Source organism: Neoarius graeffei, chromosome 12 (assembly GCF_027579695.1).
Source record: "Neoarius graeffei isolate fNeoGra1 chromosome 12, fNeoGra1.pri, whole genome shotgun sequence".
NCBI lineage: Eukaryota > Metazoa > Chordata > Actinopteri > Siluriformes > Ariidae > Neoarius > Neoarius graeffei.
In genome coordinates this window covers 77,102,553-77,246,731 of record NC_083580.1, presented here as the reverse complement: position 1 = coordinate 77,246,731, position 144,179 = coordinate 77,102,553, and the positions used below count along the sequence as shown (strand labels likewise).

Sequence of the window (144,179 nt, the reverse complement as noted above, 5' to 3'; positions counted from 1 at the left end):
ATTCTGTAATCTAATTAATCTATCATGGATTGAAGAAAGGTTTGTGTGGGTTTGTGTGCTAGTACAGTATATCACTCAGTGTGTGTGTGTGTGTGTGTGTGTGTGTGTGTGTGTGTGTTTTAAATGTAAGGTTTTTATGACCTGTGGCAAACTGTATGAACAGTCACAAGAATGTATTTATGTATTTGTTTGTTTGTTTGTTTGTTTGTTTGTTTGTTTGTTTGTTTGTTTGTTTGTTTGTTAATAACAGTTGCAAATCTGTGCTACAATAAAAGGAAAAAATGAAAAGCCTAAGCACAAATGGAGCAAACTGTTTAGTCACGTTTGTTACTGTCTCATTTCCTTACAAAATTTTTCATCTCATTATCTGTAGCCGCTTTATCCTGTTCTACAGGGTCGCAGGCAAGCTGGAGCCTATCCCAGCTGACTACGGGCGAAAGGCGGGGTACACCCTGGACAAGTCGCCAGGTCATCACAGGGCTGACACATAGACACAGACAACCATTCACACTCACATTCACACCTACGCTCAATTTAGAGTCACCAGTTAACCTAACCTGCATGTCTTTGGACTGTGGGGGAAACCGGAGCACCCGGAGGAAACCCACGCGGACACGGGGAGAACATGCAAACTCCACACAGAAAGGCCCTCGCCGGCCACGAACCCAGACCTTCTTGCTGTGAGGTGACAGCGCTAACCACTACACCACCGTGCCACCCTACAAAATTTTTGCATTCTGTAATTTTTTTTTGCCCTATAAGGAGAAAAAATTAATTGGCTTTGACGTATTTAAATGGAAAGGCTGATATGATTTAAGATGTCAAGTTGTAAAATTAATTAATTTTTTGTGCGTCACTCAGTCCCGTGTGTGTGTGTGTGTGTGTGTGTGTAAGATGTGAGGGTTTTTATGGTCTGTGGTCGACTGAATAAACAGTAGGTTTTTTTTTTTCTTTTGAAACAATGAAAAGTTGCTATTCTGTGTTAAAACAGAAAGAAAGAAAGAAAGAAAGAAAGAAAGAAAGAAAGAAAGAAAGAAAGAAAGAAAGAAATGGAGTAAAGTGTTGCGCCTGTACACAAGTTTAGGAGAAAATATTATACTGATTTTATCTGACTTAACTGGCAAGGGTGAAATGATTTAATCCTCCAAGATGTAAAATTCATTTATTTTTTGTCACTCAGTCCAGTGTGTGTGTGTGTGTGTGTGTGTGTGTGTGTGTGTGTACTTGTAATTGCTACACATTGAGGAATGGAACACATTTTTTACCAACAGAGTGAGGACGTTTTGGAAAAGTGAGGACATTTTGGCTGGTCCTCAGTTCTTCAAAGGGCTGTTTGAGGGTTATGACTTAGTTTTAAGGTTCAGGTTAGAATGAGATTGAGGTTAGGGTTAGGGTTAGATATTCAGTTGTGATGGTTAAAGTGCATATCACGGGTAAATTCAGGAGCAAGATCAATGTAATTCTCCTATTTTATATTAAACTTTGGTCAAATACCTGTCACATTTTGCATTTTGTGCAATTTTTTTACCTTGCGCAATACCAGAAAAATTCAGTTGAAATCAAGCCATTTGAGGCGAATTGGTCCACCTCTGAAAAAAACTCGGCATTTAGATTTCCCGGCAAACACTGATTTTCGTGACGTCGCGTGCGGGACGCCTCCTTCTGAATCCTACATCAGCACTGGTTTGTTTATGAGAAAACGACCTGGTGGTTTTCTGCAAATTTCTTCAACGTTATCGCGTAATTATTAAAATGGTTAACAGATGTATCGTAGGAGGGTGTAGCAACACCAATCTTGATGGGATTAGTACTCATCGTTTTCCAAAAGACCGGACAATGAGAGAGAAATGGGAGCGCTTGGTCTACACAGGCTGTGCACTGAAACCGTGCAAAGCTCGCGCAGCCTGCTGGCGCTTCCGCAGGTGACGTCACGAATCTGGCTCCAGACTCGCTTGGGATTTTTCCAGACGCGTTTTGTTTTGTTTTTTTCTCTGCTGTAGACAGATGGCCTTGTGCAAAATTACCCTTCTGGATGAGTGTGTAAAGGGACATACTTTCATATAGAAAAAAAACCTCGAATTTGGTCTAGGATATGCACTTTAAGGTTAGACTTAGACTTAGACCACCTTTATTGTCATTCAGTATGCGACACGTGTACACCAAATGAAATTTCGTTGCAATTTGGCTCAGCACAGAAATAAATATGAAGTGTATTAAATTAAATTATGCAGCAGCAGAAATATTATAAAGTGCAATAGTATAAAGTGACCTGTGGAATTTGGAATGTTCAAGTTATAAATAGAAGTTTGGGTTTGGAATTCAGCAGTCTGGTGACCTGGGGGGGGGGGAAGCTGTTACAGAACCTGGTGGTCCTGCACCGAATGCTGTGGAACCTCTTTCCAGAGGTCAGAGGGGAGAACAGTCTATAGTGAGGGTGTGACGGGGTCACTGATGATGTTTCTGGCTCGAGACATGCAACGCCTTGGTGCAATGTCCTGAATGGAGGGGGTAGGGAATGCATTGTGTCAATGGGTCCCCACAAAGATAGAAGTGTGTGTGTGTGTGTGTGTGTGTGTGTGTGTGTGTGTGTGTGTGTGTGTGTGTGTGTGTGTGTGAGGTTTTTATGGCAGATTTAATGAACAGTTTTGGGTTGGTTTTTTTTTTGGAACAATGAAAAGTTGCTAATCTATGCTAAATATAAAGAAAGAATGGAAGAAAGCCCAAGAACAAAACAGAGGCCTGTATACGAGTTTAGCCTCTCTACAATGTCTTTAAGAAATCTGATTCATGTAGAATTGAATTCCGCTGACAGGGAATGTTGTTTTAAATTAAGGTTTCGTGTTGACTCATTTGAAAGAAAACACAGACAGAGCAGTGGGTTAGTGATTACTGAAATTCCTAACTATGGGGGAGAAGCGCTTCAGAACTTTGGAGAAGAAGGTGGTGTTAATGGCAGGGGGTTTCCAAAGCTCAACAAATGTGAAGTTACTTGCACACGACAGTTTATCTCAACTACAACACCCCTACAACTCCACTACTCCCCCAAGCAAATAAAAATACCCGGACCAAACACAAATGAACAGAATAAACAACTTGGTCTTCTTTTGTTTTCCTTAGATCAAATTTTGGAGATTAGACATTTGGTGGAGATAAGCCGCCCACTGAGGGCTCTACTGAAGTGTACTGAAGTGTAAACGCTAAGTTCAGCAGCGCTATAGATACTAAATGCTAATTTAGCAACCTTGGCTTAACGTTAATGAGCCATTCTAAACATCAGTTCGTCCTTTCATTTCTGTACAATGTAAAAAAGTATATAAAACAATGTTCTGGAGAGCAATTTTGTCATTTGGATGAAAAATAAGACTGGAAGTCACTGATTATGCGCCATTATACTGTAAGCTAACTGGATACCATAAAGCGATCCATATTTCTAGTTTAAAACGTGAAAATGATAACCAATTTCTACCTCTAAATTAAACAATAATGAACTAAAATGTCTAAAAAACACTTTATATGCGGTTTTTATTTCTATTATTAGTTTCATTCTGATTTCTTTGCGCTTTTTTGCTGTTTTTTCCCCCCGGCAGAATGATTCACAAAATGGCGGCTCCTCCAAGACGACTTATTCATTTCGCTTGTTTTGATGTTATACACTAAAAAAAAGTGCAAATATTTACAGTCAATATGTTTAAGCAAATATCTTTTTTTTCCTTTATTTCAACAATCTTAACATTTTTATAATGCTCTTCTTGGTATTATTGTTTCTTCTGAAAGAATCGTGATGATTCTTTCTGACACAACAATTCTCAGGTCCAACAAAATGGCGGCCGGAAGACGATTTTTCAGTTGTTTTAAATGTTATAAAGCCAGAGAAAGAAAGAAAGAAAGAAAGAAAGAAAGAAAGAAAGAAAGAAAGAAAGAAAGAAAGAAAGAACTAAATATATTTATTTACAGTCGTACATAAGCGAGTTTTCTTTTCTTATTTTAACCATGTTAATGTTTAAAAATGTTTTTATTAAAGTATAAATCCCGTTATTCTATGACACAATCATAAACAAACCAGTCACAGAGACACTGAAGGTCACGTGATTATTAAAACCATTTTAATCCACTATCTGTTTAAAAAATGCTGAAACTGAACCATTTTTAAAGTGCATTGTTGCTGAACATCACTTCAGGACTGAACGTGGAAGGAGTATAAGTGCTAACCACTTACACCACCATGTCCTTTTTGGGCGGCATGGTGGTGTAGTGGTTAGCATGGTTGCCTCACAGCAAGAAGGTTCTGGGTTCGAGCCCAGTGGCCAGCGGGGGCCTTTCTGTGTGGCGTTTGCATGCTCTCCCCGTGTCTGTGTGGGTTTCCTCCGGGTGCTCCGGTTTCCCCCACAGTCCAAAGACATGCGGTTAGGTTAATATGGGACGGCCTTGGGCTGAGGTGGCCTTGAGCGAGGCACCTAACTCCCAACTGCTCCCCGGGCGCTGTTAGCATGCCTGCCCACTGCTCTGGGTATGTACATGTGTGTGCTCATTGCTCATGTGTGTGTTCACTGCTTCAGATGGGTTAAATGCAAAGAGGAATTTCACAAGCGTGTGATGAATAAAGTTGTGCTTCTTCTTCTATGCACCCTATCTCATGCTTATTATAGCATTTAAAATATATTCATCCGCATGGTGCCTGTGTGCAATAACAGCATAAACAGTGTGTTGTTGCATTACCTGCTTTTGTCCATTTGCGCCTTTTGCCTCCTTCTGTCAGTTTGCTGGCCCTGTAGGAGGCCAACGCACTGCCGCCCTGCAAATTTGCTTTTCCCAAATGGAGCCAAAAAGTCTATCAAGACCCCATTAGGGGCTCATTATGTTGGTGTAGTGAGATATTTTGCACCCAGTTTAACAGGCAGGAGTGTGAGCGCGTGCTCGATGGAGGAAAAAACACACAAAACAAATCCATCAGAGTGCTGCTCAGAAAACTGACCTGAGGTCAGTGATAACCACATACTTTCCACTGTGCAAGTGAGTGAGGAGCTGATCTCAGATCAGTGATGGACAGGAGTGATGTACAGGTGACTTTAATCGTCCACAAATCGAGAAATAAGCCTGGTACAGTATTAATTAATGCACATAGCCTATGTGAATATTTTTCAATGAGTGTAAATGATAAAAACAGAAAGCATAGGTGTGGATATATTGATTTATGTCGCAATTGCTAACAGATGAACATGAACATTTGCACACAAATGCATAATGCCACTTTGCGCCTGTCTTTGTCTTGTTGTTTATTGTGTTTAGATAGTGAAATGATTACTTAGATAGCTAAACATAGTTATGTATCTAATTTGTTTTGTAATCTATTTCTTTATAAATGCACCATGAGGGAAACAGTATTTCAATGCACTGTATACTCGGATAGTACAGTGGTGCTTGAAAGTTTGTGAGCCCTTTAGAATTTTCTATATTTCTGCATAAATATGACCTAAAACATCATCAGATTTTCACACAAGTCCTAAAAGTAGATAAAGAGAACCCAGTTAAACACATGAGACAAAAATATTATACTTGGTCATTTATTTATCGAGGAAAATGATCCAATATTACATTTCTGTGAGTGGAAAAAGTATGTGAACCTTTGCTTTCAGTATCTGGTGTGACCCCCTTTGTGCAGCAATAACTGCAACTAAATGTTTGCTGTAACTGTTGATCAGTCCTGCACACCGGCTTGGAGGAATTTTAGCCCGTTCCTCCGTACAGAACAGCTTCAACTCTGGGATGTTGGTGGGTTTCCTCACATGAACTGCTCGCTTCAGGTCCTTCCACAACATTTCCATTGGATTAAGGTCAGGACTTTGACTTGGCCATTCCAAAACATTAACTTTATTCTTCTTTAACCATTCTTTGATAGAACGACTTGTGTGCTTAGGGTCGTTGTCTTGCTGCATGACCCACCTTCTCTTGAGATTCAGTTCATGGACAGATGTCCTGACATTTTCCTTTAGAATTCGCTGGTATAATTCAGAATTCATTGTTCCATCAATGATGGCAAGTCATCCTGGCCCAGATGCAGCAAAACAGGCCCAAACCATGATACAACCACCACCATGTTTCACAGATGGGATAAGGTTCTTATGCTGGAATGCAGTGTTTTCCTTTCTCCAAACATAACACTTCTCATTTAAACCAAAAAGTTCTATTTTGGTCTCATCCATCCACTAAACATTTTTCCAATAGCCTTCTGGCTTGTCCATGTGATCTTCAGCAAACTGCAGATGAGCAGCAATGTTCTTTTTGGAGAGCAGTGGCTTTCTCCTTGCAACCCTGCCATGCACGCCATTGTTGTTCAGTGTTCTCCTGATGGTGGACTCATGAACATTAACATTAGCCAATGTGAGAGAGGCCTTCAGTTGCTTAGAAGTTACCCTGGGGTCCTTTGTGACCTCGTTGACTATTACACGCCTTGCTCTTGGAATGATCTTTGTTGGTCGACCACTCCTGGGGAGGGCAACAATGGTCTTGAATTTCCTCCATTTGTACACAATCTGTCTGATTGTGGATTGGTGGAGTCCAAACTCTTTAGAGATGGTTTTGTAACCTTTTCCAGCCTGATGAGCATCAACAACGCTTTTTCTGAGGTCCTCAGAAATCTCCTTCGTTCGTGCCATGATACACTTCCACAAACAGCTTGTGGGTGGCACGGTGGTGTAGTGGTTTGCACGGTTGCCTCACAGCAAGAAGTTTCTGGGTTCGAACCCAGTGGCCGGCGAAGGCCTTTCTGTGTGGAGTTTGCATGTTCTCCCCGTGTCTGCGTGGGTTTCTTCCGGGTGCTCCGTTTTCCCCCACAATCCAAGGTACCCTTGAGGAAGGTACCTGACCCTGGGCGCTCTAGTGTGGCTGCTCACTGCTCTGAGTGTGTGTTCACTGCTTCAGATGGGTTAAATGCAGAGGATGAATTTCACTGTGCTTGAAGTGTGCATGTGATGAATAAAGGTTTTCAAACGCGTGTTATGAAGATCAGACTTTGATAGATCCCTGTTCTTTAAATAAAACAGGGTGCCCACTCCACTCACACCTGATCATCATCCCATTGATTAAAAACACCTGACTCTAATTTCACCTTCAAATGAACTGTTAATCCTAGAGGCTCACTTACTTTTGCCACTCATAGATATGTAACATTGGATCATTTTCCTGAATAAATAAGTGACCAAGTATAATATTTTCGTCTCATTTGTTTAACTGGGTTCTCTTTATCTACTTTAAGGACTTGTGTGAAAATCTGATGACGTTTTGTGCAGAAATGTAGAAAATTCTAAAGGGTTCACAAACTTTCAAGCACCACTGTATATGGACGTATTGACAGTAAAGCTCTTGAACCTTGAGCCTTACTAACATGTTATTACTAACATGTTAGTACTAGGGCGGCATGGTGGTGTAGTGGTTAGCACGGTCGCCTCACAGCAAGAAGGTTCTGGGTTCGAACGCAGCGGCCGGCGAGGGCCTTTCTGTGCGGAGTTTGCATGTTCTCCCCGTGTCTGCATGGGTTTCCTACGGGTGCTCCGGTTTCCCCCACAGTCCAAAGACATGCAGTTAGGTTGACATGGGGTGGCCTTGGGCTGAAGTGCCCTTGAGCAAGGTACCCGACCCCTGACTGCTCCCCGGGTGCTCTGGTGTGGCTGCCCACTGCTCTGAGTGTGTGTGTGTGTTCACTGCTTCAGATGGGTTAAATGCAGAGGATGAATTTCACTGTGCTTGAAGTGTGCATGTGATGAATAAAGATTTCTTCTTCTTATCTCATCTCATTATCTGTAGCCGCTTTATCCTTCTACAGGGTCGCAGGCAAGCTGGAGCCTATCCCAGCTGACTACGGGCGAAAGGCGGGGTACACCCTGGACAAGTCGCCAGGTCATCACAGGGCTGACACATAGACACAGACAACCATTCACACTCACATTCACACCTACGCTCAATTTAGAGTCACCAGTTAACCTAACCTGCATGTCTTTGGACTGTGGGGGAAACCGGAGCACCCGGAGGAAACCCACGCGGACACGGGGAGAACATGCAAACTCCACACAGAAAGGCCCTCGCCGGCCACGGGGCTCGAACCCGGACCTTCTTGCTGTGAGGCGACAGCGCTAACCACTACACCACCGTGCCGCCCTCTTCTTCTTATTATTATTATTATTATTATTACTGATTGGTGAGTTTCTGTGTGTTAGATGAGTAATTCTAAGCCCACTTGTGTGCTGCTTCATCTTTCTCTCATCCTAAGCTAAGTAATTGTTATATATGACCCCTCTTGCTCTTGTGCATTGCCCCCCCTCCCTGTGTGTGTCTTCTCACAGATGGTGTGTAAGTTTGCCCCTCTGTGTTTTTGTAATCACCTCTCGGTACCAGATTTCTCACCCTCACGCTGTGGTGAGCTGTTTACACAAATGGGAGAAGCATTCACAGCAAAATGCTCTCCAGCACCCTGATCGTTTTGGCAGATGGACTCTGTCGCTCATCACTTCAGCAACTTCTGTTGCTAAGACAACGCCCTGGTCCACGCCTCCAGCGCCGCCACGCCCCCAGCGCCGCCACGCCACGCCTCTCTCTGCGGCTTAGTGTTATATAAGCCCCGGATCTCTGACTTCATTCATTCTGTTTCCATTATTCCCTTTATTCCCTTGTTCTGGACTATCGATCTACAGTTCAGCAGAAGGATGAAATCTGCTTGTCTTGTCGCGACTCAGACGCCTTTCCCCATCAGCCCCGGGTTCAGGTCCATCCCCCCGACGCGCTCTGAGATGGAGCAGACACCCGTCAGCAGGTGAGCAGTGAAATGGCGCATAGGTGCCTCTCATTCCCTTGAGTGAGCAAAATGATATAAAATAACAGTTTTATTCTTGACTTTTGGATTATCAGTTATTAAAATGTCAAGTTAACCTCACACTGATCCTAAATGTGCTCCTTAAAAAGTTAAAAAAGTGACGTGATTCATATAACACCTTTGATGGTGATGTAATATATATATATATATATATATATATATATATATATATATATATATATATATATATATATATGTGTGTAATATAGGGGTGGCACGGTGGTGAAGTGGTTAGCGCTGTCGCCTCACAGCAAGAAGGTCCAGGTTCGAGCCCCGTGGCCGGCGAGGGCCTTTCTGTGCGGAGTTTGCATGTTCTCCCCGTGTCCGCATGGGTTTCCTCCGGGTGCTCTGGTTTCCCCCACAGTCCAAAGACATGCAGGTTAGGTTAACTGGTGACTCTAAATTGACCGTAGGTGTGAATGTGAGTGTGAATGGTTGTCTGTGTCTATGTGTCAGCCCTGTGATGACCTGGCGACTTGTCCAGGGTGTACCCCGCCTTTCGCCTGTAGTCAGCTGGGATAGGCTCCAGCTTGCCTGTGACCCTGTAGAACAGGATAAAGCGGCTACAGATAATGAGATGAGAATGAGATAATGTAATATATATATATATATATATATATATATATATATATATATATATATATATTAGGGTGGTCCCAAAAAAATTTTTTTAGGGTTTTGTTACGACCACCTTACCTTTTTTTTTTACATTGCCTAAAAGAAGTTATTGTGCGAAATTTGGTTAAGATTGAACAATGTTTAGAGGTGCCACAAAGCCATTAAAGTTTTCACTCAAGACACAATATAAAATAATGTGGCTTATTAACTGTTTCATATTAATACAAACAATACAGTAATATAACTTCCTGTGTTCAAAGTAACAATAGCTATTACTTGTCTGTGATTTTCTAAACCCTTCGGTATTCTGGTATCTTGTGGAGATAAAAGAACATGCTAAGGACTTCCCTAGCAGAAGGAAGCTTTCTCCCAGACAGTTCCTTGGAAGTGGGACCAATTAACCAAACATAATTGTCCTTTCTGGTTTTGTGCTTTGCACCACCGGTACTACTTGTATTACTGTTGCTAGCCATCTGAAAAACATAGAAAGAAAAACATTCACAACTTCATCAGCATATTACGATCAGTGCTCATTGTTTAAGAACCCCTTAGTGCATGAAAGTTAACCTTCTATCAGTCTATAAACTCTTCCTGCCTCTTCTTTTTCATAGAAGTGGCATATTTCCTCTAGAACTGTGACTTTTTGGGGGTTTGAGATCTTCTCTGCAACAGTCTACGCACCAACTAATGTTAATGGATTAACCCGATTTGCAACCTCGTGTGGCACCTCTAAATATTAACCAATTTTTCTGAAATTTTGCTTGTTGCCTTCTTTTAGCCTATGTAAAAAAATGGTAGGGTGGTCGGAATGTTTTGGTAAAAAAAAATTTTTCCCATACATTTCGGGACTACCCTAATATCAAATTTGTTGTTATGGTGATGGATCAAAGGTTAAGACACTGGATTGCTTATTGGACGGTTTTGGGTTTGAGCCAGAGCATTTTTTAACATAGTTACTGGGAGACCAAATGGTCTCCCAGTGGCCAGATTTGGTCTCCTAGTCAATGCCAAACCAGCTTCACTGGGAGACCAAATTTTAAACCAAGTTATGTCTTATCATTTGGTTCAATCAGTTGCAATTAATTAACCAAGTACCATGTAAGTATACATTTAACAAGGAAAACAAAGATCTATGTTATAAGATATACACACAAGATCATGTTGGTTAAGAAAAACAAAACTAAAATTTGGTTACTGAGATGGCTGATGTCAGAATCCGATGTCATTACTGTGTAACTTTGAGTGTCTTTGACATAACATTTGTGCTTGGTAATTGCTCTTGATAGCTGTGTAGTCACTGTAGTGTGTTTGTCTGTATGGTGATTGGTGAACCATTTTGCATCACAGAATATGCCGCAGCGGTGCAGCCGCATGGACTCTGGGGCCTGTGATTGTATTGCCCAGACCAGTTGGTCTCCTAGTGGAAAATCCTTAAAAAATGCTCTGGTTTGAGCCTTGGTGCTGCCACTTTTGGGCCCTTTGCCAAGGCCCTTATCCTTATTATTATTTATTATTATAACCTTTATTTAACCAGGTTTGTCCTATTGAGATCAAAGATCTCTTTTATAAGAGAGACCTGGCCAGCACAAAAAAAAAAAAAAAACAGTTTCGGCACGGTGGTGTAGTGGTTAGCGCTGTTGCCTCACAGCAAGAAGGTCCGGGTTCGAGCCCCGTGGCCGGCGAGGGCCTTTCTGTGTGGAGTTTGCATGTTCTCCCTGTGTCCGCGTGGGTTTCCTCCGGGTGCTCCGGTTTCCCCCACAGTCCAAAGACATGCAGGTTAGGTTAACTGGTGACTCTAAATTGAGCGTAGGTGTGAATGTGAGTGTGAATGGTTGTCTGTGTCTATGTGTCAGCCCTGTGATGACCTGGCGACTTGTCCAGGGTGTACCCCGCCTTTCGCCCGTAGTCAGCTGGGATAGGCTCCAGCTTGCCTGCGACCCTGTAGAACAGGATAAAGCAGCTAGAGATAATGAGATGAGATGAGAGGTCAAGATCAAATAAGACATTTGCACTCATGAAGCCTCGATACAATGGGATTTATCATGGACTTAAATACATTCAGAGATACCAGATTTTGGAGTTTGAGCTCTGACTGCAAATTATTCCATGTAGTTGGAGCAGAAAACCTAAAAGCTTTCTTCCCCATTTCTGTTCTAACCCTAGGAACAGTAAAATGTAAAAAGTCCAGAGAACGAAGACTGTAGGCTGTATTATTCAGGATTAAAAGAGATAATAAATAAGATGGAATCATCTCAAGGATAGCCTTGTAGATAAAGACATACCAATGGCCGTGCCGGCGCGCATATAAAGATGGCCAGTTTACTTTAGTGTATAAGATACAGTGATGAGTTAAAGCTCCACAGTTTATGATAAACCTCAGAGCGCCATGATACCCACTATCCAGCATGTGGACGCATTGAGGGCTGGCATTCATATATAACGCATCACCATAATCAATTATCAGAAAAAAGGTCAGCTCCACCAGTTTCCGTTTCACCCCAGAGGAAAAACAAGGCTTATTTCGAAAATAAAATCCAAGTAAAACCTTCAGCGTCTTAGCAGTATGCAGAATATGTGCCTTAAACGACAAATGGTCATCAATCAAGAACCCCAGATATTTTAAAGTAGATATAAGTTCAGTTTGTTGACCACTACTGGTGACGATGACAAACTGATTTGACCTTGCTGATTTTCTCATCTCATCTCATTATCTCTAGCCGCTTTATCCTTCTACAGGGTCGCAGGCAAGCTGGAGCCTATCCCAGCTGACTACGGGCGAAAGGCGGGGTACACCCTGGACAAGTCGCCAGGTCATCACAGGGCTGACACATAGACACAGACAACCATTCACACTCACATTCACACCTACGGTCACTTTAGAGTCACCAGTTAACCTAACCTGCATGTCTTTGGACTGTGGGGGAAACCGGAGCACCCGGAGGAAACCCACACGGACACGGGGAGAACATGCAAACTCCACACAGAAAGGCCCTCGCCGGCCCCGGGGCTCGAACCCAGGACCTTCTTGCTGTGAGGTGACAGCGCTAACCACTACACCACCGTGCCGCCCCTTGCTGATTTTGAATTAGTGAAAAACATAAGTTTTGTTTTATCAGCGTTTAGAACAAGTTGCAATTGGCAGAGTTGTTCTTGCACTCTATTAAACGCATTCTGCATATATTCAAACACTTCTGAGGCCGTGGGTGCAAAGCAATATATGAATTATCCTACACTTTATGTCTATATATTTCCCACATAGAGGTACAGTAGATCTTCAACCAAAGGGCAATGGAAACACAACGGATTAAGGTTTACTGATCAGAAGGTTGCGGATTCAACTACTGCCAAGCTGCCACCTTTGGGCCCTTAACCCTGTCAACCCTGTACGTGTTTTGTTTTGTTTTCATTGACCCTGACCAAGTGACCTGTGTCTTGTGTCTTGTCCACAGCAGGCCTGTCCTGTGGAGACCGTGGCTCATGACCCGTCAGGACTCGCATACCGCGAGCCAAAGAAGCAGGCTTATCTGCGTAAGGATTCTCTCTCTCTCTCTCTCTCTCTCTCTTTCTCTCAATTATACCAATTATTGGTTTGCTTGTGCATTTCGAGCAGTGATTTTTTTTTTGACAAGCGTTATGAGGTATGAATTAAGAATGCACAGTAATTAATTTAACTACAATGCTTTTAAGACGCAAAATGAGACCCCAGGGGTCTGCAGATAGGCATGTGGAGTGCATTAGGAGCAGTATGGTAGAGCAGAAGGTGTGACTGTCAAGCTGTTTTGCTGACACTGAGCCAACTCTGTGCAAAGGCAGAAGGACCAACTGGAGCGCTGAGACGCTCTGCCATATGGCACCACTGTCTGAGTCAGAGTGAGACGTCTGAATTGGCGCCCAGCATCGAGGTGTAGAGAGAATAAACTTCCAGCATGCTAGCACATGCTTGCCAAGACTAGTAGACACATCTGGGGAATGTTTGGGTTAGATTCCCACTCTTTTACCCTGACGCCTACCAAGTCACAGCTACTATATCCTATATAGCCCAGGGTGCTATACAGTTGCTTTGTAGCTGGTGCTGATATCACCCCATAAATACCAGACAGGAAGCTTGCGGTGGATGTTTTCATTTGTAAATGTATCCTTACACCTCTTTCTTCTCTCTTTACAGCCTTATTTCCGACAAACGGTGCCAAGCAACACCATGGCAGATGGCAAAACTCAGCCTTTCCAGCACCCTGTCAGGTCAGTGCTCTTGTTTTGATTGAGCAACACATTGTACGGGACATGTATTGGCCTGGAAACCTGATAAGCAGACAAATCAAAAGTGAGTGTCAATCCAAGAGAAGACTTCTAAATATTTATTCGATTTTGTTTTTCCATCAGACTGTTCTGGCCAAAATCCAAGTCCTACGATTACCTCTATAGCGATGGTGAAGCACTGCTGAGGAACTTCCCAGTCCAGGCAACCATCTGCTTCTATGATGAGTCTGACAGTGAGGAAGATGAGGAGGAACAGGATGACTGGGAAGATGAGGAAGATGACGACGACGATGACAAGAAAGAGTGCTTCAAATCTCAGGGACAGTTTTGCAATTATAACTGAATTGTGCCTGAACTTTAACAAGTACACCTAAGGAACATCAGACGTTCTGTCAGGACTGAGTATTCACTGAGAAAACATCCCGACCAACCACAGCCTTCATAGTTCTGAATATCATCATAAAACCCGTTTCGAAAAGAACATCTTCAGGACTGGATGGTTTTCCGCAATGTAATTTCTTCTGGGAAATGTATAACGGCATGAAAATGATCCCACATTGGGATGAATGTTTCCGAGATGACTCAGGGTCTCTACTTTTTTTTTTTTGTATGCAAAATTCCTCAACCTGTATTTTATTTTATTTTATTTACTTGTCCCTAATTTATGTTGTGTATAGATCTACATATATTTATATCCTATTTTTCTACGTTTGTGTAATTTACACAATAAACCTATATATAAAACAAGGCGTGTGTGTGTGTGTGTGGCGTTTATATTTCACTAAAGCACCTCTTCTAATCTTTGGTTCACAGTTCTTTCTTTGACGTTGGTGCATCTGCTTTGTGTCTGCCTGGTTTTTACGTGTCGTCGACAGTGTCAGAGGTTAAAGATTTCGTTTAATCTCGGTGTCACGGCTCATAAGATGCCCATGATGTTCTTGCAAGTGCATGCACGTGATGCACAACTGACTACAAAGGAGCAAAATGTTTAATGCAGTGCATGCAACAGCTTCAGTGTCATCCTTTTCAGGCCAAACTTTGGCACTATCTCAACAGACCTTCTTTTTATCTGTAGCAGGTTATTTTTGGTGTATAGCAGGATAAACTAGGACTCCAGCAACAAAATCTTTCCCACTACATCATATGACACACACAAATGTGTGTCATGGATAAGCTCCATCACTGACCTAATAAATCACACTGTGGCCATGCAGGGAAATGTAGTTTTTTAATATAAGGTGTGGCATAGGAAGAGACCCCCAAACATCTCTCATTCAATAAAATAAACTGAACGATTATTTTTTCATTTGCACCATCAATACTGATAAGAAATCCAACAAATGCTATAATAGAATTTAAGCACGCAGCCATTTTCCACAATATGTCAGACACAATATTTGCCTTTGCGTAGACTACAATACCCAGCTTCTTTATTTTATTTTCATTCCAGAGGCATGACATTGCGCGTCCGAAATAAAGAAGGGTTTCTATTGGTCGAGCCGAAGACGCGCTGGATTCTGATTGGTCCGCGCAGACGTCAGTCATCCGTCCTGTGTGACTCATGTGGCTGCTCCCTTGGAGGCAACAGGGATGGAAGGGCTCAGCAGTGGTAAAGGAGCAGAAGGTAGGGCTTTATTTCAATCATGTGTGCACTTTATGATACAATAAACACCTTATGATGCACATGGAGTATTTTCATAGCTCTGGGTTGATGTTTAGAGAGAAATCAAAGGATGAGAAACCCAGGTCTTTGTCTGAAACAGCTGTGTGAGGAGTTTGCAGCTGCTTCTTGAATTTAAAGAATGGGATGAATCTGAAGCTGGCTGCTTGGTTGTGCTTCGATTAATATTTGATTGGCTTTTCTTTAATGGCAGGAAGAATGTTTTTAGTCTGTCAGAGATGCCTGTGTCCATGCTGTATAATGACAGCCAGTGTTAACATTGTAAAGTGGTGAATAATAATAATAATAATAATAATAATAATAATAGCCTGTTATATTCTGGCCAGTCGGATCCTTCATTTTCTTATTTGACAGCTGTGTGGAGGAAAGAAAGTCTTGTTAAGTCTTTGTTAAACCTTTAAACCTTTAAACGTCCGCATTTATTCGCCTACAAAGTCTCATATGGAAGTAAACTAGCGGATTCGTGACAATAATAACAGCAGTGCTACAGTCAGAGAGCTTTACACCGGGGAGAAAGACATTTAAATGGCGGATGTTAAAGGCACGTCTACTCTGACCCGTTTCTATGGAAACCTCCATCCTTGCCCCGCCCCCTTGCTCGCCTATAAAAGGTGGACAGGTGCGTCCATAAATCAAAACTTCACTCAGGAGTGAGGGGTACGTGTAAGATTCGGTGCTAGATCAGAACCTGATCTTGATCCTGGACCTCCTGATATGGTTAAAAATCTTGGTGTTTTCATTGACAGCGAGCTAAACTTTGACAGTCACATGAAAGCAATCACTAAATCGGCATTTGATCACCTAAAAAACATTTCCAAACTAAGAGGACTTATGTCAAAAAATGATCTGGAAAAACTTATACAGGGCGGCACGGTGGTGTAGTGGTTAGCGCTGTCGCCTCACAGCAAGAAGGTCCGGGTTCGAGCCCCGTGGCCGGCGAGGGCCTTTCTGTGTGGAGTTTGCATGTTCTCCCCGTGTCCGCGTGGGTTTCCTCCGGGTGCTCCGGTTTCCCCCACAGTCCAAAGACATGCAGGTTAGGTTAACTGGTGACTCTAAATTGAGCGTAGGTGTGAATGTGAGTGTGAATGGTTGTCTGTGTCTATGTGTCAGCCCTGTGATGACCTGGCGACTTGTCCAGGGTGTACCCCGCCTTTCGCCCGTAGTCAGCTGGGATAGGCTCCAGCTTGCCTGCGACCCTGTAGAACAGGATAAAGCGGCTACAGATAATGAGATGAGATGAGATGAGATGCTCTGACCTGAGTTTCCCAAAAGCACCGCAGCACAAAGATCATCGTCAAGTGGTAGCGCGAGCAGCACAATGAATGCTCTCTCTCCAAGTTAAGATGCTCTTAGCGTTAAGAGCGTTAAGTGGTTAAGTGGTGCACGTTAAGTGGTGCGTGTACAAGAACAGAACCTGTTTCCTGTTGGTTGAAAAGGGGTACAAGACAAAATCCAGAACATAAACAGGACTTGCTACATTAGCAGGGTTTTTTTTTACACAATTTAATCACCAAGGCCATGTGACGTGACAGCAATTCACTCAGCTCCGTTATATTTCATTCCATCCATGTGTAGGAACCGTGCCTCACTGAAATGCAATCACTCTTCAGTCGCAGTGCTAACCCGTACTCCAGGGCGTGGTTGTGAAAAGGGCCGTATAAAGGTGTTCAAAGTGTTGGCGTCCAATAAAAAGGAAAGGACTGCAAATGAAAACTTTGTTAAGCGCTGGAAGACTTTCATTGAATGAAATGGAGATCATGTAGGAAAACGATATACTTTTGTGACACTTATTTGCAGTAAACAATGTAAAATAAATAAAAGCTTCTTTTTTTATTATTTGACTCCCCCACCCTTTATTTCTTATTGGTTGACTATTGGTCACTCGTACCTTCTGTACTGAATGTTGAACCTGCATTTTTAATAATTATTTCTGAAACATGATAAAAGTGTTCATATGACCAAAGATACTTTGATCAGAGTAGCACCTCGTAGATCTCATTATCTGTAGCCGCTTTATCCTGTTCTACAGGGTCGCAAGCAAGCTGGAGCCTATCCCAGCTGACTACGGGCGAAAGGCGGGGTACACCCTGGACAAGTCGCCAGGTCATCACAGGGCTGACACATAGACACAGACAACCATTCACACTCACATTCACACCTACGCTCAATTTAGAGTCACCAGTTAACCTAACCTGCATGTCTTTGGACTGTGGGGGAAACCGGAGCACCCGGAGGACACCCACGCGGACACGGGGAGAACATGCAAACTCCACACAGAAAGGCCCTCGCCGGCCACGGGGCTCGGACCCGGACCTTCTTGCTGTGAGGCGACAGCGCTAACCACTACACCACCATGCCGCCCCCTCGTAGATCTATTATCGAAATACTTTGACTTTGTTCATTCCGTGTTTCGGACGTCATCATGTCGGGATTGAGCGGTCATCCTGCAGGTCCCTGTTAATAAGTTTAGGCTGTCTGTATAAATCTTTTATTTTTCTGTTGTACGTGTCACAGATGCCTGTGTATATTTCCCCCTTGGTGTTTATCTGCAGTTGCTCATGTTGTACGCTCTCCGAAAACAAGCACGTGCATGCTTTATGCACCTGAAGGCTGTTTATTTGATTGGAGTGAAGGTTTTGCTTTTCAATGTAGACTGTTTTCTACACGTCGCTGTTCAAAAGCGATTCTGTTTCAGGGTTTTTCAGTCTGGAACAGAACTTTCCCTTTTTTTTTGGGGGGGGGAGGGGTTGTTTGGAAGACAGCACTATGATCTACTGTATCTATATATCCATTTCTTTACAAGAAGTAAATGTGAATATATGTGTATGGGTGTTAAAAAGGAATAAATGTGACACCGCCTCATGTATTTCTGTTAACGTATCTTTTTTTTTTTTTCTTTCAGCACAGAATACTCTGCATTAAGTTCGTTGGTGGTAGCATGGCAGCAGGTGAGCGATTAGCATCAGATTAGGTTAAAATTATCCAACACACACACAGTTGTATTTTAAACAGTTGTTAAAGTAATGAAACTCCAAACTAAAGGTAAGTTTACGGAATAATGGCGTTTGAGCGTGTTCACAACGCTGGCCGTCAAACCCCAAATACCATGTTTTAAAGCTAGACTGCCTTAAAGATTTTTCAATTGTAGGTCATAAAAAGAATTTTCCCGACACCCAATTATTTTTGTTTAGTGACCGAAAGCTACTGAATTCGAATCACAGACTTCCAATTTTATTAGTTTTTTTTTTAAATTAGGGGTGGGACTAGATTATTTTTTTCAATCTAATTAATTACAGGCTTTGTAATTAATTAATCTTAATTAATCTCAATTAATTGCACTACCGTATTTGCCCCAAAAGCAACATTTATTTTATGTAACTAAATAATATGTAAAGAGTTCAAATAATACACAAACATGATTTTTAGATTCAAGCTCATGATTTATAGATTCAAGGCTGTAAACAATAAATTGCATTTCATTTTGCAATAGTAAACATAGGTAAGGTCCCTGTCCAAAATTGAAGAGACTAAAGTTTCAGTGCCATTTTACTAACCATTTTAGTTGTTACTTTCTGGATCACACGCCGCAATCTGCAATACATCTCGTAGACCCTTGTTTTCTACCACCGATAGCGGTCTGCAGTCCAGGGCAATCCACTTGGCCAGCGTGTTCGTTAAATTTTCCGACGTTGCCCTGCTCATTTTCTTCTGGAATCCAGCCATTTCTTCGAGTTTGCACTGCTGACCAGAACTGCTACCTCGAACTGCAGCTGTTTCAGTAATCGCAGTGACATGCTTGGCATTTAGGCCCACTTTACACGGGGACGGTCTGAAACAAAAACGCAAAAGTCCGTTTTCGTTCTCACTTTTTTCCGCGTCTACACGACCGTTTTCAAGGAGGAAATCTGCGTCTATACGGTGACGCATAAATGTGTGGAATTCAATTGGATGTGCATGCCAGGCGGCTAGGTGGTGCTGTGAAAGACCTCCGCTATGTCTGCACGCATGCGCAACGTCTTCCGTCTTGTCTGATCTGCACATCTGCGCCGCGAAAACTTTGACTACTCTGGCTATGGTAAGTAAGAAAGTAAGTAAAAAAAGTAAGAGCATACTATACCCGCCTCTGTTCATTAACGGTATATGTGCAGATTCGGTATAGATGTTCGAAGGACTCCTGGATGTTTATTAAAGCTGCCAGAGCAGCTTGAAGGTCCGTTGGATCGATGTAATCAGACATGCTCTTACTTTTTTACTTACTTTCTTACTGTTAGTTTTTTTTTTTCCTTTTTTATCAGACATCTAATTTTTGGGTTTGTTTACCTGACATGTTTCGACGTACAACTTCCGTCTTCCTCAGAGTGTCACCGGATGTTAATTGGTGACGCATCTTTTATCAGCTGCTGTTTCTGAAGGCGTGGCCTTCCTGTCTGGATTGACAGGTCGGTCACGCCTTATACTGTCTGTTCGTCCCCTGCAAGATGTGACTCCAGGTATGGGAGAGCATGTATGCTCCCTCATCCCGGTTGATGGTCCTCGGGCTTCGCTTACGGATCTCTATGGCCTCCCTGATCCAGCGCTGATGTTTGTTATCTTCTGTGCGGATGACTCTGGCATTCCCCCAGTCCATAATGTGGTTTTCCCTTTTACAGTGATCTGTTATAGCTGACTTATAATTTTCCTGTTGTGCCTTTTCTTTTATTGTTCGGGTTTGTCTTGTAGCTGTCTCCTTTTCGCACTCTTTCTTATGTTCATGTTTTCTTGTGTTGAAACTCCTTCCTGTCTCCCCAATATAAGTTTTATTGCATAATTTACATGGAATCTCATATATGGTGTTGCATCTGTTGTCCGGATGTATTCTGTCTTTGGGATGCACCAGGATCTGACGGAGTGTTGTGTGTGGTTTGACCGGTGTGTTAACATTGTGTTTCCTCATTACTCTTTGAATGCGTTCAGTTATTCCCCTGATGTATGGTAATGTCACTACTCCCCTGTGTTCTTGTTTGTTAGTTTGTTTTTTCTCTTTCTTCTGTGTTTTGTTGTTCTTAACCTGTTCCGCCCCTTTGGATATTGCCCATTGTGGATATTGACATGCCTTCAGTGCGTGTTGTATATGTTGTTCCTCCTGTTCTTTGTCCTGTGGATCTGTAATTATTGCTGTGCGTTCATGTAATGTTCTAACTACGGATATTTTGTGCATTATGGGGTGTTCGGAAGTCCAGTTTAAATATTGGTCGGTATGTGTGGGTTTTCTGTGTACTTTTATTTTGATGTCCCCATCTTCTGTGTGTTGTATTTTTAAATCCAAAAATGCTATTGACTGCTCCGTTTCTTCTTCATGTGTGAATTTTATATTGCCGGTATTGTCTATGGTGTTGAGATGGTCGGTGAGCTGTTGAGTGTGTCCCCTCTTTACTTTTTCCAATATGTCGTCCACATACCGTTTCCAGAGTGTTGGCCTGTATTCTGCTGGTATTGTAGTGAGTGCTTTCTGCTCCAGATCCTCCATGAAAAAGCCGCACATGATGGCTGATAGTGGGTCTCCCATGGCAAAACCTTCCTTCTGTCTGTAGATTGTATTCCTGAACTGAAAGTATGTGGATGTGGCGATGAATTGAAGGAGCTGAGTGATGTCTTGTACGGTGAGGTTTGTGCGTTTCCTGAGCGTCCTGTCTGTTTTTAATTTGTCTTGTACTATCTGTATGGTGGCTTCCGTGGGTGTTCTGGTGAAAAGAGATATGACATCATGTGAAATAAAAACTTCATCTTGCTGCATTTTGATGTTTTTTAGTTCTTCTGCCAGATGTTTTGAGTTTTTGCAGTGTTGGTCTGTGAGTCCTAGTAATGGTTTAATTATTTCGGTGAGTGCTTTTGATAAGTTGTATGTGACTGAACCAATGCTATCTACTATGGGGCGTAATGGTGTTCCTGGTTTGTGTATTTTTGGTGTACCGTAAATCCTGGGGATGACATTGGCTGTGGGTACTAAATGATTGTAATCCTGCTTATCTATTTTATTTTCATCGAGTAGTGGTTTGAGTAGTGCTTTAAGTTTCTTTTTCTTGTCTTCTGTTGGGTCTTTTTTTAATATTTCAAATGCGTTGTCGCTGAGTAATTCATTCATTTTTCGTTCATATTCATCAGTGTCCATAATAACTACTGTTCTGCCTTTATCTGCTGGGAGGATTGTGATATCTTTATTTTTAGCTAATGTTCTCATGGCTTTGGCTTCCTGTTTGGTGATGTTACTGGGTGGTGGTTTGGCCGTTTTCAAAATACCAGCTATTGCGTTTCTTAGTGCTGCTTTTTGTCCCTGATCCTGTATTTTCTCACATGCTAATTCAGTTGCCAGAATGAATTCGTCGTGTGGTATATGGTTCGGTGTGACAGCGTAGTTGAGTCCTTTTGCTAGTATACTGCGTTCTGCTTGTGAGAGTTTGTACCTTGATATGTTATGAATCCATTTGTCGTTGATGTGTGCGTGCTCCGGTTCTGCCTTCTTTTTCTGTGCGATGAGTTTGTCCAGTTTTCGTATTTGTCGGGTTTTTGTCTCTGTGAATTCCTGTTCGTGTATGTCTGCCAAGTGTCCGTGTATTGCCATTTCCATTTCCTTGTTTCCTTGTATACAGACAGTATAAGGCGTGACCGACCTGTCAATCCAGACAGGAAGGCCACGCCTTCAGAAACAGCAGCTGATAAAAGATGCGTCACCAATTAACATCCGGTGACACTCTGAGGAAGACGGAAGTTGTACGTCGAAACATGTCAGGTAAACAAACCCAAAAATTAGATGTCTGATAAAAAAGGAAAAAAAAACTAACTATATTTAATATAAGACATAATGAACGTAATCGAAAGATTACTTTCTTACTTCCCGGGCTGGCATGTACAGTATATGACATATGTATGACGTAAACGCGTACCCGACGTGAGCGGATCCGAGCAGAGTTTCGCGTATTGGGTAGTTTAGACGGATATGCAACGGGGGCTGTTTTTAACTTATCCACTCTGGAAGGCGTTTTCAATTTTTTCCGTTTTTCAGCCTCGGAAACGCCGTCCCTGTGTAGACGAAAGGCACTTCCGATAAAATATTTAGTCGTTTTTACCCGACAGCGTCCTCGTGTAAACAGGCCCTTAAATGGTACCGTAAAGTTGACGAGCTTCTGTGATAAGCAAACTCCTTTCTGCACAGTTTGCAATAAACTGTGGTTTTATCAACAGTTCCATCGGGTCGTTTTTTGAATATAAATTTACCGTCCAGCAGACCCGGCGCGCTTTCAAGCTCCATTGCTGTAATTGGAACTGTGTGCGTCAGTATATTTGTCGCACCATAACACGGTGCACTAACAACGGTTCCGGGTTGTTTGGCATGCAAACTGCGATAAAATGCGTTAATATTTTTAACGAATTAATTTGTTTGAAATTAATTAATCTTAATTAACGCGTTAATGTCCCACTCCTATTTAAAATAGAACAATTAATGAATTTATTTCCACATGGCCCTAAATTCTCCTCTATTTTTTCCTGCTTCACCATGAACCAGTTCAAGTTACTACGTCATGCATCACATGGTGGGCTTTCCCTGTTCACGCAAGGCATTGTGGGATACAAATTTGAAACAGGAGAGAAAAATGGAGGATGTGAGTGTGCGAATGAAATGTGAAAGACCAACTACAGTAACAGAAAGAAAGCAAGAAGAAAAGACGTTATGTTATATACGAAGGAACGGAAACGCAGGAAATATCAAACTAATAAATATCGGCACTCAGCGAGCACCTCGGTGTGATCAGCTGTTCGTTTAGCGACAGAATGATGGAACTGTCAGTGCACGCTCAAAGGGAAACCTGTAGATGGCAGTAATGCAACACTGTGGATGCCAGCTGCCGTAAAACCCAAAAGAAGAAGAAGGTAAACCTGCGCATGTGCACACGGACTTCCTCTGTCTGCTTGACTGCGCAAAGCGAGCGATTTCATGCACATTATTTGCTTTAATCCCCTCAAATTAAATAACTTCCCAGCCACAGAATGGCCTGATATTTTGTGAGATATTACAGAAATAAACATACATCACAATGACCACATTTCAGACGGAACTAAATTTCACCGATTTTATGAAATCGAAAGGTCGTCTACTTTTAAGCTTCAAATAATAATTAAATATATATTTTTCTATTGGAGATGCATCTGATTGTTTGACACCAGCAGTTAGAGAAAACCAATCTAGGACTAGGTGATGTTGGAGCTACCAGTTGCAATTCTTCGTTGACATTAAAATGACTTTGTTTTAAGAAACCAAGGTAACATTTTTTTTTTTTTTTTTTGGGGGGGGGGATATATAGAGAATATTACACGATGGTGCAAAGATATGTTTTGGCCGGTGAGTGTATATGTTCAAAAAGAAATACAGCATTTGTATTAATATTGGACAGTTTATTTTTTTTAAACAATGGTGTTGCGCTGTTGATGCCTAGCATTGTGAACTCGCTCATTTCTCTTCTCTGCATCTGTAGTTTTATTGGCAATGATACAATATTTGGGGGGGGACACTTTGGAGATCTTCTTGTATTAATTTTGGAGTTCACACTTCTGGGAAATTGGTCAGAATGTTTAAATTATTCATATTTGTGCAGATCAGCTGATTTAAATGTCCTCGAGAAGCTTATTTTTGGGGAAGCCGTGGCCTAATGGTTAGAGAAACAGCTTTGGGACCAAAAGGTCGCTGGTCAGATTCCCTGAACCAGCAGGACTGGCTGAAGTGCCCTTGAGCAAGGCACCTAACCCCCAACTGCTCTGGCAAGTGTGGTGGTGTACCTTGTGTCTGATTAGCCAAAGGAAAACTGATGATGTGATTATCAGTTTGGGCAAGAACCCAGCCATAACTAACATTGCGGTTGGGTTGGGACCGGCACCTTTCTGGAGGTTTTGCCTTTTCATTGCGAGAACATGAGTAAATCTAATACACGTTATAATACATCGGTATTAGACAGAGGAGAGAGGAGCATGTATTAGATAGAGTGAATGAATTGAAAGGACACTGCTCCCTCCATAGTAGTAAGCAAAGATCTTCTAGTAAAATCTGTTCACTTGGCGGCCATCTTGGCAACGCTCCCGGATGGTTATTTTCAGTCATACAAGATCAGGCTGCTATCTACTTCAGTGGGGAAATGCACATGAACCACAAATTATGGGTTTTGAAAGTAAATAATGCTTTTGGCTCAAGTAACACACACACACACACAAATAAAAAAAACCCTTAAACATAGTTTTTTTTTTTTATTTCTCTAGCGACTATACACACGTTTCTTCATCACAAATGCAGCAGAGTACCCTGTATCTGTGCAAACATCAGTGTAAGAACCTGCGACATCTTTACTCCATACCGTCACACACACAACCAGAAATTCTTCGCTCTGAAAAAAAAAGAAAGTAGTCGCACCTTTGAAAGCCTGAATTATTAAAATGTAGAGTTTAGTTTAAAAATAATGTTGAAGAATTTGTAATGGTGTTCTGTGAAACTATGTGAACCACATACTTTTTTTGTTTTGTTTTACTGTTCCAGTAACTACGCAATAATAGAGAGTTATTAAGTAAATTTAGCTCTAGTAGAAAAATGAGTTGCAAAAACTCTGGCGTATTCCTTTTAGGTTTAATGTAGGCATGTAATGATGCGTCATGTAATCGTGATACAAATTTATGATGATTCCAATCGATGAAAAAATTGAATTGTGATTCTTATCAGGCTATGAAATCTTAGTTTTTCCTATCTGTAACTGCGTTGTTTAGACAGCAGGGGCCCCAATACACAGTATAAATACATTTAACAAGAAATCTGAGCTTTCTCTCTTTATACAGACTGCGGAAAAATAAAGAAAAGAGAAGCAAATGGAAGTAGTGCAAGTGTTTATAAAAGTTTATTCAGAAAAGGCCTATTTGTTATTAACTTTTTGCATTTTTAATAAAAGGAATATTTTAGTTAATACTAACCACTTATTAACTGAGCACGAGGTCTTTACGGGAAAATATTAGACCGAGGTCTTGACAGTATGGAAAAGACCAGCCGTACAGAAAGTCCTTGGTCGGATATTTTCCTGTAAAGACAGAGCATGCGAGGCTAAAGTAGAACTGAAGTCATTTTTAAACTTGCTTTATTTCTTAATTAACGTGTTATTCAATTACATTTTCGGTTTTAGTAACCTTATATCGTGACTTGTATTGGCAACTAATTGTAATTAAATATTATACTTATCGGCCTATTCGGTTTTTAGCCGTGTTGAATTTAGTTCGTTTGGTCCACGGCAGGCGTCGTTTATCCGCACGATCTTCACGAGACTTGTGCGAGACTTCGAAACGTGAAGTGTTAGCCAGGTATCAGTGCCGCCATTTTGAAAACTGTTTTCCAAACGAAATATTGGACAAAAACGAGTTTAAATGACGATTACTGCCTACTTTTTCAAACTTTCCTGATTGCTATCAAAACAAACAAAACTTCCGGCTTGATTACGTCAGCATTCGAAAGAGGGCGTGCACGTCTTTTGACAACGTTGGCAGATGTTGGTCACTTTGATTTCCGCTGTACGTTTTACTTCCGTCCTACGATGTCTCACACAGGTCTCAACGAATCTCGTTTACGGCCGTCGCTTTGACTACGTTCAGGCTGCACCCTGAAACGACCCATATCAGATTTTTTTTGCCCATATGCGACCTGTATCCGATTTGTTATTGACAATCTGAATGACACAGATCCGATTTTTTTCACATGCGACCCAGGTCGCTTGGATACGTGGTTCTAAATCTGATGCATATCCGATATTTTCACATGCGACTGCAGTCTGACCGGACAGGTCGCATTCATGCGACCTACACGTCATCAACAAGAGACAAACGTCACTATTCTGCGTTGGCTAATCCCGCCTCTTTGGTGGAAAACAACAACATTTGTACAGTTTTCAGAATTTAAATAGACTTTTATAGAATTGATCAAGCTAATGGTGGATTTGGTAGGGACCTGGATGTTGATCTGTTAGCCTGATTAAATAAAACAGTTTCTATAACTGATTTATAACTTAAACCATCCTGTATTACAAGATTGTTCTGAAAATTTCCAGTAATTTGACACCTTCGGTCTCTTTCGATTACGTTCATTATGTCTTATATTGAATATTGTTAGTTTTTTCTTTTTTTATCAGACATCTACAACCCTTCGGTCTCATTACTCTGCTGCCCACATTAATCAGATTATTGTGCGAGTTCCGCTGCCGCCACAAAAACCACATCGCCAGGTCTCGCCTCATCTCCATAGCAAACTGCACTGGTGTTTCTGCACCTTGAGCCAGCGCTGAGAGAAGCTGCAGAATTCAGCTGGCTATAAACAATCTAAATAAATATTTATAAAAATGTAGAAAAAGTTTATTAATATGACAAAATAAATATGTGCAAATTATTAAGCCTGAATTAAGAGTTTGGTAATACAGTGGCCGTATCCCAAACGACTGCCTACTGAAGCTCGAGTGCACTATATAGAGTTTAAAAATCCATTACTTCCTAGTAACATGTAGTGCACTTATATAGAAATTAGAGAGACATTTAGGAGTCAACCCTCGTTACCAGGCTACACGTTTTCATTTCAGTTCAGAAACAAAAACACACACGAGACCTCACACTTTAACCAGATAATTAAAAAAAAAAAAAAAGAAATCATTAAACATGAAGAGTGCGCTTTTTTTTTTTTTTGTTTACGTATTACGTAGATGTGCTTATTACGTGTCAATTTGCGCATACGGGACACTTTTGGGTCGTTTTCCGTTCATATTGGAGATCGCATACAAGTCTCATATAATTGGTAATGTGAACGGCCTAACAAAAAAAATCGGATTTCACAACAAATCGGATATGGGTCGTTTCAGGCTGCAGTCTGAACGTAGTGTTTGTCATTATGGATTGATATATTACAGAGCATATTTCAAACCCTCATAAAGGCCCGGTCCCACTGCACTTACGGATGCAAAGAGGATGTAAAACGTAAAAAAATCTTTGCCATCCGTTGGAAAACGCTATGCATCCGTTGTGTACTCATTGCATACGTGCTTCATACGCTCTATCCATCGAGCATCCGTCCACTGTGATTTCATCCGCGCAAAAAGTTTTGAGCTGCACAAAACTTTTAGAACGGATGAACTTTCCGCCGTGTACGATGTAAATCCGCGGCATATACGAGCAACAAACGTTCTATGTCCGTTATCATCCGTTAAACGTCTGCTGTATCCTCTCTGCATCCTCTGGGCATCCTCGCAACTCACATCCGCTGCAGCTGAAAACGGAAAGAGGGAGGAAAGATAAGGTACATGAAACGTCCATTCATCGTTAGTAGCACGGAAATAGAAAGGATGTAAGCGTATGCATCTCGTATATAAAGTATTCAAAACGGACAAAGCGTTTATATCTGGGATGTATCTCGTATATTTAGGATGTCTGGAGTATGTCTAGAGTATGTATAAGGACACCTAGCGGACAATCGGTCTGCATCCGATATACATCCGCGCAACATCCCCTTTGTTTCCGTTAGGCGTACGTGATGCATCCCCTTCATCTGCTATGCATCCGCTCTTTCTGCTATGCGTCTGCTTCTCAGTTATCACCGGTAACCCCTTCGGAGCTGTCATCCACTTCCATCTGCTTTCATCCGCTAGGCTTCCTATGAACATGCGTTTAACATCCCCGCTATATACTACCCACGTCCGTTCTTTTCCGTTCTGTTTTCGCAAATTTTCGCCAATTTTGTCCATTTCTGGAGCGGATGAAAACGGATAGAGCCACCCCCGAAATTTTGCTCGTCCGCTGTGTCCTTTTTGCATACGTTTTGTGTCCATCGGCCAGTGAGACCGGGCCTTAACTTGCTATAGCAGCAAAAAAATAGCGATCAAAAATGCATTCCGATATTTGATAAAATGAGAAATAGAATTTTGATGATAATTTGCCTTCAGTTCTCCTTTAATAAGGAGTTTATTCTATGGCTTTTTTTATTTCTAAGATTAAAATAGACGTCATTATAATGAGGCATGACGCTGCTTTCAGTCACGTCATATTTGTAATGTAGTTGAGTCACGGAGACAGAATAAATGGCTAGCGGCTTCAAAACTGAATTTCTGTTAGCGGTTCCTGAATGCTCTTCATTGCTCATTTCTTGAATAACTCATGACTCTTTTGTCTTTTGTGTTTCGTCCATTTTTGATTTTCAATTAATCTTTTTTTTTTTTTTGTCGTTTTGTTTTTTGCAACATTGAAAGCCGGCGCCTTGGAAGGAAAGTCCGTAATCGTCCACGAGCATTACGGGAAAATACTGCCTGCCCAGGAACCAATCAGAGCGCACGATTTTACCGGAAGTAGCTTGTGCCATATAATAAGCTTTTATTTTACTCCAGCCTTTACAAATGTGAGTAAATAATTTTGTTATTAAGAAAATAACATTTTTTCATTTAACTAAAGGAATGTTTAAATTGATAAAGAATAGTAAAATAAATGTCGCTTTTTTTGTAATAAAATTTTCTTCATTAAATTTTTTTTTTCTCAAAAATATCGTAGGAAGATCGAACCCAGTATCGCGAATCGAATCAAATTGTGAATTGGGTGAATCGTAATATGTCGAGTACATTAAGAATACATTTATAAAAGAGTCCCACAGATTTCCTCAGGGCCTGTTTAGTTTCACGTAGCAGTGAGCAGATGGATGGAGTGTCAGATGTCGGACCGTCGTCTTATCACTTACAGATTTATAATGGGATGGATATTAATTAGGAACGGCATGACCAATGATAAGAAATTGCTTATTTGTTGTGATTACCAAGAATGTGTCAGATCATTCAAAAAGGAAACATTTAGAAGTGTAGATCCACAGACTCCGTGACATCTCCAGAGGTCTGACTGGCGTCGTGCATTTCCATTGGCTTGTCATAGCATCAGACATCACATCAGACATCACACCTCTCAGCACACACCTCTTTTTTTCATCTTTCTATCCTTCACACTCACTCACTCACTCTTGCTCTCTCTTGTACAGAATTCCTAAATGGGAAGGATGCAAACTCTCTCCTTAAGCGTTTTCCACGGGCTAACGGGTTCCTGGAGGAGTTTCGGCAGGGGAACCTTGAGAGAGAGTGTGTGGAGGAGAGCTGCAGCTTCGAGGAGGCCAACGAGGTGTTTGAGAACAAGGAAAAAACAGTAAGTGCTTCTTAATATCAGAAGACGAGTTTCAGTTAAGAACGTCTCGAATAAGTTACTGTTTAATCTTGTGCAATTTTGTTTTTTAGGTTTCCTGCTTGCAATTCACTATTTAACAATTAATTATTCACCGAAGGTGACGTGAATATCAGTGAATAATAACCGAGACAAAGTCGAGGTTATTATTACCAGTTATTTCACGAAATCGAGTCGTACATGAGCTGATAGCCATGAGCATTTTTATTTTTTGCAAATTTGATAAATAAAAACTTTATCAAACTTTATTAAGAAAATCATTTCTACTAACAAACCGGCAAAATGACAGTAGCAATTTGTGAAAAACGCAATAATAATAATAATAATAATAATAATAATAATAATAATTCTTGAAAAATAAAAAAAAAAGATACTTTCCTACCAGCCCTGTGATGACCTGGCGACTTGTCCAGGGTGTACCCCGCCTTTCGCCCGTAGTCAGCTGGGATAGGCTCCAGCTTGCCTGCGACCCTGTAGAACAGGATAAAGCGGCTAGAGAGAATGAGATGAGACGAGACGTTTCTACAATCAAATACTTTTATTCCATATTTTGTTGCTTTTTTTTTTTTGTACTTTTTTGGGGTTTTGTTTTTGAGTAGAGTTTTTATTTCATTCAGCAACACGCTCCGCCATTTTCTTCTTTTTCTTATTTAGGGTTTTTTGGTGGTTGGCAAACCAACTTAAAGGGATAGTTTGGGATTTTTGACATGAATCTGTATGGCATCCCCATCAATAGTGTCGTGCAAACACACTGACTTACCCCTGACAGCATCCTGGGAGTCCAGTTCTTGTCCAGTTTTGGTCCAGACGAAAGTAGTCCGGCAAGTTTGTTGGGGTCACGAAAGTAAAACGTTTTTCGTCTCAAAACAGTATGTGTTCAAAAGAGTGATATATTTGCATCACAAAACCATTGTCAAATAAAAAGTCAGACCTCGAAATCGCTTGGCACTATTTTATCTCCCTTCTTATCACTGCGCGCTGCCGCCAGGTGACAGCCACGGCTGTTTCATTCATTGTTTACTAGTGATGGGAATTTCGGCTCTTTTTCGGGAGCCGGCTCTTTCGGCTCCCAAACGGCTCCTGAGATTTTATTTTTGATTTAAAGGAATACGCCACCCTCAGATGAAATTGAGTCAGTCTCTGCAGTCCCTAGAGTTGGATGAGTGAGCCAAAGCGTTTTGTAGCCGACCCAGCCATTGTCCTGATCTATAAACGCCCAGGTTAGCTTAGCTTAGCATAGTCGCTGTAATCTGGCGTGTCCAGCTAGCATTGTCGTTGCAAAAGTGAATTAAATAACTCAAGATTTTTTATAATTATTTCTCATGACCTGTACATTCACATCGAGTACACATATCAATGCAAATTAACACGAAGGGATTTACTAGACCAATTTATATCTGGAACCATTTTCAGCCACAGCACAGGCAAAGCACCGCTGCAGGCGCAAAGACACCGCGCAGCGCCTGAAAACGGGTGCGCAGCGCCTGAAAACCCATTTTCAGGCACTGCGCGGTGTCTTTGCACCTTCCTTTTCCTACCTATTCCTTTAATTGCTGCAATTAACTAGTTAATTCTGATTCTATTTCTCCTCTCAGTTATAATCTGTCCTGCTTTTGAAAAGATCCTCTCTGGGGGGACAGATGCTGCCACTATACACATCCTCCGTGCCATGACGTGTGTAAGCCGTGGATAGAGTGCAGCCTTGGTCTCCCACCAGCTTAGTGGGTCTGCGTTTCACTGTCACCTGCTGGCAGCGCACAGTGATAAGAAGGGAGATAAAATAGTGCCAAGCGATTTCGAGGTCTGACTTTTTATTTGGCAACGGTTTTTTGATGCAAATATATCACTCTTTTGAACACGTACTGTTTTGAGACGAAAAACGTTTTACTTTCGTGACCCCAACAAACTTGCCGGACTACTTTCGTCTGGACCAAAACTGGACAAGAACTGGACTCACAGGATGCTGTCAGGGGTAAGTCAGTGTGTTTGCACGACACTATTGATGGGGATGCCATACAGATTCATGTCAAAAATCCCGAACTATCCTTTTAAAGGTGCATTACCGCCACCGACTGGGCTGGAGTGTGGAGCACGAGATAGGGTTAGGGTTGGGGGGGGGGAAAACAACTATATTCTTTTAGCTATTTCTGTTTCTTTTAAACTTTTAAATACTTGATAAAGTGATATATCTGACTTGATGCACGCCGCCATTTTGTTTTTCTCTACTCACGGTATATGAGCTGATATCCTAGTAGTAGCCAATCAGAGCGCTTGGTTGCTCATATCCAATGAACGTGGATAGAATAATCACCGATATTCACTGAGCCTGAGGCGGATAATTGTTTTAGTATAAATACACAGGTGATTATTTTTAAAAATTGTACTTAAAAAAAAAATTATTTTGATCTTCAAAAGCAGCATGCAAATGTAATAATGGTGCAGTGCTGACTTGTCACTGATCTACGCCGAGTCACATAAAATACTTTGTTTTCAAATCAATAAAAAAAAATCAGAATTCCACCTTACCTTTAAATACTTTTAGATCAAACTTCGTAGCATCTTTAGTGCTTTTAGGAGCAGTATTTTTCTTTCACAATTTGTAATTCGTCCTCACTTACGGTGACGAAGCGATCGGCCGCCATTTTGCCGAGTCGCTCGAGGTGATTATCGAGAAATGGTCCGAATCTGTCGACCAATCAGTGTGAGCGATTTCCTCTAATCACTTGTGTCTTTAAACTATTATGGTTTAAAGAGATTAAAGGACTATATAATAAGTGCGCAATATTATTACCAGCTGTGTAGTCGGGAACTGCTTGCTGGCAGAGCCAGTTATGAAAACTCAGCTGGATTCTGTAGTCATAATTGTGCAGTCAAAAAAAAATAGCCATACATTTTCAAGATAACACTCTTATGCCCCTTTTCCACCAAATCAGTTCCAGGGCTGGTTCGGGGCCAGTGCTTAGTTTGGAACCGGGTTTTCTGTTTCCACTGACAAAGAACTGGCTCTGGGGCCAGAAAAACCGGTTCCAGGCTAGCACCAACTCTCTGCTGGGCCAGAGGAAAGAACCGCTTACGTCAGCGGGGGGGGCGGAGTTGTTAAGACCAACAACAATAGCAAGACCGCCAAAGCCGACATAACACCGGCTAACGTTAGCTCATACGGTAACAAAGGCTAACATAACCATCTCACATTCAGTGTAAGTAAGAGTCAAAACGTTATTAGGTTATTACCCGTCTCCTAGAACGTAATCGCCGTCCACTCAAAACCTGTCGATCAACACATACATATTGGATCTGCCGTTTTCTGATCCCAATGAAGCACCGTAAAGCGAGAAGCAGCAGCTGTACAAACGCGAAGTCATCCATTATTGTTGTTGTTGCTGCTTCTTCTTCTTCTTCTTCTCCGTGTTGTTGTTGCTTCGATGTTCACGCCAAGGTTTATGCAAACGCAGCGACGTAACTGACGTATACAGCAATGTAATGACGTGGCTTCCCTTAGCACCGCGAGCTATGGAAAAGCAAACTGGTTCTCAGCTGGCTCGCAAGTTGAACGAGTTGTGAACCAGCACCAGCACTGGCCCCGAACCAGCCCTGGAACTGATTTGGTGGAAAAGGGGTATTCGAGTCAGTTGTCTAGAAATCATGTCGACTGTTGATCTGCTGTTTGAATCAGTTCGTCCTGACCGGCACAGGAGCAGCAGTGTTTTTAATTTTGTGACTAATTCTAATATCGATATCCTGAAACACATTTTCAGTAACGTGTCAGTTTTTGTTCTAACGATGAGCGATCAAGCGATTGTATAAGACCTCTCGGTCAGAAATGAGTCAGTGTTGAGCTCACTGAACTGCTGTATGTAAAGATGTTTGGTGTTGCATAACTTGCCTCCCAACCCAGCATTGTTCTCGCTGCATAGAAATACCGCAGGGTGTCATTTTTCCTCTCTGACATGCTTTTTTTTTTTTGCTTTCTATGATGTAACATGATGAATTGGTGACTGCACTGTTCAAGAAAGCGCATATAGAGCAGTTAAGCAAATGTTTGATTAGTGCTGTGTGTAAATCCACATATATTTCTGTAGTATCTGATATATAGCCACACACACATACAACACACTTAACGCACCTCTTCCTAACCATAGATGGAGTTTTGGAAGACGCGTAGCTTGCACACCATGAACAACAACAACCCAGAAACACGTTCAGGGCGTGCCGACACCGTGTACATGGTGGTACCGCTGCTGGGTGTCGCCCTCCTCATCATCATTGCGCTCTTCCTCATCTGGCGCTGCCAGCTGCAGAAGGCCACGCGCCGGCGCCCGGCGTACACGCAGAACCGCTACCTGGCCAATCACAACACCCGCAGCCTTCCCAGAATCCTTGTGCACCGCGACACGCCTTCGCATTCGGACACCTCGCACTCCAACGAGAGGCCTAGCATGGTGCTCAGCGGAGGGGAAAGGGAAAGAGGCGGAGTAACCTCAGGGACCCTGGACTGCTCATTGCAGCCGCCGAATGGCCGCGGACTCTACGTGCAGGACTCGTCTATGTCCGTGGCGTCACGTCTGTCAGGAGCTACACCTCCTCCTTCTTACGAAGAAGTGACGGGCCACTTGGAGAGCAGCAGCGACGAGACCACCACCCCTTACAGCGACCCGCCACCCAAGTACGAAGAGATCGTTAAAGAAAAGTGAGGGCGTGTTCAAGGCATGTGCATAGGATAGGAAGGAGCTCGTCGTGACATCGGTCTCTACCAGACCGGAGTGTTTTGAATCCCAAATCGCCACCCAAAGTTCCTGAGGGTGTGTATGACGTGCCCTATCACGTGGTTGTCGTCCTCGTCGTTCTTGGAGATGAGTATTCTGAACTTGTTTTTGTAAATGGGACACCTGTGTTGATTTTTTTCGCACTCTTCCGGAACAACAACCAGCTGCTCACTGCTGCACGGCTACACCTCACACCATCGTCTGTGTCTTTCATTCATCATATTTAGTGCTTTTAATGAATCAAGCCTCCACTCTTGTGACATGAAGTGAAAAAAAGAGATGGTGGTTTTTGTTTTGTTTTGTTTTCCATCTTGTTTTCTCTGTACAAAATGAGGTGGAGCTGCGAAAAGCTAACCAGAGCGTTCGTACAAAGAGAGAACCTTGTGAAAGTTTTTTTTGTTGTTGTTGTTGACAAAATAGAGAATCTACTGTTGAATCAAACGTAATTCGATGTGTGTGTGTGTGTGTGTGTGTGTGTGTGTGTGTGCGCCGTACTCCACATATATCTTAGGCCATCCTTAAAAAAAAATCCGTTTCCTGTCCACCGGGTGAGCAAAAAAATTTTCAGTCGGGAGGGGGGGATTTTATATATATATATATATATATGGATGGATAAGAAATCGCAATGCTGTGTTTGCTTTTTCTTTCAGTACTTTTTTATTACAAAAGCAGACATATTTAATAAAATGACAGTTTAATCAACTGAAACTTGTACAAAAACTTTAAGTTAGCATTTTAAATGCTGACTGCAACATTTGCAAAACTTTTACAAAGGTACTTAAATAAAATGTCCGACACACGGACTTTTTGTAGTTCTAAATCGACCGTTAGGCCTAGTTCAGATGAAATTACACTATTAAAATGATCACTGAATGATTTGTTTTTCTGAATCTTTACTATTTTGTTGTTCGCTAGAATACCATTTTGCGATTTCACACTTAAGCAAATGTTTGAAAACTCCGGATCGCCTTCCTTCATGGTGGCTGCCATTTTTTTGTGCCGCGTGCACTCGGCGGAGGCAGTAGTGTGTCGGAGGGAACAGAAGCAGAGATGACGCTTATTTTGTCTCCGGTAAACCAGTCTTCTCTCGTTCAATTACGTGCTGGCATCAAAAGACACCATTGGTTGTAAATGAAACCAAACTGAGTGGTTGGAGTGTATTTTCATACACAAATGGAGAGATGTTCGCCGAGTTTTTAATTGTGTAGCCCCACTGCAGACCGTTAATTCATAGCATGCTCAGCTGCGTGAATGTGTCATGCACCGAAAATAAGAGATTTACAAGCCAGGAACGCCTCATGATGCAATACGCAAGAAAAGAAAGAAGATTTACTGCCATTTTACTTTGTATTTGAGTAAAGTGAATAAATAAATGGTCTGTGGAAAATACATATAATCCTGGGAACTGCGTGCACAGGAGTTTATTTTGTGTTTACTCCCCCACCCCCACCCCCCCCCACCCGGCTAGCTACTTATTTGGCTAGTATGAGCCTTAGTGGAAAGCCCTGGGAATGCGGAAATGTCAAGTTCGATTTTAGATTTACGAACCCGAAAAAAATGTCGAAAAACCGGCGTTAAAAGAAAAAATTTCAACCGCACAAACGGCACTCACCCGGCTGGTGGACCGGAAACAGAAAATTTTTTAATAATGGCCTTACTACTAGAGTGATTAACTAGGAAGTGTTGCCAATGCCAACATATATTAATATCCCTGCTCTACAGGTGTGTGTAAAATTACTACACTGTTACATCAGAAAGGGGAAAAAGAGCAGGTGAGTTTAAATAATATGCAAATAATAAGACACGAGCATTAGAAAGATTTACCACGGTTTGTAATTTGTTCTTGACCAGAAGTGCATACACATCCAAACTCGCCGAATCTGCGTACCAAAATTAACACGCGCCTTAAACACGTGGAATTAAAAGTCGATCACTTCGGCTGTTCTGTGGCTAACAAACTGCCGGTGATTTCACCAATATAGTGAGGGTGTACTCTCAATACTGTGCTCTCACACACACTCACACACACACAATCCCAAGACACTACTTGTCTGTGCTGAATATGTAGCAGCGGCTCGTCTATAAGGGCTGGTAGAGCGGCGCGACAGCGTAGACGTTCCGTTGATTTTGTTTTCCTTTTTAGATGCTCCATTAAAGTGATGCTGGTTCAGGAATCATTTAATCTACTCCCCTTTCTGAATTGTTTGAGCTGATACCCATCCCCATAGCTGGTATGCATCACCTTGTTTCAGTACGTTTTACTTCCTAATGCGGGGCGTCCTAACCACGTGTTGGTCTGTTTACAAACCGTTCGCTCAGCAGCCAGTTCGGAAAAGTCACGTGAGGTCATGCGTGGGTCAGAGGTCGCGACCGTGGAGCCACAGCAAACATAGCGGATCGCCCAGATCGAACGAAGATTCTTAAATCAAGACAAAAAACGACAGTTTTAAGGAAGTATCTTACATCATCGGAGGCTTCTGCATCATCACCTGTCACTATCAGACTGTGACCTGGTCACTGAAGCTTTACTTATTGTATCAACTTTTATACAGGTTAGAATTGAAATATTACAAATCTAAACACACCTGTGAGCTTGAAGGCTCTCGAGCGCTCGCTTCTGTGTCGGAAGCTGCCGGTTCTACTATCTTTGTTGCGACCTTGCGTGCAAACATTAGCGCGGTGTTTTTCCAGCTCGTTCTCTTTCACAAGCATGAGGCAGCGGGCAATACAGCGTGTGATTCAAGTATTCAAGTACCTCAGGGTTATTTTAGCTCCACAGGGTACTATTCATCTTTTTAATACATCGACCTTTGTCACTTTAAAGGAGAACTGAAGGCAAATTTTTTACAACCCCGATTCCAAAAAAGTTGGGACAAAGTACAAATTGTAAATAAAAACAGAATGCAACGATGTGGAAGTTTCAAAATTCTATATTTTATTCAGAATAGAACATAGATGACATATCAAATGTTTAAACTGAGAAAATATATCATTTAAAGAGAAAAATGAGGTGATTTTAAATTTCATGACAACAACACATCTCAAAAAAGTTGGGACAAGGCCATGTTTCCCACTGTGAGACATCCCCTTTTCTCTTTACAACAGTCTGTAAACGTCTGGGGACTGAGGAGACAAGTTGCTCAAGTTTAGGGATAGGAATGCTAACCCATTCTTGTCTAATGTAGGATTCTAGTTGCTCAACTGTCTTAGGTCTTTTTTGTCGTATCTTCCGTTTTATGATGCGCCAAATGTTTTCTATGGGTGAAAGATCTGGACTGCAGGCTGGCCAGTTCAGTACCCGGACCCTTCTTCTACGCAGCCATGATGCTGTAATTGATGCAGTATGTGGTTTGGCATTGTCATGTTGGAAAATGCAAGGTCTTCCCTGAAAGAGACGTCGTCTGGATGGGAGCATATGTTGCTCTAGAACCTGGATATACCTTTCAGCATTGATGGTGTCTTTCCAGATGTGTAAGCTGCCCATGCCACACGCACTAATGTAACCCCATACCATCAGAGATGCAGGCTTCTGAACTGAGCGCTGATAACAACTTGGGTCGTCCTTCTCCTCTTTAGTCCGAATGACACGGCGTCCCTGATTTCCATAAAGAACTTCAAATTTTGATTCGTCTGACCACAGAACAGTTTTCCACTTTGCCACAGTCCATTTTAAATGAGCCTTGGCCCAGAGAAGACATCTGTGCTTCCGGATCATGTTTAGATACGGCTTCTTCTTTGAACTATCGAGTTTTAGCTGGCAACGGCGGATGGCACGGTGAATTGTGTTCACAGATAATGTTCGCTGGAAATATTCCTGAGCCCATTTTGTGATTTCCAATACAGAAGCATGCCTGTATGTGATGCAGTGCCGTCTAAGGGCCCGAAGATCACGGGCACCCAGTATGGTTTTCCAGCCTTGACCCTTACGCACAGAGATTCTTCCAGATTCTCTGAATCTTTTGATGATATTATGCACTGTAGATGATGATATGTTCAAACTCTTTGCAATTTTACACTGTCGAACTCCTTTCTGATATTGCTCCACTATTTGTCGGCACAGAATTAGGGGGATTGGTGATCCTCTTCCCATCTTTACTTCTGAGAGCCGCTGCCACTCCAAGATGCTCTTTTTATACCCAGTCATGTTAATGACCTATTGCCAATTGACCTAATGAGTTGCAATTTGGTCCTCCAGCTGTTCCGTTTTTGTACCTTTAACTTTTCCAGCCTCTTATTGCCCCTGTCCCAACTTTTTGGAGATGTGTTGCTGTCATGAAATTTCAAATGAGCCAATATTTGGCATGAAATTTCAAAATGTCTCAATTTCGACATTTGATATGTTGTCTATGTTCTATTGTGAATACAATATCAGTTTTTGAGATTTGTAAATTATTGCATTCCGTTTTTATTTACAATTTGTACTTTGTCCCAACTTTTTTGGAATCGGGGTTGTATTATCAGAATTCTATTTCTCATTTTATTAAATATCGGAATGCATTTTTGATTGCTATTTTGTCGCTGCTATAGCAAGTTATGAGTGTTTGAAATATGCTCTGTAATATATCAGTCTATATGTCAAAGTGAGGGCCGTAAACGAGATTCGTTGAGACCTGTACGAGACATCGTAGGATGGAAGTAAAACGTACAGCGGAAATCAAAGTGACCGACATCTGCCAACGTTGTCAAAAGACGCGCACGCCTTCTTTCGAACGCTGATGTAATCAAGCCGGAAGTTTTGTTTGTTTTGATAGCAATCAGGAACGTTTGAAAAAAGTAGGTGTCATTTAAACTCGTTTTTGTGCAATATTTCGTTTGGAAAACAGTTTTCAAAATGGCGGCGCTGACACCTGGCTGACACTTCACGTTTCGAAATCTCGCACAAGTCTCGTGAAGATCGTGCGGATAAGCGACGCCTGCCATTTGTTTGGTCCACTACATTCAACATGGCTAAAAACCGAATAGGCCGATAAGTATAATATTTAATTGGAATTAGTTGCCAATATGAGTCACGATATAAGGTTACTAAAACCGAAAACGTAATTGAATAACACGTTTATTAAGAAATAAAGCAAGTTTAAAGATGACTTCAGTTCTCCTTTAAACTCCATAAAGTTATTGCCCCTAGTGGTCAAACATAGGAACTGCAACAATCATTAAAACTGCTTTTACATGGGCACTTGTGCCAGAACTAGTTGTTCCCGGAACAAGTTGCCGTAGCGCAACTTCTTGTGTAAACACGATTTGTTCCAAAACAGTTCAACACCACTGGGCGCAGCTTGCTTCACTTTACCAGGTGGTGCAATTTGTTCTGGCACATCTTGTTCCAGGCACAACTTGTTCCTGCTTACTGTCTAAACACAATCGGTGGCAAGTAAGAGGGCTTACGCGTGCGCGGAAGCGTTTATCATCTGGACAAGAGCGCTTCATGGCAAATTCAATGGTCAGTTCTTTTCAAGTGCTTTTCCTGGTCAAACTTCTCCACCTTTAAACGATGGAGTCAATCGATTCCCAAACCAATCACAGTGATAACTGGACTAAAGAAGAAGTTCTAACCTTCATCCAGTTGGGCTGAGATGCAGATCATTGTCTGCTTTTTCAATTTAAAATTCATCGAAAAGAGCCGACTCGGAGTCAATTCGACACGCCACTCGGAGCGAATCAGTTTTCCGGAAGGAAAACCAAGTTTCTGATCACTGATTTGTGCATGCGCACTTTTGCGTTTAGCTCACTAACCCCCGGTTTACCACCAATACAGAGTGAGCGTGTAAACACGAAGGAATGTGGGCGCACCTTGTTCCTGCTGCCTGTGTAAAAGCAGCTTAATAGAGCGATTCAGCTTTTTGTTTTTTGGAGGATGATTATTAGACAGCACCTTTAATAACAGGGTTGCCAGGGACACAGTTTTTACACCATATTGGACTCAAATATTCCACAGTCACCAGTATCCTGTTTTGCAGCACATAAGTGGGATTAAATCTAATATGTTTATACAGAAAAAGGCAACGTGTAAGTCCAGACTAGTGTGTGAGTCTATAATGTAGAGAACTATCTCTATTTAACAATTATTCCATGAAATCGAGTCATACATGAGCTGATAGCTGCTATAAGCCATGTACAGCGAGATTGAGTGGCATAACTCTTTTATTCTATCCACATTCACTGGATTTTGAGAAACGGCGCATTTTTAGTTTTATTTTTCGCAAATCCGATAAATTAAACTTTAAACGAAATGTCCGACAAAATCATTTCTGCTGAGAATGTAAACAAACCGGCGAAATGACAGGAGCAATTTGTGAAAAATGCAATAATAATAATAATAATAATAATAATAATAATAATAATAATTCTTGAAAAAAAAGATATATGTTCTTACCATGAAATACTTTTATTCCATATTTTGTTGCTTTTTTTTTTGTATTTATTGAGATTTTGTTTACGAGTAGAGTTTTTATTTCATCCTCGGTTGGTTCAGCAACACGCTCCGCCATTTTGTTTTTCTCTACTCACCGTATATGAGCTGATAGCCTAGTAGTAGAGTAGCCAATCAGAGCGCGCGATTGCTCATATCTAGTGAATGTGGATCGAAAAATGTAAGATGCATTGCAAAGATTGGGAGAGGAAACAAGCGATTATGGAGTGTATAGTATCTGTATATCAGAAATGCGTGTATGCCACTTCATGCAAAAACGGAAAATGCCACTCAAATTTTTTTTTTTGGCAAGTTTGAGTTGTTTTTGAGATTTATTTCGGCTGGAAATAGTGCTGAAACCCCAGTTAATGATCTTACTGTTCGTGTATGAGCCTTGGACACTACCAGTAAATAGCAAACACACCTGCTGAATCAAACAAACAAAAAAAAAGATTATGCTGTCGAGACTCTGCTGCCTATTAGGGAGCGCCGCGAAAAAAATCATTAGATAGAAGCCTATTGCATACTCGAAGGCTAGTGTAAGCCAAAATCCCCTCGTGTTGTTTGAGGCTGTCGTTATTAATGTCGTTCTGCTCCACCAAAATCTATGGTCACGAGCCGCTGCTGCGAAACTAAAAAAAGAATTAAAAAACCCCACAAACACACATTATACAGATAGCACAATTACTGGAGAAGCTAACATTCCAGATCCCTGAAGGTTCTTTCCCCCTTTTCCTCCCTCTGCTCTCTGACTGTTTACAGCTTTTGTTACTCTTTTTTATAACGGCATAAACAAACTGTGTGAAATTTGTACAAAAAAAAAAAGCATTACGTTGCTTTTGACTTCACCAAGTGCTATACTGTAGTATTTTGTACAACGCTGCTTGTCTTCATGTCGTTTCATTCCTCACTAAACTATTTACAGAACTCGGCTCGGAGTCTTATCGAGTCGCTTGACTGCCCGACTGAAATGATTTTTTTTTTTTTTTCAGCTCAGGTTTAAGCCAATCAACTGCCACCTTTGAAGATGAAATCCTTTTTCACTGCCAGGACCAAACCTAATGATTGTGCACAATGTGTTGTGTTCGGACATAAAGCGGAGTATTGTAAGAGTTGTAAGGGCAGTTTAGCACAGCTACTATCAGATGGAGTGTCTCATGTTGATCACTGCATATCCAGCTGAGTAGCTTGATGGCCAGCTGTTGTTTGTGCGCATTGCCAGGACTCCTGATCCAAAGGAAGTCTTTGGTGTTCACTCTGTATAGGAAGAAAACTGTGTTTGGTAGACGCTTTTATTTTATTTTATCCAAAGCAACTTGTTTTTTGAGTGTAGAGTTGATGTCAGTGTATGTTGCGTTCCATTGTTTCTCATTTTGAAAGCAAGGAATTTTTTTTTTTTCTTGGCATGCACTAAAATAGGAAATTAATTCAACTTTGACTGCATTTTCTCCCTAACATGGTGTCAATTTCCACCCACCAGCCAACCGCTACCACCTGGGGCGGGTGAAGGCGAACACGTACTTCCTCCAAGACAATCAGGTCTTTTCGAACTGCAGCTCAGGTCACTTCACAGGGCAGTGTGAGACACTTGAAAAGTGCTATCAACCCTCTTCTACATACGTTAGCGCATAGACACCTGGCTAGATGATTGGATTATGTCACTGTGATTGACAGGTGAGAGGAAGTATGTCCATCCCACCCAGAGAACATGGCCAGTTTTGCTCTCTTGGACTTCCGGGTGCGGATGGCTATGGCGTTGTCAGGATTCAAACCAAGGCGCTGTTCTGTTACACCAGTTGGAAGCCTGTAAAATTATTTTTAACAAAAAAATGTTGATTTCATTTGTAAAATGTTTCTATTAATATTTGTTCCACCACACAAAGTCCAAAAGTCAAATATTTAGCTCACGCGGTCTGGGCGTTATGCGGCATCCGTCGTCCATCCGTCCATAATTCACAGAAATCACATTTTAATTCTGATTGTTTTGTTTTGAAGATCAAATTGTTCTCATGAAGAACAACATGGCTAATTATAAATGAGTCTGATTTCTCGTGGTACGGCCGTGTGAGCTGCTGCGTCACTGAAGCTCTGGTCATGAATCCAAATATTTAAAGCTAGACAGCCTTTCAGATTTTTCAAGTGTAGGTCATAAAAAGAATTTCCCCCGACACCCAGTTATTTTTGTTTAGTGACCGAAAGCTACTGAATTCGAATCACAGACTTCCAATTTTATTAGTTTTTTTTTAATAGAACAATTAATGAATTTAGAGCTACATGGCCCTAAATTCTCCGCTATTTTTTCCTGCTTCACCATGACCCAATACATGCATCACGTGGTGGGCTTTCCCCGTTCACGCAAGGCATTGTGGGATACAAATTTGAAACAGGAGAGAAACATGGAGGACGTGAGTGTGCGAATGAAACATGAAAGACCGACTACAGTAACGGAAAGAAAGCGAGAAGAAAAGACGTTATGTTCTATACAAAGGAAAGGAAACGCAGGAAATATCAAACTAATAAATATGGGCGCTCAGTGAGCACCTCGGTGTGATCAGCTGTTCATTTAGTGACAGAATGATGGAACTGTCAGTGCACGCTCAAAGGGAAACCTGCGCATGCGCACACGGACTTCCTCTGTCTGCTTACAATTTTATGCACATTATTTGCTTTAAAGTGCTGATGACATGTTTTTGACATCTTTGGCGATATTTTATAACATAAAAAGTAATTCCCGATGATCCATATATTAATTCACGAAGGCGCCTATTTTACAAGTTATGATAAAAAACGCGCCTATCTGGGCAAATTTGACAGGGCTGCAGCACCCAGGAGACGAAAGAGGAGGAGGAGCTATATGACGTCAGCGAAAGAACCTTCCTCCTAACTTACCAGTTTGTTGTTGATGCGACAGGTGTTCAGTTTATCATTATTAGTATTTTTATTATACATTTTATATAGTTATTATGCCTTCGCGTTGTGTTGCCGGCTTTTGCTCCAAAACCCACAAGGATGGGGTAAGTTTATTCAAGTTTCCCAGAGATCCCGAGCTGCATGCGAAGTGGGTGAAGCAAGTCAGGCGCACTCGTGACAAGTGGGAGCCCTCACCAACATCCGTCCTGTGCTCTGAACACTTCGATTTGGATTGTTTTGACACCCTTCCCAGCTTAAAAGAATCTCTTGGGTGTTCAGTTCAGCACAAATGTGTATTACTACCATCAGCAGTGCCTACACAGTGTTGCCAGATTGGGAGGTTCCCCACCCAGTTAGGCGGTTTCAAGTGCATTTTGGTGGGTTTTGAACATATTTTGGGCTGGAAAACGTCAGCAGTATCTGTTGCCAGCCAAAATACGTTCAAAATATGTTCAAAATGCACTTGAAACCGCCCAACTGGGCGGGAAACCTCCCAATCTGGCAACACTGCCAGTATTCCGGAGGGGGTCTACTAGTAGCTATGCCGGATCCAAAGACAGTCCTCCTGTCAGAACATGCGTTGTGAAACGACATAAGATAAAGGTACGTAGAGCTATAGATTCTACATGATAATCATAAATGTAATCATAAAGTCGGCGTGATATCAGTCATGTATTTGCTTGCGAAAGCTTGCGGCTTTCATGTAACTGCCGCCTAGCAACGAGAGGCAAAGGGTAAAGAGGGTAGGCTATCATAGATTCTATTCGGAAGAGATCAACACAATTCTAGACTCCCAGAAGAGGAAGAGCTAGCACTAGAGTTCACCGGCGTTTTCATGCGCCATTTCCATTGAGTAGAACCAGAGTAGAACAGCCAGTGAACCGCAGCGTGTTCTTCCGCTGACGTCACAACATGGCCGCGAGCCACGGACCCAGTTTTCTTGCGCTGTGCAATTAAAAGTTGGATATTTGCATAACAACAGCTTCTTTTCACGTAATTATAACAGAAATCTAACATGTTTGCCATGTTGTATAGTTTATTTAAGAAATTGCATAGAGTCATGTTTGTGTCATCAGCACTTTAATCCCCTCAAATTAAATAACTTCCCAGCTGCAGAATGGCCTGATACTACAGAAATAAACATGTATCACAATGACCATGTTTCAGACGGAACTAAATTTCACCAATTTTTTGAAATCGAAAGGCCGTCTAGCTTTAAAAAAAAAAAAATGCCCAGAGCCATCGCTGAAGTACAAGTTAGATATTCTGATATTCTGTATTGTCTTTTCTTTGGTTATGATGTATACTATGTGTCCTAATTCTGTCTGCATCATTAAATTCCTTTTAATTAAAAAAGAAATCATGCTGCCAAGTTGTCATCTTTTGCTATCTTTAGCATGTAAAAATCATCTAGTGATCCATATGTAGTCCATCAGGCACTAAAGTCAGTCTTTAATCCCAACTTTGTGCTACTAGCTACGCAGTAATTGCTGCTACATATCTGGGTAATCATTCAAGATAATTATTTTTAGCATTAAAATAATGATTTATTGTTTCCAAGTCCAAGAACGTCTCATTCTGAACATTTTTTTTAATGAAAAATGCAACAGTGAATGCAACATACACTGATCAGTTGAGCTTTCTGTTTACGTTTTGTTTTGGATCCCGACGATGGCTTTCCTGGGATTTAAACTTGGAAGCAAATCTAGGCCCACAAATCCAGAATAGAAATGACAAATACTTATAGGAAAATGGCTGAAAATGAGTTCAGTGCATGGTTCTTATACTGTATGTGTAAAGAAATATAAAATACAGACTGTGAAGTTTGGGGCGGAGCTTAATGCCCTCTCCTTTCTTGTGATTTTATTATTATTATTCTTTTAAGCACAGTAGAGGTGGTGATCAGCTTTATAAAAGCCTTTCTGAATTTGATTAAGCCGCCAGTTGTTTCACACAAGCTGCTGAACTGACTGAAATTCTGGCTGAATGAAATTTTACTCCAAGGCCGAGTGACTGCATTGAGTGTAGTGATGGTTGGAACGTCTGATCTGAGATCAGATTGTGATTTAGCTGTTTAATATAGTTGATGAGTGAATGTGCAGAGATACAGAGCTTGGAAGCTGAAAATGGTCATTGAATTATGTACAATGACTAAATGTTTATGTTCTACTCAAATAGCTAGTTTTTTTTTTTTTTTTAATTTAGCGTAGCTGTTTAGGCTACGGTCATACTACAGATCGTGATGCTTTGCGATGAAAATGAGGCGTTTGGTCTGGCAATGCTTCCTCGAGCTTCAGGAAGTATCCCCAAACCCATCTGCAAGTATTCACTGCTTAGTTTGCCGACGAAAACATCGCCACCAAATTTCAGTGTACGCATTGAAATTTTTCGCGACGTTTTTGGCCACCCATGAGGCGGAGACACACCAAAAAACAACTCGCGAAGCTCAGAGAACATCCGTCATGTGAGAACATTCACAATTGCTACAAGGTGGTGTTTACATTAGACCGTATCCGTCTCGTTTTCGTCGCGGATGCACTGTCCGTTCACATTAAAACGCCGGGAAACGACTCCACAGGCGGAACAACTTGAATCCGCCAGGGCCCACGTATTCAATCCATTACGTATCTGATCCGGTGCTGTGTAAACATTGAGGAACGAGGATACGCTGTGCTGAGCTCTAGTTGACGTCGTCATTGGACAACGTCACTGTGACATCCACCTTCCTGATTCGCTGGCGTTGGTCATGCCACGTTGGTCATGTGACGCGACTGCTGAAAAACGGCGCGGACTTTCACTTCCTGCTATTTGTCCCGAATCGCTGCTCGTGCACTTCACTCGCGCGCTCTGTGAGCTGCGCAGGGCCGGAGTGCGCACCCTCCAGAGGGCACTCGCTGTTCAGGGCGGAGTGATTTGGAGCGCAGGATGCCTGCGGAGCTGAGCGTATCCGTGTATTGGCGTTGCTGTGTGCACGCGAATCGTGTATTGGCGTTGCTGTGTGCACGCGAATCGTTTTAAAAACGTTAATCTGATGATCCGCTGATACGGTCTAATGTAAACACCACCTAAGTATTTGCAAACCCATCACAAACTGTAGTGTGACCAGGGTGTAAAGGAACGTGATTGCCAGCTAGGCTATGCTAACATTCGCATGCTGGCAATTGTTAACAGCTAACAGCCAAGGTTAGGTGTTTAATCACAATTTGTTTGTCAGGAAATATAAAAACTTACCTCATCATGGTTTCCTTTGCTTCATGGACGCAAGTGTGACAGACCGCTGTGATTGGTTTAATGTTGAATCTGATCACTCAATGGGTCTAACTTTTGGTGGGAATCTCATACACATCACCTTCATCCTAATTTACGTAAAATCTATTAACATTTATTAAATATACCATGGAAAAGGCAAGAATTTCATTTAATGTGATGGGTACGTAATTCAAATACATGAACTTAATATTCAGATACATTTATCAGCTTCTAACCTCCGTATATGTGACATGTGGATAATTTAAAAGAAGCGTAAAGGCTACGGTGTTTTGTGACAGGTTGTGATGAAAATACCACACAGTGATATCAGCGTCCGATTAGACCACTTGTGTTTGTTAGAGAACGGAAGAAAGTGTGGGATTGAATGTTCTCGTGTGTGTGTGTGTGTGTGTGTGTCTTTATTCCCACTTACCTACCTATAACATGCCACCAGAGCCACGTGACTTGTTTACATGTGGCGTGCCATGTGTGGATTTGCAGTACGTGCACCTTCGTTCTTCTGCTCAACTGCATGATGCTTGTTTTATTTCATTAAAACTAATGTCTTATTTTGTAAGACTTAAAATTATGTCTCTTTTTTTTTTTTTTTTTTTTTTAACTAAGGCTCTAGATATATATTGTACACTTATGTGCTGGGTACATCTATTTAAACGTTGTTGTTGTGTCTTCCCCATCAACATGAGCGCCGTTGAAATTCTAAGAACTGTTTATGTATATGATCAAATTATACATCTGTGTATGTGTGAAAGTGTATGACATGTAAAACACATCTCCTGACATATTTTTACCTTCCCCGTTTTACACTAACATACTATTTTTTTTAACATGCAGTGGTGCTTGAAAGTTTGTGAACCCTTTTAGAATTTTCTTTATTTCTACATCTAAAACATCACCAGATTTTCACACAAGTCCTAAAAGTAGATAACGAGAAAGAAATGAGACAAAAATATTATACTCGGTCGTTTATTCCATCCATTATCCGTAACTGCTTATCCTGTGCAGGGTCGCAGGCAAGTTGGTGTCTATCCCAGCTAACTACGGGCGAAAGGCGGGGTACACCCTGGACAAGTCGCCAGGTCATCACAGGGCTGACACATAGACACAGACAACCATTCACATTCACACCTACGGTCAATTTAGAGTCACCAGTTAACCTAACCTGCATGTCTTTGGACTGTGGGGGAAACCGGAGCACCCGGAGGAAACCCACGCGGACACGGGGAGAACGTGCAAACTCCGCACAGAAAGGCCCTCGCCGGCCACGGGGCTCGAACCCGGACCTTCTTGCTGTAAGGCGACAGTGCTAATCACTACACCACTGCACCACCCACTTGGTCATTTATTTATTGCTGAAAATGATCCAGTAATACATATCTGTGAGTGGTAAAAGTATGTGAACCTGGACAAGTGCTCCAATCAAAGTGCAGCCGGCCATCTTGGTGCATTATTATGAAATACTTATTATTATTTTACAGAATGTTTGCTTATTCACAAACAGGCGACATGTACACATACAGGGCTTGGGATAACATTAGCTGCTCAAATAAGAAGAAGAAGAAGAAGAAAATGAAGATGATTCCCATTATATATAGTTTGTGTGTGTGGGGGGGGGGGGGGGGGGGGGGGTTTGTTGTTTTTTAATTGTTGTTGTCTTGAAAATCAGCAGAAATTTGTTGGTCTTCCCCTTGCCAAAAGTGTGTATATATACTGCTCAAGTTTACATCTTTATAGAGCTTCCAGTCACACTGGCTTCAAAACCGATAACACGTTACATTCATGTAATCCAAACTGTAAAAAAAAATATGCTCATATGTGTCCGTCTGGTCTCAAATGCTGTAAAGTTATCAAGCTTAAAAAACCAGAGCACTTGTTATGTACTGCGATTTGGATTTTTCCATTCGTTTCTTTTTTTCCCCTCCAAGTGCATCTGATGCAGTATATTGTGAACAGTTGAGTTGACTCTTATGTTTTGACAATTAAAGCTTCAAAATATTAGAAGTTTGCTTTGGTATTACAAAATGTACCTTGATGCCATGGTTTACATATTTCCAGAACAGTTCTAAAGACACGTTTTATTGAAGAATTACACAGAGTATTTCACTCGCCAGAAATGTAGTTGATCAACTGTGAATGTACTTTTTTTTTTTTTTTAATGTAGTTATTGAGGGAAGCTTTGAGGCTAATGTAGCTAACAAATAACAGAAGCTTACATCACGAAATTATCACCAAGCAAAACATTTCGGCAATCAACTTTGTATTTCACAAAAGTCTCGATTTGAAATGTAATGAGTATGGGTTAAAGATCGCTGCCACATGATTTCTGTCACGGGTTCTACTACATGTTGTGTTCTGCTATAATGTACTTTTTATCCGTTTTATAGCTAATGATAATTCGTTATCTATTGTAAAAACGTTTTAGATTTTTTTTTTTTGAGTTTGATGCTGATTGTTATACAAGCTTTTATTACTTGTATATCGACACAGAGTTGAGGTTTCTCAGTCATGTCTTGGCTGATCAACTTGATCAGTGAAAATGTATAAATTTTGATTTTTTTTTCTAAAAAAAATCCTGAATCATAATTAATTTTAAAGATAATCAGTGGACTCCGTGTGTGTAGATATTCGGGGTTAAAGTGCCATTCCACCATTGGATGTATTTTTTTGGCATAAAATACAATATATTTTATGACAACATGACTAGACAGAGAAATCTTTTAGCTTCAAAATGATATATCAAACATAATTTTTGACAACGACAAGTATATTAATTTTGCAACCAAAGTCACCTACCCTTTTAATTTCCGCGCGGTAATGAAACGTGATGTCATCGGCAGGTTCCCCTTCTTGTGTACCACGTCACGTGTGACGTGACACAGATTATCAGCAATGGCGGATAGAACGCGATTGTCAGCTTCGGAAAAGAAGCGAAGGAAAATAGCAAGTGATGCCCAAAGGAGACGGTCGATGGTGAATATCGGCACAGCAATCGACAAGTGGAAATCGCGTTCTATCCGCCATTGCTGATAACCTGTGCCACGTCACACGTGACGTGGTACACAAGAAGGGGAACCTGCCGATGACATCACGTTTCACTACCGCGCGGAAATTAAAAGGGTAGGTGACTTTGGTCGCAAAATTAATATACTTGTCGTTGTCAAAAAATTATGTTTGATATATCGTTTTGAAGCTAAAAGATTTCTCTGTCTAGTCATGTTGTCATAAAATATATTGTATTTTATGCCAAAGAATACATCCAATGGTGGATATGGCACTTTAATGCTGACATTTGCACCTTGGTTGGTGGTGTAAATACATCTGTATTATTATTATTATTATTATTATTATTGGAATTTTCCCCCATTGTATTGTACTCTGGCATCACAATGTGTTTCTAAGTGCCAAAATTTCATTTCTGTCAAAGCACTGACTATATCTTTTGTGAATTATTAAACAACTGAATTATAAATGTGCTAATTTATTGGTCCACTTACAGAAAAGTGTTCACTGGTTGTTATTTTTCCTCACAATTTATCATTTTTTGCTGTTTTTTTTTTGTGTGTGTAATTTAATCAAACAGCTGTTTACAAATATCTTCATTGTCGAATGATTCGTTCATTCTGTCTAAACGACTCTTCCAAGTGAATCGAATGAATCGATTCGCAAGCACTGATGAATCGAAAGTGTATTTTACAGACAGATGAGCAAACACAGTGCACAAAAGGTGAAACCGGTTTCCTTTGAGGCTATTTTTAATCCAAATTATAAACTCTGTTTGATTTTGTGTGTGTGTGTGTGTCTGAAACACCACCCTTAAACGAATCGAAACTCGCAGAGTCAATTCAAATGTGAGTCGTTTGCTTCTTGTTTATCATGTGAGGTCGTTTTTATCACCATCATCAGTCGCGGTGAAACCTGAGGTTTGTGGAAATAATTTGGAGGAAATTTGGTCGTGTTTATAGTCTAGTAAATCGTGTGTTTGGTGTCAGGGAGTGTGTTCTCTCAAGGGAAGCTAACACCATTAGCATTTTGAGTTCAGTCAGAGTTGTGAGTCACTCAGTCTGTCCTTCATAAGAACGCAGAAGGCTAGCTAGCAAGCTAACTTAGCCAAATAACTTATATATATATATATATATATATATATATATATATATATATATATATATATATAATGTTGTTTTAACCTTTAGTGGCTCACTAAGAGATTTTTCTTCATATAAAACCTGAGTTCTCACTTTGCTAATTCTCTCTCACTGGCTAACGTAATGCTTATGTTATTTGTTATTGAGTTTATGAATACATTATGAACTAGCTGTCATTACTCAGATTTAATAACATGTCATAGATGCACCACAGACACTTTATTTTATCTTTTCTCCAAACTGCTTAAACAATCCGTCTAAAACTTGCACTTGTTAGAATTTTAGGCTTATATACACTGAACAAAAATATAAACGCAGCACCTAAAGATTTTATTTATTTTGTACATCCGATACTGATTTTTTTTTCTGCCCACATCAGATGATAGTATAGCATACCAGTAAACATTTTTTGAAAAAAAAAAATGTCCCTCTACTCAAGTTCTGAGCAGTGCCCAGACTTGAGATGATCCATGATCCAGTCGGGTGTGACCATTGCAGACAAAAATTTCACTGAGTAATGCATGTCATGACCATCCTTTATGTGGGGCCAATAAAAGGCCACCCTAAAATGACAAAAATGTTCAAATGTCAAGATGCCACAGATGACCAGAATCAACCGGGAACGAGCCGTTGGCATGCTGCAGGCTGGAATGTCCATCAGAGCTGTAGGGCGTCAATTGGGGGTGCTATTCCACGATAGTCCGCCTCCGACGATGGTTTCAGCAGCATGGCACCACAGACAACATGCCACATGCACGCAGGCCACGTGTCACCACTCCAGCACAAGACCGGCATATCCGTCTGACCCACCTGCGTGATCGGTGCCGGACTGCAACACGGACCGCAGATGAGACCATGGGGAGACACAATCGCAGGGTCAGCAGTCAAACTGTGAGAAACCGACTCGGAGAAGCTGGCCTCCATGCACGTAGACCTCATCGAGGATTGGACCTGACTGCTGGGCGACGACGTTCTCGTCTGGACTGGGCTCGGGCACATAGAAAATGAAAATGAATTTCTATCTGAACATTTGTATTTCATAAAATATGGACCGCTGCGTTTATATTTTTGTTCAGTCTACATTCAAGTTAAGAGATGTAAATGTGCTGACAAACAAAGAGAGTGTATTAAGAAGGTGGAAAGAGGACTCTGAGGATTTATTAAATGAGGAGAATCCAAGAGAGAAAAGGTCAGATTCATTGGAGACAGTACATCAGGAAGCAGAGTTGGTTAGTAAGGACGAGGTGAGGGCAGCCATGAAAAGAATGAAGACTGGGAAAGCAGTTGGATCAGATGGCATCCCGATTGAGGCTTGGAGATGTTTGGGTGAGACGGCTGTGGAGTTCCTAACGAGAATGAGAAAATGCCAAGTGAATGTGTGCTAGTCCCAATATACAAGAATAAGGGAGATGTACAGAGCTGCAGTAATTACAGAGGAATAAAATCGATGAGCCGCACCATGAAGGGTATTGGAGGCGAGATTGAGAAGAAAGGTAGCAATCTGTGAACAGCAGTACGGGTTTATGCCAAGGAAGAGCACATCGGATGCAATTTTTGCTTTAAGAATGTTAATGGAGAAGGCCGGAGAAGCTACATTGTGTGTCTGTAGACCTGGAGATAGTTATGGTATTGTATGAGAAGTATATCAGAGAACAGTGAAACAGCAGTGAGGTGTGCAGTTGGAACGACTGAATGGTTCAAGGTGAAGGTGGGACTCCATCAAGGATCTGCTTTGAGCCCTTTTTTGTTTGCCATAGTGATGGATAGCTTGATGGACGAAGTGAGGCAAGAGTCACCATGGAACTAGCCTGGGCCCGCCCATCCTAAGCGTGACGCAACACGAGGGCCTGTTGCGAGCTTAGTCTGGCCAGGCAAGCTATCTACAGCTCTTCCAAGCTCCCGAAAAATCGGGAACCAATCAACTTTGAGCATCTCCAACGGCCCTGGGTAGAGGCGTGTTCAAGGCACTGACGTAGTAAAACTGCGACCGGAAGCCATAGATTGTTTACAGAATCTATGCCGGAAGCGCTTCATTCACGCTTCCGCATCTATTACGCATAGATGCTGTATTGAAAGCATTCAACGGGAAGTTCTCATTGAAAAGGGAGCAAAGAGCAGCCCTGGAGGTATTTATTGAAAGGAAGGACATTTTCGCCTTGCTCCCGACCGGCTTCGGTAAGAGTTTAATGTACCAGTTAGCCCCGTCGCGTCGCATATGTCAGAGGAAAGAGTGATGTGATTGGTTTAAGCTTCGTCACAGCCTTTTCTGGCTTCGACCAGTAGCAAACTGAGGCATTTCAGGGAGGCGGGTCAACCACGGGCTCTGGGAAACGGTTGGGCTTAATATCTTGGCCAGACCAATAGCTTGTAGAGCTTTGTCGCGTTAGCCAGACTACCATGGAACATGATGTTTGCAGATGATATTGTGATATGTGGTGAAAGTTGGGTTTGGAGAGATGGAGGGATGCATTGGAACGAAGAGAAATGAAGGTGAGAAGGAGCAAAACAGAATACATGTGCATCAATGAGAATGGGGATGAGAGTGGAGTGAAGATGCAAGGAGTAGATGTAAAGAAAGTTGATGAATTCAAGTACCTGGGGTCGACTGTGCAGGAAAATAGGGGCTGCGATAGTGAGGTGAGAAAGAGAGTGCAGGCAGGGTGGAGAAGGATTTCGGGAGTCATTTGTGATCGGAAAGTCCCAGCAAAAGTGAAAGGTAAGATGTATAAGACAGTAGTGAGACCAGCTGTGATGTACGGATTGGAGACCGTACCCTTAACGAAGAGACAGGAGGCAAAGTTGGAGGTGGCGGAGTTGAGGATGTTAAGGTTTGCGATGGGAGGTTGGACAGGATAAGGAACGAGCACATCAGAGGGACAGCACATGTGGAGAGCTTGGGAATTAAGCTAAGAGAGACGAGACTGAGATGGTACGGGCACATCCTGAGAAGAGATGCAGAGCATGTGGGAAGGAGAATGTTGAGGATGGAGCTGCCAGGCAAACGAAAACGAGGAAGGCTAAAGAGGAGATACGTGGATGTGGTGAGAGAGGACATGAAAGTGGCAGGTGTGGTAGAGAAGGATGCGGAGCAATGGCGACGAAAGATCCGCTGTGGCGACCCCTAATCGGGAGCAGCCAAAAGAAAACGAGGAAGAAGATGAAGAGTTTTATGTTTACAGAGAGCCATTTGCTTTCCTAAAGGTTCTCAAATTTAAAGTAGCTATCAAATTATTTCAATTTAGTCCTTAGCTGCATAATTGGCTTGTTCGTTAATCTTTTCATCATTCTATGCTGGGATCAGACGCCACGATATCCATAAATTCTCGTCGTGTCTTGGTCAGGAGACTGGCAACACTATAAGATTGGCCCTGACCAAACATCATTCATGTCCTTTGTGTGTTGTTGGGGAGGAAGGCCAAGAAATGATCAGTTACGGGCATCAAGGAAGACATCGTAGGAGTTGTTAAACTAGGCGAGAAAATACAAAAATTCTGACATGGTAGATTTTTCATCAGGATATCATTGGGTGTCCTGGACACTTCGTTGCTGTTCTTCGATTATGTCACAGTACAAGGCCTGTTCGTCGTTCCTGTTGCTCGTATTTGGGCTTGATGCTGGAAATTTGTCAGCCACAACAAAATCAGGCTGACTTAATGTAGTCTAATACCTGTATTAGGAATTCCTGAACTTTCCACTGACAGAGAACATTACACCGTTATTTATAGGTATAGTTTTATTTTTTTGTTATACTTTGGATTTAATCCATTCAATTCATATGCTTCATTAATGACTAATAAGTATTCAGTAATAACTAGACTGCATTTCCGCAGAGAAATTGCAAAGTGTGCTTGCTGAGCTGGAGCAAAACAGAAGGGAAAAAAACGAGTGCAGGTCAGACCCGATTGCATGAATGTGTTGGGGGAGTTGGCCTGAAGTATCACATGAAGTTTGGTGCGTCTCTGATGGAGCGTGTCTGAGTAGGACGACTCGATTCATAAGCCCGATTCATTCTCTGTGGGAAAGAACGACAGAACGGGTGCGCCGATCCAAAAGCTGTATACAAGCAGTGGATGTGTGGTGAAGTGTTACTGAGCAAAAGTCCGTTCATTTGAATGGGGCCAAAAATCAATGGAAGCCTGTGGAGGGAAAAAAGGATGCGTGAAAACAGGAAAAGATGAGTGTGGGTCTCAGATGAGGGGATGGATATGTGCGGGGACTTGCCCTGAGGCATCATGTGAAATTTCTTGAAGTTTGGTCACTCGGTTCAAAAATTTGATGGAGAGTGAAAGCTTTTTTCCTGAAACTCCATTCATTTTCAGTAGGGCCAAAAATGAATGGATGAAAACGTGGGGCAAGAAAAGAAAGGAAAAAACAAGTGTGGGTCAGAACCGACTGCATCTATGTGTCTGGGGAGTTGGCCTGAGGTACCACATGAGGTTTGGTGTGTCTGCGATGAAGCGTGTCCGAGCAGGATGATTCGATTCGTGAGCCCTATTCATTCTTTATGGGAAAAAAACCCGACAAGAACAAACGAACAGGTGCGTCGATCCACAAGTGCACTACACCGCTTCAGGACGGACGTTTCTGAGTTGGAACGGTGTTGGTATCTCAAAAGCTGTAGGAGGAGTAGCGGCTCCAAAAAGCGGGTGTACAGGAATAATAGACTAAACTTAAGAAGAACAATAGTGTGAAGCACTGCTTTGTGCAGCAAGCACACTAAATATAGATTTGGTAATGGAGAATTGTATTTTTCCACTGCTTTAACAAAACAAAAAACACCCAGAGAATCACACAGTTGTGATTTATTTACATTTAAATTTCCAGTAATTATAGTATACTTGGAAGTATAATTAGAGTTTGGCAAAATGACAAAAAAAACCCCTCACGATATTTCTAGACATTTCAATGATGCATGAAACACATCACGATATATAGATACCAATAGTGTTGCGTTTAGAAAATTAAAAAAAAAAAAACTTACAAATTGGTAATGCTTTTATTTATTGTGCACGAAAATAACACTGAAAGGGCAGGGGGCAGATTTAAGAATTTTTACAATGTTAAAGATTCAGACAGTAGAAAACTATCAAATCTGTTTGTAATTGGTATTTTTAAAAAAACTAGACAGGGACACTCTAACGAGTGCAAACCCCGGCTTTTCCCTATTAAAATACATTGGGCGAAAATTTCGAAGTTCTGCCATGACCTTGACCTTTGACCTTTGACCTCCAAAATTTAATGGTTTCCTTCCTGGGTGATTGGCAACACGTACAAAATTTGGTCCAAATCGATCCATTGGTTCTTGAGATATCTTGCAGACAGACAGACAGACAGATACACAGACTGACGCAGGTGAAAATAATAACCCCTCCGACTACTGTCGGCGGGGTTAATTACAAAAAGATATCACTATATCCATGATATTTCAGAAAAATGTATCGTGAAACAATGCATCATGATATCAATATTATATTGCGCATCACCCAGCCCTTAATAAAATTAAAAGTATCTTATTAAAATATCAATGATTATATAATATACCTATCCACACACACTAAATATCTTCTTTACACTTATATTACAATATATTTTACTCGATATTGTTCTTGAGCTCCGTTTATAGAGCCGTATCTTTCTCAGGAGCATACTTCAGGTCAATGACTCTGGTCATGTGACCAGTTACACATAAAACTGTTCATTGGACATCAGAACAACCTGCAGTTTAATTTACAGCTCGTCTTTCCTGGAAAAAATCCCACATGTTAAAAATATTGACTGCAAGTCATTAACAGTTGAGCTTAATTAAGGAATAAAACACGATGGGGCGTGCCGTTATGGGAAAATAATCAACAATCCAAATGTTGATGTGTTTTATTCTGCCACAACAATTATAATTACAAATGATCAGGGCTTTGAACCAGAATTTTTTTCCTATTGGTTCGTTCCGAACAGAAACAGAATTTTAACGTTTCCGGTTTTGGGTTCCACCATTAAATAGACGTTCCTGAACCGGTTAGAACAAAAAAATTTCGTTTCCGGAACGGTTAATTACGTTCCCTGTCAGCTGTTTAACAAATGGCTATAAAATTATGTCTCTGTCTCATCCAGCTTAAGCCAAATGTAGGCTAATTCTATTACAACCTTCATTAAATAAGACAAGAAATAATTCAAAACAATTATTATTTCAAATGTTGGCGATTTGGATTCTCAGTATGTCTTCCCATCTACACAAACAGAAAAAGTGCCAAAAATGAAAGATAATTCGTTTAGTGTGTTACCAAAGGCTAGTCAGGCCCTATGTATTGATAGGCTAACAGAGGTTAACGTCATTTAATGTTCACGAGCCTCTCATTAACGTGGACAAATATATTGATATCGTGTTTGAAATTGACGTTTTTGAATAACGATAGACTGCAATATTTACCTCTTATTTAAGATGTGGAGACGTGATAGTAGTCCACCCTCCCGCTCTCTCCATTCAGTCAGCGAACGTCACACAGGAAGTGAACCCCAGCGGGTCATAGAAACTTGCGCAGGAGAAGAATGACTTTTTTATTTGTAGGCTACGGAAACTTTGAGGAACGAAATAAAAACCGGTATTAACCAGTTACCATTATTTTTAATAAGCGTTTCTGTTCCGGAACATAAAAAATAATAAAGTTTCTGGTTTCGTTTCTGTTCCATGTGAAATAGAAAAAGTTCCCGGTTTTTGTTTTCGTTCCTTGAACCGGTTCAAAGCCCTGCAAATGATTACCTTTTTTTTTTAATAGACTGCATACTTTATGACTGCATACTTTATCTGTTTATAGTTATATTTGGTGGGGTTTTTTTTTTCAAGTTTAGCCATACAGATTTCTGTACAAGATGTTATTTTAGAAAGGTTAACGTATTAAAATGAAGGCTTTCACGTAAACCTTGGAGTTGGAGCTACTGCTAGAGTTTCTGTTGTAATTAATTAAATAAATTTATCATTTTTTGACCACTCAGAATTGAGAACTGAACAGCGCTGTGGTGCAAAGAGGTTGAAATTTCCCCTGTGTTTAAATTAATCAAAAGCTTCAATTTTGAATCTTGAAAACATTTGAGTTATTTCCAAGCATGCTTCAAATAAACTCTCACCGAGCTGCTGTGTGAACGATGCCAGTTCCTCAGGTTGTGGGCCCACGATGACGGCTCCGGTGTATCTCGTTGATGGTTCTCCGATTAGAGATCCGCTCTTCACAGCTGTGATCAGCGAACGGATGCGTGTTCCGGAGCGGCTCAGAGTCACTCCGGCAGCGGCGGAGGACCTGAAAGCCAGGGCTGAAGATCTGCCTCCTGCTTTCAGCATGCACGTCCCTGACAGACTGGCATTAACAGGTGAGCTGAGAGCTTATTACTCTTAAAAAGACTGGACGACTTATGTTTGTACTTGTGTCTGCCTGATAATGGATACCATCGGTAATTTTAGAGACGAGTAATCTTCATTAGCTCATCTGTTCATGAGGCCGTGAGCTGTTCCCATGGCGTCGCGTCCATCATCCACAATTCAGTTAAATCGTATCTCCTCCGTCAGTTCTCCACGGATTTCCGTTCCGATTGTTTTGTTTGAAAGAACTCATCACTGCACAAAACTTGGTCGTTGTTTTGTCAATTTTCTTGCTAACGAGTTACTAATTAGGCCAAATTAACAAATTTTCCAGGCCTCTCACTAGTATTTGTATCTCCTCTCTGATTTCTCATCCGATTCCATTTCTGATCGATGTTTTGGATCGATCTTCCTTCGAAGAACAAAACTCGGTTGTTTTGATTTTCCTGTTGTAAACTTTTTGTTTACAACTTTTGTTTGTTTTTCAGTTAAATCGTATCTCCTTCCTCAGTTCTCAATGGATTCCAGTTCTGATTGTTTCATTTGAAAGAACTAGTAGAACTTCTGCACAAAACTTGGTCATTGTATTGTCAATTTTTGCTAACGAGTTGCTAATTAGGTCATCTTAACGAGTTTTCGGACTTTTCACTAGAATTGTATCTCCTCAATCTTCTGATCGATGGTTTTGGGTAGATCTTCCTTCAGGAAACACACTGCAAAAACTGGAAACTGAATTTGAGGAGAAAATTCCTTAATACTAGTGAAATGATCTTGCTGCATGGACAGATGATTTTACTTGACGAGACATCTCGGAATGAGTTGGTTACAATCTAGAACTAGTTTTAATAATCTCAGAGTTGGTGTCTTGTATTCTTCTAATAGGAAATGTTTGGTTGTTTCAACTAGGGATGGCGAAAACTAAAAAAAAAAACCTTGACCGACCACCGAGCCTCATTAGCCGGTTAAAGTCGGTTAACCTATGAGTTTAAACAGGGATGCAAACGGCGCACCTTTTGGCGGATGCCGCCTTTTTCACGGCTGAATCGTGCAGATCCGATTTTTTTTGGGGGGGGGGGGCGTTGGAGTGTCTGAATAATTTCATCAGAGTAAATTCTGTATTAAAATTACTAAATAAGCAAATGCCGTTACAGTCCATGAAACATAGGAAGTATGAGAAGAAAACAGTAAATCAGAAAGCTGTGCACATTTGCGGCGCAGCTTCCGCGAAAACGTGCGCAGCTTTCTGATTTAAACTGTTTTCTTCTCATACTTATACTTCCTATGTTTCATGGACTGTAATGGCATTTGCTTATTTAGTAATTTTAATACAGAATTTACTTTGAAATTATAATCAGACACTCCAACGCCCCCCCCCCCCCCCCCCCCCCAAAAAAAAAAAAAAAATCGGATCTGCACGATTCAGCCGTGAAAAAGTCGGCATCTGCGCCTTTAGTTTGTGTGGAGAGATATGATCTGCAGTAACATGCATTGTTGGCTACAGACCGAAACATACCGTATTGGCTCGAATATAAGACGGTGTTTTTGTTGTAAAAAATAGCTCTTAAAAAGGGGGGTCGTCTTAAATTCGCGGACTAGACAAAATGCCGCCAAAAACGAAAGTGAAAGTGAGGACAGTGAGAGTGAGCAAAGTGAGGCTGTGGATCTCTGTGCTGAGTAGCTGTAATTTAGCAAACTACCCTTTCCATTGTTTCAGTTGTTTATTATTGTAAACCTTAATGTATTGTTTAATGCATTGTTTAAAACATTTGCACTGTTCTGCAAATTTATTCCATATACCCGTAGGCTATGGGAAGTTAATGCATTGACATTCTGAAGTTTATGAACTTTCAATCTAAACCTGACAAATTTGTTGAATTAATGCAATTTAAATGTTTTAATTTGGCTTGTCTAGTAGCCTGCAGTTTAGCCTCTTTTTTTACTTCTATGAAAAGTGTTCACGGAAATGAGACTGAAGTGACCTCTATTTAAACGTGAAAAACAAAAGCCTCTAATTTTAAACAGAATTTTGAAATAAATACGCTTTATATGAATGAACATTTGGCCTTCAAAAAACTTTTTCCCCAAAGATGAACTTGGAAAAGGGGGGGGTCGTCTTACATTCAGGGTCGTCTTATATTCGGGCCAATACGGTACTTTCAGAATGCACTGGCCAAGGCAGGACTAAACTCGATGTGCCTTCTAATAATAATTAAAAAAAAAACAGAATAGTAATTTGTAAGCTAAAAAGCCTGTGTCTACACTTTTCTTTTGCCAAGTGACAGCTGTTTTCAACTGGGGCGGGACATGACTGAATGGGTGTTTCTGATTTGTCAGCTGTCGTCCTTACACCGCATGGCATGCCCCAAGTGTTTACAACACAGAATTCCAGGTTCTCCGCTCCAAAATCGGCAGCTTCAAAACGATTGATTTTTTTTTTTTTTTAACCGACAACCAAAAAAAAATTAACCGGTTGACGTTGATTCGGTCATCGGCCAACATCCCTAGTTTCAACTATATTCAAGATATTTTAACTTAAGATATCATTTTTGCAGTGTAGAAGAAAACAAGACACCAACTCTGAGATTATTAAAACTAGTTCTAGATTGTAACCAACTTTATTCCGAGATGTCTTGTCAAGTACAATCATCTGTCCATGCAGCAAGATAGTTTCACTAGTATTAAGGAATTTTCTCCTCAAATTCTGTTTTTTGCAGTGCAAAACTTGGTCGTTTGTTTGTTGATTTTCTTCTTGTAAACAATTTGTTTACAACTTTGTTTATTTTCAGTTAAATCATATCTCTTCCCTCAGTTCTCAATGGATTTCAGTTCTGATTTAATTCATTTGAAAGAACTCGACCTTCTGCACAAAACTTGGTCAATGTATTGGGGGTTTTTTTTTTTGGATAACAAATTAGTCATTAGGTCGACTTGACACATTTTCTTCTGGCTAGAATTGTATCTCCTCTCTCATTTCTCATGCGAATTCAGTTCTGATCGATGTTTTGGGTCAATCTTCGTAAACAGTTTGTCGTGGAGGTTGGTCCTCTCTCACGTCGTCACATTTCAGTTTTGTTTGATGTTTTGGTCGTCATGGTTGTTTTGATGGCAGGCCAGATGAGCTCCTACGTCCTTGATGTTCTAGTTTAAATGAATTGTACCTGGTTGCACTTGAAACCTCTGGACACTGTGTTCTCGTGTTCTGCAGAATTGTACCATTGTGGATAGAAATCACTCATTAGTTTATCCATTAACCCTGACAAATCTGACAGATGCTCCTGACCTGAGTCCCCGGCCGCTCTTCTCCCAGCACAACGCTAGAGGTCACGCGTCTTCCATGTGGAACCTGCAGCACAGACCCTGGGATAGGGAAGCATACGCGCGAGAGCACGCTCAGGTAATCCGACTCGCTAAGTGTCACCTCAGCTTCCTTTGTGCACAGAAACGGTTCATTTGGTTGAAGATAGCAGTAAGGAATGTGTCGAGACAACAAGTAAGTGTTTCAGGACTGATAAGCCTTATGTGTATTCCTGACTGGATTTACTTGCTATCATTTGTTTGTTCTTTATTCACTGTATTCCAGCTCTTACCTTTTGTCTTCCTGTTTGTAATCAGCTGCTGTGGAGTGTAGGATACGCATTACAGCTGCTGTAAAAGAGGCTCTTGAGAGGCTTTAACAGTTTGTCATACGATCCACAGAGTCCACTACGGAGATCGTATAGCGACCAGACTTTTGGTAGGACCCCCTCTGGGATGCCAACACACTCCAAACACACTCCTTCAGTGTAAGTAAAAAGCACATTTGTGTCGTTCTGACAACAAATTAACTTGTTTGAAGCTTTTAATGCTTTGTGAGACAAGTGAGTTAGTGTTAGAATAGATTTACTGAAATACTGTAGTCATGAAAAACCAAACAACACCAGACCCTCTAAATTTATCATATAGCCAGTAAGTTCGTTTATTTATTTGTTTATTTATACTGGTGGTCTTTTCGGCTTATTTTTTACAGAAAGACCTGTTATAATAAAACAGATACAACATGACAAGTATAAAACGTCATTAAGAAATGAAATCTGGGAAGGTTTAAAGTTAAAAGATCAAATAAAACATGTTTAGATTAGATAAAACTTTATTGATCCCTTTGGGCGGGTTCCCTCAGGGAAATTAAGAACATAAACATCATTACTAAGATAAAAGTTAGACATGTTTGGATTTGACTATTCTATTATGGCAGGGGTTTTCAAAGTGTGGGAGAGTCAGCCCCCCTCAGAGAGCAAATAAACAACAGCGCCCCCCCTCACAATTTTTGTTGTTGCTATACTTAATGTTCCATTCGTATTTAAAAAAAAAATGGTTGTTGTGCACTTTTTTCTTTTACACATTTTAAACATCTGTGCTTTTTAAAACCTCTTTTTTTACACATTTTAAACATCTGTGCTTTTCTTTTTAAAACATCTTGTTTTACACATTTTAAACATCTCATAGCATCGTTAGCTAGCACCTCTTGGCAGACAACACACTGTGGCAGTGGAGCATCTTCAGATCCAGTCCATGAAAATCCAAACTTTAAATAATCGTGGTCGTACTTCCTTCTTTTTTCAGTCCCCCCAGGATTCCGCGGGCGTTTTTTGTGATTGTTGCGGGCTAAAATGTCTGATGTTGCGGGGGGTTTTCCAATAAATTGCGATGAAGGTTGCAGTGTTTTTTAGGTTTTTGTTGCGATTACATTGCGGGAGGAAGTGAAAGTTGTGAGAAATTGTTAAGATTTTCTCTTTTTGTGATTAAAATTGAGTGATATGTTAAATATTAAGTTATTAACGAAAAACTATTGATTAAAAAAAACAAAGACACTGAGAAATGGTCCTATAAACAACTTTACCAATATAAAAGATTACCAGGACTACAAAAATGCAGAAAAATAGGCTTTACTTATCCAAATGCACCTGTTGGTTCAAAAGTTAAAGTGCAGAGAACCTCACAGCACAACATGAAGTTACCTTAAAATATAATATAAATGCCTCAGCTTTCATGTAAGAAAAAAAAATTATTAATACTAGTACTGTGTGCAGGCAGTCTCTCCTGAAGACTAAATTAAACAATAATTATAAACTAATAAAATAAATGGCTCAGGCTTCATAGAAGAAAAAAAAAACAGTTTGAACAGAATCTCACAGTATGATGCTGAAGCTGCCTAAACAATGGAAAATAAAATACCATTTTGGCAAAAATGTTGGCATCCATTAATTTCTTGTATTAAGTAAAAAATAATGTAAAGTGCACACAGTCCTTCACTGTAAACATAACACACTTTCAGCAACAGAATTTAAGCCTATATAAACACTGTCTCGCACATGCAGTGTTGCCAGATACTGCTGACGTTTTCCAGTCCAAAATATGTTCAAAACCCGCCAAAATGCACTTAAAACCGCCCAATCTGGCAACACTACGCATGCTGCGGAAGGTAGTTTGACGACGCCAACGATGGTCAAATTTGCGGGAAAGTTGCGGTGATTGGATATAATTGCAACACCGCCCTGAATTCGCGGGGATTGGTTGAATTTGCGTTGAAGTTGCAGATCGCAACATCGTGAAATCCTGGAGGCTCTGTTTTTTTGCTTGGCCCAGACTCTGTCTCCTCACTCACTGTAGCTTTAGGTACTAAAAATCGATCCATTTTGTCTCTGGTAAAGGCTAGCTGAAGTTCGCTAAATGTCCGCAATAGTAACTTATTCTGGTTTATGTTTCCTCACGTTGCGCCCCCCCCTGAAGAACTCTGGTGCCCCCCAGGGGAGGCGCGCCCCACACTTTGAAAAGCCCTGTATTATGGTGTATTGGCGTCATTGAGTAATATTCTGAGGGGAAAAAAAAAAAGAACTCAGTGTTTCAGAGATTAAAGTTGCACGTTTACAAGAGAAAATTCGGACGTTCTCTGAGATTATAGTCAGAAATTTTGCCGAAAAGAACCTTAGAAATTCCAAGATTAAGAAGTTACAAGGGGGGGGGACTTCTCATACTTTCCAATAGAGGTCTGCGCGGGTCGGATTTTTCAGTCCCGCCCGCATTGTGCAGTCCCACTCCCGCCCGCAAAGAATTATGATTTTCAGTCCCGCTCCCGCCCGCGCCTGCCATATTTTGTCCCGCTCCCGCCCGCAAATCCCGCATGATGCAGACGTTCGCGTTATTTCTCAGGAAAGTTCTTGTCTTGACACAGCGTGATGGTGCCCCGCCCCCTACTTTGAGTGGATTTGAGCATAAATATCTACAGCTCACTTTTGTTATTGTTTACCTTGTTTCTGAATTCAGCATGTAGTATCTATAATAATAATAATAATAATAATAATAATAAGTGCTGTCAAACGATTAAAATATTTAATCATATTTCTATCACATGAGAAACCATTATAATTCTCTGATCAGCATAAAAAAGTGAATGGACTTGCTTTGTACCAATATGTTTTTTTTTTTTTTATTGCAAAGCAGAGCTAGTAAAAGAAGTGAATTGATTCACTTGTTGCGTTAGTCTACAACTTTAATCAGAGAGACATGTTACACAGTGACGGTAGGCTTGACTCAATGCTATCCCAGAAATCCTTCCTGTAATATGCAAATTTGGCCGCCTCTGATTGGACAGCCAAATTTGCAAATTACAAGAAGGATTTCTGGGATAGCATTGAGTCAAGCCTACCGTCACTGTGTAACCTGTCTCTCTGATTAAAGTTGTAGACTAACGCAACAAGTAAATCAATTCACTCATGGTTCTTTTGCTAGCTGGGTGTGAACTGCGAGTCATTATAGTGATCAAAGAATTTCCCGTTAGGGTGATCAATGGCAAGTTTAAAATGCCATTTCTCACTCAATCTGACTCTCTCTGCAAATTTAGGCATCTTAAAATGTTTTTATTAATGCCAAATAAAATATCCAGCACAAATTATATATGATAGACATAAATTAATAATTTATAAATTTTATTTCAAGCACGTTTTTAGTTAGCGGGACTGCAGCTTATCACCGCTCCCACCCGCGCTGCATATGTGCACTCCTGCTCCCGCCCGTGCGCGCATATGTGCACTTCCGGTCCCGCCCGCGCCCGCAGTGAGCTTTCAAAATTTGTCCCGCGCCGCACTGCTTTGCGGCGGGTCCCGCGGGACTCCCGCGGGAGTGCAGGGCTCTCCAACTTACTGGCTGCAGTGCATTCTGGGAAATGGAGTTGTTGAACTCTTAGCGCTTTATTTAAATAATATTGGCTGTTTTTTTTCCGTGGTATATCAGATATATCAGCTAGCATGGTATTAAACGAGTTGAAGATGAGTAGCTGAATGGAATATACACTTATGTGCAAAATAATAGCAGTGTTTTTAAAACAACTGAGAAAAAGCTCAATCCTCATAATAGCATTTATTTCCATATGGGTCTGTCTCAGAAACTGGGTACTGTGGGGGAACCCCACTAAATATACTCAGTCAGTAAACTATACGGTTTTGAATGGTGATGTTGGTTTTAATTTGAAATAAAATGATGAAAGAAATAATACAGATAAAACTAAATCTTTGATGTGAATACTCTTCAGAATTTGGCAAAAATTCTGCAAGTTTGTGGAAAAATGGCGGCTTGATCTGGGACATGATAAATGGTCGACTACATCGCGTTCCCTTAAAAAGGCTGTAGTCCACTGAAAAGTCTACAGTTATCACTAATCGTATTTTAAGTTGTAACTTTATACACCTAAGGATCGGTGCGCTCACAGAATAATCATAACCGTAATAAAACATCATGCAAAATATTTGATCGCCGTCGTAACTCCATTTTCCGCAAACGCAAAACCAATACGATCGTGTGTTTTGATTTAAACGGAAAGCCTCAGGGTCAAGGTCACGACCTCACCAAAAGTAGTAACTTAAAATCGCTACGCCGTATAAAAATTTAGTTATAAATCTGCGATTTTGTTTTTTAAAACAAAAGCTGAAAGTTAGGTATAGAATGTTTCTTACAGAATATGTTACGATGGTAGCTGGTCTTGTATGAATTTCTGAGCTATAAAATGAGTTGTGGTCTATTTTTTACCGTAGCGTGTTATTTGTGTGCGGGGAAGGACACACATTAACAATTTGCATGTGTAGAATGGAATTTTCCACTCCAACAGTTAGAAGTTGATCGCGCTTCCATTTGCGGTCTTTCTGTTACGCGGGTGATCTGTTCGGACGTTATCGCTGAAAAGGTGAGTTTTGGCAGTTTTATTTTGTTTTAGTCTTGCAGTATAAGGCAATAAAATGTTTCTTTTTTCATTTTACTTTCATATTTCGTAGTGTTTGCATATTTTTGGCCAATATTTTACAACCATGGTCAATTTAGATTGAACTTTTAATAGAATCTACAGCCAGTCATTTTGCCCCGCCCCCGGCTCGCGCTCCGTCCGGTGCGGTAGTAATGTCCCGTTGCTCGCATGCCGCAGCAGAGACCCACGCGACCTTCAGCCGGTACAGTCGCTGTTCTTTTACCACCGCCGTTATTCTCATCTTTCCGGTGTGTTCTTGATTTTTCCATTGTGTCCTGTTTCGCCAGATCAAATACCCAAACTGTATCATATTATTCATATTTAAATTAATAATCAATTCAGTCATCATAACTTGGCATTTTTAACCCAAACAATCAAAAAGAGGAAATTTATTCAATATTTTCACTCATCTGTGAAGGAGGGGCTTTAATTCTTCATGATGGAGTTATTTTATATGGAAATCAATTTTACAAAAGCATTTGAATTGTAATCAAAAAAATTTTCCACAGTGGAGGCCAGATAAAGCAAGATACTATCTTTATTCTTATTAAACATGACAAAAGAAACATTGAGCGTTAAAAAGTAAAATTAGAAAATTTATTTTTTGACCATAATGTCCCAAACGAGAGACCAGTTTCTGAGACGGACCCATATACACAAAGGCACTGGGCGCACTGCACATTCAATTCCAAATGAAAACATGAACAAAATATCAATTTTAAACTGAAAATGAAGAAAAAAAGAATAATGGGCTGTTCAAAAAAAAAAAATGAAGCAATGTCTGCATTTTCATTTACAAACTCGAGTATTTACAGTATAAACTGATTTGTTTACAGATTTAGCTTTTCTGTTAATCACTGAACTAATATTTAGTTGTATAACCTTTATTTCTGATAACTGCTTTACATCTGTGTGGCATGGAATCAGCTAACATCTGACACCTGCGAAGAGATATTCCAGCCCAAGCTGACTGGACTACATTCCACAGTTCTTCTGCAGTTTTGATGTCACTCCACAAATTCTCAGTCGGATTGAGGTCTGGAGATTGGGCTGGCCACTTCAGAACATCAATCTTGCTGGTCTGGAACCAGTGTTGCCAGATATTGCTGACGTTTTCCAGCCCAAAATATGTTCAAAACCTGCCAAAATGCACTTAAAACCACCCAATGTGGCAACACTGTCTGGAACCAGGATGTTGCCCGCTTGCTGGTGTGTTTGGGGTCGTTGTCCTGCTGAAACACCCATTTCAAGGGCATTTCTTCTTCAGCATAAGGCAACATGACCCCTTCCAGTATTCTGAGATCTTCAAACTGGTCCATGGTGCCTGGTATGCGATAAATGGGCCCGAGTCCAAAGTATGAGAAACATCCCCAAACCATTACGCTTGCATCTCCATGTTTTACAGTCTTCACAGTGTACTGTGGCTTGAATTCAGTGTTTATGGGTCGTCTCACAAACTGTCTGTGGCCTTTAGACCCAATAAGAACAATCTTGCTCTCATCTGTCCATAGAATGTTGCGCCACTTCTCTTTAGGCCAGTCAGGGTGTTCTTTGGCAAGCTGTAACCTTTTCAACACGTCTTTTTTTTCAGCAATGGTACTTCACGAGGGTTTCTTGCAAATAGTTTGGCTTCACATAGGCATCTTCTGATTGTTGCAGTACTCGCAGGTAACTGAAGATCTTCTTGGAGCTGATCATTGGATGCTTCTTTGCCATTCTTGTTATTCTATGATCTACGTGGATGGTAGGATTTCTTTTCCTACCACGTGTTTTGGGTTTTGTTTGCCATTTTAAAGCAATTGAGATTGTTTTAGCTGAGAAGCCAATTATTTTCTGCACTTCTTTATACAGTATGTTTTCCCCGCTCCAATCAACTTCTTGATCAAAGTTCTTTCTCCTTCCTTTAAATAAGGGCCATAATTGACACCTGTTTCTTCAGAGTGAATGACCTCACTAATTGAACTCCATGCTGCTATTAATTTGAACACGCCCCTTTCATTAAATGAGTCAGTTACACCCAATTAGCAGAGTGCATGTCATGACTGTTGATTGCCCATTACTCAATTACACCTATTTTTTTTCCATGTTGTATTATCTTTTCTGCCAAAATCAGTAATTAAACACATTAATGAAGTCAGACTGCTGTTATTTTGCACATAACTGTATCTGATATACCACGAAATAAGCCAGCCAATATTATTATTATAATACATACACATTCCTTTCGGGTGTTCAACGCGTCTTTCTCTTTCAAAATTCTCTCAAAATCTTCCGTGTTTTGTAGCGAAGCAAACCTGGTGGTCATGTTTATTACAAATTGTCCCAGTCACTCGCTAGCGTGGACGTTTTACATCTCCGATGTGTGACGTCATGTTGTCTTGACAACCATGCAATATCGTAAACCACAAACGCTCATTCTCCATTGGGTAGAGTGATGTAATACACGTAGGATAAGCGATATGCTAATAATATCGCATGCTGTCAAACCAAATGAATAAAACCCGCTAGAAGGGAATAGAACACGTGTTTTTATTCCATCAAAAAAGTGTCCTGTATGTATAATAATTCCTGATGTTTTACTCCGATGACATCACTCCCAGTGTTTTCCCGCTGACTGGACACGCATTGTCAAAATGGCAAACCGGTTCAAATTTAAAATTCTTTTGATTAACTTTTTTTTTTTTTTGTGGATGCGGCTATATAATATAAAGAACATTACATGGTGGCGCGAAGATATGAAGTTTATCTTCTTGTGTTGAAAAATATTTCACTCATTCGCTCACTTGTGAAAAAAAAAAAAATATATATATATATATATATATATATATATATATATATATATATATATATATATATATATATACATTCAGCACTCGAAGATAAACTTCATATCTTCATGCAACCGTGTAATATCTTCCATATATATACTGTAGGTGTATAGAGGCCCATTTCCAGCAACTCTCACTCCAGTGTTCTAATGGTACAATGTGTTTGCTCATTGCCTCAGAAGGCTAATGGATGATTAGAAAACCCTTGTACAATCATGTTAGCACAGCTGAAAACAGTTGAGCTCTTTAGAGAAGCTATAAAACTGACCTTCCTTTGAGCAGATTGAGTTTCTGGAGCATCACATTTGTGGGGTCGATTAAATGCTCAAAATGGCCAGAAAAATGTCTCGACTATATTTTCTATTCATTTTACAACTTATGGTGGTAAATAAAAGTGTGACTTTTCATGGAAGACACAAAATTGTCTGGGTGACCCCAAACTTTTGAACGGTAGTGTGTGTGTGTATATATGTGTATATATATACTGTATGTAGATATTGCACCAAAAACCAGACATTTGCAGCTAGAATAGTCATTTACCACATTAGCAATGTATAGAGTGGATTTCTGATTAGTTTAAAGTGATCTTCATTGAAAAGAACAGTGCTTTTCTTTCAAAAATAAGGACATTTCAAAGTGACCCCAAACTTTTGAATGGTAGTGTGTGTATGTAATATTTTTTTTTTATATATATATATATATATATATATATATATATATATATATATGAGAGAGAGAGAACACAATGTAGGTTTAAAGAAGTGAGTGATAAAGCATTTACAAACTAATAGAAAATATAAGTTTAAAGAAATAAGTGCATTAAGGATACACACTACATTTATAAACTTTTGGAGGAACGCCTAAAAACAAACAAACAAAAAAACCTGGGTACGAAAGAGATAAAAAAAAAATTTATCTTGATGTGTAGATAATGTTAATACACTATATTGCCAAAAGTATTCGCTCACCTGCCTTGACTCACATATGAGCTTAAGTGACATCCCATTCCTAATCTATAGGGTTCAATATGACGTCGGTCCACCCTTTGCAGCTAGAACAGCTTCAACTCTTCTGGGAAGGCTGTCCACAAGGTTTAGGAGTGTGTTTATGGGAATTTTTGACCATTCTTCCAGAAGCGCATTTGTGAGGTCGGACGAGAAGGCCTGGCTCTCAGTCTCTGCTCTAATTCATCCCAAAGGTGTCCTATCGGGTTGGGGTCAGGACTCTGTGCAGGCCAGTCAAGTTCATCCACACCAGACTCTGTCATCCATGTCTTTATGGACCTTGCTTTGTGCACTGGTGCACAGTCACAGGGGTGATAGCGTTCCGGCGCCGCGACGGATTTCCGGCGTACCGTGGCTGGGGAAAAAAAAAAAATCTAGTTCGCCCATTGTCCTGTGTCATTCTGAGATGCGCAGATAGACAGTAAAGGGAATTCCGAATTCCCTTTACTGTCTATCTGCGCATCTCAGAATGACACAGGACAATAGGCGAACTAGATTTTTTTTTTTTCCCCCCAGCCACGGTACGCCGGAAATCCGGCACGGCGCCGGAACACTATCACCCCTGCAGTCATGTTGGAAGAGGAAGGGGCCAGCTCCAAACTGTAAGAACAGTCTGCATGCCTAGGTGCTTGATTTTATACACCTGTGGCCATGGAAGTGATTGGAACACCTGATTCCGATAATTTGGATGGGTGAGCAAATACTTTTGGCACTATAGTGTATAAGGATGAATATGATGAGCTAAGCATTAACATATTTACAAAAGTATACTTTACTGAACTGAGGATTTGAAGTGAAGTGTTGATGAGATAATGTTGGATAAAGTTGAATTTGGTGGCAAATGCTCAAATCCAAGGCCACAGCAAACGTCTATATTTTGATAATTGGTTCCTTGATCAATCATTCAGCTCCGTTTCATTCCAATTTATTAACTTGTTGAGTTTCTCTGGAAGAAGTTCATTGCCTAAATTCATTGAGCTGCTCTGAACCATGAAAGATAAGGGTATGAGGTTTTATAATCCTGAAAGTAGAGGTTGCTGTAGCTCATGTACTGTGTTTCCTCCACTTCCTGTATCCCTGCATTCGTAGATGTCTTTAAGTAGCTAATGTAAGTAATATTGGTAACACTTTTGTGCGTCATGTCCCTGGCACCTCCCTGTTGGCTTGTCCTCAGCAGCCACAGTGCTGGAACGATGCCCGCTGTACCCACAGACTCACCCCTGCCTGTACTCCAGGGGCTCGGTGCTATTGCCCCCGTCCTCCTGACACCCCAGAGCGTTCTGCAGGCCGCCAGGAAGCTGGGCAAGCAGGCCTCACACAGAATCCTCCAGACTGTCGCTCAAAAATACTCCTCCAGGTGATCTGCCTCCACCTGCTGTCTCGCTTACTAACAGGTTCTGGTTTGTTCTGCTGCCTCGGATTTTTCAGCCTTGAGCTTCGTTAATGTCCTGAAAAATCGATTTGCCATTGTGAAGTCATGGCTTTCTACTAACAAGCACAACTTCTGACAGTTCCTCTGATTTTTGGATTCTTTGATAATCCTGTTTGCTTCCATCTTCACTATTTATCCCACTAACAAGTTGTCAAGCACCTGATTTATTTAGAGAGCTAACTCTCTATTTAACTGTCTTGCTTGCTGAAGCTCGTGACCTTTTTAAAAATAGTCTGAGTTGAATATCGGCCCATTCCTGTGGACCTCCGGGTCTTTTCCTTCTGTCTGAAGGTTTGGTTTCCCAGAAAACCCTCCACCTCAACCAGTTGAGGATCACGCTGATCAGGCCTTGAAAAGGTGACCGAGACTTTTTTGTTCTGTTTGCTGATTGGTTTTTTTTGTTTGTTTGTTTGTTTCTCATAAGACTGTAGTAGGCATGTAGTGAAGATTTGATTTGGCTGAAAGCTAAAATTTGCTGTTCTCTGCTCACATGCAGTAGCACCACACAGGAGTTCTGGCGCAGTCCTGAGGAGGAGAGCGGAACTGCAGTCGAATTAATAGTGCTTCGACGACAGGTTGGTTAAAAAAAAAATCCATATTGTGTGTAGGTTTTTTTTTTTTTTTAGATCTTAAGACAGTTTTAAAAGTTCAAATACAAATTCTGATAATACAAGTACAAAAATGGCCTCGTCCTTGTCCCAGGTCAGCTGTGCTGCACTGCTGCTGTCTGTTTTAGGAGCAGCACATGATAAATCCCTTCACATGACCTTAAATTGCGGTATTTTTCAGTTCGAAAACATTCATAATTTAAGAAAAAAATGAAAAAATCACAAGTTTGAATCTTGGCAAAGGCACAACCATCTGTTGGGAGATAAAGGAGCAGAACTGGCCGTTCTCTGTCAGTGCGTTTACATGCACATGGAGAAAATCGAATTTCTGCCGTAGCTCGACTGAAATCGAAGTTCTAAATGCCATGGAAACACCTTAGCTCGGCTGAAATCGAACCGAACTGGATTTCTCGTAATCGAGCTACGCGACCTAGATTATGTGATTGTAGCCGAGCTACTTAGTGCATGTAAACCCTATCGAGCTACATAGTCGAGCTACTTACTTCAGCGCTGCCCCTTCCGGAAGTGACGAGTGACGAGACCACAAGCGGGAAACACAACAGCCTCGGTCGGCATGACAACAGTAATAGTAGCGAGCAGCAGAAGAGGTCAGGAGGAACAACATCTCCTCTCGATGTTGCTGTCCTCGTCGTCGTTCTTCTTGTGAACACGGAACTGATAACTTTGTTTATACTCTTGAATAGCTCTTCTTCATGACGACAACCGGAAGTGTACCAACACGATGGGGCGTGTAGCACCACCTGTGGCTCGGGTGCACAATGTACAGTGGTGCTTGAAAGTTTGTGAACCCTTTAGAATTTTCTGTATTTCTGCATAAATATGACCTAAAACATCATCAGATTTTCACACAAGTCCTAAAAGTAGATAAAGAGAACCCAGTTAAACAAATGAGACAAAAATATTATACTTGGTCATTTATTTATTCAGGAAAATGATCCAATATTACATATCTGTGAGTGGCAAAAGTATGTGAACCTTTGCTTTCAGTATCTGGTGTGACCCCCTTGTGCAGCAATAACTGCAACTAAACGTTTGCGGTAACTGTTGATCAGTCCTGCACACCGGCTTGGAGGAATTTTAGCCCATTCTTCCGTACAGAACAGCTTCAACTCTGGGATGTTGGTGGGTTTCCTCACATGAACTGCTCGCTTCAGGTCCTTCCACAACATTTCCATTGGATTAAGGTCAGGACTTTGACTTGGCCATTCCAAAACATTAACTTTATTCTTCTTTAACCATTCTTTGGTAGAGCGACTTGTGTGCTTAGGGTCGTTGTCTTGCTGCATGACCCACCTTCTCTTGAGATTCAGTTCATGGACAGATGTCCTGACATTTTCCTTTAGAATTCGCTGGTATAATTCAGAATTCATTGTTCCATCAATGATGGCAAGTCGTCCTGGCCCAGATGCAGCAAAACAGGCCCAAACCATGATACTACCACCACCATGTTTCACAGATGGGATAAGGTTCTTATGCTGGAATGCAGTGTTTTCATTTCTCCAAACATAACGCTTTTCAGGTGTAGTGGTTAGCGCTGTCGCCTCACAGCAAGAAGGTCCGGGTTCGAGCCCCGTGGCCGGCGAGGGCCTTTCTGTGCGGAGTTTGCATGTTCTCCCCGTGTCCGCGTGGGTTTCCTCCGGGTGCTCCGGTTTCCCCCACAGTCCAAAGACATGCAGGTTAGGTTAACTGGTGACTCTAAATTGAGCGTAGGTGTGAATGTGAGTGTGAATGGTTGTCTGTGTCTATGTGTCAGCCCTGTGATGACCTGGCGACTTGTCCAGGGTGTACCCCGCCTTTCGCCCGTAGTCAGCTGGGATAGGCTCCAGCTTGCCTGCGACCCTGTAGAAGGATAAAGCGGCTAGAGATAATGAGATGAGATGAGAACGCTTCTCATTTAAACCAAAAATTTCTATTTTGGTCTCATCCATCCACAAAAAATTTTTCCAATAGCCTTCTGGCTTGTCCACATGATCTTTAGCAAAGTGCAGGTGAGCAGCAATGTTCTTTTTGGAGAGCAGTGGCTTTCTCCTTGCAACCCTGCCATGCACACCATTGTTGTTCAGTGTTCTCCTGATGGTGGACTCATGAACATTAGCCAATGTGAGAGAGGCCTTCAGTTGCTTAGAAGTTACCCTGGGGTCCTTTGTGACCTCGCCGACTATTACACGCCTTGCTCTTGGAGTGATCTTTGTTGGTTGACCACTCCTGGGGAGGGTAACAATGGTCTTGAATTTCCTCCATTTGTACACAATCTGTCTGACTGTGGATTGGTGGAGTCCAAACTCTTTAGAGATGGTTTTGTAACCTTTTCCAGCCTGATGAGCATCAACAATGCTTTTTCTGAGCTCCTCAGAAATCTCCTTCGTTCGTGCCATGATACACTTCCACAAACATGTGTTGTGAAGATCAGACTTTGATAGATCCCTGTTCTTTAAATAAAACAAGGTGCCCACTCACACCTGATTGTCATCCCATTGATTGAAAACACCTGACTCTAATTTCACCTTCAAATTAACTGCTAATCCTAGAGGTTCACATACTTTTGCCACTCACAGATATGTAATATTGGATCATTTTTCCTCAACAAATAAATGACCAAGTATAATATTTTTGTCTCATTTGTTTAACTGGGTTCTCTTTATCTACTTTTAGGACTTGTGTGAAAATCTGATGATGTTTTAGGTCATATTTATGCAGAAATATAGAAAATTCTAAAGGGTTCACAAACTTTCAAGCACCACTGTACCTCACACAATAGCTCGATTTCCTTGTGTGCATGTAGGATTGGATTTCGCTGTGACCCTTAGCTCGATTACCGACAGTAGCTCGATTTGGATGTGCATGTAAACGCACTGTGTGACTAGTAGGGGCATCCTGTCTCTTCTGTCAATTACGCTAGCCAATCGTACGCATTTGTGAGCTCACGTATGCGGAACAGGGCGGATAGCGCTTTGCTCGGAGTGTGTTACGCCTCCCTGTGACGCAGCATGAGCAGTAAGTTTGAAAAGATGCAGTTGGTTGAGTTCTTGTGTCTCATAAAAAGCACAGGTTAGCCTTCACCATCCCAGGTGAGCAAACTGGAAAGGGGAAAAAAATCCAAAAGTTTATCTGCAAGTTAAACAAAGATGCCTGTTATTATTATTTTAACTTGACAAATGCTTGGCTGTCTACTGTTAAAATGATTACTCCAGTTTTATTTGAAGTGACTTGTGTCCATTCTCAAATCTCCTCATGTGCGTAGTCAGAAGATGGTCATGTGATTTGCAAAATAACTGCAAGAGGGCGCCAGATTCCACCCGAGTCCTAAAAGCTGCTACAGCAGGGATTAGATCCGTCTCCAAACATCTGCAAGTCTTTTCCTTCACTTTGTTTTTGCAGATGATGAAGATGAACAGACGGATAGCGAGTCTGGAGAAACAGAACGCTGAACACAGGCAGAGCGAACTGCTGCTCTTCTCCCTGCTCCTTTCTGCCGGTCTGATCAACGGCTGGCTCTGGATGCGCAGATAAACCTGCAAAGCCCTCTGGGAGATCAGGTCCTCTCCAGCAGCACTAACACCTGCTGTTTAAACTGTGCACTTACATACAGCACTCAGCGTAGGAGCTCACTGTGAGACCGGAGGTAGGTTCGAATCAGGAGTGTTGCGTAAGAGCGAGGTCAGGAATTTGAGGAAGGTCACAAGAATTCCCAGAACTCCACAGCACTGTGCTGAGAGTGAGGGGAAAGAAGTTTTCTCTTGTATCCAGTGAGCTCTGAAGCAGTGTCTCCTGTTCTAATGCTGTCTCAGGGAGTGAATTTAGGTTTAGTTTTATTTAGTTCATAGTTTACTGACTGGGAATATAAAGCACATTACATGTTCTGTTTGGCAATTATTCCACGATTGAGTGAGTGGAATAATTGTTTTATTCTATCCACATTCACTAGATTTTGAAAAATGGAGCATTTTTTATTTTTGTGCAAATTCGATAAATAACTTTATCCAAAATGTCTGACAAAATCATTTCCGCTTAGACAGACTTCTTTAAAAAAATAAAAAACTATCGATGGCGGCACGAATTGACTTTAGTGGGTTTTTTTGTTTGTTTTTGTAGAAAGTGCCGTTTTGCCGAGGTATAGAACAGCTTTAGGCATTTATTTAATTCTTCCTCGGACATTTCCGTTCTGTAATTTTCAATCTTTTGAACCAGTCTAAAAAAATTCAACAAGTTTTAATGCTTAAAAGATGAAAAATGTGATCATTCTTGGGGGAAAAAATGCTCTTACCATCAAATACTTTTGCTTTTTTGTTTTCTAGTAGAGTTTTTATTTCATCTTCGGTTGGTTCAGCAACACGCACCGCCATTTTGTTTTTCTCTAGTCACGAGCTGATATCCTAGTAGTAGAGTAGCCAATCAGAGTATCCGATTGCTCATATCTAGTGAATGTGGACAGAATAATATAATATAATTTAGATGTTTTAATCATTAAGGGCATCGCGGTGTCAGAGTGAAATTTTGGACTTTTAGCTCATCGCTAACATTCAAAATTAAAACCGTTCCTTCCATTTTTTTTTTCCCTTAACCCAGTGGTTGCTTCTCATCTTTTTGTGCCTGGCTATGATGCCCAAAAAAACATCGTAACCCCTTTCCTCTATCTGGGCTACAGCAACACCGGTTCTCAGACCAGGTGATGCTGTGATGTATAATTTTTTTCCCACCTTTCCTTCCCCCCGTTTCAGCATAACAACGTGATAAATGCTGACTGTATATATTAAAAAAAAAAAAAAATTAAATACACGCACCACCCCCTCTTTCGAATACAGAACAATTTAATCAGCTTTTATCTTTATATAGAAGTGTGTCCAAAGAGACTGTTTTATAATAAATCATTGTTTTAAATTTTCACCACCAGTTTGCACTGTTTTTAAACAGATGATTAACCGTAATCTCATCTACAAAATCTCACTGCATGATGATTTCAAACCATAACACTCCAAACTAACCAAGGTATGCTCTGGGGTTTGATGCTGAATTATTATTTTTTTTTATTGTTGTAAAAATGTAAAAACTTTGCAAACCAAAACAAGACAATTTTCACTTTCTTTGAAGATGCGCTTTATTTCTATAATGTATGAATTTTAACGTTTTAATTAACTGACCCTGTGTATGTTATTTAAATGAAGTAAACACGATACGATAGTGTACCGGCTGTTTCACTGATGTTCCAGACAAACACAAGGAAACACAACTGATTGCTCAGTATAGTTATTTATTGAAAAAATTAAATTAAATTTCATTAAGAAAAAAATATATGTAAAATGTTATTTGGAACATGTTCTGAAGTATAAACCAGATAATAAAAGGTCAAAATTGCAAATGAAAAACAAACAGAATGAGATGAATTTTGTAAAAAAACAAGATATTGGATGAAAGAATACGTTTCAATTACAAACAAACGATTGTACACAGTAATAAATGTCGTCAAGCAGCAACTACACACTTTTTTGTGACAAAACCAATACTCAGGAAGTCAAAGAAAAGCATTCCTCGCTTGGAGGAGGGGAGAAAAACTATTCATCACTGGCCCAAAGTGAGAGATACTGTACATAAGGCAAGACAAAACCTTTCGTAGATCGTCCTGAGCTGGACTACAACACATTCTTGTTTTGTTTTTTTAGCAAAAGTAGCAAGACCATCAAGACTGATAGAACACTGAGTGAACTTTAGGTGGGACCGTCAGGAAATGATGCAACGACACGAATAATCAGTGAACGTTTGCACTTTGCAGAACCTCAGCCGTTTGCAGCGCTAGCAGCTATTATAAAGGTTACATAATTTACCACAGGCATCTTGGATGGACATTTTAAACAAGAAAGTCTTGAATTCGATTCCGATTTTTCCAGAAACGCTTGCAGAAACGACGGCGGCGGCCCCGGATCCCACCCAAACCTCAAATCAACAGCCGTTAGGTCTATTGTCCGTGCCCAAACATTAGCTAGAGGTGTTGTACTGAATTACTGGAGACGTTTGCGTGTACAAGCTGGCACGTTTCATTTTGACAGTGGTCGGGTATAATCGTGCTGGAATGATTATTTATAACCTCGTTAAGAGAGAACTTAAACATGTGGCTCAAATGACTGAGTAAACGTACGGATTTAAAAAAAAAAAAAAAAAACTGTGCAGGAAATGTCAAGTACCAGTTTTAAATAATACAGAGCAGGTATTTCTTAATGTTTTATACTGAAGACCTTGATCCAAACACACGCACACAAAAAGAAGCTTGCTGTTAAAGCAACAACAAAAATGCATCTCAGTGATGCGCAATAATGCATGTTTTGTTTTTTGTACATTTTGTGGGTTTTTTTTTCTGATTTATTTGGCTGTCATCATAAATACTTTGTGTGAGGTCATCATTCTCACTGGCTCAGGAGTTCCAGTTTGAACAGATGTTTATGCAGAGGTGCCTTTTTTTTTTTTTAATCAATCAATCTTTTGATACAATACAGGAGACGCCTAACAAATCTGATTTCTGGATTCCAGCTTGAGCAGGAGGTCAATTCAAACGTGAATAGCATCATTTACTCAGCCAAAATGCCATCACTGAAGGGGAAAGGTCATTCGATGTCATTCGTGAGTTTGTGAATATTTTTCTTCACCTCTCTGCCCGCTAAGATTCTGTTGTTGTTAGCAACGTTGGCCTCTGTTCAGGACGCGCTGTCGTATGGTTACTAGGTAATCGAGAATGTAACCTCACTGTCAAGATGGACTTTTTAGCACTAATAAGATGCACACATGCTGCATTCCTGACAACTCGGGGAATTTTTCAACTCGAAACCTCGTACTTCCTACATTAGTGTGTTCAGACAAACTCAGAAATAGATGTGAATTAAGGGGCTGTGAAAAGTCTCCTCTTCCTGATCTAAAAAACTTCCACGGTCTTCTTCCAGCGCAGTCTACAAGAACTGGAAATGGTTGGTTAGTGTTTTTCTTTTAAAGTGGATGCGAGAATTCGCAGTTAATAGCGCCAGAATGCGAAACATTTCAATGATCAAAATATAACCCAGTATTTAGCAATTTCAGATAAACGGGAAACCCAAGACTGCTTAAATAAATATTATTCTATCAACGTTCACTGGATATGAGCAATTACGCGCTCTGATTGGCTACTCTACTACTAGGATATCAGCTCCTATACTGTGAGTAGAGTAAAACAAAATGGCGGAGCGTGTTGCTGAACCAACCGAGGATGAAATAAGAACTCTACTCAAAAAAAATAAAAAAAGGAATAAAAGTATTTGATGGTAAGAAAGTATGGTTTTTTTTAATTTAAGAATTATTATTATAGGATCTCATCTCATTATCTCTAGCCGCTTTATCCTGTTCTACAGGGTCGCAGGCAAGCTGGAGCCTATCCCAGCTGACTACGGGTGAAAGGCGGGGTACACCCTGGACAAGTCGCCAGGTCATCACAGGGCTGACACATAGACACAGACAACCATTCACACTCACATTCACACCTACGCTCAATTTAGAGTCACCAGTTAACCTAACCTGCATGTCTTTGGACTGTGGGGGAAACCGGAGCACCCGGAGGAAACCCACGCGGACACGGGGAGAACATGCAAACTCCGCACAGAAAGGCCCTCGCCGGCCACGGGGCTCGAACCCGGACCTTCTTGCCGTGCCGCCCATGATTATAGCATTTTTCACAAATTGCTCTGGTCATTTTGCCAATTTGTTTACATGCATCTGGAAGCATTAAAACTTTTTTGTTTTTAGCCTGGTTAAAGAAGTTTGAAAATTACACAACTGAAATGTCCAAGGAAGAATTTAAATAAACGTCTAAACTATTCTATACTTCGGCACATCATCAAGATGGCACTTTGTACAAAAAAACCACAAGTCAATTCATGCAGCTATTGATAGGTTTTTAAGAAATCCGCCGAAGTGGAAACGATTTTGTTGGATGCTTTGTATAAAGTTTTTATTTATCAAATTTGCAAAAAAATAAAAATGATCCGTTTCTGAAAATCCAGTGAATGTGGATAGAATAAAAGTTATTCCACTCAATCTCGTCGTACACAGCTTATAGACAACTCGGTGCTACGCTCCTCATCAGCTCATGTACGACTCGATTTTGTGGAATAACTTGATATCTTGTGTTTTCACTATAAGCACCACAATATTGAAGTGATGCCCCCTTGACATCAGCGTGACCTAGGTGCGAGTTCTGGGTTCAGACTTGGCTCAACATGCGACTCTAAGAACCAGTTTGGTTTTCTACAGGTTAGAGAGCCACGTCATTCCATCACCGTATACGTTTCTGCTGTCTCGCTAACGTTAGCGCCAAAGCAAAACACCAACAATGGCGGCCTACTGGATAAGGCAGACTAGACGCTACACTAGTTAGTTTAAAAAAGGGAAAAAAGGGCGCTCAGAGTTCAGTTGGTCATGATAATCCCGCGGCTCTGTCCCTGACGCAAGCAGTTCTAGACCAGCAAGGTGTTGGTACTGCTTTTGAATCAGTTTTACTGACCAAGAGCTGCTTCTTTGGCTGTCGAAACGAGAAGACCTGGTTCCGGTTTAGTCACCAGCTCCAAACTGCCTCGGTGGAAAAGGGGAGCTCTTGATTTTGAGTAGGAATTACGAGTTGGAGAGCCGTTCAATCAGATCTTTCCTACTAGGAAGCCATAAACTTCCCCTTTCCTAACTAGTCATGAATGCAGCATTATGCTCATGGAAAATTTAAGGCACAGCCTAGATTTGTGCAGGAAAAAAAACAACTATATATCGTGAGGTATTTTTCTTTTCATGAAGTCGTTTTAAACAGAGACGAAAGAAATATGAACTGTTCAGATGATAGTCTGGTTTTAAGACAGACAATCTCAAGAACCCACTGAGCAAAAAAAAAAAAAAAAAGACTATAGAGAGAATATAATAGAGGACATTAATTGGCTTAATTTATCAGACCAACCATTTCAATCCAGCTGTTTTTGCCCAGTGGAATGTCATGCGTTAACCCTTTTTTTTTTTTTTTAATGACACGTATACAAGGTGTGCATTCTCTCTATCCTTTGGTCAAAAGCGAAATGTATATTGTGAATTCCCTGGAATATTCTTACAAGAAACACGTCATACTGTAGCCTATACATAACAGATAATGTAATGTAGTTATAGTAACCATGTTAAAAAAAAAAAAAGTCTGAAATGGATAGAGACGCGGCAGACCGTGACGGATGAAATGACGGCGTTCACATCGTAAGGCGTGGCACTTGATGCACATTGATGCTGCCGCAGCTCAAATGTTAAGAAAGACACTTGCTGGTCCAAAGGCCCCCCCCCCAAAAAAAAATTTTAATTCACTCATCACTTGCTTACACAAACCCAAAACCAGTTGGGCTTTTTTTCTTTGCATACACAGCAAAACCACGCTATTCTGTGAGTGAGGTCAGTACTCTTCAACACTCTGGCAGTGTCTTTAAGGTTCACAGGGCCGTACACATTCACTCCTCCTATCTTACATGTGGTCTTACAGTATTTAGATACAGTATTTACATGTAACGACTGTTTCACTAGTTACCATACAGTCGTATAACTCAAGTGCCAAAAATTGATAACATTGGTATATGTGCACTATCTAGTTCAAATAATATCAAAAGCTTAAAGAAAAAGTAGTGCAATAAATGCGCAAAAAAAAAAAAAAGTTGCCAATACATTTGGTCCTAAAACTGGAGAGTCAAAATACCACCACAGAATACTGTACAAAACGTTAATCATGATTGATATGGTCTATTGATCTATACAAGGCATAAAAACGTAGTGCATTTCAGTACACCATGAGCGTCTCCAAAGTACTAGAGCATGATGTAGAAAAAGGAATCCTTCACCTCGTGAGTGAGTGAGTGAGTGTATGCATTCGGAGCCCTGCTCATGACACGAAGAGATTTTTCTATATATTATATTATTTACACGAGTGTTTTACTGGGAAATATTTTTCATATGGGCTCCATCCGGGACATGGAGAACCAAAACCGTGACATAAATCTGTCACTTGTGAGGAAATTTGGGTACTTTTTGTTTTTTTGAACGTGTCAATATAATAAAAAGAAAAATCACAGGTCGGCTTGAAGATATGAAGTTCATCTTCTCGTGTTGAAAAACTCACATTTTTCATACGAAATGCATCGTAGCTCTGAGTGACGTATTTCCTTGAGCTCATGTGGCTCAAAGGAATTTGCAGGCACCAACGGAGTCAAGTAAAGCCTCGGTCACAACCGGCCGTATGTGCTCCTACGGCTGGTCTACGTGCAAGAAACGCACGGAAGGCGCGCATGTGACGTACTGATTTTCGAGCCGTAGACTGGCCGCAGACGTTCTTTGTCATGTCAAACAAACTCTACGGGCGCTTACGGTTTTTTCAGGTTGCAAGACAAACTTACAGCCAACGTGCGTCTTTCTCCACGAACAACAACAAAAAAACCGCAGCGATTTGGGAAACGCCAAAAATCGCACGTCTGGTTGTGACCTAGGCCTAAGGTTGTGTACTCGCCCCAACACTGTTCTGTCTCTACCTAGCAGCAATGTTAGAAGTAGCCTTCAAGGGTGTTGGGGAAGGTATCTACATCCAAACTCGTCATGATGCTGATCTGTTTAACTTAGCCCATTTTCGAGCGAAAACACGCACAACCCAGGTCCTCGTGCGAGAATTGTTGTTTGCAGATGATAGTGCTGCTGCCATTCAGAGAATAGTGGATAGTTTGGCCAAAGCGACCTCCAAATTCAGCCTTAAGGTCAACATCAAGAAAACTCAGTGCTTGTACCAACCAGTAAAATATCTCAAACCACCTCCTGAGCCAACAACCATAACTATCAACCAGAAGCCCTTGGTGCAGTGTACAGGCTTTAAACACCTCGGTAGCACCATTTCCAACAATGCCAGACTAGACAGCAAACTCGGGTACAGGATGGGAAATGCACGTGCTGCATTTGGACAGGCTATGGAAAAACCGGCATGTTTTTATCAAAGTCAAGTGTAAGGTCCAGTGAGCTGTTGCGCTTTCTTCCCTCCTGTATGGCACTGAAACATGGACCGTACTGCACTGTATATCGCACCCAAGTGAAAAAGCTCCACGCTTACATGATGAGGCATTTGAGAGCCGTAATGAACATATCCTGGAAGGAAAAGATTACGAACGTGAAAATTCTCCGCTGTGTAGGACTACCATCAGTGGCTGATATTCTCATCGAGAAGAACCTTGGATGGCTGGGACATGTGCACAGGATGGATAAGAACAGACTACAAAGGCAGCTTTTATACTCTCAGCTCTGTTTAGGAAAGCGTAATCAAGGGAGACCCAGATTAAGGTTCAAAGACATTGCTAAGAGAAATGGAGAGACGTTGATCTCAACCAATGGCAGGAGACAGCCTACGACAGACCTACTTGGAGGAAACCTATTAAACCTCTGTCAGTCTTCGTCGCATCGACTGACTGCGGATGTGTATGTATAATAATTTCCGATATTTCACACCGATGACATCACTCCCAGTGTTTTCCCGCTGACTGGACGTGCGTTGTCAAAATGGTTCAAAATAAAAAATAATCAATCAAAAGAATTTTTATTTTGTGGATGTGTCCATATGATATAAAGAACATTCACCACTCAAAGATAACCTTTATATCTTCACATGACCGTGTAATATCCTCTCTACATAAAGTCGTGGCCACATTTTAGTTAAATCATGGCCTTACAGGCTCTGTACTGTCCACACCATCAGACGCAGTGGCTTAAATGAAAGTCATTTTTATTACATATTAAAACAAACAAAAAGTGCTACCCGAGTGAAAAGTGCAAACGTTTCGGTCACAATCAGACCATCCTCAGTGCAAACAATTAAACATAAAGACACACCCATATATAGACAAGGCCACGTACACGGAAAAAAGGTAGTAGATCTACAACCAAGCTTGAATACAGGTTAGGATGCAGGGATAAAGACATCCTATCATCAGTACCATTCCTGTTATGATTTAACTAATGACATAATTTATAGTCATAATAAATGTCATAAGGAAAGAATATATATATATATATATATATATATATATATATATATATATATATATATATATAAATAAAATTAAATTATTTAAAAAAATAAAAAATATATTAAAAATAAAAACACAAAAAAAACATCAAACAATAAACGTAAGACTAAGTGTACAAACTATTCATAGAAGTCAAAATCATCATTCAATCCATTCGGTTGCAATATTTTTAAATAAAAAATCCATCTGGCCTCACATCTCAGTAAAAACTGACTAGTACAGCTACTACGACGATTAGGGAGAATTCTGTCAATGCCAACAAACTTAAGATCATTAGCCGAATGTTTAGCTTCATTGAAGTGTCTTGCAACTGGCGATTTAGAGTCTCCCCTATATATCGCGCTCCGATGCTCATTGAGACGGATTCTCAACTGTCTGCGGGTGCACCCCACATATTGTAGACCACAGGGACAACTTAGGAGGTAGATCGGAGCGCGATATATAGGGGAGACTCTAAATCGCCAGTTGCAAGACACTTCAATGAAGCTAAACATTCAGCTAATGATCTTAAGTTTGTTGGCATTGACAGAGTTCTCCCTAATCGTCGTAGTAGCTGTACTAGTCAGTTTTTACTGAGATGTGAGGCCAGATGGATTTTTTATTTAAAAACATTGCAACCAAATGGATTGAATGAGGATTTTGACTTCTATGAATAGTTTGTACACTTAGTCTTACGTTTATTGTTTGATGGGTTTTTTTTGCATGCTTTTATTTCTAATATATTTTTTATTTATATATTTGTGTGTATATATATATATATATATATATTTTTTTTTCTTTCCTTATGACATTTATTATGACTATAAATTATGTCATTAGTTAAATCATAACAGGAATGGTACTGATGATAGGATGTCTTTATCCATGCATCCTAACCTGTATTCAAGCTTGGTTGTAGATCTACTACCTGTTTTCCGTGTACGTGGCCTTGTCTATATATGGGCGTGTCTTTATGTTTAATTGTTTGCACTGAGGATGGTCTGATTGTGACCGAAACGTTTGCACTTTTCACTTGGGTAGCACTTTTTGTTTGTTTTAATATGCAATAAAAGTGCATTATTACATCAGCATATAGGTGTGCGAGTTCCCTTTGTTTGGTTCTAGTTATTCTATTGGAACTTACGCACCCACCAGGTATCAAATTTAAAGGCGCGGTACCTTCATTGGAAAGCACGTTAAATGAAAGTCATGCATTTATAAAAAGCAGGCTGTTCTATTCAGAAAGAATTAGCAAAATGTGGCCACAAGAATAAAAAGGCAAATTTTTTTAAATCTATCTATCGATGTCATGAGTGGGGTTCCGTGTGTGTGTGTGTGTGTTTAAAACTCGGTTCAGATGAGTATTTCCACCATCTCGTTATCCATGTCCTCCTGTTTTTGTGGTTGGGATTGAGGCTGTTGTGGATGAGACTGCACTGGCGCCCTCCTCTCCAGAGTACTGCTGTGGAACACTGGAACATCTAATGAAAACAAAACCTCTGATTAGAATCACATCCTCTCAATCTACCTGGTCGAAACGCCACCGCCACTGGAAGCCACCAGGGCCGACTAGCGTAAACGTGCTAGCACACAAGACATCGGTTTCATTTTTGACAGCCACATCAGACTAACGAATGTCTTCAGTCAGATTTTTGTAGTATGAAGCACAACATCAACAGTCATAAAGCAAACACACACAATGGTATGAAGAAGCAAAACGCAAGGCTGGGGCTGATTTCCTTCTAGCCCAGACTGTAGACTCGGTCACACTCATGTCTGGTGATTAGACAGAGCAAAAAAAAACACCTTAAGATTTAAAGGAGAACTGAAGGCAAATTTTTTTATCATCAAAATTCTATTTCTCTCATTTTATTAAATATGAGTGCCTTTTTGATCGCTATTTTGTCGCTGCTATAGCAAGTTATGAGTGTTTGAAATATGCTCTGTAATATATCAGTCCATATGTCAAAGCGACGGCCGTATACGAGATTCGCTGAGACCTGTGCGAGACATCGTAGGACGGAAGTAAAACGTACAGCGGAAATCAAAGTGACCGACATCTGCCAACGCTGTCAAAAGACGCGCGCGCCCTCTTTCGAATGCTGACGTAATCAAGTCGGAAGTTTTGTTTGTTTTGATAGCAATCAGGAAAGTTTGAAAAAAGTAGGCAGTAATTTAAACTCGTTTTTGTGCAATATTTCATTTGGAAAACAGTTTTCAAAATGGCGGCACTGACACCTGGCTGACACTTCACGTTTCGAAGTCTCGCACAAGTCTCGTAAAGATCGCGCAGGTAAGCGACGCCTGCCGTGGACCAAACAAACTAAATTCAACACGGCTAAAAACCAAATAGGCCGATAAGTATAATATTTAATTGCAATTAGTTGCCAATATGAGTCACGATATAAGGTTACTAAAACCGAATAACACGTTAATTAAGAAATAAAGCAAGTTTAAAAATTACTTCAGTTCTCCTTTAATTTGATCTGATGTTTGTGCCAATAATTTTTCACACACCACCATCACGACATCGGTTTTGATTGAGAAGGGGTGTGTGAAATACAGTCACGGATATAATGAACGTGGAAAAAAAAAAAAAAAGATTATTTACTTTATAGAAGAAACTAAAAGTCAACAGGTTAAACGCACATTCGGCAAAAAGTACAAATTAGCTATATAACAGGTGGAACTGAAAAGAACATGCATGAAGCCAGCTGCATGTCTGCCTTCGTGGGAATAATTTATCCCACATCAATGAATGAGTCCTCATTTTATTTAATACAATGCCTCAAATTTATAATAATAGTTTCATTGCTAAGCTTTTGATAGATGTTGGATTTTATGTTGTGCTCGACGAAAACTCCTGACTCTGAATTTCCTGCTTCTAACTAGGGCTGGGAACTGAAACGCTGTTTCAAATTAGAACCAAATCCAAGATCCTAAATGCAATGACGCTTTATTATTGCAAACAAAGGTGACATAACACTGAAGGATGCATGTAGCGCTCTGCCTGGATCTGTCTACATGGCTGTCATGCATCAATGCAAAAGTGCATCCATTTGTTTAGATACAAGCAAGCATGCATGACTAATGTCACAGCAGTGTGAAAGATGGACCTCTACTACGATTTACTTTGCGAATATTCAGTTAACGCTTTGGAAAACCAAAGGAAACATGGGGCGGTCTCCTCAACCCCGAGTTCAGCGAGTGACATCAAATCAAACCGAGTCGTTCACAGGAAAAAGTGCGTGTTACCCAGGCTTACAGTACTCGAGTCCAGGACTCCAACTCGAGTCTGACTCGTGCCCTAATTTTAAGGACTCGTGACTTGACTTGGATTTGAGCGCTGATGACTCGGACTCGTAAATTGGAGACGAGGACTCAAATTTTTTCTTCATGTTTTTGTAACATGCCATAATAATTTGGCATATTTACATCTACATGAATTCATCTAATCTCATCTCATTATCTCTAGCCGCTTTATCCTTCTACAGGGTCGCAGGCAAGCTGGAGCCTATCCCAGCTGACTACGGGCGAAAGGCGGGGTACACCCTGGACAAGTCGCCAGGTCATCACAGGGCTGACACATAGACAACCATTCACACTCACATTCACACCTACGCTCAATTTAGAGTCACCAGTTAACCTAACCTGCAAGTCTTTGGGGGAAACCAGAGCACCCGGAGGAAACCCACGCGGACACGGGGAGAACGTGCAAACTCCGCACAGAAAGGCCCTCGCCGGCCACGGGGCTCGAACCCGGACCTTCTTGCTGTGAGGCGACAGCGCTAACCACTACACCACCGTGCCGCCCCATCTACATGAATTTTATACTAATTTTGTGTAAGAGAATGCACATTCGCCTGTTCATACGTCATGTTTCAGGAACAAACTAACGTTAACGGCGCTAAAATGCCTGGAGAGACACCACTAGGATTGTCCGCTTTGCTTCTACAGACTTCTCGTGCAGTGGGGAAAAAAAAAAAAAAAAAAAAAAAAAAATGCACTGCTACAGTATGTGTTCCATATGTAGAAGAACTATCGAGGAGACGACGGGGACGACCTCGAACTTCAATCGTCATTTGGCAAGACTCCACCCAGAGAAGGAAGTGACACGCTTGATGGTGGGCGGGGTTTGCTTGCTGAGCGATGAACTAGCTAGTGTTAACCCTCTCTCATGTTATTTGCCCTGTTGATAGTGGGCGGGGCTTGCTGAGCTATGAACAAGCTTTTTATCTGTAGCCTGTTGACTAAAACGGTGCAGTCGAGCAGGAACGTTAGTCCAACACAGTAGCAGAGATGTTTTCACATAAAGGAAGCAACAGCCACCGTCAAATGGTGCAGTTGAGGTCTTGTTCTCGGACTCGACTCGAAATTTTCTTTAATGACTCGGACTTGAACACTGCGGACTCGAGACTGGACTCGGACTCAAGGTTTAGTGACTCGACTACAACACTGGTGTTACCTGCGATACGGTCGGGGATATAGACAGGACTTGGGCTGCTGATGCGGTTGTTGACTGCTACGCTCTGCAGTGCCGGGGTGCTGGGTTTGCTCGAATCCTGACTCTTGTCCGTCTGTGTACAACTGTCCCGGCTGCCCGTCTTCGAGTGGGCAGTGGCTGGCATCGGGGTGGAGGGAAGCACCGGAGACGGAGAAGACGAGATGGACTCGGTCCTCAAGGAGTCACCTCTGAACTCCGGTCCCAGTAACACACCTGCGAACCACCAAAAATGTGTTTGAAATTTTTCAGCTTTTTAGTAGTTTCACACTGATTGCTTTTAACAGAACAAGATAAATTTCCAAACAGTATTCTGCTCCATGCAGGAAAATAAGGTTTCCTTTGGGTTTGAGGATGTGAGGACAATCGCAGCCCACCAGCCTTCTCAAACTTTCTATTCAACAATGGCAAACAAAAACGTGCATGAACTGTGAAAATCAGAGGTTCTGGAGAAATGAAACCTTTCGTGTTATGACGTGTCACATGAGTCACACCAAATCAACAGAACGATCTGCTGTCAAAATGATTTGTGGTGATTTTATTTCTCAACCTGCTGAAATACCATACAACTGAACTGCAGAGATAAAGACTTGAAAAATATCACCTGGTCTTTTTCCAATCTTCAATGGTACAGGTTCAGTGAGCATGTGCCCACTGGAGCTTCAGCCTCCCATCTGGCTTGAATCATCTCAAGATTCAAGCCGCACGTTCCGAGATGCTTTCCAGCTCACCACGTTTGTAAAGAGTGGTTTATCTGAGTTACTGCACCCTTCCTGTCAGTTGAACTGGATGTTTTTCGCACCATAGAAATTGGTGTGTATGAAAATCCAAGGAGATCAGTTTGCGAAATACTAAACCAGCCTGTCTGGCACCAACCACCATGTCAGGGTCACAGAGATCGCATAAAAAAAAAATACAAAAAAAGTGCTACTGCCACATGATTGGCTGACTGCATGAATGAGTTTGAATGAGCAGAGGTACAGTTGCTTCTAATGAAGTGACCAACAAGTCCAAGTTTCTATTTCCATCCATTACTCAAACTCAATGTGTTCAGTAGAGCAGTGTCTTTTCTTACCCAGACTGCCCTTCCAGCTACGGTCCTCCTTGCGTTCCTCTGTAATCGGGCTGTTGCCGCTGAGCCCCAGCGAGTGAGAGAGCAGACCTGAGCTGCCCAATCCACTCGAGCCCGTGGCTATGGACATGAGGGACTTGGAGGGGCGCATGGCGGACGGGCCATCGGCTTTGCTGCCTGGCTCCTTACGCGAACGTTGGTGCAGCACCTTAATCATGGCGTCTTTCTCGATGATCTGGGCATGGAGGTTCTTGATGCGGCTCTCCATATCCAGGCAGCGTCGGTTGGCCATGAGAATCTCCTCCTCTTCCTTCTGAATGCGCGCCTCCACCGAGGTGTCGTAGCTGCTGCTGGGCGAGTGGCTGATCATAGCTGATGAAGTGTCTCTGCAGGATGAGGTCATATTGAAACAGACTATTAGAAACCCAAGAAGGAACCTTCTTCCTGTTTTTTCGCATCACTTAAGAGGTCATTTTGATCATGTTCTGGAGCAATAAGTCTACTAACTGCTAATCTGCTTGAAGGACAGTTTGTCATTTTAACCATCAAGAAATCCCACATGGAGACAGAATGTAAGCATGCACAGATAACTGATAGACGTTTAGCTAAATTTACCCTTGCTTCCCAACACCACGAACAACTTTCATCAACTGTCTGTCAATTTTTTCCAGGCAAAATTCCTAACATTCATTGCCAGAGCTGATCATCTGCAAGATGTGAACTTATTATCATGAGCACATCCGGCCGACAGGTGATGAGTTTATGCCTGTCCGGCGTCATCCACATTTCACTAAAAATTGCTTCTTCTCTCTCTCAATTCTTCACTGATTTTTGATTCTTTTTGGCAGGAAGGTCGGTCTGCCTGGGGTGCATATAACTTCTACCCAGATTTGCTTAACTACAGTTATTAAATGTTATGGACTAATTAAGCCTTAATGAGCAGTTCAACAAAAAATAAATATATTAGTGCTGTCAAAAATGTCGCGTTATTAACGCGTTGACTCAATTTTAACGGCGATAATTTTTTTATCGCGAGATTAACGCTCTGTGACATGATGTAGGTTTTTCATAGTCTGGCTAACGCGACAAAGCTCTACGAGCTATTAGGATGGGCGGGCCCAGGCTAGGTTTTTCATAAGCTTTTGAAACTGCCAGGAACTTGGAACAGAGACTTTGCTTAGAAAAACGATAGCAGCTAGACTGTAATGCCACGCCCCGCACAGCCAGAGTCCTCTGCCCTCCCCCGAAGAGCCATGGTGCTCGGCTTAGGTTTCGTTTTCCCATCGGCAGCTCCAGCCCGACTTTGCAGTGGCTGTGACAAGACGTGTTATGCTCTGCAATAAAAAAAAAAAAAAAATTGGTACAACCAGTGCTCGAACTATGCCGATATTTTCGAGGGGTCCCTTTTTTTCCCTTGGGGGGGTGCTTGCGCTTGTCTCAGAGCGCGGATCTCCATCGCGCGCTCACTTCGGATATGCAAATGCTTCCCGTTACACACGATTGCTATGTCAATAAACATCATTTTGCCAATATTTTAGAGACCCCCCAACATTTCCCAAATCATGTTTTCAAGGGATCTCATGTCTGTTTCAGGGGATCTCGGATCCCCCGAGTACCCCCGTAGTTCGAACAGTGAGCAAGCCCATTCACTTTTTTATGCTGATAAGAGAATTACAATGGTTTTTCATGTGACAAAAATGTGCGATTAAATTGCGATTAATCGCGAGTTAACTATGACAGTCGCGACATTAATCGCGATTAAATATTTTAATCGCTTGACAGCACTAAAATAAATCAATCGCTTCTTCTCAGTCAATTCCTCGCTGTTTTGGATTCTTTCTGGTAAATAGGTTGGTATTCCTAAGGTGTGTATAGCTTGCAACATTTATTGCACAAGGTGGCCCACTTTAAATCCTTCCTTCTGGACTAGACGGGGCCGGAGTGAGCTACATCGTCATTGACGGTCTTGTTGTTCTTATTCATCATCTGTACTTTCCTTCTTGAGGCTTTTTGCCCAAAATTGTTATAACTGTTAGAAAAACATTAGATTTTATCATTAACAGGCACTGCTGACAGAATTTGATTCCCAACTTGGTGAGCCAAGTAATAACAATAATGTCATTGTTGTCTCTGGATTTTGAGCTGCTCAGGCAGGCCTTAATGAGTGAACCAGCCATGACGTGAACCACACTCTGAACATACACGAGTAACGAGCTGTGCGTGTACCTTTGCGTGGCAACAGATGCAGCTGCGTCCAGGGCGAACTGTCTCATCACACTCTCCTCCAAGTACTTCTGCTCCCATTTGGTCATGTCAGCCTCCAAAGCTAAAATCCTCTCCTCCTTCTCCCGTAGGTGCTCCATCAGGGCCGTCGTGCTGTACTCAGGACCTGTGGGGTTCTGCGAGCCTCCTGATCTCTGTGCGGAACAGAGTAGGGGGTTAGAGTCGAGCTGCTTGAGTACTGTTTGGACAAGATTTCAGGACACGTGTCTGTTAAGTCGTGCTGTCAAGGACGTCTAATGATAATCATCAATTCACAATGGACAAGCGATGTGTGTATAGATCACAGAAGTGGGTGTGTCTTCAGGATTTACACATGCTGCAATTCCACACCTCATTTTAATACAAACTGATTGCTTTGAGCTTCGTTATAGGCGTTTGTTGGAGGTTTTCTGCCGTATATGTTGCACTTGATCTCACCCGTGCTAGAACGTCAATAACTTGCAAAAACCGTGATAGACATGGCTTCTCCAACACGTCCTTTTCAGCGTCATCTAGTTAAGTTATTCCACGAAATCGAGTCGTACACGAGCTGATGGCCGATGAGCTGCGTAGCACCGAGTTGGCTTTAAGCCATGTACGACGAGATTGAGTGGAATAACTGTTTTATTCTATCCACATTTCACTGGATAGAATAATAGAGGAGGCCCCGGGGAAGACCCAGGACACGCTGGAGGGACTATGTCTCTCGGCTGGCCTGGGAACGCCTGGGTGTTCTTCCCGAGGAGCTGGCCGTGGTGTCTGGGGAAAGGGAAGTTTAGGCTTCCATGCTCAGACTGCTGCCTCCGCAACCCGGCCCCGGATAAAGACGAGACGAGACATTCACTGGATTTTGAGAAACAGATCATTTCTATTTTTTGCAAATTCAATAAATAATTAAAAAAAAAAAAAAAAAACTTTATACAAGAGTGCTCTGAGAGCACAATATCCCCCGCTGGCAACTCGGCCATAACTCTGGTAAAAATGAGACTGAATTGAACAAAATTGCAATATGTGTATTACCGACATATAACAAAGAATCCTGTCAAGTTTCGTGAAATAAATCCAAAAATTCTGAGAGGAGTTGACTTCAGAAGGTGAGTACCCTTCCCAGGACAGACGGACGGACGGACATCGCCACGACATAATCCTCCTTCGGGTCTTTCGGCCAGCAGGGAATAAAAACATCCAACAAAATCATTTGCGCTTAGAATGTAAACAAACTGGCGAAATGACAGCAGTTTGTGAAAAATGTGATAATTATTGAAAAATAAAAAGGTACGTTCTTAACATCAAATACTTTTATTCCATATTTGTTGCTTTTTTTGTGTGTATTTTTTGGGGGGTTTTCTACTTTAAGGTTTTTTTTTTTGGCGGTTGGCAAACCACCTTAAAGGTGCATTAGCACCACCAACTGGGCTGGAGTGTGGAACAGGCGATATTGAGGGGGGACTGTTCATTTAGCCATTTCACTTTCTTTTAAATACTAATTGACAATTTTTGGAGTTTTGTTTTCAAGTAGAGTTTTTATTACGTCCTCGGTTGGTTCAGCAACACACTCGTTCTGTTTTACTCTTCTTACGGTATATGAGCTGATAGCCTAGTAGTAGAGTAGCCAATCAGAGCACGCGATTGCTCATATCCAGTGAATGTAAATAGAATAAAATTTATTGTACTGAGTTTTAAACATGGACTTGGTTTCATTTTGATTGTTTTAAAAAATAATAATAAAAAATTAAAAATAAAGCGATACTTCCTAGTGTGGCTTTATACTGAAGAAAAAGCGCCAAATCTCTTTTTCCATGGAATGAAATATATATAATTTATTTTTTACCGAAAGATGTACATTAACTGGGGGTTACTTCAGTTGATCATTTTACAGACGATAATCTACAGTGTAATCTTTCCAGACACGCACATATAGTTTATATAAATGACTGATCCGGAAGAATCAAATCCCAGAGATATTCCGTTAATAACTGCACCGATTTCCCCACCTCCCCAATCTGAAGGATTCGCAGTAAGTAGAAAAGTTAGCATTAACAGAAATGTAGTTTATTCCCTACATTTAAAAGTGCAGAGTGTATTTTTTTTCTTTTCAGTTTTATAAAACATGTTCATAATCTAGTTTGCTGAAATTGCATTGCATTATTGTGCTAGAAAAGCTAAAGGATTCTTCCGTATCACTCAGTTGCTTGAATAAAATCACACTGCTCCAAGGTTAGGTCTCGTATCTGGGCCTCTAATAACAATCCCAGCTGTTTGCTCATCCTCTTCTCTCTCTCACTTTCACACACAAAAACACAGCAGCTGAGCTGCAACCTTTCCCCCGGATCCCCAGATTACGGGTCATGGAAAAGGACCAGTGGACATTTGGATTGGACACGCAGGAGGAATGGAGTGGAACTGCAGAAATGCAACATCTCCTGTGGGAAAATCAGCACCTGAGCCCAGGCTACATCTGCTAGAGTGCTTAGTGTGTGTGTGTGTGTGTGTGTGTGTGTGTGTGTGTGTGTCGTACCTGTTGCATCCTGAGTGACTCCAGCTCTCTCTCCAGCCGTGTGCGTAATCTGTGCTCCAACTGTTCTCTCTTCTCACAGGCAGCCTGCAGCTGAGCCAGAGCCTGCTGCATCCGCTCCACCTTCTCCACGTAGACCTGCTTCTTCTTAAGCTACACACAGAGCAGGCAGCAGGGGTGTGAATCTCTTTCTTTCATACAAATTAGACAATAAGGTGCACATCTTGATACGTAGTTCATCAGACAACACAAAAATAAGCCAGTACTGATTTCAGTTCAATTCGATTCAGGTAAGATTCAGTTCAATTGAACACGTATTGATATATCCCAGCTTTGACTCTGTAAAGGAACATCAATTTCAAAACATTTTTTGTTTTACTAAAATGCTGCCGAGTCGAGATCACATTTAAAAAAACCCAAAAAACTCATCTTCGCAAATAGTCAAATGGAGTCCAGTCAAAGCTTTTTATAGATCATTTACAGCTTGAAATCATCTAATATTGAACATTTACATCTATTATTTAGATATGCAAATTGAATAAGGAAATTTAAAGCTTAAGATAAGTAACATGCTGAACAATTTTGTTTGATTTATAATTATGACATAATTAAATAATAATGGCTGGAATTTTTTCGTGGTATATCAGATATATTCCATTCAGCTAGCATGATACTGAACGAGTCGAAGACGAGTAGCTGAATGGAATATATTTGATATACCACAAAAAATGCCATTATTATTATTATTATTATTATACAGTATACACACACTCCTTGTGGGAGTTCAACGTGTCTCTCTCTTTCAAAATTTTCTCAAAATCTTCCGTATTTTCTAACGAAGCAAACCTGCCAGCCATGTTTGTTTACAGATCGTCACAATCACTCGCAAGCATGGAAGTTTTACGTCTCCGACATGTGACGTCATGTCGTCTTGACAACCGTGCAATATCAAACCATATTCAACACTCATTCTCCATTGGGTAGAGTGACGCAATACACGTAGGATAAGCGATATGCTAACAATATTGCATGCTATCAAACCAAATGAATATAACCCACTAGAAGGGAATAGAACACGTTTTTATTCCATCAAAAAAGTGTCCTGTATGTATAATAATATGAAATATATAAATTTGCACAGAGGCGGCACGGTGGTGTAGTGGTTAGCGCTGTCACCCCACAGCAAGAAGGTCCGGGTTCGAGCCCTGTGGCCGGCGAGGGCCTTTCTGTGTGGAGTTTGCATGTTCTCCCCGTATCCGCGTGGGTTTCCTCCGGGTGCTCCGGTTTCCCCCACAGTCCAAAGACATGCAGGTTAGGATAACTGGTGACTCTAAATTGAGCGTAGGTGTGAATGTGAGTGTGAATGGTTGTCTGTGTCTATATGTCAGCCCTGTGATGACCTGGCGACTTGTCCAGGGTGAACCCCGCCTTTCGCCCGTAGTCAGCTGGGATAGGCTCCAGCTTGCCTGCGACCCTGTAGAACAGGATAAAGCGGCTACAGATATTGAGATGAGATAAATTTGCACATATTCATGATTTCATTTGCTTAGATTTTTTTTTTGCAGTAGGTGTATCTGGGTTCTAATGAAGCTATGGTGTCAAAATCCAACATTTTCTGTAACACTACAGGGAGAATGTCCTCCTCTCTCTCTCTCTCTCTCTCTCTCTCTCTCACACACACACACACACACACACACACACACACACACACACACGCCATGTGAACCAGGAAGTGTGCAACATCCTCCCCCTCCACACACACCAGAATCAGTTTTTACCCATTTACCTTTTCATTATACGTTTTATTTTACACCCCTAGCACACAGGTGAGCCTTGCTTAACTGAAAATCTACCTTACAATAACCCCCTTGTGTCCTGCGGACCACTCCCCCTCATAAAAAAAAAAAAAAAAGCAAGCTACTTTTGAATCCACCAGAAGCTATAATTGTGGCCAAATGAATGGCCCAATTTAGCTCTGGGGGCTCTGCGACACAGAAGAAGAAGAGAAAGAGGACAAGTATGCAGTTTCCATTTATTTAGACAAGGCTGGCTGGATGAGTGGGTGGGTGGGTGGGTGGGGGATTAAGAATTCAGCCATCTTCAAGTTCTTTCATGGCAAACAACTCAAGAGGCTTTGTTTGGTGGAACAAGCGGCTGTTTGTGGCAGGGCCGGAGGAAAGTGGAACAGGCCAGCGCGTTCTGGGATTGTGGCTTGCGCAGCCTGTTCAGCGCTGGCCAAAAGGCCATCTGGGGCCATGCCAGCTGAGCCAAAGCACATTCTCCAAACATGCTCAGAGACTTCAAGCTCATTAGAGTGAAAAATCACACTTGCAGTCCTTCGGTTTGGAGGTTTCTCGTTCCTACTTTCTTGGTGAAACGTCCTCGCAGAGGCTGTTTGGATTGGCTGATGGTCATGGCTCGTAGTTCACTTGAGCTTGATGATCTTAGCTGTAGCACTGAAGTTCAGGAAAAGCTGTAAAGTCATTGTCTCTTTGCTGATTGTTGAAAATTGGGCAGCTATGGGCTAGGGTGGGTTATCACGACACTGACTTTAAAGAAGCTTTCAGAAAACCAATAAGAAAAACGTGCTGTTGGAATTTCAATGATCTAACACACAGCATATTCAGGATGGTAAACAATCTTTACAACAACTTATAAAGTGAAGTATTAACGTCAGATTTGAGACTCCTTCGCTCAGTATGAAACAGCAGGAAACAAAGCATTCTCTTGTGCATAGCTTAATGACTCAGCACACTCGGAGCAGTAAAGAAAAAACCCTAAATTCCACAGAGGTCCTCCGAGATGTTTCTTAAGCTTTAAACAGAACCAGATATTGCAGCCTAGAACGAGAGGGTAAAAAGTGTCCACAAGAGGGCCCACACAAACACACACTGACAGAGACCTTGAAGGCACTCGATAATTAATCCCAGACGTGACTGAAAACATGCAGCTTGGCACAGTCATATGCAACGGAAATATGCTGAACAGGCCACAACTGAAAAGCAGTGAGCTCACCTCCTCCTCCAGTTTGACGACTTTAGCCTGAGCGTTGTTCAGGGCCTGGTCACGGATCTCGATGTGCCTGCGCTGGTCCTCGTTGGTGGAGCGCAGTGCGTTAAGCTCTATCTCAAGTTTCTCCTTTTCCCGCTGAGTCTCTTTGTCTATGGAGCAGTCAAACAGTAGAAGGAAAATCAGCTCAATGCAGGTTTCAGGCTGTTGCAAACAAACCAGAGAGCTAATCACGTTTAGGGGCTGCAGGACAGCCATGAGCTACAATGCACGCATTTTATTCAACTTTGAGGAAATTTATGGAAGGGATACTCACTCTGAGCCAGAAGCTGAGAGATGGTTTTGCGGTTGTCCTCCGTGCCCTCACATTCTTTGGCTGCTAGCTGCTTGTTGGCTGTTTCCATACGTTCTAGGATTGGAAGAAGGATGATGGTAATGATGGAAAAAAAAAAAAAAACACGATGTGTGGTCTAAAATTTTCGTACTTTTTAGCAATCAATCAAATGCATGAGAGAAACCATAACGTTTTATTATACATTTACAAAAAGGTCCTGTCAGTGGAATATCAAACAGCGCTAACAATGTCCACAAATGGAAACATAATTAGATTCCAATCCTGAAACTAGATAGAGACTGTGACTAAAGTCACAGTGATTTGCGCTAGCTGTTACCGTATCCTATAGATCTGGAACGATAAGAGATAGACAATGACACTTGGTGAGGAAACATTGCGCCCTGCCGCCCTGAACAAAATAAATTAAAAAAAAAAAAACTGATTGAAAAAAATAATGAAAATTGACAGTTATACGGGATTGAAAAACAGAATTTTTTTTCATGGATCATTCCGGATCAGTGATCCAGATCAGCACCAAAAGTCATAGCAACGTAATTTAGCCCAGAGGTACTCTTCATGTGAAATTTGGTGATCACTGGTTGAAAACTGAGGTCCTAAAAACATTAGGAGAATAATAAGAAGAAAATAAGAATAATAAAAGTAGAAAGATCCTGAGTGAGAGTAACAATTTGCAGCAGCGCTGCTAGCGCAAATTAAAGAATTATACAGTGGATATAAAAAGTGTACACCCCCCCATTAAAACAATTGGTTTTTCTGATGTAAATAAAATGAAACCACAATAAATTTCAAAAATTTTCCCCACCTTTAATGTGACCTATAACCTGTACAATTCAGTTGAAAAACAAATTAATTTGTTAGGGGGAAAAACATAAAAAAAAATAAATAAATTTACAATAAGCTGTGTGCACACCCTTAAACTAATACTTGTTGAAACACTTTTTGATTTAATTACAGCGTTCAGTCTTTTTGGGTCGGAGTCTATCAGCCTGCCACGTCTAGACTTGGCAATATTTGCCCACTCTTCCTTGCAAAAGCGCTCCAAATCTGTCAGATTGCGAGGGCGTCTCTTGTGCGCAGCCCTCTTCAGGTCACCCCACAGATTTTCAGTGGGATTTAGGTCTGGGCTCTGGCTGGGCCGTTCCAAAACTTTTTGGGGTCATTGTCGTGCTGAAAGATGAAATTCCTCTTCATCTTCAGCTTTCTAGCAGACACCTGAAGGTTTTGGGCCAAAATTGACTGGTGTTTAGAACTGTTCATAATTCCCTCCACCTTGACTAAAGCCCCTGTTCCAGCTGAAGAAAAACAACCCCAAAACAATGATGCTGCCACCACCATGCTTCACCGTGGGTATGGGGTTCTTTTGGTGATGCGCAGTGGTGTTGTTTTTTTGCGCCAAACATTCCTTTTGGAATTGTGGCCAAAAAGTTCAACCTTGGTTTCATCAGACCAGAACACATTTTCCCACATGCTTTTGGGAGAGTTGATGTATTTTTTTGCAAAATTTAGCCGGGCCTGGATGTTTGTCTTTGACCCTACCTCATAGTCCAGACATATGGAGAATATGGGAGATTGTTGTCACATGTAGTACACAAACCAGTATTTGCCAGAAATTCCTGCAGCTCCTTCAGTGTTGCTGTAGGCCTCTCATCAGCCTCCCTGACCAGTTTATCTTGTCTCTTCATTAATTTTGGAGAGACGTCCAGTTCTCGGTAACGTCACTGTTGTCCCATATTTTCTCCACTTCTTGATGACGGTCTTCACTGAGCTCCATGGTATATCTAATGCCGCGGAAAAAATTTTGTGCCCTTCTCCTGATTGATACCTTTCAACAATGAGATCCCTCTGATGCTTTGTAAGTTCTCTGTGAACCCTGGCTTTTGCTGGAGGATGCAACTGAGTAAATGTCTGAACTTTATTTGGGGTTAATCAGAGTCATTTTAACTGACGGCAGGTGTGAACCCAAAAAGACTGAATGCTGTAATTAAATCAAAAGGTGCTTCAACAAAGTATTAGGCCCTGTCCACACGGCAACGGATTCAGGTGACTCCGATACAATTGCTTATTGTTTAGGCCTGGCGTCCACACGGCACCGGCATTTTGGGTGCCCAAAACGCAATCTTTTTGAGAACAGGTTCCAGAGTGGAAAGATCTGGCAACGTTGCCGTTGTGAAGTCGTCTGGATGAGTAGAACGGATTTGTTTACGATGATGTCACAACCACATGACTGTGAGTGCTTCACGCCGGGTAGAAGTGTAACGAATATCACCAGGATATCACCAGGAAAAAGCCTTACAGAGCACTAGTGAGAGTGAAACACGAGCTTGGATATTATTATTATTATTATTATTATGTTCAGTGTTAGTTCACAGTAGTAATGCAAGAAGCAGAATAGTGACAGTAATAGTGAAGCAAAAACATGCAATTGTACAAACACTGCAGCTCTACAGCAAAATATTCATTTATGAAATGGTCGGATTCTTAACACCAGTAGTGCCAATGATCTTCTCATTGCGATGCGATGTGAGTTGTCAACAAATCCTATAACTTGGTTCATGAAACGCGCTTACAAAATATTTTCACTGTGAATATTTATTGTGTAATGGTGCAAAGTGAGAGACAGAGAGAGAGAGAGAGACTCTGCCCTTAGGGCAGAGTCAATCCCGCCAGCAAAAATAGGGGAAAAAAAAGGAGCGATCTCACCTCTTCAGATGTTGGTTTTAGTCCTACAATACATTCCTCAAAAAGGGCGTAGAGGAGCAAATTAATCCATCAATGTGTAGCATTCAATTTATTCCGGACCATTAAAGACGCCGCCTTCCGCGTAGAATCATACGTCATCCTCGCCGCCATATTGGATAGGTCAAAGCGGAGAATAAAGATTATCTGCGTTTAACTGTACCAACAGGTTTGCCGTCCAAACGAGATCACATGGGATTACCTTTCACAGGTGAGACTAGAAAAATACTTTTCATTGTATTTGGTCATTATAATGTAATTTTACGAACAGATTTTCCTGACTTTGTGGCTAATATGAAGTCTTGCGCATAATAGTTTATGCGCATGCGTCCTTACTTCTTCTATTGTTCTGGTGTCTCCGAAGGGACCGTCTTACAGCGCCCCTAGAGGTGTGGCATGTGTATTGCATCGTTTTCAGCAAGCGTTGCGTTGCCATATGGACCTGATATTTTACTGATCGTTGCCCATTTGGATGCGATGTATTTTTAAATAACATCTCGTTGCCGTTGTTGTATGGATGTAGCCTTAGTTTAAGGGCGTGCACACTTACGCAACCAGTTTATTGTACAGTATGTGTTGTTTCCCCCCCCCCTAACAGAGTTGTTTGTTTTTCAGTTGAATTGTACAGGTTATAGGTCACGTTAAAGGTGGGAAAAGTTTTTAAATTAGTTATCGTGGTCTAATTTTTTTTTTACATCAGAAAAAACGATCATTTTAACGGGGTGTGTACACTTTTATATCAAATCAAATCAAGTTTATTTGTACAGCGCTTTTAACAATAAACATTGTCGCAAAGCAGCTTTACAGAATTTGAACGACTTAAAACATGAGCTAATTTTGTCCCTAATCTATCCCCAATGAGCAAGCCTGTGGCGACGGTGGCAAGGAAAAACTCCCTCAGACGACATGAGGAAGAAACCTCGAGAGGAACCAGACTCAAAAGGGAACCCATCCTCATTTGGGCAACTGTATGAAGCTTTATTGAAGGAAAAAAAAAAGTCTTGGACTGTTGTATGTTCAAATTCTTTAAACAACAGAGATATTAAATATGCATTGTCTAGTTTATAGGCTTTACATTTCTTAAACATTCCAGCACTTTCTTTAAATATTACCCAACCACCACCAAACCTCAACCGAATTACAACAGAGTGGTGGTTGGGGGGGGATGGTTTCAACAAAAGATCCATTATACCACAGGGGTTGCCGTTTTTTTTTGCGATCGCAAAATGTTCCTTGAGGAAGCAGGCCAAACGTTAAAACAATATTTCCCCCATGTTAAGTCAACCACACTAAATGATGACTATTCCAGAAGCAAATGCGCTGGCTCCTGAACATCCCAGTTCCACAATATGCAATGGAAATTTCAATTTGTCCTAAAAAGAGGCAGGGGGCAGGGGAATGAGCCCGTGTGTGTTGGAAGTGTACAGCAGAAAGAATGAAGAACATGGGGAGGAAGAAATTAGGGCAAGAGTGAGAGGGAGAAAGAAGGGAGGGGGGAGAAACCTCTGATTTTGCTGTAAAACCCTTGGGGCTCCCCGTGGACCGAGTCCAGGCTCAGTGCCATAAATCAGGGTTTTCTCTGTTCTCTGTTGAACAGTGCGAGACAGAATGGTGGAGGTGGCCTTGATTAAAAATGCTGGAAATCAACAGCTTTTTGAAAGAAAAAGATCAGTGATGAGATAACAGTGTGCTTTACTGTCTACCGGGGCAGTCAGAATACATTTTTATAACAACATCCTTATTCGAAGGCAAAATAAATTCACATCCCATGTTCTACTTAACTTACAGCAGTGTTGTGCATGAACGCGTTCAAAAGAACGCGTTCACTGAACACGCTCGTTTTTCCATGAACTTTGAACTGAACGCAACAACTTTGTAATGAAAGAACTTGAACGTGAATTCGTTCAAATTATGCGACATGAACGACAAACATGAAGATGAACGAAACCTGATGAATCGAGTGGCACGTCTACTTGCAAGATATTTTACGTTCTACTACTTCACTGTCAGTCTGATGTTGTTGTCGCTCGCTGCCCTGAGGTGCCGCGTGTGTGCAATGCATCATGGATAACGTAGTGTGAAGCCGGAGATAGTGGATGGCTCTATGATTTGGCTCCATACTACGTTACCCATGATGCAGCAGAGCAGAGTAGGCGTAACCCAGCGTTCCCTAGCTACAGACAGCAGACAGCGCGCACACCACAGCCGGCGCACACTCACGGCAACATGGCCAGTGAAAGTTCAAGTAGCGGCACGGAGAACACAGATGAGTACAATGGCAAATCATTTTAGAAATTTGATTGTTGTGTGCATACACAGATGTGTACTGAAGAATGAGGCTATCTGAAGTTTTCCTGTTTTGTATTTTGAGAAATAAAAAGCCCTTGAGCATGCATCCCTCTGTCTGATCAATATGGTTGATATGGTCAATGCTGTTGATATGGATCTTAAAATAGCACTCCTTCAGTGTACATACATATTGGCAGTCATCTTTTTAGAAGGGGCGGCACGGTGGTGTAGTGGTTAGCGCTGTCGCCTCACAGCAAGAAGGTCCTGGGTTCGAGCCCCGAGGCCGGCGAGGGCCTTTCTGTGTGGAGTTTGCATGTTCTCCCCGTGTCCGCATGGGTTTCCTCCGGGTGCTCCGGTTTCCCCCACAGTCCAAAGACATGCAGGTTAGGTTAACTGGTGACTCTAAATTGAGCGTAGGTGTGAATATGAGTGTGAATGGTTGTCTGTGTCTATGTGTCAGCCCTGTGATGACCTGGCGACTTGTCCAGGGTGTACCCCGCCTTTCGCCCGTAGTCAGCTGGGATAGGCTCCAGCTTGCCTGCGACCCTGTAGAACAGGATAAAGCGGCTAGAGATGATGAGACGAGAGATGAGATCTTTTTAGAAACACACACATTTATGAGGAAGTCTAGTTGTCGTTTATTAGAAGTTACTGTTAGTTGAAACTGAAAGCATTTGTTTGAAGTCACGTGTAACGTTTTGGTAGCAGTGGTTGAGTCAGTGAAGAAATCAAAATATTTTGTCCTTTTTTCCATATATAGTATGTACAATAACTTCCATTTTGTGTGATAGAATATAATATCTATAATATGTGAGTAGTTTTGAGCTAGAATGTAGCATATGATTTTAGTCTTTATTTTCATATCCCACCTAAAAGTAAAATGAACTGAACTTTGAACTAGTTCAGAATTAAAACTGTGAACTATGAACGTGAACAGTTCACTTTTAACATGTTTGAACTGAACTTGAACTAGTTCAAAAAAAGTGTGAACTTGCACAACACTGACTTACAGTAAGTGCAGTACAAGCCTATTAAACTTTCTTAATCTTTCTGGCCTTGAGTCACTTTATCTAGGAAAAGTCCTCTTATGAAATGCATGTCATTTACAGCATAAGCTCATTTTCATATCTTTTGAAGTGAGACGGCCTTCTGATTTCATAAAATCGGCGAAATTTAGTTCCCTCTGAAATTTGGTCATTGTGATGCGTCATATCTTACAAAATATCAGGCCATTCTGTGGCTGGGAAGTTATTTAATTTGAGGGGATTCCTGAGCAAAAAAATTGCATGAAATTGCTCGCTTTGCGCAGACAGAAGTCGTCTGTGGTTTACCTTCGTCGTCTTCATCTTCTTCTTTTGGGTTTTACGGCAGCTGGCATCCACAGTGTTGCATTACTGCCATCTACAGGTTTACCTTTGAGCGTGCACTGACAGTTCCATCATTCTGTCGCTAAACGAACAGCTGATCACACCGAGGTGCTCGCTGACCGCCCATATTTATTAGTTTGATATTTCCTGCGTTTCCTTTCCTTCACAACATAACGTCTTTTCTTCTCGCTTTCTTTCCGTTACTGTAGTCGGTCTTTCACGTTTCATTCACACACTCACGTCCTCCATTTTTCTCTCCTGTTTCAAATTTGTATCCCACAATGCCTTGCGTGAACGGGGAAAGCCCACCACGTGATGCATGACGTAGTATCTTGAATTGGGTCATGGTGAAGCAGGAAAAAAAATAGTTGAAAATTTAGGGCCACATGGCATTAAATTCATTAATTATTCTATTTAAAAATAAAATCTAATAAAACTGGAAGTCTGTGGTTCGAATTCAATAGCTTTCAGTCCACTAACAAAAATAATTGGGTGTCGGGGAAAATTCTTTTTATGACCTACACTTAAAATCTGAAAGGCAGTACAGCTTTAAATAATATTTTAAAGTTATTACTTAATTATGTAAAAAAGTGATGTAACTAATTCCAACAAAGACTGTAAATCACTTGTTCTGTGGATGAAGCTCAAATTATTCTTTATTGGCTCTATTAGTTACTAAAATTCCATTTATATATAAATTATTCTATCCACATTCACTAAATGAGTAATCGCACGCTCTGATTGGCTACTCTACTACTAGGATATCAGCTCATATACCGTGAGCAGAGAAAAACAAAATGGCGGAGCGCGTTGCTGAACCAACCGAGGACGAAATAAAAATTACTCGAAAACAAAAACCCCCAAAGGAAAAAAATAAATAAAATAAAAAGGCTACAAAACATGGAATGAAAGTATTTGTCGATAAGAATTTACCTTTATGTTATTTTTCAAGAATTATTATTATCGCATTTTTCACAAATTGCTCCTGTCATTTCACCGGTTTGTTTACATTCTAAGCAGAAATGATTTTGTCAGACATTTTATATAAAGTTATTTATTGAATTTGCAAAGAATAAAAATGCTCCGTTTCTCAAAATCCAGTGAATGTGGATAGAATAAAACAGTTATTCCACTCAATCTCATCATACGTGGCTTATATCCAACTCAGCCGACGAGGTGCATAGCGCCATCAGCTCATGTACGGCTCGATTTCGTGGAATAACTGTTAAAGATACTGCATGTGTGAAAGACCTGAGTGAGTGAACATTTTAAAATAGTTATGATCCTGTACTAATGACAGTTGACATTTGCGTGGAATCGCCCATATCTTCTTGTTGAGCTACCAGCCATTCGTCACAGTACAGTTCTAAGGTCACAAACGGGCAATAAGATCTGCATCTCTAATACTAAAGAAAAATATTTCAGGCCAGATTACATATTACCAAATCTGAAGAAAAGCATTAGGGCAACAAAAGGCATGGGTATTACCAGGAAGAATACCATGCACCATATTTTAAGAGAATTTGACAGTGTAGCTATTCAGCACTTTCGTATCACTTATTAAAGCACCAGTGTAGTTTACTGAGCAGCCCCGTTGGACCATGACCTCTTAAACCCAGCTACAATCAGAGCAATACACTACAATCCTGGTGCTCACCTCTTAGATCCCTGTTGAAGTCATGCAGCCTGCGCACTTCCAGCTCCAGCTTGTTCCTCATGGTTTTCTCCAGGGCTTCTCGCTTGGATGAGGACTTTGCCAGGTTCTCGTAGGCTTCGGACACCAGCTGGATCTCAGTCTCTAGCTACAAAGGAAAAAAAAAATGTGTGTTACGTTTATCAGTACCACTGTACAATTTTCATTTAACCATTACTGCTGCTGCAAACCAGAACGCTTACCTTCTGCAGCTTGGACACCTTCTCTCCACACACCTCCATTTCCTGCTTGAGTTGCCGGTTCTCCTCAGTGAGCATGTCCACCATTTGTTGGGCACGTGCCAACATGGCATAGGGGTCACTCTGGAGTGAGTGGGGGTGTGGGTAGTGCTGACCTGGGCCAGGTTGCTGCTGCCCCTGTGGATGGAACTGGTGCTGGTGCAGATGGAGGCCCCTGGGTGCTGAGCCATAGGGGTCGTGAGGGAAGCCATGGGGTCGTTGATGAGGCGTGGGGTGAGCCGGGCCTGGACCGTATGGCTCACCCTGATGGGAACCCGGCCCCTGTGGGCTCCGTGGCCCCACTGTGAAGGGTGGTTCTACCTGATGGGCCATGGGTGGAGAAGAATGGGAAGAAGCAAAGATGCTACTGAGGTTGGAGGACTGAGCACGGGACAGCGAACCCATGGAGGTGACCGAGGATGTGGGGCTGTGCTGATGGACGGGCCTCTGGGAGTGTCCTGAGCTCTCTTTATTGGAGCTGAGAACACAGAACAGAACATCATGAGTAATCATATTATCAACATTAACTTATCAAGAGCAACCATCAGCGATGGGTTATAGTTGACATGACGAGTGTGTTTAATTACCTAAATGCATGATAATTGGCCGGTTCTTACCGCACATGTGACACAGCAGGTGCCTCACTGAAAATATTTTTCACATTAATATTCCAGTTTCTATAGAAGTTAAAGACAAACAGGCTGTAACTTGCAGTAGGTGATTACTACAACTGGGATGGCATTCTTTTGCAGTACACCGCACTGGCTCTGAGGTAGATGAATTAAAGGAAAACAGGCAAAACTGGCTTTTCCTACAACGCCTGGCAGCATGTTCCAGCACTTCAGGGAAGGGCCATTTAAAGGGGAATTCAATCTGTTCCCACTTCATGGCTTGACACAACAACAGTTACCTGTTGATAGCTCATGATAATTAGCCGCATTCAACATTTAGGCTTCCTAATTTCTCAAAAAACAACTCCTTTAACCTCAAAGTCATTTATTTTTCCTTAACCATCTGCTTCTTATGACTGACAATTCTCATGATGATGTTCTCTGCATCCTCAAACAATTTTAAAATAACAGCATCAAACTGACAAACTGTTTGAGTAAAATTGATCATGTGTCTTCAGTAACAACTTTATTCTAAGTGGAATGAGGTCAGGAGACACCAATTCCCTTGGCATGGTTTGGGAGGCGAATCCAGAGAAATCCAACGTGAATGGGGAGAACATGCGAAGCATCACTCAGATGGTAACTCATGCTCGTGACCATGGATCTGTGATTCAGCAACGCTACCCTCTGAACCACCATGCCACCCAAATTTAAGGGGGAAAAAAAAAAAAGACAAATTTGATAGCCTAAAATAGTGCCTCCTGACCCTGCTAACATTCCTGTGATACATAATGGAGACTTGCTTCTGTTAGGGGAAGCCAGGGCCAAATGGTTAGAGAAACAGCTTTGGGACCAAAAGGTCACTGGTTCAGTTCCCTGAAACAGCAGGACGGCTCAAGTGCCTTTGAGCAAGGCACCTAACCCCCAACTGCTCCGGCAAGTGTGGTGGTGTACCTTGTGTCCGATTAGCCAAAGAAAAACTGATGTGATTATCAATTCGGGCAAGAACCCAGCCCTAACTTCTGTCAAGCAAAGTGCAATCCAGGTCATCTGATACGTTCAAGTGATGAGTAATTCAGGATGATGATTAGGAAATAGTAACCTAAAACATGACAAGTACTCAGCCAACTTAATAAATTATTTTAAAATAAATCCCCTTGAAATAACATCCCCCCCCCAAGTTAAAGGTTTTTAATAACTACAGCATATAGAAAACCTGTCTCAGAAATCAAATTTAGCATTTATTTCCCTCTAGCCTAAATCACCACAAGCAACACATTTTCCCCAGAAATGAGAGAAACTATGCCCAAAGAATGTCCCTAAAAAAAGAAACAAAATTGCTCACCGGAAAGAGCCATACTCGGGTGGTGGCTGGTAGCGTACGTGAGGGATATCAGCTCTGGATTGCTGAGCTGAGCCCCGGTGATCTGAATAGTAGTGTCCTGGATCTTGGTGCTGTGGATGGTGGTGCTGTTGCTGTTTGGGTGGTGAGGGTAGACCTTTATAGGGATAGTCTGGGGGTGGGCCGCGGTGAGGTCCCACCGGTTTGTAGTAGTCCCCTGGTGGTCCTGGCGGTTGAGGGAGCTGGGGTGAGAGTGGCGCACTGGTCACGGGTGCATGGGCTTTGACGCCGCTGGTGGCCAGAGAAAGCTGCATAAGCCTCTCACTGAGTGAACGTACATGACCCTGTTTGAGGTCCTTTAGGCCATCATCCTGGTGCACTTTGGCTGCACCAAGCCTCTGTACCGCGGGACGGCCCTCCGGAGGACGTACCTTTGCGTTGGTGACGCCGGTGACGTAGAAGGCGGCGCCCACCGTTGGACCAAGCTGTGGCTGTGGCTGGTGGCCACGGAAATACTGTGACTGTACCTTAGCTTCCTCGTACGAAGGCAAGTCCTCAGGGTTCTGGCCTTGTGATCCGGCTCCTCCACTACCTCCTCCACCACCTGCACCTCTGGGGTTCAGCTGCTTCTCCATGCCGCTGTCTGCCTGCAGCTCTTGGCCCTGTGGCTCCTGTCGGGCAATGTGAGGGACCATGGAGTGTTCGTCTCCTGGGCCAAGGAGCTGCTGTTGTTGTTGCTGCTGCGGCTGTGACTGTTGTTGCTGCTGCAGCTGCTGCTGCTGCTGCAAGGCAAGGTAATTTCTGCCTTCGCCATAGCGCATCTGCTCCTGCAGGAGTCGCTGCAGGACGGTGTGGCCTCCACCGCTTGCACCAGTGCTAGAGGTTTCTTCGGAAACGGAGGCTGCCCCCCTCATTTCCAGCTCTCGCAAGCCACCCACCTCATGGAAGGAGGAGCTTCGGCCACGGTCTACGCCCCCTAGAAATCAAACAGAGGGCAGGGTATTGATCAAAAGCAAAGCTGAAGAATAAGAAAAAGTAAAGAAGAAGCAGAAGAAGCAGCAGCAGCATAGTGACAATTCCATGTTACATGTAGCCAACAATGATTGTGAAAAGAAATGAAACTTAATGAGCCCAGGTTTGCAGTAATCTTTAAGTAATCCTAATAGTCCTTGAGGAGCAAAATGCCCGCAAAACAAAAACAAATCCCACAAACTATCAAAACGTTTTCATGCATTGACAGCTGGGTGACAAGAGGCTAAGCCTAATAGTCCTTCAGGAGCAGAACGCTCGCAAAAAAAAAAAAAAAAAGCCCCAAATTACCCAGACGTTTTCATGCATTGACAGCTGGGTGATGAAAGGCTAAAAGAAGCCATGATAAAAAAAAAACCTCAATCAATTAACGTATGTTCTTTGTGAAATCAGATTATATTTTTGGGATTGCTAATGTTTTTACCCAGAGTCAAAGCACTGACATCCACCGAGCAGGCCCTAACCCCACCAAAACAGCACAGAGCAATTCCTATTGTTTAAAACATGCAGTGTAGAGCAGATAGCTGATCAACATTTATTTTCAAATCCAAAGCTTCGAGAAAAAAAAATTAATAAATAACCAACCCACCAACAACTGGTCCAACCTATAAATTGTCAGCCCAGGACATCACAGACTGTTATATATATATGGCGTATTGTGATTTTAAAGTTATAGTGAAGTGTTAAAGCATACAAAGCCATTCGGAAGAAACCATTCCATTCGTCTAAACAGTGTGATATCCATCGATTGCTTAATGCTTCTACAGTATTAAAATAATTGTTTTAAAGACAGTCCTGTGTAGGATCAAAGTACTGAATTACAAAGTGTGTGCTTCTGTTGCTCATTATCAGTCTGTCCTTAATATAGAATGGTTTCATCTGTTGGCCTTGCATGCAGCTTTGCAATCTAGTGGTTAATGAACCATCTACAAAAAGTAGTGAAGGAGAATTTAATACATCTATTACTTTCTGATATTCTCCGCATTCTCAAGGAGGATGAAGCTTTTTTCCGAAACATCTGTGGTAAATAAATAAATGTACATCAAGTCAAGAATGGGACCCATCGATGTACTGCTGCTCTCCGATGAGACAGAGAGAGAGACAGAGAGAGAGAGAGAGAGAGAGCAGGCAAAACATGACAGAGAGGGAAAAAATAGCATTTCACAATGGCATTCTTTTCCTCCGCACCCACCCCCCCCAAAAAAAAAAAACCTAACTTCCATTTCCTGTTGCTCTTCCCACAAGTTTTCATTCCCTTTCCTGTGCCCTCACTGCCTCTCCCTCTTCAGAACTATTACAGACATGGCAATGATGATGAAAAGAGGAGGAGGACAGTGAAAAGAACTTAGGATGAAAAATGACAGGAGTATATGGAAGTATTTAACAGTTATTCCACGAAATCAAGTCGCACATGAGCTGATAGCTGACGAGGCACGTAGCATCAAGATTGAGCGGAATAACTTTTATTCTATCCATGTTCACTGGATTTTGAAAAACAGAGCATTTTTATTTTTTGCAAATTCGATAAATAAAAACTTTATACAAAACGTCCAACAAAATCATTTCCGCTTAGAATGTAAACAAACCGCCGAAATGACAGGAGCAATTTGTGAAGAATGCTATAATAATAATAATAATAATAATAATACTTGAAAAATAAATTTAAAAAAGATAAAGATATGTTCTTACCATCAAATACTTTCATTTCATATTTTGCTCCTTTTTTTGGGGGGTTTATTTACGAGTAGTTTTTATTTCGTCCTCGGTTGGTTCAGCAACACGCGCCGCCATTTTGTTTTTTTCTACTCACAGTATATGAGCTGGTATCCTAGAAGTAGAATAGCCAATCAGAGCGTGCGATTGCTCATATCCAGTGAATGTGGATAGAATAAAGATGGATATACTCAGACAAGCAATGAAAAATATTCAGCATGATTCTTTTTTGTAGTAATGACAAACAATATAATATATGTACTAGTGCTGTCAAGCGATTAAAATATTTAATCGCGATTAATGTCGTGACTGTCATAGTTAACTCGCGATTAATCACAATTTAATCACACATTTTTGTCACATGAAAAACCATTGTAAATTCTCTTATCAGCATAAAAAAGTGAATGGGCTTGCTCACCGTTCGAACTACGGGGGTACTCGGGGGATCCGAGATCCCCTGAAAACATGATTTGGGAAATGTTGGGGGGTCTCTAAAATATTGGCAAAATGATGTTTATTGACATAGCAATCGTGTGTAACGGGAAGCATTTGCATATCCGAAGTGAGCGCACGATGGAGATCCGCGCTCTGAGACAAGCGCAAGCACCCCCAAGGGAAAAAAAAGGGACCCCCCGAAAATATCGGCATAGTTCGAACACTGGTTGTACCAATGTGTTTTGGTTTTTTTTTTATTGCAGAGCATAACACGTCTTGTCACAGCCACTGCAAAGTGGGGCTGGAGCCGCCGATGGTAAAACGAAACCTAAGCTGAGCACCGTGGCTCTTCGGGGGAGGGCAGAGGACTCTGGCTGTGCGGGGCGTGGCATCATGTCACAGAGCGTTAATCTCGTGATAAAAAAATTATCGCCGTTAAAATTGAGTCAAGTTAACGCGTTAATAACGCGACATTTTTGACAGCACTAATATGTACACAACACTGGACCTGATAACCATCAACTGATACGGATAAAGTACAAGTAAAAACATTCAACTACATTTTAATGGCTATTTAATGGTTAGTAGTCATTACTAACAGATATTGACGATTATGAAATTGGCATCAGTAGATTTTGGAGATGCCAAAAACAGATTCATGCATTGTGCATCTTTTAACATTTAAACATAAACGGGTCCGGTCCGGTCCTGTCCTGTCCACCCGTCCTACATCCTCCATTTATAGCCCTTTTTTTTCTGATGCCAGGTCAGAGGTCAGGTCACCTACCTGTGTGGCTGCTGAAGCTGGAGTCCTGTTCTCTACTGGCTGCTCATGGCGCTGATTCTGACCCGGCTCTCTGCTCACCACAAGTTCTTCAAGGTGCTCCAAAATGCACAGGCGATCTGCGAGCTCCTGAATGTCCAGCCACTCTATAACAGGAAGGCACTCTCACCAGCTAGAACAATGGGGGTGGGGTTCATAGACAAGCAGAGGGGCTCTCAGAATATTTAAGAGGGTGGGGGGTCAGGAATGTGGAATATAGGGCGCTTGCAGGACACTCATTTCCTGGCTGTGACACAACTAAAAAAGTAGTACCCTTGTTTTTTCCCTTGCAGCTGTGTCCCTGGGCAGCGTCTGAACTGAGGCCAGTAATGTGCCATAGTTAAGACTAGAGCCTGAGGAGCCTGAGTAAGTCACACTGGCTGCAGATCAGTTTGTAGAAAGAGAAAGCAGTTGGTCTGAGAAAAGCTAAATTCAAACACAGGATGTGAGGATGTACATAGTTTTAAAGAGGATTACTCAAGGGGATTTGAGCTGCTCTAAGCAAAAACAAACACAATCACTATGGGAACTCAACTGCTCAAACGAGCCGAGAAACATTTTAACACGAATCTAAAGTTTCAGTTTACTTACAATTTACACATTATGGAAAATATGTTTTATACCACAGGAATTAAAAAAAAAAAATCTGGTTCCAAGAACAACCCCTAATCGAATACGTCTCTTTCTTCTTGCGTTTTGGACAGCATGAGAAGAACAGCATCCATTAAGCAAGTTCCTACAGTAAATCTCTGATGACACGGTGAAAGTACAGAACTCCACGTCGCAGTTCAACATCAACCACAGAATCAGGGACGAGACCTCTTTCCGTTCCTTAGTCAAGTCCCAGAACAGCTTATTTAACTGTTAACTACACACATCACACAAGAACATTTCAGGTCGTATGACTACAACCAATCATCCTCCAAGACTGAGGAGAAACGACCCCCAGATGGCTCATCTCCCCACACTCCTGACGGCTGACGCTGGAACTTGAAGTTCCTTGACTGATTCAGATAAACTGTTTATTCCCAGCCAGAGTGAATTCATGGAATCCAGCATTCCACGGAGTCCACAGATAGGTCTCTGGCTGTGTGCGTTTCCAAACGCTCTGACCCCCAGAGTCTTACCATGGTGCTGTCAGGGACACTTTAGAGGTATGGAGCGTGTCAGGCTCAATCTGGAGAACGACAGAAACAAGGGAATGTTTACTCATCCGGCTACGAACTGTTTAAACAGCCTCCCCAGCAACCTGCTGCCAACGGTTATAGATTTATCCAAAAATTTCACAGGTTCAAACTGCTTTCAGTGACATGATCAAGACTGCAGGATGATCATTAATTTGCTCTAGCAGCGCTAGTACAAATTGTTACTCTCACTCAGGATCTTTCTACTTCATCATCAAATCAAAATCAAATCAAGTTTATTTGTACAGCGCTTTTAACAATAAACATTGTCGCAAAGCAGCTTTACAGAATTTGAACGACTTAAAACATGAGCTAATTTTATCCCTAATCTATCCCCAATGAGCAAGCTTGTGGCGACGGTGGCAAGGAAAAACTCCCTCAGACGACATGAGGAAGAAACCTCGAGAGGAACCAGACTCAAAAGGGAACCCATCCTCATTTGGGCAACATCATCATTATTAGTAGTAATCATCATTATTATTATTATTAGTAGTAGTAGTACGTTTTTTCAGACGACACTATTTCTCTCTCAGTTTTCAACCAAGCACCACCAAATTTCACATGAAGAATACCTCTGGGCAGAATTACGTTGCTATGACTTTTGGTGCTGATCTGGATCACTGAACCGGAATGATCCATGAAAAACAGGATTCCCCCCCCACTAAGCGTCCTCTCTCTTACCATTCCGGATCTATAGGGTATGGTGACCAGACGTCCCAGGTTGTAAGAGCTAGTGCAACTCACTGTGACTTTAGTCACAGTATCTGTCTAGTTTCTATCACAGCTTTAACCAGGTATCAATTTTATACAAGACAAATATCTTTCAGCTTTAATAAATCAACACCAGGATATGTTCAAGGTGGTAATATTTATCATCGATTCATTCCAGATCAATTCATTTATCTTATCTTGGGTTTAATATTCTTTTTCTTCGGAAAAATTATAATCCCTTTGAAAAAATAAAAATAAAAAATCACCACCACAGAAAAATTGAGAAAGCACTCACAAATAGTCAGTATTCCTGTTCCTAAAAATGCCTTAAATCCTTAAAACCTCCATTTAATAATCAAGAGCGAGTCCTGGATAAACGTCGTCTTCCCTCCGCATGCATGGCTGCCGTTATGATGCCCGTTTGCTGTGCTACCTGCCGCATTCCTTTAGGTGTGGCTGTGAAGACAGGTGGGTCTGGAACTCAGCCAGCTCCCTCCCCACACCCTCATACCAACCTGCTCCTGTAACCGCTTCCATTCCAAGTCTCTCCACATCACACACCGGGCGTGAAGAGCATGGAATGAGGCATGTTCAAGTCACTGGGTGGTTTTGCTGGAATTTAGTTAACTGAAAATGCATAACTGGGGTTTATTTGGAATAATTACTTATCAGGGTTGTGCCACGGAGAGACTTATTATTTATTTTAGTTGATGTTAATATCTAATAGATAGAAGTACTCTGTAGAAGCGGTTCACACACAATGGGCCTCATTTATCAAAATGGAAACGAATGAATTTATTCAGAGCATTTACACAAGAAATTTGGCGTTCCGTGAATATTCCTGTTAGGATGGGAAAAACGTTCGGATCTTATGAGAGATCGTGGGTTTGTAGAAATTTACAATACAAGTTGACAAACTAATGTAAATTGATCAGCTTCTAATTACAAAATTGGTAAAGTTACTGCAATTTACACAGCCAAGTTAAAAATCACTTCGTTATAGCTCATCCGGCCAAAAGGTGATGAGTTTATGCAATCGTGTTGTCTGGAGTCCATCCGGCGGCGTCCATATTTCACGAAAATCGCTTCTTCTCTCTCAACTCTAACAATTTTTATTCATTTCGGCAGGATGGTAGGTCTGCCTGGGGTGCATATAGATAGCTTCCACCAAATTTGCATAACTGAAATTAATCATGAAGATATGGAGTAATTAATCAATCCCTAAAGAGCAGTTTCCACACAAATCGCTTCTTCTCCCTGAATTCTTCACTGATTTTGATTCTTTTTGGCATGAAGGTAGGGGTACCTAGGGTGCATATAACTTCTACACAGATTTGCTTGATTACAATTATTAATGGACTAATTAAGCCTTAATGAGCAGTTCAACAAAAATCGCTTCTTCTCGGTCAATTCCTCGCTGTTTTGGATTCTTTCTGACAAATAGGTCGGCATTCCTAGGGTGTATATAGCGTCTATAGATAGCTTGTATATAGTGTATATAGCTTGCAACATTTACGGGGCCGGAGCGAGCTACGCCATCATTGACGGTCTCGTTTCAATTCCACACACCAATAATCATTTAAATTTTATGTAATGGTATTAAAGAAATATTAAATATGGACAAAAATATTAAAGAAATCAAACACAAACAAGATCAACTGTATGTATCGCTCGTTCTTGCTTATATCAGAATGCAAGCAATCGAAGGAATAGGACACTCGTTACGAATGTTGAAGTCAACAAATAATGAACCCTGAAACAAGTAAAGAGCAGTGTCTGTCCCCAGGGATTTCAAGTAGCATCCTGGTAAACTGTCACTTTGAAATAGCATTTTGCTTCTTGAAATAGCATCAAAATCGACGCTATACGTTTCGTAAATACATTCAGTCGGTAAACAGGAAGTCGATGCGGAACGGACCTGAAAACGGTACACGCGGTATAGAACCCCAAGCTGAAGTTTGGTACCAAGTGGCTATGATTTGTGGTTGCTGAGAAAAAGGGTGTTTTGGACGGACGGTTTTGGACAAAGATAAACCAGTATACCCCTCCTGCTTTGGAGTGGGGATATAATAATAATAATAATAATAATTCAACTAAGACAAAAGTTATGGCTCTGTATAGGAAAATGTCCTGCTGTGATGCTCAGCTGGTGTAGAAGTTGGTGTGGTTTGCCACAGCCTCATCCCTCATCTTTTAATGCTGAGCAACACTTTAGAGCCATGACTAAGTGACCGATAAGTGACCGATCTGGTATGTGCTTGCATGCCATCATCAGGCATTCCGATTATATCAGATTTCCCTCCAATACATTCCTGCCTGTTATTCCAACACGGCACTGGGGAAGGGTGAAGTGAGACACTTCTGGCTGAACGATCACCTGACTAGAGTATAGACTGCAGACCTTATTTAATTCATAGCTAATTAAACTTTTCTGTAATTTGTCTCGAGAGTGTTGTCTTTTCAGCTGATGTTATATTACGTTATGTTATGTTGCTCAGTGTTTTTTTTTAATTGATTAATTAACACTTCCAATTCCGCCTTTGAGAAATTCCTTTTCTTTTCCGGTTTGTCCTCATTTTGTGCATTCAGCTCCCTGTGAGCTTTACCTTTTATGGAGTTTTGTGGGCGTGACCGGGGACGCCGCTAGAAATTTTGGGCCCCATGAAAGATTAGAATTTTGGGCCCCCCAACTTTGCCCACCCTCGTCACAATTGCACTATTGTCATTATTTGACTTTTGATAGCCCATGGACCTTGAGTTTGTGACTTTATTACATTTTATGTATTAACCTACCAGGGACGAGATTATTACCGTTATTAACTAGATTACCGTTATTAGCAACGCTTTAATCTAGCAAACTGTATATGGCGCTCGCTCATTAAAAACTTCAATCCTAAAGCATTTATGGGTTGTATTGCTGCTTACCTCCTTCTCCAAAGGGGGGTTCAGTGGTTTGGTAGGGCGGAGGTCCCCCTGAGGCTGAATCTGTGCATATTTAGGGCACCCCATTAGTTATGAAACTGGCTATTAGCACCAGCATAACGTAATATTTCATCTTGTTTATCACACAAGTCAGTTCAGTTAGTTATTAAAATGGAAAAATGTCACTGTACAAACTGTAAAAGTGTTCTCTTGATAGGCTAATCCAACCACGTTCATACTGTTCATTTACCATTCGCTAATATTTTGAACACACACGTGAGCGATAGCTACCTTTCTTTGGGAAAAACTGAGTGACCAGTTGCCTGCCTCTCCGGTCCCTCTCAGCTTTCAGCTGCCTTTCTTTACGTTTTTGACAGCCACTCTTCATATTTAGCGATCATAGACTGTACGCACTCCACTGCTGGCTGGCTGGCTGGCTGCTGCACCGCAACACAGCAGCAAGTAGCGTTGCACTGATCAGCACACAGATTTAACGCATCGCGCTTCTACCAGAACTGGACCGTAACCATTTCGCAAAAGGGGGAGGGTTAAATGACAATATGTTGAAGAACTCAAGAAATAGGCAACCTTGTTCAATTAGCTCATTTTACCAGATGGAATATTGCATTGTTGTTATTTCAAAAGTCTTATTAAAATCATTAAAAGCATATTATCAGCCCCTTAAAGGGCCCCTTGGCAGTGCTGGGCCCCTAGAATTGTTCTAACCTTTCCCCCCCTGGCGGCGCCCATGGGCGTGACTAAGCTGTGCTATGCATGTGATTTGCACTTTGATTGTTATTTAGCAAGATACACCATGTTGAATACATCGAAAATCAGTCTCACTAAAAGTTTTATAAATATTTAGTGGGAATATTTAATTGATTGGCTTACAAAAACATTTACACAAATTTAATTTTCGTTTAAAAAAAAAAAAAGATGATAAATGAAGTTCATTTGTATAACCAATAATTTGTTTTGTGTCCAAGATGTTAAATGTCTTCTTAAATTCATGCTCATAATATCCTAATGCCCTCCAAAACAGACAAAGCCCCTTAAGTTCCACCCACCTGTTGAAAAAAGTAGGCAAACATAAAGGCAGGTGACACACAGATGCCGAGCTCAGATAAGAAAACGAGCACCTGGCTTAATTCTTAAACACCCAGGAGTCTCTCCAAATTCATATTCTCATTAACTGGCCTTGCTCACTCACACTGAAGGGATACTTGGCAGAGCTGACAACAATGCGGTCACTGGGGACAGGTGTTAGCCAGCGCTGGCGTACGCTCAAGCGATCAGAAGAGAAAGGGCCACACAGGCAGAGGGAATGAAGGAGAGCCAGAAGCTTTAGAGGGGTGCCAAAAGCTTGGGACACATTCTGCCAGACAAGTCCAAAAGGCAGAGGAACAACGGCCATGCTACTTCCTCTGGAAAACCCATGACGATAAATCAAGCGTGACAAGGGTTTTAAACAGTGTTAGGTTGTAAAGAAAGATCCTGTGTTTAAGTTAAAGTACCAATAAATGAGGAAATAAGAATTAGTCCTGCCATGGTGGACACGATGCAAATGATAATTACTCTAATAAAATTACATAATAATAACCATAATTTTATTTGCAGTGCAAAAACAGTATATACTGCGTGTTTGCGCATTTAACAATTATTCACTAAAGGTGAAGTGAATATCGGTCAATAATAAGGCCCACTTTACACGGTCTGAAACAAAAATGCAAAAGTCCGTTTTCGTTCTCACTTTTTTCCACGTCGACACGACCGTTTTCAAGGAGGAAATCTGCGTCTATACGGTGACGCGTAAATGTGTGGAATTCAATTGGATGTGCATGCCAGGCGGCTAGGTGGTGCTGTGAAAGACCTCCGCTATGTCTGCACGCATGCGCAACGTCTTCCGTCTTGTCTGATCTGCACATCTGCGCCGCAAAAACTTTGACTACTCTGGCTATGGTAAGTAAGAAAGTAAGTAAAAAAGTAAGAGCGTACTATACCCGCCTCTGTTCATTAACGGTATATGTGCAGATTCGGTATAGATGTTCAAAGGACTCCTGGACGTTTATTAAAGCTGCCAGAGCAGCTTGAACGTCCGTTGGATCGATGTAATCAGACATGCTCTTACTTTTTTACTTACTTTCTTACTTCCCGGGCTGGCATGTACAATATATGACATATGTATGACGTAAACGCGTACCCGACGTGAGCAGATCCGAGCAGAGTTTCGCGTATTGGGTAGTTTAGACGGATATGCAACGGGGGCTGTTTTTAACTTATCCGCTCTGGAAGGCGTTTTCAATTTTTTCCGTTTTTCAGCCTCGGAAACGCCGTCCCCGTGTAGACGAAAGGCACTTCTGATAAAATATTTAGTCGTTTTTACCTGACAGCGTCCTCGTGTAAACGGGCCCTAAGAAACGAAGTCAAGGTGATCATTCATCGATATTCACAGAGCCTGAGTCGGATAATTGTTTTAAATATAAATACACAGGTGATTATCTCATCTCATCTCATTATCTCTAGCCGCTTTATCCTGTTCTACAGGGTTGCAGGCAAGCTGGAGCCTATCCCAGCTGACTACGGGCGAAAGGCGGGGTACACCCTGGACAAGTCACCAGGTCATCACAGGGCTGACACAGACACAGACAACCATTCACACTCACATTCACACCTACGGTCAATTTAGAGTCACCAGTTAACCTAACCTGCATGTCTTTGGACTGTGGGGGAAACCGGAGCACCCGGAGGAAACCCACGCAGACACGGGGAGAACATGCAAACTCCGCACAGAAAGGCCCTCGCCGGCCATGGGGCTCGAACCCGGACCTTCTTGCTGTGAGGCGACAGCGCTAACCACTACACCACCGTGCTGCCCCACACAGGTGATTATTTTTTTTAAAATCATATTAAAAATTATTTCAATCTTCGAAAGCAGCATGCAAACGTAATAACGGCGCAGCGCAGACTTGTATCACTTCTCTATGCCGACTCACATAAAATACTTTGTTTTGAAATCAGTAAAATAAATCACAATTCCACTTTACCTTTGAATAGTTTTAGACTAAACTTCGGAGCATCTTTAGTGCTTTTATTTAGGAATAAGGTATTAGGCAGAGACCCGTCCACCCGTAAATTTGACGGGTGATTGCCGATTTCAACGGGCAAGTATACACACAGACGGATACTGAAACGGACGATAATGCCGAAAATTTTCGCACATGAATACTCCCACATGTCGTCCGATAAATCCAGTTATGTTCCGCCCACACACGGACTGGCCATCGGGAGTAGCGGGAGTTTTCCCGGTGGGCTGGTGGTTCAGTGTGGGCCGGCGGAGAAAAAAAAAAAAAAAACAGTTGCGCGCTGGCCTTTAATATGATAAGCAATGTTAACAGTTTCTTTAACAAACTGTTAACATTGCTTATTACAGTTGCGCGCTGGCCTTTAATATGATAAGCAATGTTAACAGTTTGTTAAAGAAACTGTTAACATTGCTTATCATATTAAAGGCCAGCGCGCAACTGTTTTTTTTTTTTTTTTTTTTCTCCGCTGGCCCACACTGAACCACCGGCCCACTGGGAAAACTCCCGCTACTCCCGATGGCCAGTCCGTGTGTGGTTCCGCCATCATTTACAAATCGTAAGAAACACAGTTTAATACGAAAAATACTGAAAACTTGAAATGAAAAATCAGAATATTTCATCGTTTCCGCCATTTTGGCCCGCACTGAATCTTGTAACATGCGGACTGAATAAATCGCGAATTCTGATTGGTCGAAAATTGCCAAACACCCTGTGTTGTAGTTTCCTCTTTCTTGGCGGGAGAACCGCATTTTTTTTTGCTGACTCACTCTTCTGGATCAAGATGAATCCCAACAAACGCCCCAAATTGAATGTGACAAAAACTGATTCGTTTTTCCACAAAAAGACAGAAAAGGTATGTGTGATACATTGATTAACAAGGGGGTTTCATTGGGGTATGGTAAAATAGAATACTGTTGGGGTTTTTTTTTTATTAAATACTGTAACTAGATCAAAAGATTATATACAATTCATTGTTGTTTATTTTCTTTTCACTTTTGTTACCAAATCAAACACCATACATACATCTGATACATTCAGGAGTGAAACTGAAAAAAATACAAAGTAAAAATATGCAATATTTCTGATCAAAAATTACACGCCATTTCACCCTGAAAATGTCCTAGAATGCAGGAAATGAAGTCTAAATTTCAAAAATTTTCTGGGGGGGCATGCCCCCAGACCCCCCTAGAGGGACTTCGCGCCTGCAGCGCTCGTCTTCGCACCTGCGGCGCTTATCAGGATTATATAAAATATTATTTTTGACTGGTAAATTTCTTTTTCTGCCTAATACCCTATTTAGGAACAGCATTTTCTTTCATCATTTGTAATTTTTCCTGACTTAGTGACAAAGCGATTGGCCGCCATTTTGCCAAGTCGCTTGAGGTGATTATCGAGAAATAGTCAGAATTTTCAACCAATCAGCATGTGCGATTTTCTATAATCACCTCTGTACTTATACTAATTTATTATATTATGTGGACACGAGTGCTTTACTGGAAAATAGGCCATTCATATTTTTCATACGAGCTCCATTTGGGACATGGAGAACCAAAACCGTGACACAAATCTACGTGACTCATGAGGAAATCAATGAATTGTTTTGATAAATTTGGGGACTTTTTGTTTGCAAATGTGTCGATATAATAAAAAGAAAATCACATGTTAGCTTTAAGATATGAACTTTATCTCATCGTGTTGAAAAACTCGCATTTTTCATACGAAATACATCACGGAACTGAGTGAGACATTTAAATAATATCGGTGGGCGTTGAGTGGTCTATCAGATATATTCCATTCAGCGAGCATGATACTGAACGAGTCAAAGATGAGTAGCTGAATGGAATATATCAGATATACCACGAAAAAAAAGCCAGCCAACATTATTATTATTATTATTATTATACATACACACTCTTCATATTAGCATTCTCAAAGGCCAACGCGAGCTTACCCGCAACTCTGTGCCATTAGCGCAGCAGTACAGTTACCTTCCAGCCAGTGTAATGTTAGCGAAGGCCAACGCTAGTGCAGTCAAGTTGATTATTATTATCATCATTATCCCTGTTAATTTACTGAGTTACTTTTAAAATCAACATCGACAACTACATACAGCGGAGCGACCTTGCAGCCAATATTCTCTCAAAATCTTCCACTTTTAACGGAGCAAACCTGGCAGCCATGTTTGTTGACAAACTGCCACAGTTGCTCGCTAGCGCGGAAGGTTTACATCTCTGACGTGTCTCTTTTCCAGTTTTTCAATGTCCGTTGGTATGTTTTTCTCTTGTAAATATACGTGAAGAATATATAATGCAGTTTTGGTAGCCAGGCGACACGGTCGTGTAGTGGTTAGTGCTGTCGCCTCACAGCAAGAAGGTCCGGGTTCGAGCCCCGTGGCCGGCGAGGGCCTTTCTGTGCGGAGTTTGCAGGTTCTCCCCGTGTCCGCGTGGGTTTCCTCCGGGTGCTCCGGTTTCCCCCACAGTCCAAAGACATGCAGGTTAGGTTAACTGGTGACTCTAAATTGACCGTAGGTGTGAATGTGAGTGTGAATGGTTGTCTGTGTCTATGTGTCAGCCCTGTGATGACCTGGCGACTTGTCCAGGGTGTACCCCGCCTTTCGCCCGTAGTCAGCTGGGATAGGCTCCAGCTTGCCTGCGACCCTGTAGAACAGGATAAAGCGGCTACAGATAATGAGATGAGATGAGTTTTGGTAGCCTTTCGGGTGTTCAGCGCGTCTTCAGTTTTCAGTTTATTTACTCAGTGCTTAATTATAGCATCGCTAATCCTAGCAGTAGCACTGGATTAGCCTCGTCTTCTTTCTTTCCCAGTGGACAAAGAAATGCTCCTGCGCATGCACAGCAGAAAAGTTTTGTCACTGGATATTCGCGTGAGCTCGGACGCGTGACGTCGCGTTGTCTTGACAGTGTGCAATATTGTAACAGTATTGCATGCTCATTCTCCATTGCGGAGAGTGACATAATACATGGAGGATATACGATATGCTAACAATATTGCATGCTATCAATAAATTCATTAGAAGGGAATAGAACACGTTTTTATTCCATGGAAAAAGCGTCCTGTATGTATAATAATTCCCGATATTTCACGCCGATGACATCAGTCCCAGTGTTTTCCCGCTGACTAGACGCGTGTTGTCAAAATGGTGAGGTTCAAAATTAAAATTCTTTTGATTAACTTGTGTTTGGGTTTTTTTGTGGATGTGTCAATATAATATAAAAACATGACATGGTGTCACGAAGATATGAAGCTTATCTTCTCGTGTTGAAAAATATATCACTCATTCGCAGAATATACATTCATCACTCGGAGATAAACTTCATATCTCCGTGCCACTGTGTAATTAATATATATTATGAGAGAGAGAGAGAGAGAGAGAGAGAAGCCACTTCACAACCAGACTTCTGTTCATAATAAATTATGTTCGTTTATGATTTATTTCGATGTTTAATTCTAATTGCCCAGACCACAACCTGGATTTAGTAAAGGTCCAGTACGTTCTGAATGGAGACCGAAGTTGTGTAAATATTTACTCTTTGTGCACAAGTTTCCCAGGGCCCCCATGCCGACAGTGTTTATTCTAGTAATACAGCAGGAATGTGGTCCAGTGTAGGCTCAGTTCTGGAGCTGGCACTCAGTCAAAGGCCCCTGAATAACATCACCTGACAGTGCAGTCCCTTTCTGGAGACAGACACTGCAGACACCACATCCTGATCTGAGATCACAGGACTGGCTTGTTTCAGAAAGATTGAAAATATCACAGCCTTGTTGTATGGCATGTAGACAGTCATCCTAAGAAAGTGCTTCCTCACCAAATCCACTTCTACAAATATACGGTTGTACAGTACATCGTGCTGCTTTGAGCTGGCCTTGCGGTGCAGCGTGTTTGCATCTGGTTACTATACTATAGGAAGTCGAAATAATAAACGCAAACAATATACTTCTACGATAATCCTGCAAGAGTGTCCCAAGACTTGTAAAGCGAATCACTGTTCACATGGAGAATGATCCAACACAGCTGTTATAGTTTGGTAGAGTTTACTCGTATGCAGGTAATAATCTCACAAGGCCAGAATAACAAGGACACATATCTGGACACGGTCTTTTAACGACCTGGTAGATAATTGTAGCAGAAACGATCCCAAACAATACAATGCCCTCTGAAACCCACCCCAATTTCCTGTAGTTGGTCCAATTCTGGCATCCGGAAGAGTGATAACATCACGGGCTAGTCACATCTTGCAAAATACTTCAATTTTGAATGTAATCAGTTCTCAGCATGTTTGACAGACGCATGCTTGGCGACTTTTCATTCAGCAGATGTTCACAAGTCACCCTTTTTCAGTTGCTGCCCCCATTTTGAACTCCACGATTACAATTACAAAAAGTGCCGGATTGACTTCGTATTTTGAAACTTACTTTGTTCCTTACTACAGTCTCACTGGTATTTCCAGGCGTATATTCTCATGTGTTTAGACATCAGGTCCGGCCCTGCAAGACTAACCTGGCTAACCTGATCTATTCAGCCAACTTCAGGCCAAAATAGTTTCCTATTTATAATCAATACACAGCAGTCTTTGATTTCACACTGTACACGACCGGCTTGTCTCGTCTCGTCTCATCTCATCTCATTATCTCTAGCCGCTTTATCCTGTTCTACAGGGTCGCAGGCAAGCTGGAGCCTATCCCAGCTGACTACGGGTGAAAGGCGGGGTACACCCTGGACAAGTCGCCAGGTCATCACAGGGCTGACACATAGACACAGACAACCATTCACACTCACATTCACACCTACGCTCAATTTAGAGTCACCAGTTAACCTAACCTGCATGTCTTTGGACTGTGGGGGAAACCGGAGCACCCGGAGGAAACCCACGCGGACACGGGGAGAACATGCAAACTCCGCACAGAAAGGCCCTCGCCGGCCACGGGGCTCGAACCCAGGACCTTCTTGCTGTGAGGCGACAGCGCTAACCACTACACCACCGTGCCGCCCGCGATCAGCTTGTATTCCTTCAAATGTATAAATCAGAACAGGACTGCTGCTTAGTCATATGAAAACTTTAACATGCTAAATATGAACACGGCTACAGTACGTGCAATAAATAACCGAAGCCGCGTTATTCAATCATGGATATTTTAGATTAACATTCTGGACTCCAGTACACTTGGGCAACTTTTTGTGTTGAGGAAAAGTGCTCTTGCGTAGCACGATGGTGAAAAATCGTGCTGCATGTATGAGAAGGTTTTTACTGAAACAGCTGATGACGACATTGAGAGCAGAATTTACTCAGTAACTACTATTCACATTCGGTAATTAAGCGAGAACCAGACCTGTTATTAACCCAAATATTCTGGTATAAATTGAAACGTGCACGTCATCATGCTCGAATTCCATGCACAGTTAGCGATCACACCAGACTAAGTCCAACTGACCTGTACCCGAGCCCACCTCTTCAAGCAGGCCAGGGCACGGTACACAGTGATCACACTGATCAAACGAAATGGACTTTGGAGGGGTCAAACATGCTCTGGCCTGCTACGGATCACCTAGTGAGAGTACACCCTTAAAGGAGAACTGAAGTCATTTTTAAACTTGCTTTATTTCTTAACTAACGTGTTATTCAATTACGTTTTCGGTTTTAGTAACCTTATATCGTGACTCATATTGGCAACTAATTGCAATTAAATATTATACTTATCGGCCTATTCGGTTTTTAGCCGTGTTGAATTTAGTTCGTTTGGTCCACGGCAGGCATCGCTTATCCGCGCGATCTTCACGAGACTTGCGCGAGACTTCGAAACGTGAAGTGTCAGCCAGGTGTCAGTGCTGCCATTTTGAAAACTGTTTTCCAAACGAAATATTGCACAAAAACGAGTTTAAATGACGCCTACTTTTTTCAAACTTTCCTGATTGCTATGAAAACAAAGAAAACTTCCGGCTTGATTACGTCAGCATTCGAAAGAGGGCGCGCGCGTCTTTTGACAATGTTGGCAGACGTCGGTCACTTTGATTTCCGCTGTACGTTTTACTTCCGTCCTACGATGTCTCGCACAGGTCTCAACGAATCTCGTTTACGGCCGTCGCTTCGACATATGGACTGATATATTACAGAGCATATTTCAAACACTCATAACTTGCTATAGCAGCGACAAAACGGCGATCAGAAATGCATTCCGATATTTAATAAAATGAGAAATAGAATTTTGATGATAAAACATTTGCCTTCAGTTCTCCTTTAAAGGGATCCTCTCATGGATTGATTTTCAAAATTATTTTATGCAAAATTAGTCATAGATTTCAAAAAACAAACTTTCATTTTCAGAGACCAAATAGTTTTCTACCTGACATCATCACATACGTCACTACTACAGGAAGCCTATTCGGTATTCTAAAAAAAAATCTATGACTAATTTTACATAAAATAAGTTTCCAAATCAGTCCACTGGAGGACCCTTTTAATGTACGATTCAATCCAAACCATTACAACAGGGAAGCCAAAGCCATGGCCTAAAGGTTAAAGAAGCAGCTTTGTGACCAAAAGGTTGCCGGTTTGATTCCCTGGACCAGCAGAAATGGCTGAAGTGCCCTTGAGCAAGGTACCTAACCCCCAACTGCTCCCCAGGCTGCTCTGGGTGTGTTGTACATCGCTCTGGATAAGCTCGTCTGCTAAATGCCTGTAATGTAATGCTACCAATTGGAAATATTTTTGGTCTCCCTCCAAAAGAACGAACACAGAGTGAAGACATTGTCCCAACTCTATCCAAAGACTTAATTCCACCATTTTATTCTGTAATCAATCAATGCAACTCTGTAAAAGAGGTTTCCTAGAACTCACCCTTCAGTTCCTCTTCTCACTGTTTACAGTCAGATGCCTCAAGTTGAAGTGTTTTCTCTCTCTCTCTCTCTCACCAGCGATGTATCACCTCTCACCGTCTCTTTTTCCCCTAATAGTAGTAAAACGATGCACTTTGCCTCTGGCATCAACGGCAAAAATATCCATCGTTAAGGAGCCGCAAGGCCACATTCCTCGAGCTCTGACACAACAACCTCCTGACAGCCGAACGCAGAGAGGGATGGGAGACGAGCGTGACCTTACAGAGCCTTTGCCGAGGCAGAGAAAAAACCTTGTGATGTGAGAAACATTCACAAGCTTCACTATTCACAGGATGTGTTTACATAACAGTGGAGCATCTGTGGAGCCTTCTAAGGGTTTACAGGATGCCGGAGGCACACTGTCCTGACGCACAGAAAACTCCAGATTTTTTTGTTACTGAAGTAAATAAAAGGAAGAGTTTACAGTGCATGCATAAAAAGCTATACAATAACAGAAAAGGAGTAAGTACGAGGAAGAACGAAGAAACACATTGGTAGGAACAAAGCAGGAAATTCAACATTCCAATCTGGAAAGGTCTGGCACTGGGAGCGTGGAGAAAGTGTAAAGCACAGCCTCCCTCGGTGTCCATTACTCCCAGCTCAGGGAGATTCTCACAGTGCCAGACTGAAAAGTAGGCCAAGAAACTTTGACACATCTGCTTACACTTTTTCTCGTCCTCCTTCCAGTTCCATGTTCATCGCTCTAACTTTTCTCCTTCAAAATCCAAAATGTTCCCCTTTGCTGCGCTCTGCGCCTGGAATTCACAGTGATTGATTTCAGGAGATTGTGTTCCATTAAACGAGGGACTTGAGAGAAAGTACTTGCTGAGGAAAGGCAAAAGGACAGCATGATGCATCAGCGATCAGCTCTAGTTTTACTTCTAAGGCCCTACCAACTATTTTGGAATGTGAAAGTTTGCTAAATGGACTGCATCATAGAAAAGAAACAGACAAATCAAATCAAAATCAATCGACAAACATGTTCAGGCTAAACCTGCCTCACAGGAACTTTATGATATGAGGAACTTTGTAAACCTGTGGCATTGTGAAAGAAAGAAAATCTAGAATGAATCATAAAAAGAGAGAGAAAAAAAATCCCTCCATTTCTTCTCCCCTTCCTTCACCAACTCCAACAAGGTCTCTATATTGTGGTTTTCTCCCCCCGCAAGCCTCTGATACAAACCCAAGTATTCGGAAACACAGCGCTTTTCCCCGATCTGCCTCTTAGCCCCTCTCAACCCCCTCCTTCCACTCCTTCATCCAAAGCTTTAATGGAAAGCATGTGGTGGAGAGATGAGATTGCTGCTTCGTCTCTGTCACTAAAACCATGCACCAGCTTCTCGTTCCTTTTCCCTGTCGTCCTTAAACAAAAAAACAAAACTATCTAAGAAAGCACAATTTATGACCGGTGATGGTCGAGTCGGACAGATCTGCACCAGTCATTGCTGATGATGCATTCTTGCTACAGAACTAGTTAAAAACCAACAAACCTAGAAGCAACTGAACCTGTTTTGGCTGGGTCACTATGATAATTGGAAAGGTATGCATGCTCGGTGACAAGATTGAGCTTGTCAACCACATAATGAATCAACAAAAGACCTCTAAATCTTCTGCCAGGTTTATTCCAGGATGATGAATCTCCAGACAAAGCTTAATCTGAGTCCAGGGCTACCTTTTTTTTTTTTTTTTTTTTTAAACTCCACATCACCATTAAGACCAACCTTTAATTGTAGAGTCTAGCATGCATCATGATACATCCTGCTTGGGACGTGATTAATACGAAAGGTGCTGAAACTCATCCCTGTGATTGTGTCTGGAAAACGGTGACACATTCCACCCCAGAGGTCTGTCTGCACCGGGTACAGGCTGAGCCGAGTGCACATTGGATTGCGTGGTGTTTATAAAATACAGAACGAGTGCATATGAGCGCTCTAGAAGACCTTTCCCTTTCCCAAGGATAATGTTTTACATCACAGGTATGCAAGTGATGGCATGGCAGGTAAAGCCAAAGTGAGCACAACAGTCAGAGAGATCATCGTTTGGACTAATCCCTGGGATTATTCCATTCAGAGCAGTGCATAGTTTGGAATTATGTGGCTTCGTAGGCATACAGGTCTATAAAGAAAGATTCCCATTCAGACACTTTTAAGTGGCTTTGAATCTCGTCTATAGAACACAGCTTCATTGTAAAATCTTCAATAGAGAGTCCAGAGTACAGGCTATTGGAGTCGCAGAAGGCTCAGTTGGGGAAGGGGGAGAAGAAAAAAAAAAAAAGAAGCATTTGGGTGATTTCTAGACTGAGTCAGCAGGCAGAACTTTGGCCTCGTGCAAGAAAGAGGAGGGAGATTGGTGGCAGAGAGAGAGAGATGGAAAAAGAGCTGGATGGATAGAAAGAGAGAGAGAGAGAGAGAGCTGACATTCTTGCACTCTGAGTCAACGCCACTAGGTACTTTTCTGGCGGACATTGACTGCCTCCACCACTAAACAAAGCCCCAGTACACACAGGAAGGAGAAGACTGCACTGATTGTGCTTTGAGCATTCCTTGTAACACTAGAACCTACTTACAGTTAAAATGAGGAACTGCACAGCCATGAATTTCACCCAATAAAACAGTCATAAAGCAGCAGCAGCAGCAGCGCCGCCACTTTAGACCTGTTCTTCCACACAATCTTCATGAGAAGCGCTCAGGCTTTCCAGACATTCCGGAAATTCAAAAAAAACTTAATCTCTTGCTTTGATTTCCAATAACACATGACTGCATTTCTGGCCTGCACTGCATAACGGTGCGAGCCAATCTGTCTTATCTGCACACACACACACACACACACAGTTTCTCAACAAAGTGTGGTGACATCCATCAATAGCTCCTCTGATTGTTTCTGCAAACCTGTTAATTACTGAACGGAAATCTCGTCATCGAAGCATTCTGAAAATGCAAGAGTACTTCGGGTCAAACCTACTGACCTTGATGCACGTTTTCTCAGACCAACCAGGAAATCAGCCACGTCTCTTAATCAGAGATGGATCAAAGAACAAGACAAGAACAAGGTTCTTTGATAGGTTTGTACCGGTATTTTGATACTCATTCAGAATAATAATTCCAAACTGCAGATGTTTGAAACAGGCTACTGGAGCTGAGTGATGAGTGGAAGAGCTACTCTACTCTATATTGTATTGGACAGCTTGAGATCTTCGTGATCTGTTGAACCATACAATGTCCCTTTGAGGAACACAGACATGCTGGACTTTTTCTTCTGACATTCCAAAAGCATGCTGTATTCTGCATTATGTTTGTTTGTTTGTTTGTTTGTTTGTTTTTCTAAAGAGAATCCAAGTCTACTCCCAGGTCTTATCATCTTCCAAGCTCTAAAACTCTTTTAAAGTATGCTATCTAAATGAATTCTCTAAGAAGCCACTGTGTATGAGTGCAGTTTACCTTCCTCCAGCCTTCCTGAGCACCAGGTTGAGGTTTCTGCTCTGTCTCAGCTGGCGCCGGGTCAAAGCTCCCATAGAAAAGACTAAAATTTGAGATGCTTTTTTTTTTTCTTCTTACAAAAACATCAAAAACTTTCACTCGGATAAAATGTTGCGTTCTAGGATTCCTTGTAGCGACCCGCGCACTTTCATCCACATCTCATTCTCAGTGGACTAAAACATTCACAGGGTCTTGTTTCACTTTAACTCTTGAAGAAGGGAATGAGCTCAGCCCCCTCTCCTCTCCTCTCCCTCCTCTCCACCAAAAACGAGTCTCAGAGCTGCCATACTAAGCCCCGCCCATCTCCCACGGGTCCCCTTTGCTAGTAAGTTTTTTCAGGACACGCCCACATAGGATTCCGCTGATTTCTGATTGGCTGTCTGTAACGTCGCTCTAACATGAAAGATTAAAAAAAGACAAAAGGCTTTTTTTTGTGTGTGTGTGTGTGTGTGTGTGTGGGAGCTTTTCATCAATCAGAATGGGTGTTTTTTTTAAAACAGATTACAGTATTACAATACAAAACCATTAGAATAATTAGTAAAGCCGAAAGCAATAAATAAACTAATAAACAAATAAATAAAACCATGGAAAGCCTTAGCAAATTACAGTATATTGTTTCTTTTTTCTTATTCTTTTTTTTCAGAGAAAGTGTAAACTCCTTAACAGCTACAGATATATAATTGCATAGATCTGTGTATCTGTGTTTATAAATGAAAGTATACACACCGAAAACTTTCTAGCAAGCTACTGTTGTTATTATAAAGCCTTCATCAGGGTTAAAAAAAAAATGTTGGTGGGTCAAAGACTAATAAAATGTTACGGGTTTTAAGAGGAAATTCTTTACCAGTGGGATTATTATTATTATTATTATTATTATGGGGGAAGTTGGCCGGCGAGGGCCTTTCTGTGCGGAGTTTGCATGTTCTCCCCGTGTCCGCGTGGGTTTCCTCCGGGTGCTCCGGTTTCCCCCACAGTCCAAAGACATGCAGGTTAGGTTAACTGGTGACTCTAAATTGACCGTAGGTGTGAATGTGAGTGTGAATGGTTGTCTGTGTCTATGTGTCAGCCCTGTGATGACCTGGCGACTTGTCCAGGGTGTACCCCGCCTTTCACCCGTAGTCAGCTGGGATAGGCTCCAGCTTGCCTGCGACCCTGTAGAACAGGATAAGCAGCTACAGATAATGGATGGATGGGTAGATATGGGGGAAGTTATGGCCTAATGTTTAGAGAAGCAGCTTTGGGACTAAAAGGTTGCTGGTTTGATTCCCTGGACCAGCAGGAATGGCTGAAGTACCCTTGAGCAGGGCATCTAACCCCAGACTGCTCTGGGTATGTTGTCTGTTGATAAGAGTGTCTGCTAAATGCCTGTAAGGTGATCAGGCCAATCCAAAAGTAATAAGAAATTGTGCAATCATCTAACCCTAGATTAGTACCTATACAATAGGACTAACCTATAATAGATTCCTTATTTAATTTTTCATCTCATCTCATTATCTCTAGCCGCTTTATCCTGTTCTACAGGGTCGCGGGCAAGCTGGAGCCTATCCCAGCTGACTACGGGCGAAAGGCGGGGTACACCCTGGACAAGTCGCCAGGTCATCACAGGGCTGACACATAGACACAGACAACCATTCACACTCACATTCACACCTACGCTCAATTTAGAGTCACCAGTTAACCTAATCTGCATGTCTTTGGACTGTGGGGGAAACCGGAGCACCCGGAGGAAACCCACGCGGACACGGGGAGAACATGCAAACTCCGCACAGAAAGGCCCTCGCCGGCCACGGGGCTCGAACCCGGACCTTCTTGCTGTGAGGCAACAGCGCTAACCACTACACCACCGTACCGCCTGGGACAGTTTGTATTCCCATAAATTAATTTCAACCAATCAGGTTTTAGATTCCATCAGAAGTTTGATGTTGCTCCTTAGAGTAACCTACATCCTTTGTAGCCATGAGGATGGACACTGCAGTAAGGTCTGTACAGTTCAATATTTTATCAACCAAAACTTAAAAGTATTTTCTACTTCGCCTGCACCTCCATTCTATGGTGTAATGTACACTGGTGAATTGGGGATTTGTTCAGAATTAAAGTCTGTAGCCTCGAGTGACCAGATATAGTATTATTTATTAAACTTAAATTCTGGGGAAAAACATTTCAGGATTTTTTTTTAAATGCCCAGATGGGGAGAGCTGGGACAGTTCATCATGTTACAGGTTTTTTCTTGTGGTTTACAAATATAAAATTGTTTAAAAATGTGTGTTAAAAATGTAGGCGTGTCCCTGCTTGAGGATGAAGCTTAATTAATTCCTTCTTGAGAATGGAACTGTTTTGTCGAGTCAGGTTTTGGGTAAACTGACATTTTTCTACCGCTGTACCAGCATTGTGTGTTCAGACAGTTCATATGGAACAAGTTTTGATAATAAAAATTAAACATGTAGGATTAAGCTAGGGATTTTATTTTTGTCCCATGTCTCTCAACATAATGCCCCATGTCTCCCCTCAATGTCTCAAAAATTAATGAGAGAAAAAGTGAATCCTGAAGGCCAGGATATGTGACAAGCTGAGAAACTAATGTTGTGGGAAGAGGTTATAATAAACACTCTCTAATGTAATATGAATGTGACACGACCTGCAAAGAATTTCACCCAAGCTACAAAAGCTGAAAACTTGTCCCAGGTCTCCCCGACAGACTTTCAATGGGGTTAAGGTCAGGACTTTGTGGTACGTAGTTAATTCATGTGTGAAAATGATTCCTCATGCTTCCTGAACCACTCTCACAATCTGAGCCCTAATTTTATTCCTGTGTCATCAGGGAAGAAAAAAACCCATCGATGTGACGATAACTTGGTCATTCAGTGCACTCAGGTCGTCAGCTGACTTCATCTTATTGTCCCATAACGGTGTTGAGTCTCGACCTGACCAGCTGAAGCAACCCCAGATCATCACACTGCCTCCAGAAGCTTGTACAGTGGACACTATGCATGATAAGCACATCGCTTCATGAGCTTTCCTTCTTACCCAGACACGCCCATCTCTCAGGAATCTGGACTCATCAGCTGTTTAGTCCTAATCCTGTGAGTTCTCGTCACATTGTGTGTGGAAACAATTCGACTTCACCAAGTGTTTCAGTGATCTCTGATCATGGTCAGTCAAGATTTTTTCCAACCATGTTTCTTCTGTGAAGTTGCTGGTTCATCACTATCCTTCCAGGTTTTAATAAGTTCTTAACCCAATTCCAGTCATTTCAGTAATCTTCTTAGTTGTTTTCTTTGCTTGATGCAGGCCAATAATTTGACCTTCTGAAACACAATAACATCTTTTCCACAACTACAGGATACGTCTTCCAACATGGTTGTTTAAGAAATGAGAATCTACTCACTGCATCAGTCCAGGTTAAAAGAATTGTTACCAATCCATTGACTGTGCTGATTTAAATCCAAATAGTGACTTTTTTTTGTCAAGCTGTGTATAAAGATGACTGTTTTTTTCTTTTGCTGAGACTGATTTCATTATATTTATCCTTTACTATATTTACAATGGGGCGGCACGGTGGTGTAGTGGTTAGCGCTGTCGCCTCACAGCAAGAAGGTCCGGGTTCGAGCCCCGTGGCCGGCGAGGGCCTTTCTGTGCGGAGTTTGCATGTTCTCCCCGTGTCCGCGTGGGTTTCCTCCGGGTGCTCCAGTTTCCCCCACAGTCCAAAGACATGCAGGTTAGGTTAACTGGTGACTCTAAATTGAGCGTAGGTGTGAATGTGAGTGTGAATGGTTGTCTGTGTCTATGTGTCAGCCCTGTGATGACCTGGCGACTTGTCCAGGGTGTACCCCGCCTTTCGCCTGTAGTCAGCTGGGATAGGCTCCAGCTTGCCTGCAACCCTGTAGAACAGGATAAAGCGGCTACAGATAATGAGATGAGATGAGTTTAACTGTGAAGTAGAGCTTCAGTTAACAAGCAAACAATATTTTAAAGCTTAGTAGTCTTAGTAGTAGTACTCAAAAATTAGTATCGTGCCATCTCAATATAAATATATCCCAAGCTGCTCTGACGATGCTTTGTGGACTCCTGGGGGTCTCTGGAGTTTCAGAATCAGTGTTATCGTGATTTAAAAATAAACACAATGTAAAAAAATGTAATATGCAGCAATGAATGTAATAATAATAAGCTGTATTAATGAACAGATAAATATTGAGCACAGTGTATAACTGTAATATCAGAAATAATCCAATTGTTAAGAAGCGATGAGATTAATGCAGTCAGTATTAACGTGTGAAATGTTCTTGATCGATATTGTATCATCAGTAATCTTAACTTAAAAAGGGGAGAATCGTCTCTCTAAGTCTAGCAGTCAAAGGTTTAATATCAGTATCAGTATGTATTTAAATAGATTAATACTATGATGACATTATATTTAACAGAGGCCTTCAGTTGCTTAGAAGTTACCCTGGGGTCCTTTGTGACTTCACCGACTATTACACGCCTTGCTCTTGGAGTGATCTTTGTTGGTCGACCACTCCTGGGGAGGGGAACAATGGTCTTGAATTTCCTCCATTTGTACACAATCTGTCTGACTGTGGATTGGTGGAGTCCAAACTCTTTAGAGATGGTTTTGTAACTTTTTCCAGCCTGATGAGCATCAACAACGCTTTTCCTGAGGTCCTCAGAAATCTCCTTTGTTCGTGCCATGATGCACTTCCACAAACATGTGTTGTGAAGATCAGACTTTGATAGATCCCTGTTCTTTAAATAAAACAGGGTGCCCACTCACACCTGATTGTCATCCCATTAATTGAAAACACCTGACTCTAATTTCACCTTCAAATTAACTGCTAATCCTAGAGATTCACATACTTTTGCCACTCACAGATATGTAATATTGGATCATTTTCCTCAATAAATAAATGACCAAGTATAATATTTTTGTCTCATTTGTTTAACTGGGTTCTCTTTATCTACTTTTAGGACTTGTGTGAAAATCTGATGATGTTTTAGGTCATATTTATGCAGAAATATAGAAAATTCTAAAGGGTTCACAAACTTTCAAGCACCACTGTATATTCATATGATTGAAGAAAACCAACCCACTTAAGTTTATACAGTGTTAAGAAACTAACAAACATTCCCAGTGACTAATACTTCACATGACTAATAATACAATTAAATAAAAATAGCCCAAGTGTGAGTCAGTGATTTACAAAAGTTCCATCCCAGAAACTCTAAAATAAAACACCAGTGCTGGACAAGTCTAATACCTTTGGTGTCGCCAAGTTCATGGTTTTCCTCTGAGCTACTTTTGAAATGCCAATACTGTTGATTTTTCTCATATACACTCACTGGTCATTTTATTACGAATACCTATCCATCCACCTACCTGTTGTTTGATGCAGTTCTCTAATCAGCCGATCCCTCGACAGCAGCACAATGCATCAAATCACGCAGATACAAATCACCAGCTTCGGTTAATGTTCACTTCATGTTGGGAAAAATTGTGATCTGAATTTTTGGATGACTTTCTTTCACTGTGGTATAGGTGTTGATTTGAGCCAGATGAGTATTTTTGGTTTGAGTATTTCAGAAACTGCTGATCTCTTTCCTGGGGTTTTCACACATAACAGACTCTAGAGTTTACACAGAATGGTACGAAAAACAAAAAACGTCGAGTGAGTGACAGTTTGACAGTTCTGTGGGTGGAAATAAACACCTTGTTGGTAAGAGAAGCCAGGAAAACAGCCAGATTTGAGGTGGTTCAAGCTTCTTTTTTTTTTTTTGCTTGCCAGGAAGATATAGTAACTCATATAATCACTCTTTACAACCGTGGTGAGCAGAAAAGCATCCCAGCATGCAACAGCAAACAGAAGAACACATTGGGTTCCAGTCCGGCAGCCAAGAACAGAGATCTTAGAATCAACAACAAGTTCCTAATAAAGTGGCCGGTGTGTGTGTGTGAAAACATTCAAAGCCACATGTAAATGAAATGTACCAAATCTTTCACCAAACTGACCCCAGAATCATTACACGCAACCATAAAACCACCCAACACACCACTAAACTTCTCAGCATGCCATCACAGCCGCACAAGGTGATCACCTCTTATATTTGTCCTTTAGCTTTGTGCATTACAGCATGAATAAATAATGTGTGTCAGGGAATAGGTCTACTCAGTTTCCTGGTTATAATTTATTAATGGCAATGTCTATAGTAACACAAGACACTTTTTGGACTGTGGTATGTGTGCGTTTAACACTGTTTTGTTAAAAAAAATGGTGGGGTGAAATACAGAAAAATTATGGTTAATCTTTAAAAACGTAATAAGTAATGACTAGATGAGAATTAACGTGTGTGTGTGTTTTAACCTGTTGCTGTGAATGCTACAGTTTTTGCTCTGAGAAATCATCATTCAGGAAATTATTTCAAGATTACACCTTTGTGGGTGGCACGGTGGTGTAGTGGTTAGCGCTGTCGCCTCACAGCAAGAAGGTCCGGGTTCGAGCCCCGTGGCCGGCGAGGGCCTTTCTGTGCGGAGTTTGCATGTTCTCCCCGTGTCCGCGTGGGTTTCCTCCGGGTGCTCCGGTTTCCCCCACAGTCCAAAGACATGCAGGTTAGGTTAACTGGTGACTCTAAATTGAGCGTAGGTGTGAATGTGAGTGTGAATGGTTGTCTGTGTCTATGTGTCAGCCCTGTGATGACCTGGCGACTTGTCCAGGGTGTACCCCGCCTTTCGCCCGTAGTCAGCTGGGATAGGCTCCAGCTTGCCTGCGACCCTGTAGAAGGATAAAGCGGTTAGAGATAATGAGATGAGATTACACCTTTATGGAAAGTCATCATGCTTTCTGGTGAATGTCTAATGACATTTTAGCTCTATTAGCCTATGTAGGCTATGTTTGTTGACTGTGAAGCTAATGCGTCATAAATTTACCAGTGAGGCTAATTCATGGGAGAGTTGCTTGACATTCTGCACAACTTGGCAGAATTTTAGACAGACAATCATAGTGCCATAAATTCTTGCCGTTTCTTCGTCAGGAGACTGCTAATACAACAAGATTGACCCTTACCAATCATCGTTCACGTCCTTGGGTATCGTCAGGGAGGTGGGTCGAGAATTTGTCAATTATGGCTATCAGTGAAGGGGTTTTCAAACTAAGTGAGAAAATACAAAAGATTTTTTTGTCGTTCCTGATGTTCATATTTGTGTCCGATGCTGGAAGTTTGTCAGCCGTGACAAAATCGGACTGAATTGGTGTCGTCTGATCCCAACATTATTTACACCTCGAGGTAATTTAGAGTATCCAATCCACCTGCAGGTTTTATAGGATTAATGAGAGGAAACCAGAGAACCCAGAGAAAATCCACATACATGCGAGGAGGACATGTACAGAAACTCCATGCAGACAGAAACCTGAGCTCAGGATCGAACCAGGGACCCTGGAGTTGTGAAGCAATGCTATGTAGGGCCTCACGATGCCATCCAAATGCGAGCGTACTTTATTTACAGCGTCAAGTTTATTTGTATAGCGCTTTTAACAATAGACATTGTCGCAACGCAGCTTTGCAGAATTTGAATGACTTAAAACATGAGCTAATTTTGTCCCTAATCTATCCCCAATGAACACGCCTGTAGTGACGGTGGCAAGGAAAAACTCCCTCAGACGACATGAGGAAGAAACCTCGAGAGGCACCAGACTCAAAAGGGAACCCATCCTCATTTGGGCAGCAACAGACAGCCTGACTATAACATTAACAGTTTTAACATGAAGTCAGTTTCATTGATGTTATACAGTGGTGCTTGAAAGTTTGTGAACCCTTTAGAATTTTCTATATTTCTGCATAAATATGACCTAAAACATCATCAGATTTTCACACAAGTCTTAAAAGTAGATAAAGAGAACACAGTTAAACAAATGAGACAAAAATATTATCTCATCTCATTATCTGTAGCCGCTTTATCCTGTTCTACAGGGTCACAGGCAAGCTGGAGCCTATCCCAGCTGACTACGGGCGAAAGGCGGGGTACACCCTGGACAAGTCGCCAGGTCATCACAAGGCCGACACATAGACACAGACAACCATTCACACTCACATTCACACCTACGGTCAATTTAGAGTCACCAGTTAACCTAACCTGCATGTCTTTGGACTGTGGGGGAAACCAGAGCACCCAGAGGAAACCCACGCGGACACGGGGAGAACATGCAAACTCCACACAGAAAGGCCCTCGCCGGCCACGGGGCTCGAACCCGGACCTTCTTGCTGTGAGGCGACAGCGCTAACCACTACACCACCATGCCGCCCCACAAAGACATTATACTTGGTCATTTATTTATTGAGGAAAATGATCCAATATTACATATCTGTGAGTGGCAAAAGTATGTGAACCTCTAGGATTAGCAGTTAATTTGAAGGTGAAATTAGAGTCAGGTGTTTTCAGTCAATGGGATGACAATCAGGTGTGAGTGGGCACCCTGTTTTATTTAAAGAACAGAGATCTATCAAAGTCTGATCTTCACAACACATGTTTGTGGAAGTGTATCGTGGCACGAAAAAAGGAGATTTCTGAGGACCTCAGGAAAAGTGTTGTTGATGCTCATCAGACTGGAAAAGGTTACAAAACCATCTCTAAAGAGTTTGGACTCCACCAATCCACAGTCAGACAGATTGTGTACAAATGGAGGAAATTTAAGACCATTGTTACCCTCCCCAGGAGTGGTTGACCAACAAAGATCACTCCAAGAGCAAGGTGTGTAATAGTCGGCGAGGTCACAAAGGACCCCAGGGTAACTTCGAAGCAACTGAAGGCCTCTCTCACATCAGCTAATGTTAATGTTCATGAGTCCACTATCAGGAGAACACTGAACAACAATGGTGTACATGGCAGGGTTGCAAGGAGAAAGCCACTGCTCTCCAAAAAGAACATTGCTGCTTGTCTGCAGTTTGCTAAAGATCACATGGACAAGCCAGAAGGCTATTGGAAAAATGTTTTGTGGACGGATGAGACCAAAATAGAACCTTTTGGTTTAAATGAGAAGCGTTATGTTTGGAGAAAGGAAAACACTGCATTCCAGCATAAGAACCTTATCCCATCTGTGAAACATGGTGGTGGCAGTATCATGGTTTGGGCCTGTTTTGCTGCATCTGGGCCAGGACGGCTTGCCATCACTGATGGAACAATGAATTCTGAATTATACCAGTGAATTCTAAAGGAAAAATGTCAGGACATCTGTCCATGAACTGAATCTCAAGAGAAGGTGGGTCATGCAGCAAGACAATGACCCTAAGCACACAAGTCGTTCTACCAAAGAACGGTTAAAGAAGAATAAAGTTAATGTTTTGGAATGGCCAAGTCAAAGTCCTGACCTTAATCCAATGGAAATGTTGTGGAAGGACCTGAAGCGAGCAGTTCATGTGAGGAAACCCACCAACGTCCCAGAGTTGAAGCTGCTCTGTACGGAGGAACGGGCTAAAATTCCTCCAAGCCGGTGTGCAGGACTGATCAACAGTTACCAGAAACGTTTAGCTGCAGTTATTGCTGCACAAGGGGGTCACACCAGATACTGAAAGCAAAGGTTCATATACTTTTGCCACTCACAGATATGTAATATCGGATCATTTTCCTCAATAAATAAATGACCAAGTATAATATTTTTGTCTCATGTGTTTAACTGGGTTCTCTTTATCTACTTTTAGGACTTGTGTGAAAACCTGATGATGTTTTAGGTCATATTTATGCAGAAATATAGAAAATTCTACAGGGTTCACAAACTTTCAAGCACCACTGTAACTCTTCATTGATGGAAACTTGAGTGCAAAACTGTTCATGACAACTGTAGTCCTCAGCCATAAAAGCATTACTGTAAGAGTCCAGAGCATCTTCCAAGTGTGACTTTCAACTGTCCATATAGGACCGGCCTCCACAGAAGCGATATGATGATACTCCAACCAGACATAGGGCATCAGGATGGATCAGGCAGGATCAACGGCGTAACATTACAGTTGAGTATAACAACTCACCGGACACTGATACTGACTTTTCTGTCAAAAAGTTGAAGATGTGGCTTGTAATGGGTATATTTTGCATTTAGGTATTGGTCAGGATTTTTGTTTTAGAGATCTGGCAACCTGCTGTGATTCAACATAATGTTACAGCACTCGAGCGCCCCCGTGTGTTCAAACACAGAATGCAAAAACAAACAAAAACAGTACAATTTCTCACTCAGTTTAGAATAGAATAGAATAGAATAGAAACACTTTTATTGCCAGGTGTGTGGACACACACGAGGAATTTGACTCCGGTTCACTTAGCTCTCATAGTACAAAAACAGATAAAAAAGCGTAAAAACAAAACAAGCAAACAACAACAACAAAAATAGGTGCATAGTGCAAAGTAATCCAGGTAAGTCAAGTATGGAATAGTTAAATATAAAGTATACAGTGTGCACAGAATGATGGTATAAGTGTTCAGATATTTTGCAAGTGATATTACTGATATATGAATCTGGATTTTAGCTGTTCATCACAGAAAGGATTTCCCTTTTGGTGCAATATGGTGCATAGTGCAAAGATGAATAGTAAATTTAAATAAGTAAAGAAATATATATATTAAAAAAAAAATAATATATATATATATATACACACACATACATATATACACATATAAGTCACAGTGAGCACAGAATGACAGTATAAGTGTGCAGATATTTTGCAAGTGATATTACTGATGTATGAATGTGGATTTTAGCTGTTCATCACAGAGACAGCCTGAGGGAAGAAACTATTCTTGTGTCTGGTTGTTTTAGCATACAGTGATCTATATCGCCTCCCTGAGGGGAGAAGATTAAACAGATTGTGACCAGGGTGTGATGGGTCCGCAGAGATGTTACCTGCCCGTTTCCTGACTCTGGACAGGTACAGGTCTTGGATGGAGGGCAGATTGACACCAATAATTTTCTCTGCAGTCCTTATTGTCCGTTGCAGTCTGTTCTTCTCCTGTTTGGTGACCGATCCAAACCAAACAGTGATGGAAGAGCAAGAACAGACTGAATGATGGCAGAGTAGAATTGTGTCAGCAGCTCCTTAGGCAGGTTGAGCTTCCTGAGCTGGCGCAGAAAGTACAACCTCTGCTGGGCCTTTTCAATGAGAAAATGGCAGAAAGAGAAGCTACACACACACTTCTGTGCATAATCAGGAAAGCCAATATTCTTCATCCTCCCTCATGGTCCCTTCTTTTTTCTTTAAAAACAATCATGTCTTATAGTTTCATGTTTGTTGTAAAAGCCAGGATTCAAGTTAAAAGCCCAAAGGAAATGTCTGTGTAGTAAAATACTGTCAAAATTATTTACTTACAACTAGCTAGTAGTGTTTTTACACAAACATGCCTAAATCTGTACCCATTAAAAACTCAAAACATCTCCCATTTCTTGACACAACCTCCTAAAATGTTCTTATTCAGCGTTTCTGGTGAGACGTTTGTACCCATCAGCCACGGAAAACTACACAAAGCATTTGGATCAGAAATGTATAAATTGAGTTGGTGGTCATTTTGCTTCTGCAAATTTCCTTCAAGATGAATCAAGTTCTTTCTTAAATGCAGTGGCGTGCACAGACATTTTGGGGGGCAAGTGCTCTGGGGGGAAAAAAAGGGCACTTTTTTGTGCATGTGGAACACCTTATTATAAAAGTCTGAGATTTAACCCTCCTCTTGTGTTCGGGTCGCCACTGACCCGTTTTAGTTTTTAAAGGTGTAAAACAACCACTTAATGTTAATTTATTACGGTACATCAAGGCTTTTTGACTTTGCCAGGAATCTCTAGTTGAACAAAATAGAAAAAAGAAATTTTTGTTTTCCTAAATCTGAAAATGGTCTAGCAAAAAATATAATACTTATGTGCAGTTGTTTCTGTATGCGACGGGCTACTTCACGACAAAATAATTACAGCTTGGGCTTAGAGGGCAAACAATACATTTTCACTCGAGTCATGTGTTACCTGGCTGGTAGGGCAGGGGAAGAGCTGACTGACTGCCCGATGTGTTGTCTGCGCTACGACAAGGCCGTGGCTTCCAGGACGCTATGCTGCTGCAACCTCACATTGAATGCACTGCACGCTTGTTCACGTGACAGAGCAAGAGAGACAGAGGTCCGGTGTGTGTGCGGAGGGGGCACACATCGGGACATTATTTTCACACATGCTTTTAATGCCGCGGCTTTTCTAAAAGATCATGTCGACATTGGCCTCAGTAAACTGTAAAAAAAAAAAAAAAAAAAAAAAAAAATTCAAAAGGGCACTTTTTTGGACAGAGGGCAGAGGGGCAGGTGCTTGAGCACCACCTCGTGTCTATCTGTGCACGCCACTGCTTAAATGCATAAAGTACTTCCTTCACTGGGCGAACGTACGTAGGTTCATCTACTCGTTTCATAGTTAGGAAACAAGTAAAGAAGGGATTCGTCAGAGAAGCAACCAAGAGGCCAAGAGTAACTCTGAAGAAATTTTAGCATTGACACAAAACATTACACTTAGTTGGAACTAAAACATCACTCAGTACCGGAGAACTCCACCCAATCAGTAAAGCATGGTGGTGGTAGTTGTAGTACCTCTTGGCTTTTTGGTTGCTTACTCAGGTCACTATTTTTGGTGGATGGCTTCCTCGAAGCTTTCACAATTCACAGGTGCCATATTATTATTTTTAATATTGGTAATCCACAGGATGCTCAAAGTTTGGGATATTTCTTTATAACCAAACCCTGACTGATAATTTTCCAGAACTTATGTACTGGACTTGTTTTGACAGCTCCTTGGTCTTCACAGTGATCAAGACTTTAAGGAAAAATGTGCATTTATATTGAGATACTTTAATTCAGTTCAACTGATTATTGGTGAAAAAACAAAAAAAAGTTTTTAATATTAATACTGACAATATATAGCAGTGTACAGTACATGGTTTGGGATGAATATATTTTGGGTTTTTATTATTAGGCTGGGGGCGGCACGGTGGTGTAGTGGTTAGCGCTGTCGCCTCACAGCAAGAAGGTCCAGGTTCGAGCCCCGTGGCCGGCGAGGGCCTTTCTGTGCGGAGTTTGCATGTTCTCCCCGTGTCCGCGTGGGTTTCCTCCGGGTGCTCCGGTTTCCCCCACAGTCCAAAGACATGCAGGTTAGGTTAACTGGTGACTCTAAATTGAGCGTAGGTGTGAATGTGAGT

The 144,179-nt window shown here is 41.5% G+C and overlaps 4 protein-coding genes across 10 annotated transcripts; 3 read left to right on the top strand and 1 right to left on the bottom strand.

Annotated features, from left to right (window-relative positions):
• Positions 1-8,696: 8,696 nt before the first annotated feature.
• On the top strand, positions 8,697-14,081 carry ripply1 (ripply transcriptional repressor 1). Its single transcript, XM_060935248.1, has 4 exons — positions 8,697-8,803; positions 12,934-13,009; positions 13,647-13,720; positions 13,862-14,081. The coding sequence occupies exons 1-4, from the start codon at positions 8,697-8,699 to the stop codon at positions 14,079-14,081; spliced, it is 477 nt and encodes a 158-aa protein (XP_060791231.1).
• A 1,215-nt stretch (positions 14,082-15,296) lies between these two features.
• Positions 15,297-34,971, top strand: LOC132895664 (transmembrane gamma-carboxyglutamic acid protein 3). Its single transcript, XM_060936457.1, has 4 exons — positions 15,297-15,362; positions 18,322-18,367; positions 29,470-29,630; positions 33,806-34,971. The coding sequence occupies exons 1-4, from the start codon at positions 15,300-15,302 to the stop codon at positions 34,355-34,357; spliced, it is 822 nt and encodes a 273-aa protein (XP_060792440.1). The 5' UTR covers positions 15,297-15,299; the 3' UTR covers positions 34,358-34,971.
• A 15,747-nt stretch (positions 34,972-50,718) lies between these two features.
• LOC132895663 (mitochondrial fission factor homolog A) lies at positions 50,719-78,821 on the top strand. 3 transcript variants are annotated; one of them, XM_060936455.1, is made up of 8 exons: positions 50,719-50,739; positions 58,302-58,516; positions 61,775-61,899; positions 62,202-62,287; positions 71,781-71,963; positions 72,330-72,395; positions 72,535-72,613; positions 76,046-78,821. In XM_060936455.1, the coding sequence occupies exons 2-8, from the start codon at positions 58,324-58,326 to the stop codon at positions 76,175-76,177; spliced, it is 864 nt and encodes a 287-aa protein (XP_060792438.1). In that variant the 5' UTR covers positions 50,719-50,739; positions 58,302-58,323; the 3' UTR covers positions 76,178-78,821. The 3 variants fall into 3 exon arrangements, with proteins under 3 accessions (XP_060792438.1, XP_060792439.1, XP_060792436.1); XM_060936456.1 differs by lacking the exon at positions 50,719-50,739 and adding an exon at positions 50,833-50,935 and having other exon boundaries at positions 71,784-71,963; XM_060936453.1 differs by lacking the exon at positions 50,719-50,739 and adding an exon at positions 50,833-50,935.
• Positions 78,822-85,759: 6,938 nt separating this feature from the next.
• Positions 85,760-131,207, bottom strand: amot (angiomotin). 5 transcript variants are annotated; one of them, XM_060936450.1, is made up of 13 exons: positions 130,953-131,207; positions 112,688-112,830; positions 110,719-110,770; positions 108,727-109,699; positions 106,735-107,248; positions 106,496-106,640; positions 98,408-98,500; positions 98,098-98,243; positions 95,086-95,235; positions 92,532-92,722; positions 90,309-90,691; positions 89,198-89,449; positions 85,760-86,213 (listed from the first exon to the last, which is right to left on the bottom strand). In XM_060936450.1, the coding sequence occupies exons 3-13, from the start codon at positions 110,768-110,770 to the stop codon at positions 86,086-86,088; spliced, it is 3,027 nt and encodes a 1,008-aa protein (XP_060792433.1). In that variant the 5' UTR covers positions 112,688-112,830; positions 130,953-131,207; the 3' UTR covers positions 85,760-86,085. The 5 variants fall into 5 exon arrangements, with proteins under 5 accessions (XP_060792433.1, XP_060792434.1, XP_060792431.1 ...); XM_060936451.1 differs by lacking the exon at positions 130,953-131,207 and adding an exon at positions 127,478-127,585; XM_060936448.1 differs by lacking the exon at positions 130,953-131,207 and adding an exon at positions 114,914-115,050 and having other exon boundaries at positions 112,688-113,900.
• Positions 131,208-144,179: the final 12,972 nt, after the last annotated feature.

Coding starts and splice junctions, on each gene's coding strand:
- LOC132895663 (XM_060936455.1), top strand. CDS start 58,324: ATGACGGCTCCGGTGTATCTCGTTGATGGTTCTCCGATTAGAGATCCG. Junction 61,900..62,201: donor ACGCGCGAGAGCACGCTCAG/GTAATCCGACTC, acceptor TACGATCCACAG/AGTCCACTACGGAGATCGTA. Junction 72,396..72,534: donor GCTGATCAGGCCTTGAAAAG/GTGACCGAGACT, acceptor GCTCACATGCAG/TAGCACCACACAGGAGTTCT.
- LOC132895664 (XM_060936457.1), top strand. CDS start 15,300: ATGTGGCTGCTCCCTTGGAGGCAACAGGGATGGAAGGGCTCAGCAGTG. Junction 15,363..18,321: donor CAGTGGTAAAGGAGCAGAAG/GTAGGGCTTTAT, acceptor TTTTTCTTTCAG/CACAGAATACTCTGCATTAA. Junction 18,368..29,469: donor TGGTGGTAGCATGGCAGCAG/GTGAGCGATTAG, acceptor TCTCTTGTACAG/AATTCCTAAATGGGAAGGAT.
- ripply1 (XM_060935248.1), top strand. CDS start 8,697: ATGAAATCTGCTTGTCTTGTCGCGACTCAGACGCCTTTCCCCATCAGC. Junction 8,804..12,933: donor GAGCAGACACCCGTCAGCAG/GTGAGCAGTGAA, acceptor TGTCCACAGCAG/GCCTGTCCTGTGGAGACCGT. Junction 13,721..13,861: donor CCTTTCCAGCACCCTGTCAG/GTCAGTGCTCTT, acceptor TTTTTCCATCAG/ACTGTTCTGGCCAAAATCCA.
- amot (XM_060936450.1), bottom strand. CDS start 110,770: ATGTTTCGGAAAAAAGCTTCATCCTCCTTGAGAATGCGGAGAATATCA. Junction 95,236..98,097: donor TCGTCAAACTGGAGGAGGAG/GTGAGCTCACTG, acceptor CTCTGTGTGTAG/CTTAAGAAGAAGCAGGTCTA. Junction 90,692..92,531: donor GCATCTGTTGCCACGCAAAG/GTACACGCACAG, acceptor CTCATCCTGCAG/AGACACTTCATCAGCTATGA.